The 143,242-nt window shown below is 46.5% G+C and overlaps 2 protein-coding genes across 7 annotated transcripts; one reads left to right on the top strand and one right to left on the bottom strand.

Annotated features, from left to right (window-relative positions):
* The first annotated feature begins 37,543 nt into the window (after positions 1-37,543).
* Positions 37,544-101,370, top strand: DAAM2 (dishevelled associated activator of morphogenesis 2). 4 transcript variants are annotated; one of them, XM_028120606.2, is made up of 25 exons: positions 37,544-37,711; positions 43,382-43,471; positions 45,539-45,613; positions 46,065-46,159; positions 49,025-49,358; positions 50,183-50,293; positions 51,490-51,593; positions 52,711-52,777; positions 53,840-53,957; positions 55,997-56,135; positions 59,860-59,918; positions 60,055-60,239; positions 60,834-61,133; positions 65,887-65,994; positions 68,360-68,386; positions 69,432-69,538; positions 70,707-70,791; positions 73,729-73,835; positions 73,922-74,010; positions 96,997-97,165; positions 97,325-97,432; positions 98,357-98,417; positions 99,569-99,700; positions 100,756-100,926; positions 101,149-101,370. In XM_028120606.2, exons 1-25 carry the CDS (start codon positions 37,544-37,546, stop codon positions 101,368-101,370), a joined length of 3,231 nt encoding a protein of 1,076 aa, XP_027976407.1. The 4 variants fall into 4 exon arrangements, with proteins under 4 accessions (XP_027976407.1, XP_027976408.1, XP_027976406.1 ...); XM_028120607.2 differs by lacking the exon at positions 68,360-68,386 and having other exon boundaries at positions 99,572-99,700; XM_028120605.2 differs by lacking the exon at positions 68,360-68,386.
* Positions 101,371-104,854: 3,484 nt separating this feature from the next.
* MOCS1 (molybdenum cofactor synthesis 1) lies at positions 104,855-142,231 on the bottom strand. 3 transcript variants are annotated; one of them, XM_028120632.2, is made up of 11 exons: positions 142,022-142,231; positions 134,672-134,798; positions 133,157-133,324; positions 115,189-115,353; positions 112,734-112,795; positions 112,282-112,393; positions 111,754-111,866; positions 111,184-111,294; positions 108,794-108,914; positions 108,203-108,250; positions 104,855-106,405 (listed from the first exon to the last, which is right to left on the bottom strand). In XM_028120632.2, the coding sequence occupies exons 1-11, from the start codon at positions 142,142-142,144 to the stop codon at positions 105,645-105,647; spliced, it is 1,911 nt and encodes a 636-aa protein (XP_027976433.1). In that variant the 5' UTR covers positions 142,145-142,231; the 3' UTR covers positions 104,855-105,644. The 3 variants fall into 3 exon arrangements, with proteins under 3 accessions (XP_027976433.1, XP_027976434.1, XP_027976436.1); XM_028120635.2 differs by having other exon boundaries at positions 106,298-106,405; positions 108,188-108,250; XM_028120633.2 differs by lacking the exon at positions 108,203-108,250.
* Positions 142,232-143,242: the final 1,011 nt, after the last annotated feature.

The following is a 143,242-nucleotide window of genomic DNA, read 5'->3' as shown; positions in this document are numbered from 1 at the left end:
ACTATCACAAATGTAAATAATGTTACTTGAGAATAAAAGAAAGTTATCACTTCACTTTTTCCTCACTTCAATACATTCTGCTAAAGTCAACCCAGAAATAGTTTTAGACTTCGACCTTTGCTCATAGGAAAGGTTAAGGAGATGGGTGGGTTAAGACATGGCCTTGCCTCCAGGGGTACTAAATTTTAAGATTGTTACTGATCACTTTCCTCTGTTTTTCCTTCATTAAGTGTTTTCTGTGTGTGGTATTGCATTCAAATACCATTTGTATGTTGTGTATTGAAGGGCATCCTGCAAAATAATTTGGCCTTTGTGACTTCCTTTTAGTACAAAGTTGGGTTTTCCTTGGTTGGATCAGAAAGGGCTCAAGTGCCAGCCCTCACTTTGCCACCATCTCTCTCTCTCTCTGCCTCTGGCAAGTCCCTCCCCAGTCTGTGCCTGATTTTCCTGGTTGTCTGGAGTGGGGGTTGGGCAATGGGATCTCTAAGTTGCCTTCTGGCTCTAACACTCTGTGCACCCTCGGTCCGCACCCTCTCCCAGTGATTCCAAAGCCAGTTTGTGGACTGGCTGCCTGGTTGGGTATAGACAGGGCTGCATGACAGAGTTTTCTTCCATAAAAGTGGAAAGATCATTCTGGGTTCTCACTAGAAGCTATGGCCTCATTAGTGCCCTGGTCATGCTACATTCACTTACCCAGAGAGCATGCATGCTGTACACCAGCTGGGAAGCATCATCTCCAGGCCCACTGGCCCTCTGGTGTTCCCCTGCTTGGCTGATGTGGGAGATTGGGGCAAGGAGATGTTGGGATGGAGTACCGGTAAGCATGGGGAGAGAAGGGGCAGGAGATGGGAATGGTCTGGCTTAGCTGAAAGTGAGGTTGAGGAGCCAGGCCAGCCCTTCAAGGCCATCTGGGCAAACCACAAGACAGAGTTTCAAGGACCCCAGGCACTACTCGCTTCCTTCCTTCCCATCCCAACGAACTGTTTTGAAGCTCAAATGAGATAGTGTTGAAGGAAGAACCTGGAAAGCTGTATGTGCTCTTCAGACAGTCTTGTTATTATTATTATCATGTAGTGCCTTATTCCATGAATATTTTGGTGCTAGGTGCTGGGGATAGAAAAGTGAGCAAAGACACTAACTTAATTAGAATACAGTGTGGTGCCAGCTCTAATAGCATGTTCCAGATGAGCAAAGCTTGTGGGAGCTCAGAGAAAGAAGCAATTAATTCTGCTTGGGGTGGGGGCGGCAGGCTCCACGGGAACAGTGACAAGTAAGCTGGGTCTTGAAGAATGTCAAAGATTTTATGGGAAGAAAAGGAAGTGCCAGGCAGAAGGCATTTCCTGAGCAGGTGTCAGGGTGCTGGGTAGGCTTAGAGAAAGCCCTGGAAGACTGGCCTGGCTGCTGGGGGGGGGGGGGAAGTGAAGGGAAGCTGCTGAGGAGAGTGGTGATCAAATTAGGAAAGTTCTGGAATTACATATGAGGCATTGGCTCTTAACTGAGTTTTGGAAATTACCAAGTTTGAAAACACTTTTTATTTTAGTTTTGGCTGGAAAATAGAAGCGGTTGCTTTTATTTGATCAAAAATCAGCCTATAGATTTATAATGGGCAAAACTGAACTTCTATAGATTTACTCACAGCATTGCTGCACCACACCCATCTGTTAATTTCATTGCTTCCCTTCCTCCTAGAATCTATGGGGAGCACTTAAATTGTCCCGCTCTAGTCTTGGTCATTTGAAATATTTGAGTAGGAGGTACGAAGTGGGATCATTATTATTTTTTTCTCTTTATTAAAGAAAAGTATGGAAAATAAAGAACTCTATAAAGATAAGGAAAAGCACAGTAATGCCGCCCTCCAGACAAGTCTGGTGTTACTATTTGGGTAATTCCTTCCAGCGGGCATTTAGGGGGCAGACACCTTATCTCGCATGTTGCTTTTCTATGGCATGAACCTGACTTTGGCAAGTGTCCCACCTGTGATTGATTGCTATCATGATACTCCCATCATCCTTCTAGAGAAAGCTTGGTCGTTGAGTGCTAGTAGAACCACTTCTGCTCAGATCCTAATGTTTCCATTCATAACCTGTGAGATCTCAGCAATTTAGTCTCTCTACGGTTTCCTCATCTATAAAATGGGAGAAATCCTAACATCCTAAACAATAACAATACCTACATCCTCAAATTTGGGGACCAGAGTTCATTTGGGCAAAGCACTTAGGAGACTGCCTTGTCCATAGGAAGTGACTAATAGTTGTTATTGGTTTTTGTCCTATCCTATGGGTCAGTTCAGCCCTGAGGGAGGATCCACATGCGGGGAACCTTCCTCTGGAGAAGGGTCTTTCTATGTAAGTGTCACACACATCTGAGAGGGGACAGCCCTGTCAAGTCCTCAGGATTAGGCAAGCACTGAGCCAGGATCCCAGTGCTTGTTCACAACTTTTCCCTGGAGGAAGTTGGCTCATCCTTGCTCACTCCTTCCTGTCTAGCTTTTCCCCACGGGCTCTCTGGGCAGGCTGTCCCTTTAAGAAAGGCAGCCACATACTATGGGGCCCTGCCTCCCCTGCTGGGTGCCTTGCTGGGCTGCAGCTGGGACCCTCCTGGGCTGAAATTGAGCGCTGGACCCTCTGGAGAAGGGGGACTGCTTTGAATCAAGTGCACATCTCCCAGGAATCCATGCCGGAGGAAGGACTCCCTGTCATCAGCCCCCATTGTGGCCCCTGCCTCCCACCCCCCAGCCCTGGCTCTGGGACATACAAGGATCATTCTTAAGGACTGAGCTCAGGATCCCTAAAAAGAAAGTTGGAAACTAGCTGGATAAACTTGGTAAGTGAAAGAAACCCACATTGCACCCTCCTCCTTTCTGCGGATTACAGATTTGGGTTTGAGTTTGGAGATTCTTGCTGGATGGAATCTGATGGGCAAATGAGGGAAGGAGGAGACAGACGTGGGGCTGGGAATCCCAGTGGGTAGTGAGTTTTGGATTGGGGATAGCCTCCGCCTCCTCCTCCCACTGCTTGTCACCCTTGAGTCAGGGAGCTGAGGGTTGACATCTGGAAGTATCTGGAGCCTGGTGGTTGGCAGGGGCAGCGGGGGTGGGGGGGCAGAAATGGTGAAGATCAGGGAGGGGCTGATGTCAGATTTCTCTCTTATTTGGGGAAAACAAAGTGTGGCCAGTGAAGGCTGTTTGCAAAGATGCCCGAGGCCAAATGACACTTGCAGCCTGAGGGTGAAGTGAGTGACCCTGGGATTCTGTCTCAGCAGGGGACTCAAGCCAATTCTTCTTCCTCCTGGGGTTGAGGGGACACACCAGGCTCTGGGCTTGTTCTCCAGGCCCCAAAGAGGTCTGTGTTGGCCCCTTGGACTGGGGCAGCTGTCATGAGCCGCAATAGGTGGTGCTGTAGCGGGAGGACGCAGGTCTGCCAAGGGCAGGGAAGAATGGAGGCCTGTTGTTCTGGAGCCTGGGAACGCCACCCTGGGGGGAGGCTCACGATGCCCTGTGCTCAGTGTGAGAAGCAATGGGGAGAGAGGTCTGTGCAGTGGGCAGAATGGTTCTGAGCTCGCACCGCACTTCTGCAGAGCCAAATGACCAGCCAGTCCCCACCTGGGCACAGGTGAGCTCCCTGGCCTTGAATGCCAGGTACAGTTTGAAGGGCTGGGCTCTGGGCCCAAGAGTGGCCTCCCATGAAGGAGGTAGGATGTAGTAGCGAGCTTCGCTCCTGTGCTTACCCAAGACCATGAATTCTGGATCAGAGAAGCTCTCTGCTGGATTCTGCTCCAACAGCTCTTTCCTGTGCCCCCACTTGTGCCAGACTCTAGCTGGGGGTTTATTGAAACAAAAATGGAATGATGGAGTCAGGAGGGTGTGAGGATCGGGAAAGAGGTTTTGAATGTGGGATTAAAGCCGTCTTTGAAAAGTAACAATAACAGTTGCCATTTATTCTGGGTCTTGAGTGTGCCCGTCACTGTGCCAAGGGCTTTATGAGCACCATCTCATTTGGCTCGTGCAGTAATTTTTTGAGTCACGAATATAAGCCTACCTCATTGTATTGCACTTCGTGGATAATTGCGGTTTGTGGCAACCCTATGCGGGGCAGATCGATTGGCGCCATTTCTCCAGCAGCATTTGCTCACTCCGTGTCTCTGTGTCACGTTTAAAAAGACTTCACATTTAATTGGCACAATACTTCAAACTTTTATTATTACATTTGTTACGGTGACCTGCGAATAGTGATTATGACTCACTGAAAGCTCAGAGGATGGGTGGCTGTTTTTAGCAATAAAATATTTTTTATTTAAGGTATGTACATTGTTCTTTTAGACATAATGTTATTGTACACTTAATGGACTACAGTATAGTGCAAACATCACTTTTGTAGGCACTGGGAAGCCACAGAACCTGCTTGACTCGCTGTTTTGCAGTATTTGCTTTGTTGCAGTGGTCTGGGACCCAACCGGCAATATCTTTGAGGTGTGCCTGTAATTGGAGGGATTTTTACAAATGAAGAAACAGAGGCTCAGAGAGGTGCAAGGCCTTGCCTGAGGACACAGGACTGGTAGATTGTGGAACCAGGACGCGAACATCTTTGTTCAATCATTCCTTCATGCATTTGTTCAGCAAAGTTGAGCTGTTGACCTCTGTTTGCCAACTCTTCTGGTGGGCATCGAAGACATGGATGAGCATAAGACTGGGGAAGGCCCCAGCCGACCTAGCTGCACATCCTGGGTCCTCCACCCCTGCAGAGTCTTTCAGATGAGCCCAGAGACCCTTGAGGGGAGTGTGTTGAGAACTCCACTTGAGAAACTTCTTTTTCTCAAGAAATGTTTCATTTTGTTTTCATTTTAAGAGTAATCTAAAAACTGAATGCATTCATTCTGCATCGTCTGAATGGCTATCAGATAACCTACTACTGGCCTGCGATTTTAGTCCTGAGTTTATGTTTCTGTGCAAGTTGGCACCAAGCAGTTTCCTAAAATGATGGTGTTTAACTTTTACTGCTTTGTTTCTGAAGCTGGGCTCCGCATCATGAGCTTGGAAAGCCCAAAGTGCCAGAGATAAAGAAAGGCTCCATTGATCTAGCACAAGAAGGGAGAGGTGCAGTCGGGGTGACCAGGGGGAGATGGGTCAGCCATCCCCCGCTCCTCGGGGCAGAGCGAGGTGGGCTCAGCTGAGGCAGAGCGGAGGAGGGGTGCTGATCCATGCACAATTGGGGTGGACCCAGGGCAGAGACTGAGAAAGGAGCATGCAAGTCAGGAAAGAGGAAAGACCCCGAATTAGGAACTGGGACCCTCACTTCCGACACAGTGTCTCTGACCTGCAGCACAAGGAAGCTCCTCTCTCAGCCTTGGCAGATGGGACAAGTTGTGCTATGGCTAGGAAGGGTGAGTGTGGGGCCTCCCGGGGACACCATGTGGTCTCCTCTCAGAGAGGGGTCTTCTCGGATCTTTCTAGAGTTTCGGACCTTTCCCAGGGTCCAGCTGTTAGGTGAGAAGGCTGAGGGAGCATCCCTGTGACTTGCAGGCACACCGTGCTGGCTTGGTGCCTCAGCTCTTGGATAGGGCTGGGTAACAAGCCCCCTGTGAGGATCACACATCCCACCAGTGCTGGGTGCTGGAGACAAGAGACCCAGGACCCAGACCTCCTCTTCTTCCATCTCCTCTTCCTCCTGCTGCTGAGATTTTGGGTCTGGCCATGAGGTAGCTTGTGGTCACACCTACTTTTGAGTCATGCCCCTGTGTATCTTCACTCTCTGGTTACTGTCCCTCACTTGGATCCTGAGCAGTCATCTGGTCTTCTTCTCTCCAGACCTCTCTGCCCTGTCCATCTTCTGCATTAGGAGCCATCAAATGTTTTCTGTGAGGGTCCCGAGAGTAGCTATTTTGGCTTTGGGGCCCCACAGTCTCTGTTGTCATTACTTCACTCTGGCACCAAAGCAGCCCCAGAAAACATGTAAATGAAGGGGGTTTGCCAATGACACTGGGAGTGGGCCAGATTGGGCCATCCCTGACCTGGATAGAGATAGCTTCTGCTGAAAAACATTGGCTAGTTCCCCATGGCCTGCTGGACCCCTTCACATGACGGGCCCACCGTGTTCTCCATCGCCAGGTGCATCTTCTACACAGAGTCCTTTCAAAGCCCCCAGAAGCTGCACTCTCCAGCCACACTGCCCTGCCTGCCCTTCCTCAAACATGCTCTGTCTTTATGTCTCTAGCCTCTGCCTCCACAGCCCCCTGCACCTGGAATGCCCTCCTATCTACTCCTGAGATGTCGAGTCCTTCTGCAGATCAGGTGTTTCTCTTTGTGTCCTACCATGACCCTCCACCCCTCAGCCCTCTCCAACATGCTGAGCTCCTCCTCTGTGACCCTGTCACTTTGTGCTTGCCTTGGGAGTGACCCTCCACGTGCCACACTTCAGTAATTTGTTCCTGCTTATCTCTTCAAGGGCAGGAATCAGTAGGATTTGGCCATCTCCCCCAGCCCCACCGCCAGGCCTGCCGGGCACTAGGCACTCAGGAAACCGTCTTGGCATAAACCCCATGACCTCTCCTTTTCCCCCCAGAGAGTCCCTGCCACAGCAGGTGGTTTTTTTGGGGTTTAGCTGAGCCATTTTGGGAAATCAAGATCTCCTCATGAGTAGGACAATGAAGCTGCCTGTAGCTAAATCCGTCACTGGCCCTGAAACCTGAGCCTGCCCACTCCCTGTGCCCCACGATCGGGTGTCCCAGTTTGTTTTGACATCCTGTGCGGGGCATGAGGGGAGACGGGAAAGATCCAGATTTCAAAGCAAGAATTTTCTCTAGCAGCCGCTGAAGGCCAGGCCCCTGCCAGTGCCTGGGCTCCCATGTTAGCATTTTCAGTTAATTAAGAAAACAAGCCCCGAATCCCTGACAGAGATGGTTTTGCAGATTCAGGAGATAGGGTTCACATCAGCGTGAGGGAGAGGCCTCCCAGTTCCTGCAGGCAGGATGAGCTGGAAGAGGGGAACTCATGAGCCAGAGAGGACCCTCTGGTGTCTTGTCCATGAGAGAAGGTGCCACGGAAGTCGTGTCATGGGGAGCCAGCTCCAGGTAGGGCCCAGACACAAATCTCTGCTCCTCCTTTCCCTTCCAGGGCATTGTCTGAATGGTTGGACTATGGAGCAAGGCCAGCTGGGTGAGAATTGGAGAGGAAGATCCAAGAGAGTGAAGAAGCGTGTTCTCTAGAACCAGGTTATTCCAACTGCCTGGCTAGTGGGGGGGGACAGTGGCGAGAGGTGACCTGGGCATGGTTTCAGTTGGAGCCCAGGTCGCTGACCTGCCAAGGGGAAGTTCTGGTCAGGGATGCTGCTTACCCATGCAGAGCCTTGATGTGAAGTTAAAGAGTGGTGTTCCTCAGCAGGGAAAGTAGACCTATTGCTGTAGAAGCAGCTGGCTCACCTCTCCCCTGTCCACACCCTCCGTGTGGTGCCACGAGGTGCTGGGGCTCCACCAACACCATTCCCTGACATGGGTGTTATTGGGCAGGTGGATTTGGCCTTGGGCCTCTGGGCATTGCAGGGGCACAGGTGCGCACAGTGTGGGTGCTGAGTGTCCAGCCTGCGCATTCTCTTACAGGTGCGCACACCCTTCGCACTCACAGCCTGAGCACCGCATGCAGCGGTCCCAGCCCCTCTCACTCAGAATGCGGTAAGAGAGAGACCTAGTCCTGCTTGATTGCTATCAAATTGTCTGGCCTTTGTGAACCTCCAGTTTCTAATGGGAAATGGGGACGAGGCTCACAATGTATGTGTGTCCCAAAGGGTAGATATGTTGGGTCCCTATGAGATAAGGCGTATAACGGGCCTGGCTCAGTGAGCCTGGTGTCCTTCCCCATCAGACATCTGTCGTGGCTCAGCTTCTGCCTGCTGGCCAGGTATCTGGTCAGCAGTGGGAAGAAAGGCCTGGGGAGGAAGTGGTTGTAGGGCCAGCTCTCGGGATCTGTTATAACTGGTCCAAAGAACCAACAGTTGGTACAGATGTTTTTTGGCTTTTGAGAGCCTTCCCCTTGTGCCCTTGGGAATTTCTGGACTCCCTGCCTTCTGGAAGACATTGTTGCCTCACTCCTAAGACAGGACACGTTCTGTGAGCAGTTAAGACCATGTTGGGAAAGCAAGTCTCTCAAAAGGTGAGCATCTCTGGCATTCACAAGCTAGAGAGAAGTCATTTGGGGTTTGGTGGGGGGAATCTCTCTCTCTCTCTCTCTGTGTCTTTTTGCATTTCCATCTGAATCCTCAAGCTGTATGGCTGGCATGACCAATAGCTCTTCTTTTCTGGAGAACCAAAATACCATCTGATCCTCCTAAAATTCCCAAATCCCAGGACACCAGGCAGGTTTGTTTGCTTTCTGCTGCTGCTGCTGGTTTTTCTCACTGGGTCTCAGGAAAGAGCATGCTGACGGCAGGCAGATAGTGATCTTCGCACACAGACTCAGTTTCTAGAACTTCAACTTGGCAGATCAGAACATTTTTGACAGACTGTTGGGAGCACTTTCTCTTATTTAAACAGTGTTTCTAAGTATTCTCCAGGCTCCAGAGGGAAAATTTGAGGTAAAGACCAGAAGTTGTGAATTTGCTTCTGGAATATTAGGGAACACCATCCAAAGAGAGGCCCTTGCAGGACTCACAATATTTAGGGAAATGTTCATCAATGCATCTTGGCTAAGAATTTTGGAGGTTTTGCTTTGTTTTTAATTACACTTTTGTAGTTGCTGTTTCTACTATGGACCTTCAGGAGAAAGCACTTAAGGGGAAGCCAAGAACCAAAGCAGGGTGTGTCTGCCATTGTCCTCTAGCGGGAAAGGAGAGTTCTGTGCTGGGAATTTGGGGTTGGGGTTCTAGACATGGTCTGTCATGAGTTTGTTCTGGGGCAAGTGGCCTTACCTCTCGAGCTTCAGTTTTCTTCCCTATAAAATGGTTTTGGTAAGGATAGCCACCCCCACTGTCAACATCCTGTGCCTCCCAACAGCTGTGTGGGAGACACCTGCGGGGCACGTCAGAGAAAAGCTGGGGCTGAGTTCATTCATACACAGGCGGTGGGAATGTTGTCATTCAGGAGCAGAGGGGGGTGGTCTGCCCCAGAGTCAGATTTTTGCATCTAAGCTTATGGAATGGTGCTTGGTCGCTCTGGAGGACAGTGGCCCTCGCACCTTGGCTCTCTGAGTGGGGGTCTAACAAGATAGCCCTGCGCCTGATGGGATGTGGGTGTTGTCCCAGGGCTGCTGAGCTGCTTCTGTCTCTGTGTATAGTGTGCTTCCCCTTGACCTCCTTGGTCTGGAAATGGATTCTCTTAATGGACCAAAGGGGAATTTGGAAAATCCCAAACTCAGTTTCAGAATCCAAGGAGGGTAGTCCCCTTCATGACCAAGCGCTGGACCACGTCTGCATGCCCCACCTCTCACAGCCTGTGTTTAAACTCTTGCCCTTCCCTCTGCCTGGAGGTTGGTACCTGGTGAATACCTAGCCATCCTTCAAGATGTAGTTCAAGCACCACCACCTCTGAGTTCCTGAGTTCCTCCAACCCCTCTCCCCCCACCCCAGTTTCAGGGAGGTGAGGTTCTCCCTCATCTCTGGCCCTGAAGACCTGCCCCGGATGTACCACTTAGCACAGAATGTGAAAACCACTATTTTCCCTGTCTCTCCCTGGACTATGAGCTTCCAGGATGCAGGGATTCTGATAGGGCCAACTGTGCATTCCCAGTCCCAGTGTCAGGGTCTAGCACATAGTAAGTCCTCATTAAATACAGGCCGAGTGAAAAGTGAGGGCATTCTGGGCTCTTCGCCATCTCCCACTGAGAAGGAATCAAGAGGGGCTGGTGTTTGGGCAGTTGGCCCAGGGACCAGCCCCGTGGTGGTATCTGAGCCGAGCACTCTAGTTGGTGTCTCCTCGTTGTGTGCCTTCCACGGCGGGGCTGGGGAGCAGTGTGTGCACAGATGCGCAGCACGCCCACTGCTGGGTGTGGGGGGCAGCACCACGTGTTCTGTAGCGACCCAGGTGTGGACATCAGCGCCAGCTGCCTGCCCTTTCTGGCTTTTGTCCTCATTGGCATGTAGTTCTCATAGCTATGCCCATAGGCTTTTGGAGGGAGTGTGACCGTGTGGGGAAGCTGGTGGCACTTTGGGACACAGACCCCACTGTCTGTGCCCAGGAGGGACACCTGTGTTGGAGGCTAAGAAGGTGCCTTGTTTGCACCAGTTAGAGAGTTGCAGCATGTGAGAGATTCCACAACAGAATTTTTGTGAATACCAGTGAGATAGGAAGGGAGCGAGGGCTCTTCCGGGTCAGTAGTGATCTTACCTTCAGGGAGTTTATTTACTCACTGGTCCATTCAGGTACATTTGCCAAGTGCCTCCCGTGTGCGTGTCTGTCACTGTTCCAAGTTCTGAGGATGCAGATTGACCATGTCCCTGCCTCGAAGGGCTTACTTTCTTTCTTTTTTTCTTTTAATTTAAATTCAATTTAGTTAACATATACTGTATTATTAGTTTCAGAAGTAAAATTTAGTGATCCATCAGTTGCATAGAACACCCAGTGCTCATTACATCACGTGCCCTCTTTAATGCCCATCACCCAGTTACCCCATCCCCTCACCCACCTCCCCTCTAGCAACCCTCAGTTTGTTTCCTAGAGTTAAGAGTCTCTTATGGTTTGCCTCCTTCTCTGTTTTTATCTTATTTTATTTTTCCTTCCCTTCCCTATGTTCGTCTGGTTTTTTTTTCTTAAATTCCATATATGAGTAAAATCATATGATATTTGTCTTTCTCTGACTGACTTATTTCACTCAGCATAATACCCTCTAGTTTCATCCACATCGTTGCAAATGGCAAGATTTCATTCTTTTTGATGGCTGAGTGATATTCCATTGTGTGTGTGTGTGTGTGTGTGTGTGTGTGTGTGTGTTTGTGTGTGTACCACATCTTCTTTATCCATTCATCTATTGATGGACATCCGGGCTCTCTCCATAATTTGGTTATTGTGAGCATTGCTGCTATAAACATTGGGATGCATATGCCCCTTTCAATCACTATGTTTGTATCTTTGGGTAAATACCTAGTAATGCAATTGCTGGGTCATAGGGTAGTTCTATTTTTAACTTTTTAGGAGCCTCCATACTGTTTTCCAGAGTGTCAGCAAGATTTTATTTATTTATTTGAGAGCGTGAGAGAGTGGGGGTAGGAGCAGAGGGAGAGGGACAAGCAGACTCTGCACTGAGCGTAGAGCCTGAGGTGGGGCTCGATCCCACACCCTGAGATCATGACCTGAGCTGAAATCAAGAGTCAAACACTTAACTAAATGAACCACCCAAGCGTCCCTTGGAGAGCTTATTTTCTAGTGAAAATCTCTGAAGACTGAGGGGATGGGAGTTAAGGCCACCATCACTCTGGAGAGTGTCCCCTGCAGATTCCGAGCCAATGCCCTGGTGAAGGATGTTGTTTCTTCATTCATTAGCTCCTATATTCTCCCCCAAGATGCTGCCTACCAGACCGCTGTGGTATCACCCTTCCCACATTCCTGGCTTTGCCTCCTTCCTCAGGTTGAGTTAGAGACCCCTCACCTATTCATATACCATGCCCTGTGTAGCTCTACCCTGCACGCTACCCCTCCCTGACCTGCTCACCACTTGTAACCCCTTCCCTGCCTAAGAGCACTTTTGATGAGCAGGTCTGTTTTATTCCCCACCATATCCCCCAGTGGGCCGCACTTGGCACAGGGTGGAACTTCTGTATGTGATTGTGGAATGAATGAATCCAGGGGACGGACGCTGGGTTCCACTTACCCATCTTCACCATCCATGCTAAGCTTGTGTGTCTGTTTTCATTTCTTCCTGGGTCAGTTGTCAGAAGGATGGACACTAGGGGAAGTTGCTGGAAAGCTGGGGAATTGTGAGAAATGGGAAAAGCAGGAAACCCCTGGTGGAAACCGTCTCTTCACAGTGTCCCCTCCATGACTTTGCCTTTGAACACACTCCCTCCTGCAGGCTGGGCAGGCAGGTGGGCTGCAGGGCTCACAGAGCTGGGCTCTGAATTTCGTGCCCTCCTTGTGCTAAAGCCTGTGTCTTCTTCTTTGTGTGTGTGTGGGGACCAGGCTGTGCTGAGGGCCAGACTTGCCCCTACAGCCCTCGGGTTCAGTCAGCGCAGCTGGGCCGGCGGGAGAATAGGCCACCCGGGAATGGCTGGGAAGCAAGTCCAGGCCTTGGGCCCACCTCCCCCAAGGCCAGGATGTAGCGTGGGACCCAGGCGGGTGGAGGTTCCCACCGCTCAGCTCCTGCACTGGCTCCCAGATGCTGCAGGCCCAGGCCGTGCCTCTCAGCAGCAGGGGGTGGGGAAAGACTCCAGCTGCCTGGGTCAAGACCCCATATCAGGACCAGGGCAGTGCCTCAGACACCCACCTCTGACATTATCCTTCACCTGGATGGCTGCCAGTGGTCCTGCCAGCCAGCCTTGCCTTGCATGGGGGGAAGCGAGTCTGGAATTAACCACTGCAGGCCCTGCCCGAGTCAGGCCGAGACTGTCCTCCCAGATTGGCCAGCACCCATCTGTCATATACCCAGGGCTGGAGTGGGCATAGTCACAAATAGTACCTCATTTAATCCTCACATCAGTTTGGAGATATGTGCACCTTCCCCATTTTCCAGATGAGTAAACTGAGGCATGTGGAGTTCCATGATCTGCCTAAGGTGATAAGTTAGTAAAGTTTCATAGGAATTCCTTCTTTATTACAAAGACCTATGTGCTAGGTGGTGATTCTAGGCCCTGTGGATATAGCAATGGATGATGAACAAAAATGTCTCAAGGACAGAGAGATAATAAAAGAGTAGTAGAATTTCACAAGGTAGTAAGTCTATGCGGAAAATGGGAGGGAGAAGGGTTATTTCAAATGGTCATGGAAAACCTCCTTGAGAAAATGTGCGGTTGTTGATGCTGACACAGTGCTCACCAGGGGCCAGGCACTCCCTCGTCACCATAGACAAGTCCACTATTTAACCCCCACAGTAACCTTCTGAAGCATGGGGCTGTGATTCTCATTCTCAGAGGGGGACACTGAGGCACAGGGAACTTGCCAGAGATGACAGCAGATGAGAAGCAGTGCTGGGATCTGTGCTCAGGCTGCCTGACTCCCCAGCTCTGGCTCCGGACCACGGCCAGGGGCAGGTGGGGAGGGGAGGAGCCCTGTAGCCCCTACCTCACAGACCAGGGGGTACAGAGGAAAGGGCAGAGTAGAGGAGGGGTTCATTAGCGGTAAACCTGGGTGAAAGGGGAGGGTTTGAGTCGTTTGCAGAGAATAAGAACAGGAGAAGGGAAATACTCTGGTGAGGGGTAAGGCCCAAAGGCTGCACCTCGCCCTTCTCCTCCCCTCCCTGCCCCTCGCCTCCAGCCAGCCACCCTCAGCCCTGCTAGGACTTGGATCTGACACAAGTAGGGCTGTTTTTGCTCTTGCCCTCCTCTTCCCTCCCTCTGTGTCAACCTGAGAATAACTTACTTTGTTGATGATGATGATGATGATAGCAGCTAATACTGGCCAAAGCCTTACTGAAATGGGAGGTGAAAATATATACAACACCCACGTGCAGGGAAAACCAATTATTTCCTGTAATCAGTCGCTTGCCATAAAAATCTTAGCTTGATTAATAAAGGTACTTTAGCCTGTTCTGATGTGACACCATGGCTCACGGTCCAGTGAGATCCCAATTTGGACTCCCTGGGAAGGTGTCTCCCTGTGGGGCCACAGGGTCCCTGCTGATCTCCCCTGATGTGTTCTGTGTCCCCTCTGCATCTGGAGCTCCTGTGCTGAAATCCACTGAGGGGGCCACGTCTGATCTTGTCCCTGGGGCTTTTGAAGGGGGACCTGGAGCCTGCTGCTGAAGCTTTGGCTTCCTCAGTCCCCCTGGCTCTCCTGGGACCCCCACCTGTCCCTGGAGGGCTTGAGTGTCCAGCTCTTCTCTGGATGTGGGGACTCTAGATAGGTGGGCCTGAGGGCAGCCCCTGGTCCATGCAAAACTTCCCATGTTGCTCTGAGCCCTGCTGAAGGGTAGGCTTGTCCAAGGGGCATGCATTTCCCTGCTCTGGGACTCTCTTGAGTCACTGCGTCATTTCTAATGATGTCCCTCTCCCCACCCCGCTGGTGGGGAAGGGAGTAGTGAAATCTTGGCCATTGACTTCATTTCCCTCCCAGTCCTAGAAAGGTTTCTTCTCAATTCCTGACTGGAGAAAACAGCATTACCTCTTGGCAACCATTTCTAACTCTGTTGACCTTTGTGTTCTGGGGGCTCTCTGTGTGTTCTTTGCCTGGTGGAAAGAAGGTTGTAGCTTAGCTCTGATATTAGAAGTGTACAAGAGAAAGGAAAGGGAAAAAATATGAAACACCTGGATTTCCCAGGGGCAAAATATATTAGGAAATATTTTAAATATTTTCCCTGTAAAATACTGTGGATCAGACATGCAGTATTATTCCTGAATTGTCAGTTACTCCTCATGACTATGTTACAGGGTATGTCCTGTCATATTCTCTTTGTACAGATGAAAAAGTGAGACTCAGAGAAGTTAACTTTCCCAAGGTCTTATAGCTAGTTAGCGACAGAGCCAAGTTTGGAAGGTAAAATTCTAGATTCTCAACTCCATCCTATCCCTAAGGTCTTTGCTGCGTCTCAGAAAGGAGTCTTGGGGCCAGGTTCTTCAGCCAGCACTCAGTGAAATAAAATGTAACCCCTTGAATAATTGATAAAATCCCCAGAGAAAGGGGGATTGGCTTCAGTCCACTCAATCAGGGGTAAATATCAGGGCAGACCCTTCGAATCAGAGGAAATCTTAATTCACGTTAGCAAGGGGGGTTCGGGCTTCTGATTCTCTCCTGTTCCTATGCACATAAAAACTTATATCTTTCTGTTCTCCTTCAGTCTTGACATGAACAAGGATTTTCACTACCTGTTTGGATCCCTGTGCTTGACCAAAGTGTGGGGTGACAACCTCCTCCCCACTCTGCTTCCTGAGTTAAAAAGGCCTTTGACTTGCAGCTGAGCTCCTTCTTTGCGGAGCCTGGGACAGTTCCGACTCTCAGGCCTCCAGTCTGCTGAATCCCTTGCCCTTTTCAGGCTGCTAGGAGCTGGTTCCCAGCTAGCAAGGACGGTAGTGCCACATTTGAAAACTCCGCTCTGGCCTTTGTTTGCACTGGAGTTGAAAGACCAAGGCGGGTATCTGGGCATCACTTAAAAATAGCCAGGGAAAATAGTTTCTTGCTCTATAAATTTAGCTTTTGTTACATAAGTAGTCCTTCGTATTATAACGTTGACTCTAAATAAAAAGAGGGAGAAAATCTACCCACGATCACAACACTTGCACATGGATTCATTTTTCCAAAAACCCCAGTGTCCTGGACATTCAGAGATGGAGGGGCAAGGAAGGGATGGGAGCAAAGTCAGTGGGAAGTGATTGAGATGGCCTGAAATGCAATTTAGCCAATGCACAGGCTCAATTTCAGACTTACTCTTCTCTTGATTGTCTCCTCCAGGAAGCCTCCCCTGGTATCCTCCTTGTCAACAACTGGGATGTATTAGATGCCTTTTTCTGCTCACATCACAATGTCTTGCTTGAGTGTCCCATATTGTGTTATGACTGTTTAAGTGTCTGGCTCTCCCACTAGACTTGGATCTCTAGGTGTTCAGGAATATATCTTATTCTTCTCTGTATCTCCAGTGCCTGGGACATCCAAGCAGGTCAATTAAGTTAAGTTGCCAGATAGAGGGGTCAGGGCAGTTACTGAAGAAGACCTGCACTGAGGCTCAGACAAATTTCTAAAATCTATAGGATGGAGAGCAACATGGAACCATGAGGTGTGTTATCCATGTCTGATATGGGCGTGTTTTCTTTGGTGTGTTTTGTGTGTGTGAGAGAGAGAGGAGGAAGATTTTGCACACCCCACAAGGAGCTGGGAGGCCTCTTCTCACATTGGAAGAGGGGATTGAAGAGCGTGAGCATGAACTTGAAGAGCATGACAAGGGGCCCCATTTTCTCCTTCTGACCACATGAGCTCCAGACCTAGTGCTCTCTTCCTCAGCCCACAGCGGGGCAGGGACTGTGCCTACGCCTTGGAATCCCCACTGTCTGGCACGGTACCTGGTCATGGAGTAGGTGTGCGGTGAATCCCTGTGGAATGGATGGAAGGAATGGGTGAATATACGGAGGGAGAATCTTACAATCCTGTGGGAAGTTTGGGGAGATGAGCACGAAGTCTGGTTATGAGAGAGGGAAGGGGCATGGGTTGGCAGAGATGGTGGAGGCAGCTTCATGGTTGGATGAAGGGAGGCAGGCCATTAGGGTTCCTGTTGGTTTGGATACTTTTTTTTATTTTTATTTTTTAGAAAGAGAGAGACCACGAGTGGTGGTGAGGGGCAGAGGGAGAAGCAGGCTACCCGCTGAGCAGGGAGCCCGATGTGGTAATTGATCCCAGGACCCTGTGATCATGACCTGAGCCAAAAGCAGACGCTTAACAGACTGAGCCACCCAAGTGCCCTGGTTTAGATACTTCTACCCAGATGCTGACTCGGGACGGCCATCTCTTGGGGGAGAGGAGGACTGGGGGGCTGTGGGAAGTCCTACAAAGACACAGGCCTAGAGAGAGCATTTTCCCCCTTTTATTTTGCTTCTTCCCTTCCAGCACAAGAATCGGACACATTGCTAAGATTCCTTGAGTCCCTAGGGCAGGGGTGGGGGTGCAGTGGGGGGGGGCAGTTCTAACGAATGAGCCTGGACAGAGGCATGTGGAATATGGCCCAGAGAGATGCGGGTGAGGGGTGGAGTAAATCGTGAGTTTGGAGAGAAGGAAGTTCTATTCTGGGTGCCTTTGAATTCCAGCCCCTCTCTCAGCCAGATCCATAGCAGCCCCCTATCCTCTGGCACTTCTGTGCACTGGCTTAAGCTCCATTTCTGGCCCCCCTCCCTGCATCCTCTAAGCCTTGGCTCACTCTCTCCTTGGTGTTCTGCCTCTTGGTATTCTTGCCTGCATCCAAAACCTCCTCCCAGTCTTTTCAAAGGAGCCATCCCTACATAACAATATCTACAAATAATAATTAACATCTATGGTTTATCCCCATTCCTACCATAGGCCATGCACCTCCCGAATAGCTTTGTGTGTCCCCTGTAAGTCCCTAAGAAACACATGAGGTCATTACTTCTGGGATGTCTGTGTGACAAACGAAGAAACTGAACCTCAGAGAGGTTTGGGTGAGTCAGGCAAGGTCATCCTGCTAGTTGGTGACAAAGCCATGGCTGGAGACCAAAGCGGCCTATGTCTTCTCTTCCCACAGCTACACAGCCCTCCCTCTGAATCAGACTCGTGGGGGGTGGGGCTCAGTGAGCTGCATTTTAACAAGCCCCCACGAGATTCTAGAACTGCTGCTTTAGCTGATTTGATCCAAACTGGCTGAAAGCCCCCAAGTCTACCAATATTTGGAGAAAGCAGATCCATTCACTGCCATTACTCATCCTTATAGTTCTGTCTGCTGGCTTGGGGCATATAGGGCAAGATGTTCCTGAGCCCTTGTTTCCCTGGTTGTGAGATAGGAACAATCCAACCCTTAGAGGGGATATCTCTAGCTTCTCGTTTCTAGGAGAGGATCTCCCCGGGGTGGTTACATAATCCTGTTGGCACCCCAGCATCACCTGGGACACTTTTGTAAGACATCAGTGCCTGGCTCCCTCCGAAGACCAGGCCAGCATCTCTGGGGTGGGGGTGAGGGCATGAGTGGTTCTACTGTGCAGGGGCAGAAGGCAGGGGACAGCCCTGGCTGTTCACTCTCAGACCTCATGCTCTCCATCACTTCCTCGAGGGAAGAGGTGAGGCATCTCTAACCAGTGCCTCTAGAAGAAGGTATGAGCTAGGCCTGCCAATACTTCTGCCCCTTTCTGGGCTCTGCTGCCTGCAGGGTGGGTGCTTCTGACCAGTTCTGGGAGATGAGGTCAGCAGCCACTCCTATGGGAGGTCCACGGTCAACCCTCTATGCCAGTGAGTGGACCTAGGAGCTGGCCTCACTGCGTGGAATATTAGGCAGTCCATTTGACCAGAGATACAAAGCCACATACTTGGACGGCTTTATCCGAGCATGGCTGATACTGTGACCTCCATTTGTCAGCTTCATGCGTCAGTTTTTCAAATGGTCGTGAGCTCAAGCAAGACGAGGCAGGTTTTATCCAACACCATGTATTCGACAGAGTTAGTATCGAATTTAATGAACTGGCCTGAACAAGCCAGCTGGTTAGTTAGTGGTCAGTAAACATTTGTTGCATCTGAATCAAAGCCAAGCCCCCTCTGAGCACCACTACACCTCCCCGGGGACTGACCTCCCAGCCTCAAACCACCTCCACCACCAAGCCCTCTCATGCCTGACAGTTAACTCCTTAAACCCCACTTCACTGGAATGAGTTAATGCCACCGGCTCTCAGTAGGGACTCGCCAAGGATCTACTGCACCTAAGAGAAGAGCAAATGATTTAGAATTGGCTCCACCTTTTTATTCACAAGTTCCCAGGTAATGGGATGCCCCTGGTCTAGAGGCACATTTTGAGATCACCCAAGTTAAATGAAAACAAAAAGTGGGTGAGCTCTGGCTTTCGGGAACTGCGTGAGAGAGACACCTCTTGAACCAGCTGTCCTCCAGTGTTTTGCAAATTAGAATCACCTAGGGAGACTTACAAATGCCAGAGCTGATAGGGTCCCTACTGGTCCAGTTTTCTCAGGACTGAGAGGCCCCCTGTGATGTGGGACTTTAATTACTAAAACCAGGATAATCTGGGGTAAATCGGGATGAGCGCTCACCCTAGTGGCTCCCCGGCACCCACCCAGAGATTCTGTTTTAGTTGGTTCTGGCTGGGATCCGGGCGTTGATAGTTTCCAGTGGGCCCTGTGATTCTACTATACAGTGAGGTGTGGGGAGACCCTGGAGGATTTGATCACAGCTCGGGAGAGAAGGGGTGAATTGTGAAGAAGTTTAGTACAGATGCTGATGTAAGAGGAGGTAAGAGAACCTAGAGAGAATTACACTACTTGCATCCCTGTCACTTGGGAAGCTTGTTAGAATGCAGATTCCTGGGTCCTTGCTGACTCAAACTCCGAGAGCGGGGCCCTGGACATGCATTTTTGCTAAGCCCCTTAGGGTGGGCTGTCATTGGAGATCTGCTCAGGGTGGGCAAACTAAGAGCTAAATTGAGGGAAGAGAGATGAGAACCCAAGATGTGCTCCTAACAGGGAGCCTGTTGGCGGTTTTGGCCTGAGGCCAAGAAGAGGGTGTGAGCAGGGCGCAGGTGGAGTCCTGAGGAAAGGGCTCAGGCTCAGGCTTAGCCTGGGCTGGGATCAAACCAAACCGGTAAAGAAAGGGTGGTGGTGCCTTGAAGAACCGGTTCCAAGCTTAGAGCATGTACCAGCTTACTGAGTGAGCGCGGGGCGAGGTCAATGCTGCCGGCCAGACATGCAGGACTGGGACGCTCACCCCGACTCTATGGCCACACGGCCGCACCCTGTGTGTCTGACTGCGCCTGAGAGTCCCCATAGCAGAGCAAAGGGCTCATGCAGGAAGCATTTCTAGGTAGACTCGACTGGGCATTATTGAGAGTGATTTAATTTATTAAGTAGAAGAGAGAACAGTGTGTGTTCAGGGAAGAACAGAGGCTCTGGACAAATGGTCAAAACCTACCTCTGATCCTGGCTCAGTGGATTATGTGCTTGTAACCTTGGGCAGGTCTCTTGACTTCTCAGAGACTCCCCCCCCCCACACACACACACCGCAATTGCCTCCTCTGTAAAATCAGGATGCAAATATCTACTTTCCAAGGGTTTGTTCTGATAACTGAGATAATGCATATAAAATGCTGGCATGCAGCAGTGCTCAAGACAAAGGAAGAGTTAAGAATGATTCTGTTGTTTTGGACCTCAGGACTGTGGTGTCCTTCACAGCAAGAAGCCAGGGTGGCCTGAAGGGAGATGAAGTCCCTTTGAGAGGAAGTTGGTGGGATTCTGTGAGCACATCCAAACAGAGATGTGGGGAGCTGGACATATGGAGGCGGAGACTGGGGAGAGGTGGGTTTGTGGGTGACCATCACCGAATTAGTCTGAAATACAAGGACATGTAAGGTTTGTTTGGAGGGAGAAAGGCTAAGAGAGAAGGATGGAGATCTGAGATCCGAGCCTGCTGTGTGTCAGGCTCTATGTGGGTTCCTGATAAACTGTGTGGCACTGTCCCTGATCCAAAGAAGGTCACAGCCCAGTGACAGTGACCGTAGCTCAGGAAGCAATAGCAGGTCTGTCCGATGTTTGATGGTGGGAGAGACGCAGGATGCCAGGGAGGGGTGCCTAAACCACACCTGTGGGGAAGGGAGTGCGGCTTGCCCTGTGAGTGGCCAGGAGGCTGGGGAGGGCCAGAGAGAAACTGCTCCAGACGGGGGGCAGCAGCTGGTTGAAATCAGAGGCATGACAGCAGCCTGGAGCATGGGGCCAATTGTCAGCATTTGTGTTCTGAAACACCAGGAGGAGGGAGAGTGGGTTAGAGGGCCTCTGGAGGGGTGACAGGATGGAAGGAAGAGGTACCCAGAACTGCAGTTCCAAGGGGAGGTGGGTCATGGGCCTCCATCACTGGGCACTAAGGGGGCAGATGAGGTGCCCTGCTGGGTCAATAAAGCCCCTTTGGTGGAGAGAATCAGGGCAGAGCTTGCAGGGATGTCAAGGTCAAAGAAAGGTGGTTTAGAAATGGGAGAGTCCACACAAAGACTGCTCCTGGGGCTTGTCGCTGTTGGGAGGGATGGCTTGGCTTCTGGAACCTTAAGTCCTGGAGCCAGGGTCTCCGTTTCCCTGGAGGAAACCTCCCATTCCTCAAAGCATAGAGGGGAAAGATATCTTTTATGCCTTTTATGCAACATGCCTTTTGTCTGCAGGAAGGAGGGGGGAAAACAGCCAAAAACAGAAATGAAAATGTCCTGCGTTTTGTCGGGGAATGCTAAGATGTGATTTCACCATGCAGGTTTATAAAGGAGCATGTCTTTGCCTCTGGCTGAGTGTCACTTGAGACACCTCTTGAGGGTGTCTGGCCAAGGTCTGGATGCCTTTGACCTCCAGTGGACTCCAGAAGAGAAAGGATCAAAGTACCTGAGTTTATTGGGTTTGCTATGAAGATTTGCTTCTGGGGAATTCATAACTTTCTCTTCTTTTTCTGCCCCACTTCCACCCACTGTCATTAGATGTCTTTACATCCAGGAGAGGACCTACAACATACATGGCACTGTACCAAGAACCATTCCTGTGGGGCTTAGAGCCTAGATAAGGGGAAAAGTTCATTGGTGTGAAAAATTTAAGTTAACACAAGAAATCAAATAACATGGGGTGCCATGAAGTGATATATGATGAAGTGTCCTATAGACAGAGAGAAGAGTGCCCAAAATGTGTTTTGGAGAATTCCAGTAGGTTAGGATGATCAGGAAGCCTGCCCGAAGAAGGTAGGATCTGCAGGGGGGGTGGGGAGAGGAGGGAGGGGAAGCAGAGACAGGCCTGGGGACAATGGGATGGGGGAAATATTGTGAGCCCAAATGGAGAATGAGCAGAGTCGGAACTAACGCAGTCTCTTGCATGGAGTATTTATCCCATTGCAGACAGACATACAATCTTTGTGTATGTGTAATATAATATCACACTGATATGTCTTATGATAGGGACAAGAATTCAGGAAATACTGCCATTTATTTAAATCCATCCACTCTTATCAAGTTCCTGCTGTGCATGCTGAAAATGCCCCGTGGGGGGAATTGGGGATACAAGCGGAAATGTCCATGCTCTCTGGGAATTTCAATCCCGTGAGCACTGGTGCATTTAAGGAGGAGAAGGACAGCGTGGTTGGAAGCCAGGGGACGTGCTGGAGTGGAGAGGTGAGGCGGGACACAGAGGAGAGATGCGGCGAGGAAGAATCTAGCAGTTACTGAGTTGCCCATCAAGGCCATTCGGGCAGGAAGCCGCTCCAGATTAAAGTAACTCATCTCTGTTCCGTCCTGACCATTCAGGGACTGTGGGTAACATTTTTGGAAACACAGGGAGTGGCTGGCTGGGCTGCTCTTCCTGGGAAAGTCTCCCTGAGCTGGCTGCCAGAGAAGATGGGCAAGGCCAGCTGCATGATTTGCGGGGCCCAGTGCAAAATGGAAATGCAAGGCTCCTTGTTCAAAAATTATCAAAGATTCAGGACGACAACAGGAGAGCCATAAGGCAAGCGGGGGGCGCTTCTGAGAGTGCCCAGCTCACATGCCCAAGAGGTTGACCCAGAGGAGGGGACAGCCTGGACCCTTCTGTGACTCAGTGTGTGTGGTAAGATAATGGGCCGGGTTGCTGTCTGTGGCCGGAGGACAGGGTTTCTCTGTACTAGCAGTGCTGTGTTGTCCCCTAAGAGTAGGTATGGGGTGATGGGGAAGGGACGGGGCACCTCGGGAGGCCGCCATGGCTGTGGGGGTGCCGACTGTTTACACACCCTGCCATCTCTGTGCCTCAGGAGGGCTGTGTCTGAGTTTTGGAATCGACCAAACTGAGACTCCCATGTTTTACAAACTTTACGAACTTGGGCAAGTTGCTGACTTTCTCTAAGCCCTAATTTCCCTATATGTAAAAATGCAGATCACAATATCATCTTTGCAGGATAATTAAGTAAAAATAAGTGTGTAAGTTGGAGCCCAACCTAATTTTTAATGAACATTAGTATCCTTCTTTCTAGAAACATATTTAATATCTATCTTGTAAAAGTGAGGCGCATGGAATGGTTTGGGGATACATTTCAAACAGCAGGGGCAGAGGGAGTGTATACCCTATTATAATATATCCCCAAAGGAAACCCAGTTACATCTGCTAGACACACACATATGCACAAACACATATACACAGATACACGTGTACACATGGATGCATGTATGCACACACCTGGGGCAGAATCAAAACTGGAATGAGATGGTGTGTGACAGGAAAGAGCCCCACTTTGGGAGTCATCCCCTCTTAGCCTTGAACCTCAGTGTCCTCCTTCATCAAAAATCCTGACCTCACTGGGTTGTCTTGAGATGAAATGAGATGATGAATGTGAATGTTTGGTCTCTGGTCCCTGGCAGGTGCAAGCATCTTTTGGATGGGTCTCTCCTCCCAGGCCATAGTGCGGTGCACAGGGAACTGAAGACAAGATACTGCATTCCCCACAGTAAGACTTCCTGACTATCAGGCTTGGGTAGCTCCTTATAAACTAAGGGGGCTGATTTTCAGTGGTATTGCTGTTTCCTCTGCTTATGTACTTTGGGAAACTAACTGGGTCTTCTCTCTGCTCAGACTTGAAAGTCAGTAGAATCCAATGTATTTGTTTCCTGGGGATGAACACATATATACACACACCAGAAATACACATATATAGATAAAGACATACACCACACATATCACACATAACCGTCCCAACAACCACCTCTGCATCACAGAGTCAAACCCTTTCACACACTCACACACATTAATTTCTTCTCTCTCTTTCTTCTTTGGTCAGTTCCGGGCCTTTCCTATACCGGCTTGTGTAGTAGGAGGCATAGGTATCTCCCTCTTCCCACCCTACTCAATCCACATCCCTCCCAATCCCTTGTCCTGAAAACTCCATGTCATGGCCACTGTTCTCAACCCCCCTCAGCGTCTCTTCTGCTTCTAACAAATTCCGGGACTGTAACCTAGGCTTTGAGTGCCCTATTTTTAACCCACCCAGAGGCCCTGGGCTGATGTCAACTCAGCCCTATCCCCAGAGACTTCATGGAATCAGGTTTGTGCTTGTTTGTGTTTCCCTGGGTTTCTAACCCCCTCCTCACTTGGCTCCTGAGAGACCCTCAGCTTCTCCTGCTTTCATGGTCTGAGCTCTGAACCTTAGCCACCACTATGAGCAGCCTGCGGCCGGGAGACGAAGAGGGAACAGAATTTGAGGGCCTGTGATGTACCCAGTGCTGTGTGGACACATAATATGTGCCCTTCCATGTGGTGCTCACAGTGGGGTTCGGCATCCATGTGCCCACAGGGAAATGAGGTTTTTAGGGACAAAGTAATGTAGCCACAGGCTTAATGAAAGTATATACTCTTTACAGTACCACTACCCTGCCTCCTAAAAGATGAGACGATATCAGCTGAGGTTTGGGCCTGGGTCTGGGGATTCCTTGTTCCAATCCCCCACCCCTCGGGTTTTTCCTAGAATTTTTACAGAAGCATATAATATTAATAACCTTCTAGAGAGTAACCAGCTGTAGTGGCCAGAGCCCTTGGTGGTTTGGTGGTGTGAGGTTATAAATGGACTTGTTTTGTTTGTTTTTCATAACTTTATTGAGGTAAATTGACATACAATAATCTTATGTAATTAAAGTACATAATTTGATATGTTTTAACCTATGTATACACCTCTGAATCCCCTACCACAATCAAGATTGTGGACATGTTCATCATCCCCAAAAGTTCCATTATGCCCTTTTAAAATCCATCCCTTCCCTGCCTACCTTCCACTGCCTCCGTAGGCAACCACCCATCTGCTTTTAGTCACTATGGATTAGTTTACATTTTCTCAAGCTTTAGATAAACAGAATTGTACAGTATGAATCCTTTTTGCCTCTGTTTTTTTTTCACTTAGCATAATTATGTTGAGCTCTATCCACATGTAGCATGTATCAATAGTTTTTTTTCCTTTTTAATGCTGAATAGTATTCTATTATATGGATAACTATACACTTTGTTTATGGATTCACCTGTTGATGGGCACTTGGGCGCCTCCAGTTTGGAGCTATTACAGATAAAGCTGCCATGAACATTCATGAATAAGACTTTATATGGGCATATGCTTCCATTTCTCTTGGATGAATACCTCAGATTGGAACAACCGGGTCATATGGAGGCATATGTTTAACTTTTTAAAGAAATGGCCAAACCGTTTGATGCAAGAGTTCCAGTTCTTCCATGTCCTTGCGGGCCTGTAGGGTGTACAGATTTCAAGGCTTGGTTGATATGGAATTTGTGAGTCCCACCAAATGGCTAAACCTAATATTTAAAGCAGGTGGCTTTCAGTTTAGACTGGGAACTCTGAGGGATGCTGAACCGAGGCATGCAGATTGAGGTGCTCCCGGAGACATTAGTCAAGAACTGTTTGTAGGATGCTGAGAAGGAGGAGACATGCGGGGTCGGCGCTGGGTCCAGCATGAGACTACATGGGATTGGATCAGGTCTGGAGTGTGGTGTTTGGGAATGAGACACATGTACTCGAGGCATTTTGGAAAAATGGTGGCAAGAATCATTAATGGGATAGGGCATTAGGGATGGAAGAGAAGAGCAGTGGAAGGAGACCCTGAGCTTGCAAGACCGAGCTCTGTGAGGGGAGGAGCTGTGTCTGTTTCATTAGCTGCCCCTGCACCTCCAGGACCAAGAGCAGTGCCAGGCATGGAGGGAGTGTCGACAAGAGTGGTAGTTAAAGGAATGAGCAAATGAGTGAATGATGAACTAATGGGAGCTCAGGGGATAGGATCCAGTTGAACCGGCATCATTTAGCACTTCATGTAGTCTGTGGCACAGAGCCTAGTGTCAGGGGTGGAAGAAGCTCTGGAGAGCATGTGGTTTGCCCTGGTCATTTACCGACAAGGTTCAAAGAAATTATGCTCTCTTGTCCCAGGTGGCCTGCACGGGCAGAGACCAGATTCAATCCTATGCCTCCTCGTTTGTAGTCTAGGGTTTATCTTCTTTTAAAAAGAACATCATTTTTTTTCTGACGAAAAGGATAAATGCTCATTATAGGAAATTTGGAAAAATCTGGAAAAGTAGGAAAAATAACCCCAAACCCCAGCAACTCAAGTATAATCACTTTAGGCTGGTGTGTGTGTGTGTGTGTGTGTGTGTGTGCGCGCGCGCGTGTGCACGTGCGCGCACGCATGCTTAGATATGTCTCTATGTCCATCTGTCTATCTAATCTATCCCCTATGTTTTAGTAATTTGGGTGTTTTCAGTCTTTTATTATATTATAAACCCTGGGATGGACATCTGGTCCTGAATCTTGGATGGCACCCTGATTATTCCCAGCACTTATTCTCTTATAGGATGTCCCCACTAAACCATTAGGATGAGCAGAATACCCTGGGTGGAATAGAACGCCCCTTGGGAAGGAGTTCCACCAACATTCCTCACACTCAAACATTTATACTTCTATCCTAACTATGTCCACACTTTAGTAGGTTGATTTGCTTAATTCTCTCCCTTCCCCACCAAACTGAGCTCTTGTTTACCATGGTATTTTTCCAGACCTTAGCGTGGTATTTAGGTGTGCAATGAGTATTTATTAGAATGAATGAAGGAACAGATGAAATTGTATAAACAAGAGTGAAGGGAGGTGAGGGGTCACCTGGGTCTACATTTTCAATCACATTTGCCTTCCTGGGGTCAACTCAATTCCTTTTCTCCTCTCCCTCAGTCCCTGTCCCCCTCCCCCTGCCTCCTACCCTGGAGAGATGGAATGTGCCTGTTGTCCAGGATTTATGTCCAGCAGAGCCCTGAGGCACACGCAAGGCCTTTTCTGGTGTGAATGCAGGACTGTGGGAGGGCCTGGCAGGATGACAAGGGGGGCACCACGTCTGAGGAAGATTCGGCCCGTGGTCCAGAGTGTGACCATGTGCACAGCCCAGCTGGGGTCCCAGGGTTGACTGGCCCTGGCAACACCTCGGGGCTCTGCCTTGATGAGGGACAGAATGCTCCTGTGCTGGGACCCCAGAAGAGGACCAGGAGGAGTGGTCCATAGGGAGCTTCTCCCAGCCCTGGGATGCCTCGAATGATGTGGGTTCTCAGCATGTCAGTGTGCTCTGGTGAAGGAGTGCACAGGAAGAAGCTGTAGGCTGTTTTCCCCTGCACCCTTTCAGTAAGGACAGCACCATCTGTGTGAACTGGAGGAGGGGCTTGGCTTCCCGGAAGCGGGAGGCGGGGAGGAGACCCGTGTCACGTGTAGGGTGGTTTCCCTTTGGCTGGGAGCCCCAGACCTCTGGCTCTAATGGGTAGCAGAAACTTGGTGTTGAAATTCCTTCTTCTCTTTTACTTCACAGCTGTTGCCCAAAGAGCTCCCCACCACTCCCACTCAATCTCAGCCCAAGTCCTTGTTTTCTGTGCCCAGTTCATGTCTTGCCAAAGCCCCCTCATCAGCTCACGCACATGCTAGTGTGCACACCCCTCCATGACATCTCCAGCATCCATCCCCTCCCCTCCATTCTTGGCAGTTCGGGGCCTCATTAACTCTCACTCAGACAGAACTGCTGTCTGGATCTTCCCTCTGATGTCCCCATGTCCTGTAATGCCCCCCATCAGGGCCACCAGAAATTGCCTGTCTAAATCCCAGCTCTGATCTGAATCCCAGCTCAAGCTCTCCTCCCTATCAGCCAGCCACCCATCCTTCAGTGGCTTCCCCTCCTTTACCCAGCATTCAAGGCCTTCCTTTATCTGGCCCCAATCTGGTTTCCCACCTCATCTCTTTAAGTCCTACATTTCAGCCTGGGAAAACAATAATTAACCCTCAAACAACACGCATGTGAGCTGCATGGGTCCACTTCTATGTGGATGTTTTTCAATAAATATATTGGAAAATTTTGGAGATTTGCTGTCATTTAAAAAAGCTTGCAGATGGACTACACAGCCTGGAAATCTCAAAGAAAAAAAAAAGAAAAAGTTAGTTATGTCATGAATGCATAAAAGTTTTGTAGTTGCTAGTCTATTTTATCATATGCTACCATAAAATAGACACAATTCTGTCATAAGAAGTTACAATTTATCAAAGCTTGCACAAATACAGACCATTCATGGCACCATTCACAGTTGAGAGAAATGTAAACAAACGTAAAATGCCGTATTAAATCGTAACTGCAGCAAATTAACTGCAGTACTTGCTGTACTGCTGTAATCATTTCAAAGCCACCTCCTGTTCTTGCGGTGAGCTCAAGTGTTGTATCCACTGAAAACGCTGTGTGGCACTAATCATCTCCGTGTGAACAGTTTGTCTCTTCAGTAAATGGTGAATAGCAGTAAGAGGTGATCTCTTGAGGTTCTCACTATTAGGAATGACATTTGGGGGAGTCAGAAGCTATATGTGGATTTTCTACGGGGGCAGGGGAGGAGTCTGTGTCCCTAACGCCCATGTGGTTCAAAGGTCAGCTGTGCTTCCCTTCACCTCTTGGGGTTTTTCTTGACACCAAGTCCTCACTCTGGCGCACCTTTCATTGTGAATGATTTCTTCGACCGCCCCCCTCCATGAGATGTGCCAACACCTTTCCTTCCTCTGAGACTCAGCTTCAGTGCCACGTCTACAGGTGAATGTTGCAGATTACCCTAGCCAGAAGTCCCTTTTCTTTCCTTGCTGTCCCAGGCCTGCACCTCCTCCCCTCCCTGGTATGCTGGGTGCTTAGGCCCGGGACCTATTTATGCCCATGCCTCCCCGGCAAGACTGTAGACCCAGTGGGGCTAGGATTTGATATTGGGTTCATCCAAAACACCCAGAAAATTGCTTTGTACATGACAGTCACTCAGGGCATACATGGATGAATGAATGCATGCATGCTTGACTGGGACACAGGAGAGCAATTTTCTCCTTGTTTTCTACCCTGGTGAGACAAAGAAACCTATGTTCTCTTATCACTTCTCAAAATGAGAAAACTGATTGGAAAATCCACAACCGCCACACAACAACCCCAAGTCCGAGAAATGGCACACTGGGGAATTTTCAGTTTTGCTTTCGCAGAAAGACCCCTCTTTCTCTTCATCCCTGTCTCCCCTGTCTCTGTATGTCCCACCCCTCAGCCTGCATGGACGGGACCCTGGGGTTGAGACAGTTTACTTTTCCTTTCTTTGCCTTTCCCAGCAGAGGGGGAAACCGTAATTTAGGCAGCTGCTAAAAATAGCTCCCCCAGTCCTGGAAAGAGAGCTTGCTTATTTTTGAAAGTGTTCCCTGCCCCCTCCCCAGCCCTGCCCGACGCTCTCACTACAGGTCAGATGCTTCTGAGCACTGTCCTGAGGCTGGCAGGGAAGTCACAGGATGGGGCCCCATCAACCATGGGGTCCGAGTACTGTCTGGGAGATGGACCAGTAGAGAAGTGGGGGAGATGAGGGGTCTTCATGCTCTCCATGTCCTGTTCTACTCAGATGGGTCTCACTCCCAGCAGCCTCTTGGGGAGCCCTATGTGGGGACAGCATACCAGATGTGGGGTCTGGAAACCTGGGTCAAGTCCAAGGCTCACACATCGCCTCTTTCTGAGCCTCAGATTTCCTTGTCTATACAAGGGGTGGTGGTGGTCATATTTACCTCGCAGGGGTGTAGGGAAAGTCTGTGGTAAACCTTGACCATGGTAGGTGCTCAATGGATGATGGCCATAACTTCGTTATTAGGATCACTGGATTTAGAGCACAGCCCTCTGTTTTAACAGGTAAGGCAGTAGGACACATGATAAGCCAGTATGATTTGCTAAGTTGAACCACATGAAATTGATGATTTTGTAGATTAAGCATAATTGAATACAGTCACTTACATATGATTCAAGCTAATAACACAGAAATCAGCAAATTTTCTGTAAAGGGCCAGGTGCCGTAGACAATACTTACATGAATGGGCATGGCTGTGTTCCAGGAAAATCGTACTTACAAAAATGGGCTGAATTTGACCCCTGTAATATTTGCCAACCCCTGTCATAGTATGTTAGATTCATTCTTAACGTAGAGTGAATTTTCTGTGATACATATAGTCAGTGTCCAGGTATCTTCCCAATTATAACAGTGGCTTATCTGTAGAGTTCTCGATGGTGTTTATTATCACCAGACACTCTTCCAAGTGCTTTACAAATAGTAACTAATTTAATTCTCATGACACCCCTATGAGGTATGTGCTGTTATTATTGACCCATTTTATGGATGAGGAAAATGAGGCTCAGAGAGGCTGAGTAACTTTTTTGGAGTCCCATAGTTAGAGTGGATAGCAGTAGAACAGAACCCAAACTGAGTTTGTAGAGTCAAGTTGGATGTCTGTAATTCACGCTGATTCAGGTTGGAAGCAGTGGGTGGGGAGATAGGGTTATCAAGCCTGTTTGCTGCCCACAAAGCATGGTCTTCAGGGCCTTAAAGTGGCAGCAGGCATGGTAGAGGTGGACAGCGGGCCTGGGGTGGAAAAGCACAGACTCTTCTTTGGGGAGCTAAGCCCTGGGTCATGGCCCAGTGTCTGGGGCTGTTTCCTAGGTGACCTCCAGTGACACATGAAGGGTCAGTATATAGGGAGGAATCTCTGGCCTGTGGAGCAGGAAATTGTTTACATTCCTTATGTTCCATGCAGTATCTCTAGGGAATTCTGGGCCCCATTCCCAGATCTGAGCCCCAGGGGACCTGGTAGGAAGAGGGGGGCAAAGGAGCAGCCTCCCCAGGATGCCTGAACTCTGCTATCAAACCAAGGTACTTGTATACCTTGTTGATTCCCTTTGCCTATTAATTTAGCCACAAATGAATAGGCCACTGGTCAGGACTCCGGCCTTGTGCACACCATGCTTTTTCCCCTAATGCCATTCCCCTTGCCCAGAAAGAACTTCTTACCTCTGTACCTTTCCTTAGTTCTCTCACCTCTTTCAAGACTGGCTCAGTGCCACTTCCTGGAAGCCTTTCCTGACCTCCTCTTCACACCCCAGGCTACACCAGGTCCCCCTTCCTAGTGCTGCCAAAGCCCCTGTCTCCCTAACCCTTCTGGCTTCTCTACAAAAGGGAACCCCTCAAGGAAAGGGACCATACCTTATTTGCTCTTGCGTCCTCACCACTAGGGTGACCCCTAGTGTCCAGCATGGCCTCCACAGGCTAGAAGCTGGTTAAAAGCATGTTGTTGGAATGCAACATCATCATCCACAGAGGCCTGCCCCTTCCTCTATAAGACATGGCCCTTGGGCGAATTGCTTGAGCTTTGGGAGTCATTTTTTTTTTTAAGATTTTATTTATTTGAGAGAAAGAGAATGAGAGATAGAGAGATAGAGAGCACGAGAGGGAAGAGGGTCAGAGGGAGAAGCAGACTCCCTGCTGAGCAGGGAGCTCGATGTGGGACTCGATCCCGGAACTTCAGGATCATGACCTGAGCCGAAGGCAGTCGCTTAACCAACTGAGCCACCCAGGCCCCCAAGCTTTGGGAGTCTTAATGTCATCACCAGGAAGGGACAGTGATGTGATTTAAGAGTTGGGAGGAATAAATGAGATAAAGCAGAAAGATGCCAGCACAGTGACTGGCTCCTAGCAGGCACTTTGGAAGTGGCCATACATATCCTTGCCCCCATTACCCCCATTCATGGAGGTAAGGGAAGGGGATAGGAGAAGGCAGTTTGAACACCCCAAAGCCACAGCATTGGCCTCAAGTGCTAAAGGCAGGGTTTATGAATTAGCTTTGATTCTACAACAAGAGAACTGAGCTTGGAGTCAAAATATTTAATTGTGAGTCCCAGCTCTGCCTCTGAGCAGCAGTGGGCGCCATTGACAAGACATGTAACTGCTGGTAATATCATTTTAAACCTCAATAGTATTATCTGTCAGGGGGGATAGTAATAATGACCTTACAAAGTCCTTGTGAGGCTGACATGAGATTGCAGAGCTGTGAAAACTCTTGGCCCAGCTCCAAGGGAAAGCTCGATCATGAATTATTGAGTCTCAATCTATAGAACGCTTGAAAAAGCTCTGAGCAGGGCTCAACTTAGGGTGTTTCTTGGGCACATGCCATGTGGCTTAGTGGTTTACAGCTTTAGGGTCATGCAGTCATGGGCTTGAGTCCTAGCTATGCTACTAACTAGCTGTGTGTCCTTAGGCAAGTTACTTAACCTTTTTGAACCATGGTTTGTCTTTTGATGACTTCTTTAAGATGATGCCACCTATCTCAGAGAGTTGTTATAGGGATTGAAATGTGGATAGAACCCAGTGTCTGGTGCTGGTACACACCAAATCTCAAGTATTAATATTATTCTGCTTTTACTTATGACTTAGGAACAATCGTTGATGATATAGGGCTTTTTAAGTCCTTGTTAGTATAAAAACTGGTGTATAGAGGGCCACAGTTTGGGGGTAAGGGTTAGATTTTTCATCTTTACAAACCAAATGGGAGTACTACACTCAAGTGATAGGAAGTACTTCCTGGCTTGGGGTGGAATGTGGGAGGGGTGCTCAGTGCAGATGAGGAGAGCCCCTGGGGAAATCTTTGGGACTAGGATGCAGCCAAACAGTATGGCTGACCAGGCCCTGCCATTGCACAGAGAGGAAACCGAGTCCCAGAGAGGCTAAAACTGTGGCCCCCTGACCCATGTCTGGATAGTGCCAGAGCTGGGACTAGCCCCCATCTCCTGAGTTAGGTATGTGTTCTCCATGATGTAGAAGGATGTGAGTAAAGAGGTAAAGTCTGGCAGAAGCCGGAGGACCGGAGGAGACCCTTGAAGGGGGCCTTACAGTCTTCACAGGAAGGCTATTTCCTCATTGATGGTTTGCTGTTTTAGGCCAATTAGTCTGTGTTTAGGGACCCACAGGCCTGGGAAGACCTTGATCCCACAGGGAGAAGAGGAGGGGGCAAGGAGACAGGATGTAGAGTGCACGGAGGTGTTGGTATTCAGTGAATTTTCACGGACAGAAAGGTGGGTGGTGGTAGGGGCGGGTTGAATCCCTCTGCTGGGGTTTAAGTCCACTGGGTTTTGTTCTATTGTTGCTTCTCATTTTTCCATATTGCTCCTCAATTTTTCTTCCAGGTGGGCACCTCCATTGCTTCTCTTTGTGAAGTGATCTTGCAGAAAGGAACACTCTGGCCCCCTTCGCCTTTCCACTCCCTGCCCAGCATCAGGGATGACGGTTTCCCCTTCCAACAAGAGCTAGCTTAGAGCCTGAAGAAAAGCCCAGCCCCTCAGGTCCAGACTCCCCAGGGGCCAAAGGCAAAGCTGGGTGGCTTCTTAAATCAGGCTGGGCAGATTCCTACAATGCCAGGCCTTGGTGGTCCCAGCTGTGCCTGGAAAGGGCTTCTGGTTGCAGGCTCTGTCTGGGCAGGGTAAGCGTTGCCTGGCTGGGCAATAATGATAACAAAGTCACAACAGCAGTGCCGGCCTCCTCTAGACAGTGCCCAGTGTGCTCTGACCTCTTATCTACATTACTGCACTGACTCTCACTGAAGCCCACCAAGGAAGGTGCTGTGATTATCTTGGTGTCATAGAACCTGAGGCTCTGAGAAATATGCTCCCAGGTCACCCAGCTGGGAAGGCAAAGCCAGAAGTCAAATCCCAGTCATCTGACTTGGAAAATTGCTGAGGTGAAGGAGGCCTAAGAAAAGGATGGGTGAGAAATGGGGGCAGAAGACTTCCTCCTCACGGTGGAGAAGAAGGAAGTCTTCAGGATCTCCGTAACCCTCTTCTGGCCTGGACAGCATCTTCAGGACTAGAGATAGTTCTCAACTAGGCTGCAGAGATTGGTCTTCTCTGGTGGAGAGAAGTAATGGGGGGTGGGGGTGGAGCTAGAGCAAGATGGGGAAAGGGGCCGCTGACGTGGGAAGACAAGCTCTAGACCTCAGCTTGAACACTGGTGTTGGGTTTCAATCTCAGCTCTGTCCCCAGCTGTGTGACCTCAGAGAAAACCTTTCCTCTTTTGACCTCAATTTTCTGATCTATGCTGTAAAGCTACATGGGTTCCAGCTGAGAGCCTGTGGTTTTAGTCTTCGATGTTCAAGTGGGGCCCTAACAGACTTAAGAAAAAGTCATTGGGAGTAGGGCACCCTCAGGAACATCAGCATAGTGGGGAGCTGTCAAATAGGCCGCCCCTTAAAAGGGCAAATATGCAGCACTACCCCTGGTGCTCAGGCTCTTCGCTGTGGGGATGGTACTTCCTGTTTGGAAGGTTAGTATCTCCATCTCCCGTCATCCTGAGGCCACACCACCTCACTTCCCATACTCAGAGAAGATGTTAAAATGTATATAATGACAAGTATGGCATGGCACTGAGCAATCAGAGCAGTCATGGCTATAAACAGCTGGTGTGAGACTGTAAGAGGGTATGCCAACTGTGTGCCCATCCAGCCCCCAACTCCTGATTATTCCTAGGAAAGTCTGGCTCAAGAGCTGAAGAGCAAAGACAGACAAGGATGGAGACTAGGGAGCAAAAAGTTGAGGAGGTGAAGGCAGGAAGCAAGTTCATAGGTCCTCCCAGACATCAGCTCGTCCCTCCCCCAAACCCCATCATACTGTCAACTCAGCTTCACTGTGGCCTCTGGGAGAGTCCTCATGCTTTGTGCCCTGAAAAAACAGCCTCTCCACCAGCTGCAGCTGCAAATTGGAGGCTGAAGAAACAAAGGGGAATTGGTCTGTACCAATTATTAAGCATTATCCCAAACTTGACAATGGGCAGGTGACCCCCAGGGTTGTTGACCCCAATCTGCCTGCAGAATTGGTGCTTTACTAAGCCTGATAGTCAGAGACCAGGGCTTTGTCTCACCCACTCTTGGCTACTGGCTATCAAGTCCCATGGAAAACCCTAAAAGCCTCCTTTCCTCTTTCATTTTCCTCAGCTGCCAGCCTATTTTAGGTCTTTGCCACCATGTACCAGGATTGCTGATGCCACCATGTACCAGGATTGCTGAGTTAGCCCACTGGCTTCTTCCCCTATCTCCAGCCTCAGGCTTCTTGCCTTATTCCCTATAAAGGTTCCTGATTGCTTATCAACTGCTAGGAGTCAGAGATTTCAATTAATATTTCTTGACTGATTGACAAGGGCCTGTCTTTTCCACGAGCACAGGCTATTTCCCAATTGACCAAGAAATACTTATTGAGGGCGCCTGGGTGGCTCAGTTGGTTAAGCGACTGCCTTCGGCTCAGGTCATGATCCAGGAGTCCCTGGATCGAGTCCCACATCAGGCTCCCTGCTCAGCAGAGAGTCTGCTTCTCCCTCTGACCCTCCCCCCTCTCATGTGCTCTCTCTCTCTCTCTCATTCTCTCTCTCAAATAAAAAAAAAGAAAAAGAAATACTTATTGAACACCACTAAGTGCAAGGTATTTTATTAGCCATAGAAATGGGAGGTGTATCAAAGAAGCAGGAAGCATGGGCCCCTGCCCTCAGGAAGTCTTCACTATACCTGTGGAGAGCTGATATATAAACACAAAAAAGATAACCAATAATACAAGACCACTTCAGTGTATTAACTGAGGCTCTCCTGGGTCTATTAAAAAGCCTGTCACAGAGTTTATAAAGAAAGATAAAATGGAGCCAGTAAAAAAGCTCTAGAATGACAATTAAAATGCATCATGACTTATAGGAGAGGTCTGATCAGATTAGACTGTTACTAGCTAGATTGTTAGGGTTTAGGAAATAAAGCATTGTTCTCCAGAAGTTACCTAGGGTTCACTAGGAGCAAGTTATGACACATTTATCTTTTTCTGGTAAGGTTCTAGAGCTCCATTCTGAGGTATGCCTTAGATTTGGTATATCTCAAATTCCACAAGGCTTCAGGAAAAATCTCCTATGGTGTCTTTATAGAAAAGAGGGCTAGATAAGAGCATGGGTTCATGGATTCCAAGATGGTTGAAGGACTGTTCCCTGAGAGTCTTGATTACTAGTTCTTTGGCATTCCCAGATGAGGTAGCTAGGTCATCTGGGTCTGTCTATATCTTTGTTGTGGTCGACATTTTTAGCAATGGTCTGGGTAAAGACCATGGGTATATTCTGATCATTTCTGTTAATGACCAAATCTAGGAGAAATAGCTTAGAGTCAAGACTCAAAAGTAGCTTGACCCCTTGTGGCTATGCATACCAAAGCATTGAAAGAAGAAACGTGAAGAGATATTTGTACACCCATGCTCATAATAACATTATTCATAATAACCAAAAGGAGGAAGTAATCTGTGTCCATTGATAGGTGAATGGATAAACAAAATGTATATAAATACAGAAGATTATTATTCAGCCTTAAAAAGAAAGGAAATTCTGACACATGCTGTAACATGTATTAACCTTAAAGACATTATTTTAAGTGAAATAAGCCAGTCACAAAAGGACAAATGCTGTATGATTCTACTCCTATGATTCTACTCATACTGCTACTTAGAGTAGTCGAAATCATAGAGACAGAAAGTAAAGTGGTAGTCGCCAGGGGCTTGGGGGAGAGGGAAATGAGAAATTATTGTTTAATGAGTACAGAGTTTCTATTTTGCAAGATGAAAAAATTTTGGAGATAGATGGTAGGGATGGTTGCACAGCAATGTGAATGCATGTAATGAACTATACACATAAAAATGGTTAAAATGATAAATTTTGTGTTATGTGTATTTTATAATTTAAAAAATCCTGACCCCAGACCTATGATAATAATAGAGAAAAAGGCAGAATCCTTTTTATGTTAAAAAAAATTAAGATATACAAATACTGAATGAGGAGAACATGGCTGGGCAGCAGTGTTGTGGGTAAGCTCTCCTGAACCCACCCAGGTTATCTGAAAGTACGTTTAGGAACCAGTAGTGGTCAAGGGTGGTTTTAACCCTTTTGGGAAGCCTATGTGCAGGTAGTTAGGCTTTATCTAGAAGCTATGTGGCATCAATGACTAGGGCTGGCCAGTGTTTCTCTCCAGGGTGGGGCACCATTGAACAAGGCTGTCCCAGTGGCAAGCTAAAAACTTAACCCTTTCTGTTACAAAGGTGTTGGGTGTTCATGAGTTTTGGTCTCTGGCCAAAGTGGTGTCTTCTGTTCTTGGTTGGTATGGAAAACAAATCTGACCAGATTTCCTTCAGTATTGGCTGAACACTGTTCCAATGATCAGCTCCATTTCCTAACTCAGGGTTCACTCTAATGACTCCCCCAGGTTACCTCTCCTTCTAGATAGATGGGTGGTGAGCCCATGTCCTATTGATATTTCACATTCATTCAAACATGCTTGGCACAATAGACTGGACAGAAACCCTGCGAGTCTCTGAAGACTTCTATCCTCTACTCCCCAGGAGTCATGCCATAAAATTAGCTTGCTACCTCTCCTGCCAGCCTACTTCAACCCTTCCCTCCCCACTGGATGAAACCTTTAAACCAGGCATCTGTACACCTTAAAATGAATCTAGTGACTGAGTTGGCCCTGCTGAAAATGGCTCTGCTAGAACACAGGCAATAGGATACCCATCTGTACAGTCATGGAGAAGGTGCAATTCATGTTCTGTGACTACCGCCCTCCTCTGTTCTCTGGGGGCATAGAAGGAGAATCCGAAAATGTCTGTGGCAGGAAACACTGGAGGGCATGATGGGGAGGGAATCCTATAGGTGGAAGGAGCTGGAGGGAACAGAAAGAAGCTGTGAAAGAAGGGAGGGCGGCCTTTATTGTTGGGTTGAGGGATCCTAACAGTTCGGCAAAGAAGTTATGGTAGCTTGGTGACCACTGTCCCTGCCTACCTGGCTGCCATTGCCTGACCACTCTGTGCTGTCTGTTCTCCCGTCCAGATCACGATGAGGACCTAGGGCATCTGCCAGCTGACTATCCCCCCTGGCCTGGAGTGACCATGGCCCCCCGCAAGAGGAGCCGCCATGGCCTGGGCTTCTTGTGCTGCTTTGGGGGCAGTGGCCTCCCTGAGATCAACCTCCGAGACAACCACCCTCTGCAGTATATGGAGTTTTCAAGTCCTATCCCGAACCAAGAGGAGCTCAATGTCCGCTTCGCAGAGCTGGTGGTCAGTGAGGGGACAAGGAAGGGAGGGTGTTGACAACAGGAAGAGGGATTCTGGAGCAGGCAGAGCAGGACAGAGGGCAGGGACCTATGTGCTGGGATCTCTACCTATGAAACTCTGCTTGGGGCGAGGGTGGGAACCCAGGACAATGCAGATGTGAGGGAGAAAAAAGTCATTTACTGGTGTGGATACCACGAAATATGTCCCCAGAAGAATGGACCTACCTCATATCTCCAAGGGATTCTAGACCTCATGGTACAGCAGTTAGTCCATCATGAAAGGAGCAGGTCCAGGCTTTTGTGAAATAAGGCAGTGAGGAGCTTCAAAGAATACCAGAACACTTGACACCTTTCTCTCTTCTCTCTGGAACTTCCCTGGGATTCCTTCACCTCATACAGGAATAAGGGACAGAGTGGTGTTCTGTAGGCAGATTATCAGGTCCTCATAGCAGGGGATGATTGACTAGAAATATGGAGGTAGAGATGCCCATATTGCACCTGGCTCAGGCCTGGTTCAGGGCTGGTGATTATATCCCATGTCTAGCTTATGGCAGGTGTAAGCTCTGTCTTTTACACTGGTAGCAGCTCTTCCTGACTATGTGATGCCCGTTCAGACTAGAGCAGCACTACACCTTTGTGAGAACCACTCACAAAGTGAGTATGTGAAATTATACCCTGACCACAAAGAGAACAGGAAAGAAGCATGATTCCTCTTCTTGGAGGTCTGGTGGTGAGACAAAGCAAAGGAGACTCAGATCAAGGATGTAGGACCCATGCGCAGGACTCAGGGCTGAACCCTGTATAGAGTAATAAGCACAGATTCATCTACCCCTAGCTCTTGGTCATTCATTCTCATGGTTGGCCAGTAGTCAAGCCAGCAGAGAAAAAATGCTATGTGATTTGAAATGGGATTTCATATTTGAATTGGATAATGAGTTATGATTAAGGCAATCTAGCTTTCCAAATAACTGGACCACTATAAGATAAGACCATGCAGGTTATGCAAGAAAGTTGTCACCTTCCTCGTCACATCAGGCTCAGGCAAACTCGTTGTTCCTGAACTCAGGTTCAGGAAACCCTCATCCTATCCTCAGGATGGAGCATGGATGGGAGAGAACAAAGTGTTTACTAATATACAATGACATTTGGAACCTGATTGGTGTTAGTACTACTAGGATCTGTTTTTTTTTTTTTTTTAATTCAGAATACTGCTGACATCAAATGTGTTGGTTTTCCACCCCACACAACTCCTTAGTTCATTGCAGACATTAACTAGTGTCCTACAACTTAACTCCATGCTGACATTAACTACTGAGAGTTAATACAGACCCTACAGATGAAGGGCTCAGATCCACAAGATGGCCCCCCACCCAGACACCAGTCAGAAGTCATAGGTCCCATGTTACCCACACTTCAGAGAGATTTGGCTACAAGTCAGGAGTTCCCATGATCCTCTCCTCAGGTTGGATAATTTGCTAGAATGGCTCACAGAATGTAAGGAAAGACTTCACTTACTACTACCAGTTCATTATAAAGGATATTACGAAGAATACAAATGAACAGCCAGATGAAGGGGTACGTTGGGTAAGGTCCAGAAGGGTAAGGGTCCTGTCCCAAGCACAGGTGCTTCTGTCCTGTGGAGTTTGTTTGCACTATCCCTCCAACATTTGAATGTGGTCACCAACCCCAAGGCCCTCTGAACCTTGTCCCTTAGAGGTTTTTATAGAGGTTTCATCATGTAGGTATGATAGGTTTTTAACTTCACCTTCAGTCTCTCTTCTCTCTCCAGAGTTTGAGAAGTGGGGCTGAAAATTCTAGGCTTCTAATCAAGGCTTAATCTTTCTGGTGACCGGCCCCATGAAGATATCCAGGGTCCCACCAAGAGTTTCTTCACTAGAAGAACAGAGGCTCCTGCCACCCAGGAATTTCCAAGGGATTTAGGAGCCCTGTGTCAGGAACAAAGATGCTCCTGTCAATTTTATGACTCATAAAATTCCAAGGAATTTGGGAACTTTATGCTATGAACTGGGAACAAAGATAAAAAATATATTTCTTATATTATCACAGCATGGACATTTTCTTGAACAGAGCACATGAGTTTTGAAAGAAGGACAGGATGAAAAATGTTCCTTTCCTTGGCCCTTTTATTCAGCAAGTATTTATTGAGCATCTTTAGTGGGCAGGAAAAGTCCTTACAAAGTACTTTGACAAAAGCAAGGATGAGGGGGCACCTGGGTGGCTCAGGCATTAAGTGTCTGCCTTCAGCTCAGGTTATGATCCCAGGGTCCTGGGATCAAGCACTGCATCAGGCTCCCTGCTCAGCGGGAAGCCTGCTTCTCCCTCTCCCACCCCCTCAACCCCCCCGGCTTGTGTTCCCTCTCTTGCTGTCTCTCTCTGTCAAATAAACAAATAAAATATTAAAAAAAAAAAACAAGGATGAGTCACACAAGTCTTATCTGCAAGGAGACTAGCATCAGCAAACAAACTGAGCAAACTAACATTGAGCCAGTTTTGAGCAAACAAATGAAAAATATTCCTTGAGAACCTGCTGTGTGCTGGGCCCTATGCAGGTCCCAGGGATTTAGTGATGAACCAAAAGGCACAGTCCCTGCCTCCAAGGACGTAAAATCTAATAGAGAAGACTGATCTTGAGCAGTAATGACAAGTGTAGTTAGTGTTTGGAAGGGGGACATTCATGGGCCTGCGGCAATGTCTAGCAGGGAGTTTAATTTTCAACTGAGCGTCACAATGGTCCCCCTGAAGAGTGAAATTTCCACTGAGATCCAAAGGCAGTGTGATGGCTGGAGAAGTGAATGGGGTTGCAGAGCAATGAGAGAGGGTTGTCCCCAGTAGGAGAAGCAGCATATGTGAGAGTCTCCAGTCAGTAAAGAGCTGGGCCGTTAGAGGTTCACTATGGAAGATGAGAGTAACAGGATTTCATACACAATCTTAAGGGTGATAGAAAGTCACCAAAGCAGGATGGTCTTCAAAAGACCATTCAGGGTACTCTATTGAAGAAGAGTTATGGGTAGAACATTAAGAGGGTTTTAATGCAATCCAAGCTAGGGAGAATTGTGACTTGGATTAAATGTCATTAGTGAGGATGGAGAGGACAGATTGGAGAGCTATTTAGGAGGAAATATAGGACTTGTTGGGCTTGGAGAGTGAATAGGAATCAGGGAACACCCAGGTTTCTGATGTGAGGAACTGAGTGGATGTTGGGGCCCTGTAAAAGATAGGAAATTCCAGAGGAAACTCAGGTTTAGAGAACTGGGATGATGAACTTAATTTGCATATTCTCTCTGTGCATCAATTTCCACATCTATAAAATGGGTTGTTGTAAGTTTATTGAGTAAATATTAAGCACTTAGAACAATGCCTGGTGCATAGTGATACTACATAAAAGTGTGAGGTACCTGAGGGACATCAAAATAGATAAGCACAGGGAGCAGTTGTGTTCCAGGGTCTGGAGCTCAGGAAACTGGTGGGCTAGAGGAATAGGTTTGAGAGAGTTGGGGTAGTAACAGTCCTTGGGAATGGCTGAGAAGTCTTTACTGGGGAAGCATACAGGAAGGAGATACCAGGACCCCTGAGGGACTTCAATATTTGATGGTAGAAGAGAAGACAAGAAGACATCAAGGGAGCCCAAGATGAACATAGAGCAAAGCAAGAGGGATTGCCAGAAAGTGTGGTTGTTGCAGAAACCCAGGGAGATTCAATAAGGAGTGAATGGTCGGCAGTCAGTCATAGGCTACCTGGGCTGAGCCAAATCACCAAGAAATACCCATTGATTTAGTGACAGAGACCACTGGTGAGAAAAGACAAGTGCGTAAGTAACCAGAATCCAAGTTTGAATGTAACTGCTCTGGAGTTCAGGAGGGGAAAGATGGTCTTACCTGGGAATGGCTATGAAAGCCTTGCTGGAAGAGGCTGACCTTGAACCTGGGTAAATTAGACCAGGGTCCGTGGGTGGGTGCTCAGGGAGGGTAGTCCAGGTAGAACTAACTGTATAAGCAAAAGAAGAAGAGATTCAGTTTGCTCTGGGAAGTGTAAGGTACATATATCTCTATTATGTCTTTGATTTCCGTTTCTGACCATGGAAAGGAAATACTCTAGAAACTTCAAGCAGGGCTCTGGGAATCTTAACTGAGGATGTTTACTGGGATATGTAGAGAATGATTCTAGGGAAGAACCTTTGTTTAGCATTAGATCTGTAGGAGTCTTTAGTTCCAAAGGCAGGTGAACTGATGGGTATTGCTTCAAATTATCTTTGTATGTGCTGTACAAGATGGCAGCTATAGTCACTTGGGGCTGCTGCATATTTGAGATGTGGCTGGTCTGAACTGAGAGGAGCTATAAGGTTGAAATATACACCATATTTTGATGACTTACATTCTTTATATTCTTTTTTTTTTCAAACTCACAATTTTTTCTATTGACTACATGTTGAAATGATTATATTTTAGATACTTTGGGTTAAATGAAATACTAAATTTAACTTCACCAATTCCTTCTTAATTTTTACTATGACAAGAAATTTTTTAATTTCTGGCTCACATTATATTCACATTATATTTCTATTGGACAGGTCTGATCTATGTAAAGGAAAGTCTTCAATGTTCTCCCTTAAAAGTATAGGGAAAAGAGATACTGACATTTAAGACCCTTATACTTTTTTACATATTACTTTCACTGTTTATCATTTTTGAAAAGATAAAGATTATTAATAGTATGCTTTATTGTCTTTATGTGAGTATTGCTTTTGATTTAAAAAAAGAAAACTCTCACAATAATTGAGTCGAAAAGCAGGCTACATTTCCTGTGGCCCATCTATTTCTTTGATGAGCTTTGGCATAGCTCATGAATCACAGGAGGAAAGTCTTCAATAAGAGAGGTTTTAGAGGCCATCTAATGCAGCCAAACTTTCAGTGACTCTCATAGAACAACCCTAAATTTGATGACATCAGAACTACCCAATGATACTCCTTGGGAAGTGTGGATTAGTGTGGTGGAGCTCCCAGCCTTGTGTGGGTGGAGGAGCTACCTCTGACAGACACACCTCCCTGGGAAGCAGATCAGAACCTCCCTTTCCATGGCATACTCTTCTTGCCAGGAGAGTTGTACAGCTTCTTATCCTCACCAGCTCTTCTCACCCTGTGCTAAGAACAGGCCGAGGTTGCGGGGAGCCAGAGAATTTCTGGGGGAGAAACTCAAAGGTCAGGGAGACTTGCAGGTTGGGGCAGAAACTAGATCTGTAGACTGAGTGCTTTGTCAGGCCTTGACTTATGATGTTGACAAGCTTAAGAAGGACAAGGGAAAGAAGAGCAGAAACCCAGGGCAAGACGGTTAGGAACTAGCAAAGCAATGCAGGAAGGAGATGGGCAGGGAACAGGCAGCCTGGAGGAGGAGAGCAGATTTGTAGAGACAAGTGGGAGTGGACAGGAAGTAAGGGAAGCATGGATAGAGGCAGCCCAGGCTTAGGTCGATGTAAGGGAATGGGGTGGGGGTGTCAGGCTGTATTTCTAGCAGAAGAATTGCTCTATCATACTTTGATACTCTCTGGAGGGAGACAGTAGGCTGAGGGATAGGTTTGGGGGAATTGCGATTTCCTGTAGCAGTGAATATTCTAATGTCAACCATCTTTGGGTTTCAGACATATTTCTTGTCTTTGCAGGATGAATTGGATCTCACCGACAAAAACCGAGAGGCTGTGTTTGCACTGCCTCCAGAGAAGAAATGGCAGATCTACTGCAGCAAGAAGAAGGTGCCATGTCTGACCATTTCCACTGCCACCTCAGGGTCCCCAGCCTGACACAGCTCTTGCCTCTATGCTTGCTCGCTCATTCAACAGATATTTATTATATACCAGCATCGTTCTAGGTGTCAGTGGCATGAATAAATCAGGAGAAAAAATTCCCTGCTCTCATGGAGCTGACAGGGAAAGAGATTCTGGTTTTCAAAGACCCTTGATACAGGTGCCCACTGGGCTCCAGGAGTGGGGCTGGGTCAAGGAGATACCAAGATGATAAGTCTATACTCCCTTCCCGTGCCTGCCTGGAGGGCATGTTGTCCTGTGCCATACCCAAGGGCAGCTTTATGTTGTAAGGACTGTTTGGGGCAGGGGTGACCTCTTCTGGCTCTTTGGCCCCCACCTGTCCCAGGCTCAGCCTCACAGGGCAGCAGGTATATCAAGGTCATACATCAGTCCCCGTTCTCCCCACCCTCTCCTCCCTCTCTTCTCCTTCATTACAACTAAGATAAAAAAAAAAAATACTGAAATGTAAGGATAGCTTGTTCTACCTTCCAAATCAGATTACACATAATCTCCCCCCACACTTTCATATACCCCTCTCTTGCCATGTGGTGCTTCCTCTGTTTGTAACATCTTCCCCACCTGTCTTAGCTTCAGTAATCTTTAATAACTCTGTCCTCTCCGACCCCCCTTCATGAGCCTTCTGTGTTAGATGCCCCCACCCAGGGCTTCCACAGCCCACTATAGACAGTTTGACCATAAAGCATTTGTCACCCTACCTCTGACACGAGACTATTCTATGGAAGACAGAGACTGACTTTTTGCTCAGTACTTTCAGGGCTCAGTACAGTGATTGACATGTAGTAGGTGCTCATTTAATGCACATGGAATGGAGAAATGATGAGCTGGCAAAGACAGGAAAATATATATTTGATGGTGCATTTGTTTTTGCTTCTGTGATCCCCTCCCCAAGGTCAGAAGATAGAATTGGGGAGTTTCAGTCATGAAGAGTTAACACATAGCCATGTGAAATCACAAAGACCAAATCAAGGCAGCTTTCCCACTGGTCTAAAATTTGGGTTTTGTGAAACAAAATTGTGAAGCTAGTAGATATAGCTGAGGGATACAGGGCAAAGTCCAGGTCACCTGGCAGACAGGTAGTTTGTCAGCATGGTTCTGGAAGAGGAGTTAAGTTTTTGTACAGATTTGAAAGCAGGAGATTAGCAGAAGGCAGGTGAAGGAGAACATCCAAATGGGACAGGGACAGGAAGGAGCAGGGTGTGTGTAATGCCCAGAAGTAGAGTCGTTGGCTGAAGGAGAGGGCTAGATCTTCAATCAACATTAATATTTATTCAACTCTCATTGTCTTTGCCCATCCCTGGGGAGGAATTGAGGCTTTCCCTTGAAACCTGAGGGTTGGGCCAAAGGCCCTGTGCTCTGGACTCTGCCTCCCAGCTACACCGAGTCCTCCTGAGTCTTTCTAAAACCCAGGGCTTGGGAGTCTCTTTCCCTCTTTTAGTGAAGTTACTATTCACTGAGTGCCTACCATGTGCCAAAGAACTGCACCAAATGCTTTATATCAGTGCTTCTCAAACAGTCTGAGAGAAAAACCAAGTTTTTAAAATTCCAAACTGTCAAAAACCAATACTTTTGTAAAACACAAGGAGAATGGTATTAGAAAGTAAAATTTGAAAAACCAGATGTATAAAATATATGCACAGATTTTTATTAGGTTCAAAAGACAAAATTATATTTTATTAAGAAGCAAACAAATAAAGAGGGGACAGATATAACAGGAAAAAAAGAATTTATTTTTAATTATATATATTGTTCATTGAAAGTGCATATACCTGTGTGATTTCTGCCCATGTCATTGGCTGGTCATGAGAGTCAGTGTTCACTATCTGCATTTTTACCAAGGAAGAAATGGAAGCGTGGAGAGATTTTGTAACTTCCTCAAAGTTATCCCTGTCTGGGTGGGGCTGGAAAGTGAATCTGCTGACATGGAAAGAAGCTCAGGACCTCGGGGCATGGGCCTATCTTGCCAGGTGGTCCATACAGTCTTTCTTCCTGTTCCAGGAGCAGGAGGACCCCAACAAGCTGGCAACCAGTTGGCCTGACTATTACATCGACCGCATCAACTCTATGGCTGCCGTGAGCAATGGCTTCTCCCCTGCCCTCACCCCACCTGGAAAAGCCATGGGAGAGAGTGATCATCCCGCATCTTTCCCTGAACTTCACACCCCACTCCCTGGGGATCAACAGCTTTCCAGTTATTCCTGAGATTTTTAAAACATAATCCCTCCCTTCTCTGTGTGACTCTCGAGGCCCCCAACCATATGAACGTTTATTAGCCATTTGTATCTCACACAGTCTTAGGAAACAGGCCGAGCCGATACTTCTCCCCATTCCACAGATGAGGAAAGTGAAGTCTGGGACTGGAACCTGGGTCTTCTCAGAATCTGACCCTCTTAGTGAACCATTCCTTGAGGCCCCACCCTTCCTGAGTCGAGGGTGGCTCCTGGGTCCCACCTGGGCTGGGGGATGCAGGGAGCTGGGGCTCAGGCAGCCCAGCAGGACCTCCGCCCCTTTCCACCTACCTCAGATGCAGAGTCTGTATGCCTTTGATGAGGAAGAGACGGAGATGAGGAACCAAGTTGTGGAAGACCTGAAGACAGCTCTCCGGACACAACCCATGAGGTGACTCATTGTGTTTCCCCTTCCCACTTCCTTCCACACCCCTTCACTTGCTGGTCCCCCTCAACTTCCTGAAGCTTCACCCAATGCTCTGCTCCTATCCCAGTCCCCTTGCCAGCTCCATTCCCCCACCACCACATCCCCTAGAGTTCCCTGCACTCTGTTCCACTTCCTGCCTCTTACAACCCCTCTCTGAGGAGCTGGGAGGCTGCCAGAGGATGGGCATGGGGGGGACCAGGGCAGAGAGCAGAGGAATGTGACATAAACCTCAGGTCCTGAAGTGCTATCTGAGCAGAAATTGAGGGCAGGTACTTGTTTTTCTTGGGAGAACAGAATGGCAGGGAAGGCGGACTTATGGACAAGGTGTGTAAGAAAGAGCTCTGAGAATGAATGCCCCGGCCAGGGAGGAGGGCAGCGTGGAGAAGAGATACTCCAGCCACTAGGGGGAGATGTGGTGTCTGTAGATGAGATTCCGCCACCTAGAGGAGGAGTGATGCAGGCCAGGAAAAGGGGATGATTTTGAGAAGAAGGACCCTTCCACCTTCCCAGGCCATACTGTGCAAAGGTCCAAATGGGCCAAGAGCCACAGCTTCTCCTCAAGCCTGGGAGCTGGCTTGTAGCTCCTTGTGGGAGCCAACTGTTAAATTTTCAGCAGTTTTGTAAGCTGCTTGTTAAACATAGCTATGATTAGAATATGTTATATAAACTTAAAACTAAATAAATCATACTAAAAACAAAAGTAATAAATACTTGAAACTTTTCACTCCCTAATTACTTAATGTTTACATTTTAATTTTATGTATATTCTTGACTCTTACATATGCTCTTGAGTTTATATTCATTGTATATGCATGGTGGAAATACAGCTGACCCTGAACAAGGTGGGTGTTAGGGGTGCTAACCCCCAGGCAGTCAAAAATCTGCGTATAACTTTTGACCCAAAACTTAACTGCTAACAATCTACCATTGACCAGCAGCCTTACCAATAACATAAACAGTTGATTAACCCATATTTTATATGTTATATGTATTATATTCTGTATTCTTACAACAAGGTAAGCTAGAGAAAAGACACTGTTAAGAAAATCATAAGGAAAATCTATTCATAGTATTGTACTTGTGTTTATTGAAAAACTTCCCATATAAGTGGACCTAAACAGTTCCAACTTGTGTTATTCAAGGATCATCTGTACTATAAATGTTACACCTCTTCCCAACTCCACATTCAATGATGTCACATTGATAGCTTGAAATCAGCTATGCTGGGCATATTTATATTGTGGAAATTGGCAAACACTACAATCAGGCCTTTTTTTCTTTCTTCAGACAGCCAGTTGTTAAATGTTTGCCAGCATACTGGTCTGCCCGTGTGTGTGTGTGTGTGTGTGTGTGTGTGTGTGTGTGTGTGTGTGTGGTTTGGGCTGAGCTCTCTACTTTGGGAGCCTGGAACTAGAGCCTCAGGAGAATGGGAGCATCTTAATCCCGTGTGGTTCAGGGGGTGGGAGGCTTGTAGGAAGGGGGTGCAGGAAGGATGAGGACATCGAGAAGGAGAGGGGTTGAGGGAAGTTTGCCAGGTTTGATTCCACTTCAATTTACTTTTCTTTCCCTTAGTAAAATTCTGATTACAAAAGTTACACATAGTCATGGTGGAAATTCTGCAGAATACAGAAAAGCATATAATAGAAGCAAATAATACCTATTTTAAAGACTTAATTTTAGAGTCTATTTCATTTTGTAGACATTTGTATAATAATATGGACATACACAAATACACTTGGGACCAAATGTATTAACTTTATGCGATGGTTCCCTCAGCTCCATTTATGACATTTCCTTAGATCGTTACTGTTTTACAAAATTCAGTGTTTTAAGCCTCTCTATGTGTATGCGTGTGTGAAGGTGCATGTGCCATGGATGACTTTGGTACCAGATGAAACCTATTGACTGCTTATCAGAATGATATTTTTAAATAATAAAATAGATAAGATGAAAAATAACCAATTAAATTGAAATACAGTTACCAAATATGAAACATTTGTGAGATAGCAATTAATGTGCTTTTTTATGCCTTAAGCAGAAAGAGCTAGCAACCACCATGATTTTGAAGTGCTGATGAGTGGAAGTGATAGTCTGTGACACCTGTAGCAACTATAATTTGATATGAAAATAGCTGATTTCTTTGGGTGACAAAGTCACAGGTTCTGCTATTACCACTGTAGTTTATTGCCCACATTCATCATACGAAGAAATAATACATTTCAGGTAGAGGTTACCAAAAATAAAAGTGTAACATTTTTTTCCCCCTCCAAGTTCACAGACCCCTGCAAGTTAGCCATGACCCCTTAGGGGAACACAGACTCCAGGTTAAGAACCCCTGAACTAAATGGTTTTTAATGCTTTCTGTTAATATTTAAGATAGCAATTTTCTTAAGGATCACTTGAAGAGTGCCTTTCCCAGCCTTGGTCCCATGACTCAGTGACTCCTGATGACCCCCTGTCTGGAAGTCCACTTTGTCTTTTGACATCTCCTCTCTGGAGATGAATTTTCAGGTTTAATAGCCATTAAATTATAGTATAATTATAGTAACAATTACTGCAATCATTCTCTTCAAGCGTACACCATCACAGCTATGCAACTGACAGTCAATGGCCTGCAAATGCACGATATTTAAGGTGCAAATAAGGCACGAGTCTCCTGCGAGGGTGATAGGATTTCAATGCCTTAAATAAACTCACTAAATGAACCAAGTGGCTACTATAGGTGGAACACTGTGTTTTACAGGTCCCGGGGTAACTGTTTGCAAAGTGTATACATAATAATAGGCAAATTCAGGATACCTGTTATGCTAATGGTGCTGGCCTGGACAGGTTTGTGACACGCTTCATTGAGCTGGAGGGTTTGACCTGTCTGCTGAATTTCCTCCGGAGCATGGACCACGCCACCTGCGAAAGTCGCATCCACACCTCCCTCATTGGTTGCATCAAGGCTCTGATGAACAACTCCCAGGGGCGAGCGCATGTGCTGGCACAGCCCGAGGCCATCAGCACCATTGCACAGAGTCTGCGCACAGAGAACAGCAAGACCAAGGTGGCCGTGCTGGAGATCCTGGGTGCCGTGTGCTTGGTGCCTGGAGGCCACAAGAAGGTGCTGCAAGCCATGCTCCACTACCAGGTGTACGCAGCTGAGCGGACACGCTTTCAGGTGAGGGGGGGCCTAGCTGAGGGCTTATATAAAAAGACATAAGGGACCTTAAGAGATACGGGTTTGGCTGGGAAAATGGATGCATCACTAGACCGTGGGTTCCTTGAGGCTGGATTATTAGTCTATGGCTCTACATCTCTGAGCCCAGTGCCTGATGAATCACAGCAGCTCAGTCAAAAATTAAATTGAATGCAGTTGTTGGGGCCAAGATTTTAAGCCCTATGCCTGGGCCAGTGCTTACTATGGGGACCCCAAGAACAGTGCTGGATACTGAAGCCATTCTCTTTTCTTCTCCCTGACCTGCCCCAGAAAAGTAATGAGATGAGTATAAAGTGTCTTATGTAGAATAAGTATCAATAGATCTAAACTGTCACTACAAGTGCTATGGTTTATCTACCAGTATAGGCTATTTGTATATTCTGTCATCAAACATTTTTAAGCACTTATTCTGTGCAGAAAGTGGCCCCTGACCCTTTGCAGAAGAGGTAAAAGGCAGTGTCCATGCTGTCAGGGAGCGGGGCAGGAAGATTTATGAGCTATAAGCAGCTGGAGCTGTAAACAGCTCTAAAATGCTAAAGCAGCATTTCGGCATGGCCCTACAAAATAAACTAAGCACTGGAGCTGAGTGGCAGGACTGAGATTGAGGTATGGATAGGCAAAGGACGCTTCTTGAAAAAGCTGAGCTTTTGGGAAGGACCAGGGTAAGCTAGATAGATTGGGTAGAGCAAGTACGTGGGGTTAGAATGGTAGGAACACAGGCACAGAGGCTGGATTTGTAGGATCCTGAGCCCACCTTTCCTCTCCTGTCCCGCCTTTCCAACCAGACACTGTTGAATGAGCTAGACCGAAGTTTGGGCCGGTACCGGGATGAAGTGAATCTGAAAACAGCTATCATGTCCTTCATCAACGCTGTCCTCAATGCTGGAGCTGGAGAGGTGAGGCATCTTGTCCTGGCTCTTACTGTTCCTGGACTTTCTGGCCCCCGGGGAATGTGTGCAAGTGCCTCCTGGGGATGTAGCAGAGGGAAAGGGCCAAGACCTCTGGTTGGCATGGCTGCCACTACCATCATTGTCTTCAGATTACCTTTATAAACTCTTGCCTCCTTCACTTGGGGCTGAGAAAGAATAGATTGTCATGAACCTTGCAGTCATGAGAGGTTCTTGGGGAGTTCCTTGCATGGGTAGCATTGTGCATTATGTGCGTACTGGACAAACCCCACGTAGGCTGGCTGATGCTGGCTTAGGGTGGTAGGGTGGTGGGGGATCATTTAGGAGGAGGGCAAGTGTAGGCTCTTCTTCCTAGAGTTTTCTAAAGACCTGATTCTGGACTGGTTTCTGAGTTGGTTGGTCATGCCCTCTAGCACCTTCTGTTAGGAGGTATGGCTTCTGATTTTCCTTACTGTGGAGTCAGAATGGGATTCTCAGACTGTAAAAATAGCAAGTTGAAGACGAACTTGAAGAGCAGATGAACTCCCCAAATTCTAAGGGAACCAGATGCCCCAGTCAAGGTCAATTTGTTGAAGGACAAAAGGTGCAATTTAATGATCTCTACTTTTCCCTCTTTTATGCCAACACGCTTTTCTTGCAACCAGTCCTGATGAGCTAAATTAGGTGAGGTGGGTTGGGAGAGCAATCTGTCCCTCAGATGCTGACATCACCCTTGTCAGTACTAGCTACACTAATCTGTTCTGATTAGTTGGTAACCATACTTCATCAGGTAATTCTTAATATAATATCACCCCTTTCGGTAATATCATTCCCATTTTACAGATGAGAAAACTAAGGCTTTCCCAAAATCACAAAACTAGTGAGTGTCAGAGCAGGGATTTGAATCAAGATCTGTTTGAAATCAAAGCTTATAGCCTACCTTACTCTACGGTGCCACTCTTTGATGCCAAAGGCTGAAAAAACCGGTAAGGGACTTGAAGGAAGTGAGGCAGGAAACCTAATGGGAATAAATAACAAGGTCTAGTATGTCTCCTCCTGCCCTTTCTTGGAACTCTGGACTTGAGGCAGTTCCAGGTGGGTTGTTGCAGGTGATATAGTGGGACAATGACTAGAGTGGGTCCACTGGGGACTCTTGTGGAAGAGCCACAAGCCAATAAGTCTGGTCCTCCTTCGGTGACCCCCAGGATAATCTGGAGTTCCGCCTTCATCTACGGTATGAGTTCCTGATGCTGGGGATCCAACCTGTGATTGACAAACTCCGGCAGCACGAGAATGCCATCCTGGACAAGTAAGGCCCAAGCCATGGAGACAGTGCCTCAGTTGGGGATGATTAGAACTTTCAAGGAGGCTGCCCTTCCCACTGGAAACCACCTGCCATACCCAGTATTAATTCAGAATCAGCTCTGTGGGGGGGGAGGTGGACAGCTCTCACCCCCTTGTCCCACATCCTACCTCTGTCCTTGACTGCTCTCTTTGTTGACCTGCTTTCTCATCTCTGATGTTAAATGCAGGTGGACCCAGTAGTCCTCAACCATGTTAGTACTTCACCAGGGTTGGGGGGGGCTTTGGAAACACATAGGGGTGTTCCTTTGGTTTTTAGACTGGCTGGTTGGGGGACACTAACTGGTATTGGTTGTTGGAAACCAGGAATACTAAACATCCTGCAGGGCACTCCTGCTTAACAAGGAAATTGCCCCACCACAAATGGAAGCCATGAAAGCCTTTATTGATTAAAGGGCACAATTAAATTCCTATGTGTTCCTTAATTCCAATTAAGTTCCTATCTGTCCCCTCTGGTTCTGTCCCATTGGTACACACTATTTTAATGCACTGGGTCTTAAGGGAGACAGGATGGGCCCTTTTGAAATGAAGCTGGGGAGTGGATGGGGTGAAAAATGAGAGAGACTGGTTTTGAAGGTTGACATGAGGACAGTATGAGAACCCTGGTGAAGGCAGAGCAGTAGTCCTTGACTGGGTGATTTTACCCCCAGAGGACATTTGGCTAAGCCTGGAGACATTTTTGTTGTCATGACTTGAAAGGTGGGGGCTGCTACTGGTGTCTAGTGGGTAGAGATCAGAAATGCTGTTGAACCTTCTACATCTCACAGATCAGCCTCCCACAACCAAGGAAAATCTAGCCTTGGATATCAATAGTGCCAAAATTGAGAAAGCCTGATCTAAGGTGATGGGACTGTAGGCTGGCCTCCCTGAGGAAGAAGGGGCATGGGATTCTATAAAGGAGGAGCGTGTTGGCCTATAGACCAGTGGCTTCTTTCTGGTTTTGCCTCAGCATCACCTGAATTAAGCTTTCAGATTTAGTTCACTGGGGAGTTGAAAGGACTAATCCTCAAACAGGGACATCCTAGAAGTAATATCTACTCTCTCTATCCCCTCATCCTATCTAGGCATTTAGACTTCTTTGAGATGGTCCGGAATGAGGATGACCTGGAGCTAGCCAGGAGGTTTGACATGGTAAGAAGCCTACAGGGATGGGGCAACTGCAGCGGGGTCCCAGGTGGCCCCACAGCCTCTTCTCCAGACCCCATGTTGTGGTAGGTCCATTGTTGGCTGGCTTGCCCGGTGAGTGGTCCTACAGACTGGTCCTACTTCTGGAGCCTGGCAGTGTGTTGGCTCTGCAGGGCCTCACCTGGCAGGCCTTACCTGGTAGGACATCTCCTCCGCTGGGAGATTGCAATCCCCAAAGGAAAGAGGGCCAGTCCTTAAACATTATTAGTTTCAGATTCTCTCCTGGGCTACTCTCCCCCTGCCTTCCAGCAATTTCCTGAGTCCCCTTTCCCTGCCACTAACTAGATCATGCTTCACAAACCAGATTGTCTTTTCATTTCAGCCTCAATAACCCTGAAAATACACAATTCTGCTGCTTAAATATTGTATTATAAAATCTCTATTCAAATAGAGGCTTACCTCTGATGGTGCTGCAGTCACCAAGCACCATCCCATTATATGGTCACACAAGCCCTGGATTTACAATAAGAAGACTGAGATTAGCTTGCCTGTGGTCACACAATGAGAGAGTAGATCTGGGATTTGAACCCAGCTTGCGTGGAACTATGCTATGTGGTCCTTGAATTGTCTATGCCCCTGTCCCCTTTCTTTAGTTTGAATCAGTAGTTCTCAACCAGGAGTAACTTTGCTTCCTCCTCCCCCTGTGGACATTTGCAAAGCCTGGACACAATTTTTGTTATCACAACCAGTACAAGGAGGATGTCACTGGTATCTGATAGATATAGACTAAAGATGCTGTGGAACAGCCTACAATGAACAGGACAGCTCCCATAACAAAGAATGATCTGGTCCAAAATGCCAATATGCTGAGATTGAGAAATCCTGCTTCATATAATTAGGACATCTCCCTCCTCCTTTTCTCTGTGCCTCTCCTTTGAAGCCTGTGCCAGAAGCAGGAGAATGAATGTCATCCTGGGAAATGGGGCTCAGTGGATGGAAGTAGGGTTTTCTCCCCTCTTCTTCCACGGCTTGCCCCCTCCCCATTCACTGTGCCCTCTACTCCCTCAGGTCCACATTGACACCAAGAGTGCTTCCCAGATGTTTGAGCTGATCCACAAGAAGCTAAAGCACACCGAGGCCTACCCCTGCTTGCTATCTGTTCTACACCACTGCCTTCAGATGCCCTGTAAGTAGCCCGCACTTGCCACTTCCTCAGCTGGCCTGAGCCTTGGCCTGGGGCAGGTTGAGACAAGGTGTCAGGACTTCCCTGGGTTGGTGAGTCTGACTGAGTCTCTCTCTGCACATGTCCCCAGGAGGCCTGGCCACAGGACTCAGGCCCTTGTTCTTCCCTCCCTCTTTGGGATCAGGACTTCCACTGTCACCCAGGGGAGAAGCTGTGGACTTGGCCCTGAAGAATGCTAATGTCCTGGTCTACCAAGCAGTAGCTTGATCACTGTAAAGTCAAACAGCTCTGGCTGTCAGCTTATGACAGAGGAGTGATCAGTCACCTTGGGGAGCTCCAAAAAGAAACTTTGTATTTGGGGGCATAGCACAGATGTAGACTGAGCATGACTTTTTTCAAGGTTTTATCAACTCCTCCATCTAGGCCTTGTGAGCTCCACTTTAACACATTTGTCCCTGCCTCTCTTTGCAAGTATCAGATGTCAGCATCTAAGCTTAGCAGATGCTAAGCTCTTTAAGATCCAGGTGTGTACAGTGACTGAATAAATTATATATAATCACTAATAACCACCCCAGCATGCAATTTGAAATGAGCTGTAACTGTACCATTTGGTATTTAAGCTTTTCATAAAATTGAATATTTGGAAGACTACTATGGCCAACCATGATGATCAACCTAGGCAGACTCTCTACTGGTGGTGATGGTGGTGTTCGTTTTCATGGTGATGGTGGCAATAACCACAGTTTACTATGTGCCAGCTCTGGGCCATGCATGATGCAAGGCTCTTTGGCATAGTGTCTCTAAACTTGAAAATGACTTAAAGAGTTTGCATTATTATATCTGATTTATAGTGAATGAACTTGAGACTGGGTGAATCTGAACATATGAAGGAATTTTTGTTTTTTGGGGTTCATGGCCTTAGATGAAACATGTTCTACTTTGGTGAGCCAGTGGCCTGGCTTTACCCTGTTTTCCTGGGTGGAGGGTAAATGGAAAACTATGCCACATTGCAATGTCTATGTCACTGAAGTGATGGAAAGGAAACCGGACACAGTGACCTAGACCAGGAAGCTATCAGTTCTCCAAAGCTCAGTACAGAGATCTTCACGGAAGATATAGGAAGTCCCTGAGAAACCTGACTTCTCTATCAGGTTCTTGTGTGTCGTGCTCCATGGGCAATGTCAATGGGTCTCTTCTGCCTCAAAATGGGGCTTTGTTGACATGACCTTCCACCTTGTAAGCATTATGGTTTGACTTTGAGGTCAGCATTGTCCTGGTTGACCTCCTTTGGTGGTCAGTTGAGACAAAGTACTTGGGATCAAGAACTGAAGAAGAGGGGCTTGTGGCTAGCACATGGAAAGAAAGTCCATGTCCCACCAAACCATGATTACAGAGGATGGGAGTGGGGCCCTGTGAGGTCAGGAAACACACACAAACTTTTGCCTTCACAGTACAGGGTCACCTTCACTGAGAAGTCTGCCTGGATTCCATTAGCACTTCTCCAACCCAACTCCAACTCCAACTCCAACTCTGACTCTCTCTTAGTGCATACCTGTAGTGAGTTTCCATTCACCTTTCACTGTAGAACAACAGCATAGATAATCCTAAAACATTTTCTTTTTTTAAATTTCCCTGGAGACTTCATTATTTAGCAGGTAATATTTTGGAGCAGATTTACTTTCTGAAAGGTGCTTTTTTTAGATAATGGAAAAGGCAATTTGCATTCCCAAGGCATAGGCTACTCAGGGTACCTATAGGGAAGAAAGGTAGCCAGGAAGCACTTCAGGGAGTAGAGAAATGTGTCTAGAGGATTGACACACTCATAGAAAGTCAGTTGCAGATCGTTAGGAAATGATCGCATTTGCAAATCTCCATCATCAGCATCTGCATCAGTAGCATCATTGCCTCCCCCATCAGACTGGGAGCTTATGAAGGGAGGGAGAGGGCATGCTTCATCAGCCTGGGCCCAGGCAGTGACTCTAGGGCAGGGCACCAGGGGATTCCAGGGCTCAGTGAAGTTATGATGCCTGTTGTCCTCGCAGACAAGCGGAACGGTGGCTATTTCCAGCAGTGGCAGCTCCTGGACCGGATCCTTCAACAGATTGTCCTCCAGGATGAGAGGGGTGTGGACCCTGACCTGGCTCCCTTGGAGAACTTCAACGTCAAGAACATTGTCAACATGTGAGCAGTGGCCAGCTCTCACCTGTCTTCCTCCTCCTTCCCTCTCGATCTCCTGCATGGACTCTCACCAGTGAAACCTCTGCTCCCTCTCATAAACCAGATGTCTCCAAATGCACCTGTCCAATAGAATCCTCTGAGATAATGGAGATATTCCATATCTGCCCTGTTTACACATGGCTGTTGAGCACTTGACATGTGGATAGTGTGACTGAGGAACTGAATTTAAAATTTTATTTCATTTTAATTAAATTCAAATAGTGATATGACATAGCTAGTGACTACCATATTGAACAGCACAGGTTTATAGGGGGTGTACTCAGCTTTTTTTTTTTTTAGATTTTATTTATTTATTGGAGAGAGAGAGAGAGTGAGCTAAAGAGAGAGCACAAACTGGGGGTGGGAGAGGCAGAGGGAGAAGCAGACTCCCCACTGAGCTGGGAGCCCGAAGTGGTACTCGATCCCAGAACCCTGGGATCATGACCTGAGCTGAAGGTAGACGCTTAACCTTCTGAGCCACCCAGGTGCCCCCATACTCAGCTTTTAATGATCCATTGCATGGAGTAGATAGAGGAAGAATTTAAACTTACTAACAATGGTCTGTGGGCTAAACAATCCTCCAGCTTGCTTTTGTATGACCCATGAGCTAAGAATAGTTTTTACATTTTAAAAGTTTTTAAAAACAAATGAGAATATGTGACAGAGATTGTACCTGGCATATAAAACCTAAAATAGTTATTCTAACCCTTTAGAGAAAGTTTGCTAATCACTGAAATAGAACATGGCAATTAACTAAGACTGTTGGATAAGGATGTCAGAGCCTAAGTCTGGCTTATCTTTGACCCTGTATATTGAGAAATACAGAGAACCAAGTTTAAAGTCACATCAATTATCAGAAGTTATGTTAACACATTAATTTTTAATTTTAAACTTTTACTTAACTTTTTTTAAATAAAATTACTTATTTTTATTTATTTATTTTTAAATTTTATTATGTTATGTTAGTCACCATACAATACATCATTAGTTTTTGATGTGGTGATTCACGATCCATTGTTTTCGTATAACACCCAGTGCTCCATGCACTACGTGCCCTCCTTAATACCCATCACCAGGCTAACCCATCCCCCCTCGCCCCTCCCCTCTAAAACCCTGTTTGTTTCTCAGAGTCCAACATCTCTCATGGTTCATCTCTCCCTCCGATATCCCCCCATCATTTTTCCCTTCCTTCTCCTAATGTCCTCCATGCTACTCCTGATGTTCCACAAATAAGTGAAACCATATGATAATTGACTCTCTGCTTGACTTATTTCACTTAGCTTTCTTTTTTAAGTTTTTGTTTTAATTTCCAGTTAGTTAATATATAGTGTTGCTTTAGTTTCAGGTGTGCAATGTAGTGATTCAACAATTCCATACATCACCCGGTGCTCATCATCACAAGTGCACTCCTTAATCCCCATCATCTATATCACCAATCCCTCTTCCCCCCCTCCCCTCTGGTAACCATCAGTTTGTCCTCTATAGCTAAGAGTCTGTTTCTTGATTTCTCTCTCTCTTTTGCTTTGCTCATTTGATTGGCTTCTTAAATTCCTTCTATGAGTGAAATCATATGGTATTTGTCTTTCTCTGACTGACTTATTTTGCTTAGCTCCATCCATGTCATTGCAAATGGCAAGATTTCATTCTTTTTAGGGCTGCATAATATTCCATTGTATAAAAACGCCACATCTTCTTTATCCATTCACCAATGGTTGGACACTTGGGCTGCTTCCATATCTTGGCTTTTGTAAATAATGCTACTATACATGTCCAGTTGCCCTTTAACGAGATAAATTGGCTCTTAAGTATTCATGGTGTCACATTCCAAAGCCAGGTAGAAAATGATTTTTGAACTATTCATGGTACTGTTTTCATTTGCACAAGTAGTTGGGTATTGATGTAGTTAATCCTACCTGGTATGCTGGACAAGTGCAACTAGCAAAGTAATCAAAATGCAGCTTTATTTCTGATTTTTATTTCTGTTTTCTACTAACTCTTTACACTATTTAGTGGGGAAGCTTTTCCTCTGCCAGAGGATGAAAATGCCTCAGGTCCAACGAAGTTTTTGCTTCTTCTTGGGCAATGGAAGTCCTAAGATCATTTTAAGCCATCAACATAGTCTCAAATCTGCAACTAGAAGGACGAGTCTCAGATGTGAACCATGTGAATTCTAGATTTGATTTAGCCTTAAATCTCTCTCTTCCCTGGACTGGGGCTGGACGGTGCAGTGGGAAGGGCATGTGTGATGACTGGCTTTCTTTCTCTGTTCTGTTTTTCTTCTAACCCATTCTACACACATATCCCCTTCTATTAGCTAACCAGTTTTTAATCCCTATCAGAGGCAGTGCAGGGGCAGGAAGGAGAAGGGGAAAAGGTGTTACTTGATTAGATAACCTAGTAAACAGGTTTCCTATTCTCTGGCCTTGTCACAAAGGTAAAGACATGAATTATTTCTGGGATCTTCTGAAGCTCTTTGTTGCATGCCTCTCACTATAAAACCCTGGTCACTGGCCATTCAAGGCCTTTTTATCCCCTAAGACTGGTTGGTACCATCCCTTCCATCAGCTCCTGATTCACTAACAATCTAGTGCACAATGGCACAATGTCCAAGTGTCCAATTTTCTGCCAGGTGGACATCTTGGAAAGGACTTAAAATGGCATCAGCCCAATTTTTCCATGATGCTTACATCTGGTCCATGAAAAACCTTTGTGCAATCTCTGTTCCAACAAACTCTAGGAGTGCTGGATGGTCCCAGCACAGCACCACTCTCCCAGTTAATGTTTCTTCACTCTTTGGAACTGCCTGGCCCCAAGTTGGACCCTAGTCCACCATGCCTCCCTCCCAACATCAGGGAATGTGGGTCAGAACTCTGAGTGGTCCAAAGAAGCTAGTGGATGATGATGAAGGAGGTAGCACTTCCAAGAAGGACAGCAATGGCTCTCTCCAAAGAACTCTCTGCACAAATTATGTCCCTTTCCATACTCTGTCCCCTCTTTATATCCTTGATGTGATTGAGGAGGCCAAGATTCATGGATCTAACTCCCACATTTTCAGAGTTACAAAAACAAACAAAAAGCCCAATTATTGAGATCTCACTTTGGGATTTCATTTCTATTACACTTTGGTGTCTAGGTAATAGCTTAATCCCCATTCCAAGAGTTTGACATGAGTGAGGACTTCCTGTGATTTAGATACATTTCCCTCTTCACCCTCAACATACTCATTCTGTGTTGTGAGGTGGGTGATTTTTCTTGCTCTTACACATTGGTCTTTGGAAGCCTAGACCATAGTAGGGTCAATATTTTGATCTCAGTGCAAAAACTTATTTTTACAAGGGAGTACAAGTCATCAGACAACTAAAAGAAGCCTGAGATTTAGTCCTAGTTCTACCATTAGTTAAGCTGTTGTCTTCAACATTTCTGGTCTCAAGAGCTTCAACTATATCACAAGGGGTTGGATCATAAGTTATTTAAGGGTCTTTTCAATTTTCACAGTCCACAGAGAGATACACGAGAACTGGGCAGGGCTGGGGACCTGGAGAGACATCTGGAGAGTCAAAATCCTAGCCCCTTGATGTGGCTGGACAGATTGGAGATCACAGAACTGATGTGGGGAATAGGGGGATGATATGTCTTCTGGGAAGTTATGAGCCAACAATCAACAGACCCTTCCTGTACTCCCCACCAGGCTCATCAATGAGAATGAAGTGAAACAGTGGCAAGACCAGGCAGAGAAGTTCCGGAAAGGTAAGGGCCTCTGCCTAAAGCCACTGCATGCTCCGTACAACCCCTCCCCTGCCCAGCCCAGGACCTATTAGAGGTAGACACACACAGATTCATATTGTCTCTTCCCATTTCCTCTCCTGTCCCACCCCCATCCCAGAACACATGGAGTTGGTGAGCAAGCTAGAGAGGAAGGAGCGAGAATGTGAGACAAAGACATTGGAGAAGGAAGAGATGATGCGGACACTGAACAAGATGAAGGATAAACTGGCCCGAGAGTCCCAGGACCTGCGCCAGGCTCGAGGACAAGTGGCAGAACTGGTAGCCCAACTCAGTGAAATCTCAGTATGTGGACACCTTCCTCTCTTTACATATTGAGCTGAGACCTTCAGGATAAAGTGGGAAGAACAGGTGTGGGGAAGGGCTAAGGACCCCAGGATGAAGGAGAAGTTAGAGGAGGACCTCAGGCCAGGTTGGAGGGGAACTGTGAGGCTGTAAAGGTGGCTACCTTTGTGTTAATTAGAAAAACCAGTGCCCTTTCCCCTGGGTGACACTGTCCCAGGAAGCACACCTGGGAAAGCAGAGTGCAAGTATGATTTTGCGCACCCCTCCCTGTGCAGCTGGATGCCCTTGTGCAGACAGTAGCCTACACAACCATATGTATCATTCCTGCTGTTGCATTGTGATAACTATGACTTTGTCCAGTGTTATGTATGTGTGTTTTACCTATATGTATGTGGCTGTGGTTGTGTCTATGTTTATGTTGGATGCCGGGATACAGAGAGGAAATGGGGGAGCAAAATGTGTGTGGAGGTGAGAGCAGGATTGGGGTTCTAGTGTAAATGAAGAATAAGCATAAGGAAAGAAATACTGTGGTGGGGACCTGAAAGGCGTCATTGTTGATAGCTTTGTCTTTTCAATTTTTCTGTCTTCCCACAGACAGGACCTGTATCTTCCCCACCTCCCCCTGGGGGCCCACTTACCTTGTCTTCCTCAATGACAACCAATGACCTGCCTCCACCTCCGCCCCCTCTCCCATTTGCCTGCTGTCCTCCACCTCCACCACCACCTCTTCCACCTGGTGGGCCTCCCACTCCCCCCGGTGCCCCACCGTGCTTCAGCATGGGCCTGCCTCTCCCTCCAGACCCCTGCCCCAGCAGTGACATCCCACTCAGGAAGAAGTGTGCTCCCCAGCCTTCCCATCCACTGAAGTCCTTCAACTGGGTCAAGCTGAATGAGGTAAGTAACAAAGAAAAGATCAGTAGGTCTATTCTCCTATAGCCAGTGCCAGTCAGCCCCATGGATTGCCTGCTCATTGTTTGTAGATTGCCCCTTCTGGGTTCCTTCTTTGGTGGGGATAAGGGAAAGCATAGTAAATGCAGAAGATGGGATTGCTGATGTCAGACAGCTCACTGTTCACTGGGAAGAACATCTACAATGGGAGGAAATAGCTTGGCATGTGCTAAGGCTCAACTGGCAAAGACACCTGCAGACAGAATTTGTATGTGCTGAGGGTTAACGGAGTGATATTGATACCAGAGCATGGGCGAAGCAGGGTCACTTTCTAGACAATACAATGGCTGGGCTAGAATTTTAAGGATAGGGTCTATTTGAGGAAAAGAGTGGAAGATATAGGCAAAGAACTTGGACCAAGGTCTAGAGATGGTAAAGTTCAGGGCAGTGTGTTCAAAGGACTGAAATGATGAGGCCATGGCAGGGGACAGGACAGCACTCTTGCCATGAAGAATTGGATGTCAAGATGTAGTCATTTTGGCATCCTCCTGGAGGGAAGGTAGACACACTGGGTACTTTTCTAGCCTGCTCAGCAGTGAGAGGCCCTCATGAATATTATTCACAATAACCACCAAACCCAGGTTCATGTGTGAGATTCCTCTGTTGGACTCTCACGAGCATGGAGTAGAGATAACCTGGGTTGCTTTAGACTGCTAGTAATTTAAGGCCAGTTCCAGCCTGGGTCAAGCCCTGCCTCTGGTTCTGTACTAAATCGTATTAGGACCTGTGGCTTTGTCCTTGAGGTTTACACATACACGGTAACTGAGTTCAATTAGCCTGATCCATACACACAATTCAGCAGCAGCCATGAAGACATCATTTTGGAGCTGGGACTAATGGATGTCCTCTGACCTTGTTGTATGAACCTCTTGGTCTAACTCTTGGGGAATTCATAACTGTACCATTCTATGCAAGCTCAAATGAGCTCAGATGGAGATTCAAGTGGGAAGAGATGTGAGATTGTGAAATAGGTGGCCAGCTATGTGTTAGCTGGCTCTCATAATGGTAGACCAGCTAGCCAGTCAGTCTGAGGGCTACCTTGTGTAAAGCTTTTTGCTGGGGGTTGTGATGGATAATAATAAGAGGTGAAACAAAGCATTGCCATGTAAGAGCTTTGAATCTGGCAAATTAGGAATTTTGTTCAAGGAAACATCTAGAGATCCTAGGGAAGGATTGAAGAGGAATTTCTAACCTTTAACTAAACCAGAGTTGGCTCTGATAAACTGTGCAACCTGCATAAATCACTCACTTTGTACCTCAGTTTGCTCATCTGTGAGATTTCTAAGATTCCTTCTATCTCTGGTTTTATAATCAAGGTGGAAAGACAAAGCATGAATATAGCCCACAGTCTCCTAAGCTTCTGATAACATCTCCAATCTAAGTTGGTAAAATTTTAGAGCCACCTGTTATCAGAATTTTGAAGCCACATGGTTAACATTTGTGACAACTGCACTGCACAGCTGTGCCCTGTGTGTCCTTTCCCACAGTCACGAGGCAAGCGGACAAACAGCTCTGCAGAACCAAAGGCCACAGTCTGTGTGGAAACATTCACTGTTCATGATCAGAAATAATATATATACTTCTTTGTGGTAAAGAAAAAAAATTATTTCCTGTACTTAAAACTTAAAGATTTTTTTTTTGCTTTCTTTTAGAAAAAAGTTTAAATTTTTTTATTATAGTTGACACAATGTTACATTAGTTTCAGGTGTACAGCATAGTGGTTTTACAACTCTATATGTTACGCTATGGTATGGTATTTCTATTTTTATTTTTTTTTTTTGAGAAATCTCTATACTGTCTTCCATAGTGGCTGCACAAGTTTGCATTCCTGCCAACAGCACACAAGGGTTCTCTTTTCTCCACATCCTCACCAACACTCGTTATTTCTTGTCTTTTTGATTTTAGCCATTCTGACAGGTGTAAGGTGATATCTCATTGTGGTTTTAATTTGTATTTTCCTGATGATGTTGAGCATCTTTTCATTTGTCTGTTGGCCATCTGTATGTCTTTTTTGGAAAAATGCATAGTTAGGTCCTCTGCCCATTTTTTAATTGGATTATTTAGGGTTTTCTTTTTTGGTGTTGAGTTGTGTAAGTTCTTTATATATTTTAGATATTAAGCCTTTTACCGAATATATAATTTGCAGATATCTTCTCCCATTCAGTAGGTTGCCTTTTTGTATAACTGAAAAATTTTGAAAGGTAATGAAAAATTGATTAGGCACCTTAACAGTTAAGGAAAACAGACAAGGCAACTAATATATTTGCAACATTCTCATCAAATAGAGCTTTGTACTTAGGATTTTCACGGGGGTCTAGTAATAATAAAATCTATATAAATTCCTCAGGGACCCAAAGCAGGCCAGAGTTTCATTCCTGGACTGGAAAGTACGGGTCTGATAGAATGGGTAATGGGGAGGATTCGTGGGAGTTGTAGACATTTCTCAGCAGGAGTAGGTGGGGGGGATTGAATAATATTTGTGGACTTATTAGCCCACTCCCAAGCTTTTAATCATGTGACCAGGAGTTATTTAATAATTTGGGCATCAGGTTCCTGTTCTATAAAATTGGGGTAATTATGGCATCTATATCAAAGGATCATTGTGAAGATTAATTGACATATGAAGTATTTGGAATAGTGACTAATAGAAATTCGTAATAATATTAGGTGAGTTATTTGTGGCACAACCATGCGTGCCTTAAGTGTGTTATCTCACCTAATCCTTCAACTCAGTAAGCAAGCATCACTGAGACTCTGCTTTCTTTTATGTGAAATGAGAAGAGAATAGTACCCCTCTATTTGCCAACTGTCCCACATAGTGATGAGGCTGGGAATGCAAGCTAGCTTGCTCTGTTGGACTCCAAATGCTCAGTGAGAGAAACACAATGAAAAGTGTTTTGGAGAAAGATTTCTCTGGCATATAAAGGATGTCTCTAGAGGGCAGAAGTCCCAGGGATCTAGACTGGAGGTGAAGAGGTTTTGGCTAGAGTGATGCAAAAATTAAAGTCAGGATCATTCTACACGCTGGGCACATCAGGGCAACTTGGTGAAGTGTAGGATGTGGAGAATACTAGGAAATGGATTATGGCTCCAGTGCTCAGCTGGCTCCAGAGCTCAGCTATACCGCCACGAAGGGCTGCATATGGGGATGGGGTGGCATTTGGCAAGAAGGGTGGGAGAGCTGGGCACTCAGTCCATTCTCTCAGGGGAAACTCTCCCTAGTGTTAACCATCCAGCTCTTACATTCCAGCCCTTTCTTAGCTCGGCCTCACTGGGAGTAAAGAACAGTGGCAAGCTTTACCTGTGTGGGATTTCCCATGGAGCCCACCTCCACCCCAGGTCTAGACTCAGATGGGAACCACTGAGAGCTTTTCCTTCCCTGCTTTCCTGTTCAGTTCTCCCTCACATCTTCTCTCTGCCTCCCACATAACCCATTCCAGGGGCCTGGCTTCTTTCCCCTGTCCCCTTCCCCTACTCCATGCATGCTCCTGTGTACACACACACACACACACACACACACACACACACAGTGGTTGTTTCTGCCATGAAAAGAATGTGTCCGTGTTGGGTTTGGCCAGTTGCCTGTATCCCTTGCTGCTCTGAGTTTCCCAGCCCAGCATTCCACAAGAGGGTCCCTGGCCTTAGAAAGGCCACAGGAATGCCCCCCCACTCTGCTCTGGCCTAGCCTCCCCTTTCCAGAGTTTAAGAAAATAAAAGTGAGTGAAAGGTATGTTTCTCTCTCTAAGCCTTGCTGAGGGGGAGATGGAGGGAGGAGGGGGTCGTGGCCTTAGGAAGTTTCCCCAGCTGCCCTTTAGGCAGAGGAAGGTGGGAGATTCCATTTTAAAGGACAGCAAAGCTCAGGATGAGGCAAGGACTCCTGGGAGGACAGAAGTGAGTACCCTGAAGAGGCTGTGCTCTCTGCCCTCTGAGCCATTGTCAAGGTGCTAGAAGACCACTGGGGTGTTCTTGGCTTTGCTGAAGGAGCCTCTCCCTGGAGTGGGGGTTCAGTGCCAGGGTCCCACACAGAGGTGGGGCAGTGCTTAGGTGGAGAAACCTTGGAATGTAAACCCTTGGACACATCCCAACCATGATGGATAAGCCACTTTCCCTGGGTCTGACCAACAGGAAGTTGTGGCAGTCTTGTTGGCCTGAACAGTCACTCTAGGGGCCAGGTTGTCCCAGGCTTTGGCATTTGTCTACTTTCTGGGAATCTGGGAAAGTAGGAGGAAGACCCCATGGAAGAGAAAATGACAATCTCAGTTACGGGAAATATAGTGCGCACTGAGGATTTGAAGATCTCAAATATGTGTGGGCACTATTCGTTGCAGTGACTCTAGCCAACCCTGACATTTAGGGAGTGTGCCCTGAGAACACTGGTTTGGTTTTGTTTTTCGGGAAGGAGTTTCATACCCTCTTTCATACTTGCCTACCCATCATTCTTGCCCTCCATTTGATTTCTGGAACACACGTCTATGTGGCCCCATGAGAAAGGGAGGACAAGGAGCTTGTCTCTGGCCTCTGCCCTGGAACAATGTATTGAAGGTTTGGGGGAGACGAATTGACCCCTTTCTGAAGGCCTGAAAGCCTGACTATTGTAGTTTGTGCAGCTGGGAACAGGTGGAGTTAGGGAGGCATTGGACCTCTCCATCATGAAGGAGTTGAGTCAAACATTGGGTCTTCTCCCTGTCCTGAATCTTAGGAACGTGTCCCTGGCACTGTATGGAATGAGATTGATGACATGCAGGTATTTCGGATTCTGGACCTAGAGGACTTTGAAAAAATGTTTTCAGCTTATCAGAGGCACCAGGTAAGGCCTTTCCCTGCCCCCATCTTCTTGGGTCTTGACTTCCAGTTTTGACTTCACCTATACCCCTTGAATCCAACCCTCAACCTCTTCTTTCTCCCTCCCTTCCTCCCAGGTATACTGAATGATTTTATTCCTTATGAGGTACCATGCTTTGCTAGGTACACGGATCAGAATTAGACGTATGCAGTGCAGTAGGGGAAATATCCTGTTGTATTCCAGTTCTGGCTCACAGTTGTGTGTATTTACACACTGAATGATGGAATAGCATTTTGTCCATTTGTCCTTCATCTTGGAGCACTGGAGGTGGAGTCACAGCCCTGGCCACTGTTCTCTCTTTGACCCCAGGATCTAGAGACTACACCTAGCAGGCATGATAAATTTCAAACTACTTTCTCCACCATACTCTCCCAACACCCCCACGAGTCAGTTAGCTGAGGATGTCAATGTTTCTAGGAAGATGGAGCTGCTCCAGGTCTTGTTCGGGGGTTAAGGTTGGGTCTGGGCCTGGGCAGGGCTGGGAGAGTCCTGGGCTTTGCTCTGCAGACACTACTTACAGATGGCTGGCCAGTCAGCCTGCTCTTCCAGCAGCAGTAGGAGGAGTGGGAGGGTGGCAGAACACAGGGCATTCCCGAGGCAGTGCCAGTGGGGATTGCCAAATGTGCTGATTCTCATACCTCATCCTTGCATGAATGTGAGTCGGAAGATGAGTCAGGGCTGAGGAATCTGCACTGTAGCTAGCACATCTGGGGGCCCTGCCCCCAAGTCCAGTTTGGACATTCCCAGCCTCAAGGCTTTAGAGTGTGTTCTCTCTGGTCTCCCTCTGGTCATTTCTTTTCCATACTGTGCCACTTTCTCCAATCCCCTCTGCTGAGCCCAGGATGCCAGCACTTGAGGATACCCCAGGGTGCCAGTGAGTGGGGTCTGCATCTTCCTGGGCCCTGGGTAGCAGCTGCATGTTGTGACTGGGCTCCCCACTGCTTTCTGCCAAGTTCAGGCCTGTGGACAATCCTTTCTGAGGGCACATGAGACTCCTCTTAGGAGCCTAGCCAAAGGGACAGAGTTGGGGCCGGACTCTAATCCTGACTTGGGATTCTAGAAAAACCAGACGATTGTTATTTAATTTAAATGTAGGTGCTCAAGGTATCTGATTCTTTACCCTAATTCCAGGCAACATTTTTAGCCTCTGCCCGTATCAGGCTGGCATGGCCGCTGGCAGCAGCTGTGGCCTAACAGAGTGGGAAGGGACTCTTCTGAGTCCTTGGTGTTCCTATGCACTGATGCTCCCAAGTGGGATGGAGGGAGCATGTGCAAGGGGTGTATCAGACATGGTCAATCACACACCTCCCCCTAGTTGGAAAGTCTTTCTCTTGGCCAGGGTTCCAGGCCACCCCACCCAGTCTCTGTGCCCTGAGGTGGGGCTAGGATGGGGTCCAGTGGGGAAAAGAGGGGTTATGGGGTTTAGAACAGACTGGGTTTGGGGCCTCTCAGTTTGGTGACTGGAGAAGTGTTAAGGTGGACTGTCCCCTTTTGTCCCCTGTCTCCTCTGTTAACTCCCTATTTCGGGGCTGGGCTCAACCAGACTATTGTCACTTGGTGATTCTCCCAGACTCGGGCTGAATTCACAGCAGCAGAGCTTGAAAGATTCCAGAGGCTGTGTAGCTCTGGTCCCTGGTGACCTCCTCTTCCTATCTTGGGCCCCAAGGTGCATGTTTTGGTGGGGAGGAAGGTCCTATGAGCTGTGATCTTCCCTCTATGTCCTCTGCAGCTCCTGAGTTAGTGACTTCAACTCCATCAGGGTCCGAAAGGGAGAATTGGGTGTGGGCTCTGTCCCCTTAACTCCCTTGGAAATCAAAAGACAAATGGAAAGGGTGAAATTTGGGGACACCTGCTTTTATTTGCCTCAATGAATGCAACTTCTGCATATTTCTGGCCCCTTCTGGTTGTATCTCCTCTTCTATTTAGAAAGATGAAGTTATCCAGCAGAGAGAAATGCTCTCTGCCCTCTGGGCAGTTTCCCAACAGAGAAGAGGGAAGAATAGCAGCCAAGGCCTGGGGTTGGGAAGCTTGGGGGCCGGGCCTGCCCCAACTGGGGAGTGGTGGTCCCACTGGGCCCAGGGCAGGCAGGGGACCTGTCTACTCCCCACTTTGTGGCTTCTCTGTGAGTGCATGTCTGCTAAAAGCACCTCCTGTCCAGGGCTAATTGTTAGTCTCCATCTCCAACCATGTGGGTCTCATTGGGATGGGGTAGACAGAGTAAATGCTCAGGGGTCTCCATGTCTCTCCTACTGTCCCTGGGGTCCCTGAACCTCTTGGCTAATGTTGTGCATGTTTAATTCTCTGTTGGCTGTGGCTGCTACCTGCCTAGGAGCTGATAACTAATCCTTCTCAGCAGGTGAGTCACTCTTGGGGCTCTGGACACTCTAACTTCTAACCACTGTCCTGGGCTGCTGCCCTGTACTGGTCAAAAGAGAGGGCTTGTTCATTCTGCCTTCTACCTTTATGACTCATCCTTATAAGCAACACAGGAAAGGGTTCCCAAAGAGAAAGCAGAAATGTAGAGGAGGGAAGTAATTCAAACAGACCCCTACCAGCAATGGAGGTGAATGTCTACTGGATTAAGGAGAAAGCATCTAGGTCTATTGTCTTATCTACCTGGCCCAAGGCAAAGCCATCCTGTAAGACTGCATAGGCTGGGCACTGCACAATCCCAAGGGTACAATTCACAGGGATAATGATGTGAAATGGCAGCCTCTGGAATTGTGCAATAGGGAGCATGTGCTTGGAGGGACCTCCCAGGGTAAAAACTAGTTTCCTGTCTACCTCACCAAAGGCCCAAGAGAAGGGAAGGAATATGATTTTGAGGGAATTTGCTGTTGGAACCCCAGTGAAGATAATTCTTCATGGAATTCTGCCTCAGTTTCCCCACCTCTGGACTTGTGGATGCCCTCTACTCTGGGCACATTGGGCTGTGCTTGAAGTACCCAGGAGTCCAGGAACTGTAGCCTGATGGGGATTTCAAACCAGCTTCTCATCATAAGCTTGGGGAAGCTCTCCGGGTAGGGTGGTGGAGTGAGGGCTGATTTTCTGGGATGCTGGGGACCATAACAGTGCCCAAAGCCATAGGGATCAGTTCCCCCACTGGAACAGTCCCTTCTCTAGTTTGTCCAGAAAGGGCAGTCTTTAAAAAAGGGGGCTCTTCATTGCCCCCAACCCATTCTAGCCTATGGTAAAGTCCCAGATGCCTTCTAGTAGTGATGGTTATTAACCACCTTCCTCTCTCTCTCTCTCTCTCTCCTGTCTTTTTCTTTCCATCTTTATTCCCCTCACACCAGGAACATCCCGTGGTTGGTGTGGGAGTGGCTCCTGGGGGGTGGGTAAGGAGAGGATTGGGGAACACACGCATGCCTCAACCTTTTTACTTGGCTTGTTGGTTTCAGAAAGAGCTGGGCTCCACAGAGGACATCTACCTGGCCTCCCGCAAGGTCAAAGAGCTATCAGTCATTGACGGCCGAAGGGCACAGAACTGCATCATCCTTCTCTCTAAGTATGTGCTTGTCCTGCCTTGTTAGCCCCTGGTGGGAGGGATGAACCCCCCCCCCCAACAAGAAAGTAGAGCCCTGAGAGGGCTAGAGCAAAAACCTACAGTGGTACTGAATGTCTGGGGGACAGGGATGGCAGAGGAATGGGTGACAGCAGTCTCTTCACTTCCCCTGCTGTCCCCTGGGAATGGTAGGAGACCACTGATCTAGAACCCTCTCTTGGGACCCCACGTTCAGCAGTAGTGTGGGGCTCTGCAGACAGGAAACTGCCCCAGTCATGACATCGCTGACCAGCCTGGTCATCATCTGGCAACAGAATTGCTCTAAGCCCATGGAGGGCCCCACTAGGCTTAGGCCACGGAGCAGCATGATGTCAGCCCCCAAGCATTTCCCGTGGCTGCAGAACAAACAGGGCAGTATCTGCGCTAACAGCACAGCTTCTGTGCGAGGCCTCCTGCCTGAGCCAGGGTCAGAGGGCACCACCACCCATACTATTCTTAGTGCTGCCCTAGCCATCTCTGGGACATCCATTCCCCTTTCTTCCCCCAGGCCCCAGGCCTCAGTTTCTCTCTCTTGAAGGTGAGAGAGAGTTCTGTATCTCCAGGGATCCAAGTGGTGTGCATCTGGAGGGGATGGGGAAGGGCTGTGTGTGTGTGTATGTCTGTGTGTGTGTCTGTGGAGGGGGGTGGCTTCTCCATCACCCAGACAGCAAGACATATGGGAACAGCTGTGTGGGAGCTGAGGCACCATCAGAAGACTGAGAGCTATTCTGTCTTCTGACAATGAAGGAAGCAGGAAACGGCCCCCTTCATGGCCTGCTGATATTCCCATCCTCCCATGGAGATGCAGTAGATATTTTAGGCATAAGGAGGAGAAGGATCAGAAACATTTTACCCTGTCTCTCTGTCTACACTAAAGATGGACCTTTTCAAATGTCCCTATCAGTTATGACAGAGACTCAAGCAAGACACCAGATTCAAGTCTATACTTAGAGACTGAAATATCTCATTATTTAGTTTATGGAGTGAACCATATGAGTTTAGGGGAAGTAAGGGGGGAGCACTAAGGAATATATTCCCATGTTCACATGAGGGAGAGAATGCAGGGGAGGAGAAGGGCTGGGGTCTGTCCTGAGCAGAGAGGCCAGGCTCAAGGGGCAGTGTTTTGCCTTAGGTTGAAGCTTTCTAATGAGGAGATCCGGCAGGCCATCTTGAAGATGGACGAACAGGAGGACCTTGCTAAGGACATGCTGGAGCAGGTGAGGCCCCTGGTGGGGAGGGGATGGGAGCTGAAACTAGGGGGAAGCTGCACCCCTTCCTGCCCCCAGAGAGGCCAAGGCTCTTAGGTCAAGGAGAAATCAGGCTGGAGGATGAGGAGTTGGGTAGAGGTTTATAGAAACTCCCTGGACCAGCCTTTCTGAGGGGAGGATAGGAAAGGCTGCATATTTTCCAGGGGATTGAGGTCTTTGACAGGAGGTATGAGCTACGATCCCCCCTTGGGTCTCAAGGTAAAGTCAGAATGACCCATAGTCATATATTCCCCCAATCTCTTCCACCTCAATTTATGGGATCCTTCAAGAGAAACCTAGAAGGCATGAAAGAAAACCACCATCAGTTGGACCTCATTAGAATTAAGAACTCTGTACATCAAAGGGTACCAACACTAGAGTGAAAATATAAGCCAAACCTTAGAAGACATTTGCTTTATGTACATCTAGCAAAGATCTCCTATTCAGAATAAAGAGCTCTCAACTCCAAGAGTGAAAATGACAAACACCTCCACTTGAAAATGAGCAGAAGCCTTGAACATGTACTTCATGAAAGAGAATTTCCAAGAGGCTCGACACTCTTAGTCATCAGAGAAATACAGTAAATCACACTGAGGCAGAACCACACACCCACTGGAATAGCTAAAATTGAAAAGACTGACAATGCCAAATGTTGGCAAGGACATGAAGCAACTGGAATTCTCATTGGGTACAATAATTTGGAAAACAATTTGGCACTACACACAAAGGCTAAACCTACTCTACTGCCCAGCAGTCCCACTGCTAGATACAGAGAAATGAGTGCAAACATTGACTATAAAAGATACATGCAAGAATATTTATAACAGTTTTATTCATGGAACAACCCAACTGTCCATCAATAAGAAAGTGAATAAATATACTGTGGTATATTCTTACAATAGAATACTGTTCAGCAATGTATAAAAAGCAAACTACCAATACTTAGATCATGGATGAGTCTCAGACATTATGTTGTGCAAAAGAAGCCAGACACCAAAGAAAACACACAGCATGAATCCATTTATATGAAGTTCAAGAATAGGCAAATCTAATCTAAGGTAATAGAATTCAGTTGAGAGGCTGTAATGGGGAGAGGGATGGGTTGGCTTATTGAAGCAATAGAAGAGAACTTTCTAGGGGATGGAAATCTGTATCTTAATCTGGATGGGGCTTCAGTGGGTGATTTTGTCCAAACTCTTTGAATTGCACACTTAAGATGGATGCATTTTGGGGCACCTGGGTGGTTTAGTCGGTTAAACATTTGACTCTTGATTTTGGCCCAGGTCATGATCTCAGGGTCCTGGGATTGAGCCCCGTGTGGGGCTCTGCACTCAGCACAGAGTCTGCTTGGGATTCTTCCTCTCCCTCTGCCCCTCCCCCTGCTTGTGTACATGCTCTCTCTCTCTCTCCCTCTCTCACTAAAATAAATATTTTAAAAAAATAGATACATTTTATGTAAATTACACCTCAAGAAACTTGGGTTTAAAAGAAAAAAGTCAATGAGCTGTGTACTTAAGAATGGTATACTTTCAAGATACATCTCCAAAGGCTAGTGAAACAAAAGCAAAAATGAACTTTTGGGACTTCATCAAGATAAAGAGCTTTTGCACAGCAAAGGAAATAGTCAACAAAACAAAGAGGCAACCCACAGAATGGGAGAAGATATTTGCAAATGACACTACAGACAGAGGTCTGATTTCCAAGATCTATAAAGAACTTCTCAAACTCAACACCCAAAAAACAAATAATCAAGTCAAAAAATGGGCAGAAAACATAAACAGACACTTCTCCAAAGAAGACATACAAATGGCTAACAGACACATGAAAAAATGTTCATCATCATTAGCCATCAGGGAAATTCAAATCAAAACCACATTGAGATACCACCTTACACCAGTTAGAATGTCAAAAATTGACAAATCAAGAAACAACAAATGTTGGAGAGATTGTGAAGAAAGGGAACCCTCTTACACTGTTGGTGAGAATGCAAGTTGGTACAGCCACCTTGGAAAACAGTGTGGAGGTGCCTCAGAAAATTAAAAATAGAGCTACCCTATGACCCAGCAATTGCACTCCTGGGTATTTGCCCCAAAGACACAGATGTAGTGAAAAGAAGGGCCATATGCACCCCAGTGTTCATAGCAGCAATGTCTGCAATAACCAAACTGTGGAAAGAGCCGAAATGCTCTTCAATAGATGAATGGATAAAGAAGATGTGGTCCATATAGACAACGGAATACTACTCAGCCATCAGAAAGGAGGAATACCCAACTTTTACATCAACATGGATGGGACTGGAGGAGATTATGCTAAGTGAAATAAGTCAAGCAGAGAAAGTCAATTATCATATGGTTTCACTTATTTGTGGAACCTAAGGAATAGCATGGAGGACATTAGGAGAAGGAAGGGAAAAATGAAGGGGGGGGAATCGGAGGGGGAGACGAACCATGAGAGACAATGGACTCTGAAAAACAAACTGAGGGTTCTAGAGGGGAGGGGGTGGGGGGATGGGTTAGTCAGGTGATGGGTATTAAGGAGGGCACGTACTGCATGGAGCACTGGGTGTTATACGCAAACAATGAATCGTGGATCACCACATCAAGAACTAATGATGTATTGTATGGTGACTAACATAACACAATAAAATTAAATTTAAAAAAATGAACGGTATACTATATATAAGGTACATCTCAGTTTTAAAAAGTGAAAAAAGAAAAGTCTAGAGCTGGGTGCCCTGTGGCCCCTTTTAGGCAGATGAAGCATAAACCCACCACATGAGGATGCCTCTCTCTTTTAAGGACCGCTCCCCATCTTGAACATGATCAGTGTATGGGCATCCATGCATTGCACCCCCATATCAGCTTCTCACCAGTTTCCTGTCTGACCTTCATCTGATGTTCTTTGCAGCTCCTCAAGTTCATCCCAGAGAAAAGTGACATCGACCTCCTTGAGGAGCACAAGCATGAGATAGAGCGGATGGCCCGTGCTGACCGCTTCCTCTATGAAATGAGCAGGTCAGGGCAATGGGCATGGAGGAGGGGCTGGAGCTAGCTCCTGGGCTGGAGGGGTTGTCTTACGATGTAGCTTGCCCTGTCCACAGGATCGACCACTACCAGCAGCGACTGCAGGCCCTGTTCTTTAAGAAGAAGTTCCAGGAGCGGCTGGCTGAGGCCAAGCCCAAAGTGGAAGGTATGGTTGAGGGTGTGGGGAAGCCTAGAGTGAAGAGGCATGTGGGAGGGCCCGGAGGTGGAAATCAATGAACGGGGATGGAGGAGAACTTTCTCTTTCTCAATCCCTGCCCCCTCCCAGAAAAAAAAAAAAAAAGCCAAAGACAAATTTAAAACTCTGATTATTGTAGATATACGCACTTGTTTATATTAGCACATGTGCCAAACATGTGACATGTTTCCTATGCCTCAGCCTGTATACACTCCAGGGTGGGAGGTCTGTTCACTTTTGCCCCAGCATGGGACAGAAATGCTGAACAGATGATGATAATAGCAAATACCTAGAACAGGGCCTGGCATGTGTTGAGCTCATCAATCTTTACCCTGCCCAAGAGGGACTAAGTTCATAGAAGACCTCTGGATACATTATTTTAAGTGTGAGCTATTCAGAAAAGTAGGAAATTAGCAAAGTAATCTCTGGAGGTATCTGGTTTTCTGGGTTAGGGAACCCTTCCTACGCAGGCCTTTACCAGATGGGCACTTCGTAATTCAATGAGAACCATGTAGCAAGCACTGCATGAAACTTTCCACATGGATGGTCTCATTGGTTCTCACAACATCCCTATGGGTGCATCCGTTCTCTCATGTCTAAAATGGGGACATGCTGCCTGAGGCCATGTTACCAGGGACTGGTACAGCCAAGATTGGAACACAGATGTTGTTCTTCAGAATTCATCCCTTACTCTTGTCCTGTAGTACTTCACAGATGATGGCAGAAGACAGAGGGGCAGGGAGTTGGGGAACAAGGCAGGCTGGCCCATGAAGACCCATGAGCAGAGAAGCAGGAGAGGCTGTGAGGCTCACTTGTGGGGAGGACAGGACAGCAGAGTGGAACAGGAGAGCTTGAGTCCAGGATGCTGAGGGGGGCAGGCTGGGGGCAGAGCAGACCATGGGCCCCCTCTGCTGGACACCAGGGCTGGCCAGCCCTCCCTGGGATGCCCAGTCCAGAGAATGACGCTTCCTGGAGCTGCTTCAGGGAGGTTTGGGGGTAGGGGTAGGTGGTGTGTGACAGAGCTGGAGGCACACATTTTCTGCAGTCTGGGTCCCCCCAGACACATATGCATTCACACACACAAGGGAACTGCAGGCTGGGTGTAATTGTAAATATTAATCGTTCTGAGGGAGAAGGATCGAGATCAGCAGTGACTCTGCAGGTCTGAGGTCTGGCAGTACCTTCTGCCCTGGTGATGGGTGAATCCCTACCTTCATACAATCTTCTTTATCCTCCCGCAGACTGCCTTTGGGGCGTGAGGCACAGATAAAGGGATAGCCAAGAGGTTTGCTCAATCATTTGTGTGTTTTGGGTCAGTGGAGCAAATGTGAGCAACTGCCATTTAGAATCAGAGTAGCTTAGCCACTGGGTAGGGTTAATCTCAGATAATCTCAGAGCCCACTCTGAAACTCTCCCTAAGAGTTAGTCACTGAATGCTCAGGAGAGTCTCCATCAAGCTATGCAGAGCAAGTCATGTTTTGGATGGTAATGGCTGCTAACTATTCTAGAATGGTCTGGATGTCTCCTTCTCTGAGAGTCAGAAGGAGGTGGCTGAAGCTGTATCTTACACAGTCAGGTCAGTGGCTTGAGTAGGGGCAGAGACAAGAGGATTGTGCAGGAGTTGGAATTCATATTTTCCCTTCCAGTTCAAAGAAATATTCCTGGTAACCTAATATTTGGCCTATCCCAGCTGGTGATAAGCTGCTGACACCCTCCCCTCCCCACTTCCCAGCAGGGCATCTGGGTCAATTTGCCAAAAGCCAATTCACCAAATTTGACAGATTTACCAATTCTATGAATATATTCATGAAACATATTTTTCTTGAATATATTCTTATGAATATGCTCATTGCTGGATATACCAAATTTACTGATTCTCATTTTGAATACATTTACTGAATATAGTCAAGATGAATATGGTTTCAAATGTAAACATTCTTATGAATATATTCACGAATATATTATTCTTATGACTTTATCTAAAATGTCTGCATTGCAATGGGAGTTTTCCCATTTATACTGATTTCCTTTGAACTCTTGTCAATTTCTGTTTTGCCAACATTTTAGCATTTTTAGGAGGATTCTTTTGCAAATTTCTCAAATAGCATATCAACTTTAGAAAAACTATCCTAACCAATATGAATTGCCAAAAACTTTTAAAAACTACATATAAAAGTAAACTTTTTATTCAAATATGCATACATAAATCACAAGCATCCTACTTGATGAATTATCATAAACTGAACTCACCTGTGAAATCAACACCCCAGCCAAGAACTGGAACGTTGGGGCACCTGGGTGGCTCAGTCATTAAGCGTCTGCCTTCAGCTCAGGTCATGATCTCAGTGTCCTGGGATTGAGCCCCATACCGGGCTCCCTGCTCGGCCCCCTCCCACTCCCCCTGCTTGTGTTCCCTATCTCGCTGTGTCTCTGTCAAATAAATAAATAAATAATCTTAAAAAAAAAAGAAAGAACTGGAATGTTGCCAGCCCTAAACAGCCCTTCCTCATGTCCCCTCTCAAACATTACCCCCTGCAACCATTGCTCTGTCCACCTTCTTTAAAGGTTTTGTCTGTCTTGAACTTTATATAAACAGTATACTATAGTATGGATAATTTTATGCTGGTTCCTTTTTCAGCATTATGCTTGTAAGTTACCCTATTGTTACATGTAGCGGTGAGTTATTTTCAGTGCTGCATTTTTTTTTAATATTTTATTTATTTATTTGACATAGAGAGAGAGAGAGACAGAGTGAGCACAAGCAGGGGGAGTGGCAGGCAGAGGCAGAGGGAGAAGCAGGTTCCCCACAGAGAAGGGGGAGCCCGATGCGGGACTCGATGCCGGGACTCCAGGATCATGACCTGGGCTTAACCAACTGAGCCACCCAGGCGCCCTCAGTGCTGCATTTTATTCCATTGTATGAATACCATAATTTATTTAACCAATCTGTTCATAATTTAAGAAAAAAATGACTAGAAACCACTCTAATATCCATCAAGAGTAATGCTGTTATTAGGTCATAGAATATGTACCAACAAAACTTATCATTCACTTTTATGGCTTATTTTTTTTTCAATTTAAACTTATACTTTTATTTTGTTGCTAATTTCATGATGTGTATATAAAGTATAGTTGACACACAATGTTGTATCAGTTTCAGATCAGTACAATATAGAGATTAGACAAGTCTGATATTATGCTTTGTCCATCACAAGTGTAGCTACACTATATAAGGCTATTGACCATATTCCCCATGCTGTACATTTTATCTCCATGATTTATTTATTTCATTACTGGAAGCCTGTATTGTCACTTTCCTTCTTTCATTTTGCCCATCCCCTCACCTCTCTCCCTTCGGGCAACCATCAGTTTGTTCTCTGTATTTATGAGTCTGTGTCTGGCTCTTGTTTGTTTTTTATTTTTTATTTTTTTATTTTTATTTTTATTTTATTTTATTATGTTACGTTAGTCACCAGACAATACATCATTAGTTTTTGATGTGGTGATCCACGATCCATTGTTTTCGTATAACACCCAGTGCTCCATGCAGTACGTGCCCTCCTTAATACCCATCACTGGGCTAACCGATCCCCCCTCCCCCCTCCCCTCTAAAACACTGTTTGTTTCTCAGAGTCCATAGTCTCTCATGGTACATCTCTCCCTCCGATTTTCACCCCCCTTCATTGTTCCCTTCTTTCTCCTAATGTCCTCCATGCTATTCCTTATGTTCCACAAATAAGTGAAACCATATGATAATTGACTTTCTCTGCTTGACTTATTTCACTTAGCATAATCTCCTCCAGTCCCATCCATGTTGATGTAAAAGTTGGGTATTCATCCTTTCTGATGGCTGAGTAATATTCCATTGTCTATATGAACCAATCTTCTTTATCCATTCATCTATTGAAGAGCATTTCGGCTCTTTCCACAGTTTGGTTATTGCGGACATTGCTGCTATGAACATTGGGGTGCATATGGCCCTTCTTTTCACTACATCTGTGTCTTTGGGATAAATACCCAGGAGTGCAATTGCTGGGCCATAGGGTAGCTCTATTTTTAATTTTTTGAGGCACCTCCACACTGTTTTCCAAAGTGGCTGTACCAACTTGCATTCCCACCAACAGTGTAAGAGGATTCCCTTTCTTCACAATCTCTCCAACATTGTTGTTTCTTGACTTGTAATTTTTGCCATTCTAACTGGTGTAAGGTGGTATCTCAATGTGGTTTTGATTTGAATTTTCCTGATGGCTAATGATGATGAACATTTTTTCATGTGTCTGTTAGTCATTTGTATGTCTTCTTCAGAGAAGTGTCTTTTCATATCTTCTGCCCACTTTTTGATTTGATTATTTGTTTTTTGGGTGTTGAGTTTGAGAAGCTCTTTATAGATCTTGGATACCAGCCCTTTATCTGTTGTGTCATTTGCAAATATCTTCTCCCATTCTGTGGGTTGCCTCTTTGTTTTGTTGACTGTTTCTTTGCTGTGCAGAAGTTTTTATCTTGATGAAGTCCCAAAAGTTCATTTTTGCATTTGTTTCCCTTGCCTGTGGTGATGTGTCTAATAAGAAGTAGCTTGGGTTAAGGTCAAAGATGTTCCTGCTGTGTTCTCCTCTAGGATTTTGATGTATTCCTGCCTCACATTGAGGTCTTTCATCCAAGTTGAGTTTATCTTTGTGAATGGTGTTAGAGAATGGTCCAGTTTCATTCTGCTGCATGTGGATGTCCAATTTTCCCAGCACCATTTATTGAAGAGATTGTCTTTTTTCCGTTGCATGTTTTTTCCTGCTTTGTCAAAGATTATTTGACCATAGAGTTGAGGGTCCATATCTAGGTTCTCTATTCTGTTCCATTGGACTATATGTCTGTTTTAGTACCAGTACCATGCTGTCTTGGTGATCACAGCTTTGTAATATAACTTGAAATTGGGCAACGTGTTGCCCCCAGCTTTTTCTTTTTCAATATTTCCTTGGCGATTTGGGGTCTTTTCTGATTCCATACAAATTTTAGGATTGTTTGTTCCAGCACTTTGAAAATGTCATTGGAATTTTGATCGGGATGGTGTTGAAGGTATAGATTGCTCTGGGTAGCATAGACATTTTAACAATATTTATTCTTCCGATCCATGAGCATGAAATGTTTTTCCATCTTTTTGTGTCTTCTTCAATTTCTTTCATGAGTGTTCTGTAGTTCCTAGAGTATAGATCCTTTACCTCTTTGGTTAGGTTTATTCCGAGGTATCTTATGGTTTTTGGTGCTATTGTAAATGGAATTTTTTCTCTAATTTCTCTTTCTACAGTTGCGTTGTTAGTGTATAAGAAAGCAACTGATTTCTGTGCATTGATTTTGTATTCTGCCACACTACTAAATTGCTGTATGAGTTCTAGTAATTTGGGGGTGGAGTCTTTTGGGTTTTCCACATAAAGTATCATGTCGTCTGCGAAAAGAGAGATTTTGACTTCTTCTTTGCCAATTTGAATAACTTTTATTTCTTTTTGTTGTCTGATTGCTGTTGCTAGGACTTCTAGTACTATGTTGAACAATAGTGGTGAGAGTGGGCATCCTTGACATGTTCCTGATCTTAAGGGAAAGGCTCTCAGCTTTTCCCCATTGAGGATGATATTCCCTGTGGGTTTTTCATAGATGGATTTTATGAACTTGAGGAATGTTCCCTCTATCCCTATACTCTGAAGAGTTTTAATCAGGAAAGGATGGTGTATTTTGTCAAATGCTTTTTCTGCATCAATTGAGAGGACCATATGGTTCTTCTCCCTCCTCTTATTAATGTGTTCTATCACATTGATTGATTTGCAAATGCTGAACCACCCTTGCATGCCGGGATAAATCCCACATGGTCATGGTGGATGATCCTTTTAATGTATTGTTGGGTCCTATTAGCCAGGATTTTGTTGAGGATTTTGGAATCCATATTCATCAGGGATATCAATCTGAAATTCTCCTTTTTGATGGGGTCTTTGCCTGGTTTGGGGATTAAGGTAATGCTGGCCTCATAGAATGTGTTTGGAAGTTTTCCTTCTGTTTCTGTTTTTTGAAAAAGCACCAGTAGAATAGGTATTATTTCTTCTTTGAATGTTTGGTAGAATTCCCCAGGGAATCCATCAGGTCCTGGACTCTTGTTTTTTGGGAGGTTTTTGATTACTGCTTCAATCTCGTTACTGGTTACTGGCCTATTCAGGTTGTCAATTTCTTCCTGTTTCAGTCTTGGCAGCTTATAGGTTTCCAGGAAGGCCTCCATTTCATGCAGATTGTTCAGTTTATTGGCATGTAGTTGTTGATAATAATTTCTAATAATTGTTTCTATTTCCTTGGTATTAGTCGTGATCTCTCCCCTTTCATTCATAATTTTATTAATTTGGGTCCTTTCTCTTTTCTTTTGGATAAGTCTGGCCAGTGGTTTATCGATCTTATTAATTCTTTCAAAGAACCAACTTCTAGTTTCCTTGATCTGATCTACTGTGATTCTGGTTTCTAATTCATCTAATTATAATTCGTCTCTGCTCTAACTTTATTTTTTCTTTATTTTTTTCTTGAAAATTTTTTATTATTATGTTAATGACCATACATTACATCATTAGTTTTTGATATAGTGTTCCAGGAGTCATTTTTTAAAATTTTTTTATTGTTATGTTAAGCACCATACATTACATCATTAGTTTTTGATGTAGTGTTCCATGATTCATTGTTTGTGCATAACACCCAGTACTCCATGCAGAATGTGCCCTCTTTAATACCCATCATCAGGCTAACCCATCCCCCCCTCTAGAACCCTCAGTTTGTTTTTCAGAGTCCATCATCTCTCATGGTTCATCTCCCCATCCGATTTACTCCCCTTCATTCTTCCCCTCCTGCTATCTTTTTTTCTTCTTAACATATATTTCATTATTTGTTTCAGAGGTACAGATCTGTGATTCAACAGTCTTGCACAATTCATAGCACTCATCATAGCACATACCCTCCCCAATGTCTATCACCCAGCCACCCCATCGCTCCCACCCCCCACCACTCAAGCTTTTTATCTTGATGAAATCCCAATGGTTCATTTTTGCCCTGGCTTCCTGTGCCTTTGGTGATGTTTCTAGGAAGAATTTGCTGCGGCTGAGGTCAAAGAGGTTGCTACCTGTGTTCTCCTTTAGGATTTGGATGGACTCCTGTCTCACGTTTAGGTCCTTCAACCATTTAGAGTCTATTTTTGTGTGTGGTGTAAGGAAATGGTCCAGTATCATTCTTCTGCATGTGGCTGTCCAATTTTCCCAACACCATTTGTTGAAGAGACTGTCTTTTTTCCACTGGACATTCTTTCCTGCTTTGTCAAAGATAAGTTGACCATAGAGTTGAGGGTCCATTTCTGGGCTCTCGATTCTGTTCCATTGATCTATGTGTCTGTTTTTGTGCCAGTACCATACTGTCTTGATGATGACAGCTTTGTAATAGAGCCGGAAGTCCGGAATTGTGATGCCGCCAGCTTTGCTTTTCTTTTTCAACATTCCTCTGGCTATTCGGGGTCTCTTCTGGTTCCATACAAATTTTAGGATTATTTGTTGCATTTCTTTGAAAAAAGTGGATGGTATTTTGATGGGGATTGCATTGAATGTGTAGATTGCTCTAGGTAGCATTGACATCTTCACAATGTTTGTTCTTCCAATCCAGGAGCATGGAACGTTTTTCCATTTCTTTGTGTCTTCTTCAATTTCTTTCCTGAGTATTTTATAGTTTTCTGAGTACAGATCCTTTGCCTCTTTGGTTAAATTTATTCCTAGGTATCTTATGGTTTTGGGTGCAATTGTGAATGGGATCGACTCCTTGATTTGTCTCTCTTCTGTCTTGTTGTTGGTGTATAGGAATGCCACTGATTTCTGTCCATTGATTTTATAGCCTGCTACTTGACTGAATTCCTGTATGAGTTCTAGCAGTTTTGGGGTGGAGTCTTTTGGGTTTTCCACATAAAGTATCATATCATCTGCAAAGAGTGAGAGTTTGACTTCCTCTTTGCCGATTTGGATGCCTTTGATTTCTTTTTGTTGTCTGATTGCTGTGGCTAGGACTTCTAATACTATGTTGAATAGCAGTGGTGAGAGTGGACATCCCTGCCGCGTTCCTGACCTTAGGGGAAAAGCTCTCAGCTTTTCCCCATTGAGAATGATATTTCCTGTAGGTTTTTCATAGATGGCTTTTATGATATTGAGGTATGTACCTTCTATCCCTATACTCTGAAGAGTTTTTTTTTTTAAGATTTTATTTATTTATTTATTTGAGAGAGAGAGAATGAGAGATAGCACGAGAGGGAAGAGGGTCAGAGGGAGAAGCAGACTCCCCACTGAGCGGGGAGCCCGATGCGGGACTCGATCCCAGGACTCCAGGATCATGACCTGAGCCAAAGGCAGTTGCTTAACCAACTGAGCCACCCAGGCGCCCACTCTGAAGAGTTTTGATCAAGAAAGGATGCTGTACTTTGTCAAATGCTTTTTCTGCATCTATTGAGAGGATCATATGATTCTTGTTCTTTCTTTTGTTAATATATTGTATCACGTTCATTGATTTGCAGTTGTTGAACCAACCTTGCAGCCCAGGGATAAATCCCACTTGGTCCTGGTGAATAATCCTTTTAATGTACTGTTGGATCCTATTGCCTAGTATTTTGGTGAGAATTTTTGCATCCATGTTCATCAAGGATATTGGTCTGTAATTCTCCTTTTTGATGGGGTCTTTGTCTGGTTTTGGGATCATGGTAATGGCGGCCCCATAAAACGAGTTCTGAAGTTTTCCTTCCATTTCTATTTTTTGGAACAGTTTCAGGAGAATAGGTATTAATTCTTCTTGAAATGTTTGGTAGAATTCCCCTGGGAAGCCATCTGGCCCTGGGCTTTGGTTTGTTGGGAGATTTTTGATGACTGCTTCACCTTCCTTAGTGGTTATAGGTCTGTTCAGGTTTTCTATTTCTTCCTGGTTCAATTTTGGTAGTTGATACATCTCTAGGAATGCATCTATTTCTTCCAGGTTACCTAATTTGCTGGCATACAGTTGCTCATAATATGTTCTTATAATTGTTTGTATTTCTTTGGTGTTGGCTGTGATCTCTCCTCTTTCATTCATGATTTTGTTGATTTGGGTCATTTCTCTTTGCTTTTGGATAAGTCTGGCCAGGGGTTTATCAATCTTGTTCATTCTTTCAAAGAGCCGGCTCCTAGTTTCCTTGATCTGTTCTACTGTTCTTTTGGTTTCTATTTCATTGATTTCTGCTCTGATCTTTATTATTTCTCTTCTCCTGCTGGGTTTAGGCTTTATTTGCTGTTCTTTCTCCAGCTCCTTTAGGTGTAGGGTTAGGTTGTGTATTTGAGACCTTTCTTGTTTCTTGACAAAGGCTTGTATTGCTATATACTTTCCTCTCAGGACTGCCTTTGCTGTATCCCAAAGATTTTGGACAGTTGTGTTTTCATTTTCATTGGTTTCCATGAATTTTTTAAATTCTTCTTTAATTTCCTCGTTGACCCATTCATTCTTTAGTAGGATGCTCTTTAGCCTCCATGTATTTGAGTTCTTTCCGACTTTCCTCTTGTGATTGAGTTCTAGTTTTCAAAGCATTGTGGTCTGAAAATATGCAGGGAATAATCCCAATTTTTGGTACCGGTTGAGACCTGATTTGTGACCTAGGATGTGATCTATTTTGGAGAATGTTCCATGGGCAGTAGAGAAGAATGTGTATTCCGTTGCTTTGGGATGGAATGTTCTGAATATGTCTGTGAAGTCCATTTGGTCCAATGTGTCATTTAAAGTCTTTATTTCCTTGTTGATCTTTTGCTTAGATGATCTGTCCATTTCACTGAGGGGATGTTAAAGTCCCCCACTATTATTGTATTGTTGTCAATGTGTTTCTTTGCTTTTGTTATTAATTGCCTTATATAATTGGCTGCTCCCATGTTCGGGGCATAGATATTTACAATTGTTAGATCTTCTTGTTGGATAGATGCTTTAAGTTGGATATAGTGTCCTTCTTCATCTCTTATTACAGTCTTTGTTTTAAAATCTAATTTGTCTGATATAAGGATTGCCACCCAAGATTTCTTTTGGTGTCCATTAGCATGGTAAATGGTTTTCCACCCCCTCACTTTCAATCTGGGGGTGTCTTTTGGTCTAAAATGAGTCTCCTGCAGACAGCATATCGATGGGTCTTGTTTTTTAATCCAATCTGATAGCCTGTGTCTTTTGATTGGGGCATTTAGCGCATTGACATTCAGGGTAACTGTTGAAAGATATGAATTCAGTGCCATTGTATTGCCTGTAAGGTAACTGTTACTGTGTGTTGTCTATGTTCCTTTCTGTTTACGCTGCTTTTAGGCTCTCTCTTTGCTTAGAGGACCCCTTTCAATATTTCTTGTAGGGCTGGTTTTGTGTTTGCAAATTCCTTTAGTTTTTGTTTGTCTTGGAAGCTTTTTATCTCTCCTTCAATTTTCAAGGAGAGCCTAGCTGGATATAGTATTCTTGGCTGCATATTACTCTCTTTTAGTGCTCTGAAGATATCATGCCAGTCCTTTCTGGCCTGCCAGGTCTCTGTGGATAGGTCTGTTACCAATCTAATGTTTCCACCATTGTAGGTTACATATCTCTTATCCCGAGCTGCTTTCAAGATTTTCTCTTTGTCTCTGAGACTCGTAACTTTTACTATTAGATGTTGAGGTGTTGACCTATTTTTTTCTTTTTTTTATTTTGAGAGGGGTTCTCTGTGCCTCCGGATTTTGATGCCTGTTTCCTTCCCCACATTAGGGAAGTTCTCTGCTATAATTTGCTCCAATATACTTCTGCCTCTCTCTCTTTCTTCTTTTTCTGTGATCCCAATTATTCTAATGTTGTTTCGTCTTATCATATCACTTATCTCTTGAATTCTGCCCTCGTGATCCAGTAGTGTTTATCTCTCTTTTTCTCAGCTTCTTTATTTTCCATCACTTGGTCTTCTATATTGCTGATTCTCTCTTCTGCCTCATTTATCCTAGCATTAGTGCCCCCATTTTTGATTGCACCTCATTAATAGACTTTTTGATTTCGACTTAGTTAGATTTTAGTTCTTTTATTTCTCCAGAAAGCGTTTCTCTAATAACTTCCATGCTTTTTTCAAGCCCAGCTAGTATCTTTAAAATCATGATTCTGAACTCTAGGTCCGATGTTGTATTAATGTCCATATTGAGTATGTCCCCGGCAGATGGTACTACCTCTTGTTCTTTTTGTTGAGGTGATCTTTTTCTTCTTGTCATTATGTTCGGAGGAGAATAGATGAATGAGAGAACAAAATGCTAACAGGTTAACAACATCCCCAGAAAATATACTCTAAACAAATCAGAAAAGACCTGAAACCAGGGGAAAAGAAAGGGAAAGAAAGAAAAAAATACAGGGAAAAAAGGGAAAAAGATAAAGATAAAAACAAACAAAACCAGAACAAAACAAAAAAACAGAATAGGATCAAATATGATCAAGCTGGTGTATAGATCAGTGCCACACACTAGATTTTGGGTGTATTTTGGTCTGTTAGAAGAAAGTGCCTCCTAAAATTTTAAAGAAAGAGAGACTTATATATGTACAAAATAAGGGTTGATACGATGAAGGGATGGAATATGAGTGTAAAGAGGAAAATTATAAAAAATTTTTAAAAAGGAATTGATAAGGTGTTTGAAAAAAGAGGGTTAAGAAAAGAAAGAAAGAAAAAAAAGGGGAGAGAATGTGATCAGGCAGGACACTAGAACAAAGCCATACACTAGAGATTTAGGGTATATTTTGATCTGTTAGAAGAAACTGTATCTCAAAATTTTAAAGAGAGAACAACTTATATATATGCCAAATATAAGGGTAACTACTATGAAGGGATAGAATATGATTCTAAAAGTGAAAAATAAAAATGTTTTTTTTAAAAGGGATTTATGAGATTTTGGTTGAAAAAGGGAAAAAGAAAAATTAAAAAAAAACAGTTAAAAAAATTAACTTTGAAAGACGAATGAATCATGGTAAAAAAGCCATGAATTCTATGTGCAGTATTCCCCTAGCACTGGAGTTCTCCTGTTCTCATTAATTGGTAAACTTGGTCTGGGCTGGCTGTTCTTGCTGATCTTCTGGGGGAGGGGCCTGTTGCTGTGGTTCCCAAATGTCTTTGCCGGAGGCGGAATTGCCCCACCCTTGCTGGGCCGGTCTAAGCAATCTGCTTGGGTTTGCTCTCAGGAGCTTTTGTTCCAAGCTTTCTGTACAGCTTTGGAGGACGAGAGTGAAAATGGCAGCCTCCCAATCTCCGCCCAGGAGGAACCGAGAACTCGGGGCCCCGCTCCTCAGTGCGCCCCCAGAGAAAAGCAGTCACTCCTGTCTCCCCAGTCTCTGGCCGCACTCCATGCTCACCTGGCCTGTGGGACTGAGTGTTTCTATCTCTGGCACCCGACTCAGTGTGGAGTCTCCAAACCCAGCAGATCCCTGCGCTGCGCTCCTGCGCCACTCCTCCCGGGGGAGGAAGGGGAGTCTCCCCGGCTCTGCTGCTTGTTGGGTCCCTGCTGGAGGAGCAGTGGCCCGACTGGGCCACGGATCACAGTTTATGGCAACCCCGAGCTGAGAGCCCATGCCTCGGCTCCGTCTCTGCAGCTGGCTTCCCCGCTCCAATACCTGGGAGCTCTGCAGCACTCAGGCACCCTGGTCTTTCTGCGACCCCCGGGGTCCTGAGACCACACTGTCCCACGAGGGTTCCACCCCCCGCTTAGCCACTGGAGCGACGTCCCTCAGCAGAGCCGACTTCTAAAAGTTCTGATTTTGTGCTCCGTGGCTCTATCACTTGCCAGAAGCGGCCGACGGAGGCCCCCCTCCCCCGCCGTCTATCCTCCCAAATATCACCTCAGATTCACTTCTCCGCACATCCTACCTTCCAGAAAGTGGTCACTTTTCTGTTCAGAGAGTTGTTGCTATTCTTTTCTTCGATCTCCTGTTGAGTTCGTAGTTGTTCAGAATGGTTTGATCCCTATTCAGCTGAATTCCTGAGACCAGATGAAATCCAGGTCTCCTACTCCTCCGCCATCTTGCCAAGAAATGTACTCTAATTTTAATTATTTATCTTCTAATGCCTGGCTTAGGCATCATTTGTTCCTTTTCTCTAGTTCTTGAAGGTGTAGAGTTAGTTGGTGAATTTGGGATTTTTCTATTTTTTTGAGTGAGGCTTGGATCGTTATGTATTTCCTCCTTAGGACCGCCTTTGCAGTATCCCATAGGTTTTGGACCAATGTGTTTTCATTCTCATTGATTTCCATGAATTGTTTAAGATCTTCTTTGATTTCCTGGTTGACCCAAACATTCTTGAGCAGAGTGGTCTTTAGTTTCCAAGTATTTGAATTTCTGCCAAATTTTTTCTTATGACTGAGTTCCAGTTTTAAAGCATTGTGGTCTGAGAATATGCAGGGAATAACCTCAATCTTTTGGTATTGGTTGAGACCTGATTTGTGACCCGGTATGTGGTCTATTCTGGAGAAAGTTCCATGTGCGCTCGAGAAGAATGAGTATTTTGTTGTTTTAGGGTGGAATGTTCTGTAAATATCTATGAGGTCCATCTGGTCCAGTGTATCATTTAAAGCTCTTGTTTCCTTGTTGATTTTCTGCTTAGATGATCTGTCCATTGCTGAGAGTGGAGTATTGAGGTCTCCTACAATTAACGTATTGTTATCAATATGACTTTTTATTTTGGTTAACAGTTGGCTTTTGTAAATGGCTGCTCCCATGTTGGGGGCATAGATATGTACAGTTGTTAAATCTTCTTGTTGGATAGACCCTTTAAGAATGATATAGTGTCCTTCTGTGTCTCTAATTACAGACTTACTTTAAAATCTAACTTGTCTGATATAAGAATTGCTACCCCAGCTTTCTTTTGAGGTCCGCCGGCATGGAAGATGGATCTCCATCCCTTCACTTTCAGTCTGGATGTTCAAAATGAGTCTCTTGTAGGCAGCATATGGATGAGTCCTGTCTTTTTATCCAATCTGCAACCCTGTGCCGTTTTATGGGAGCATTAGGCCATTCACGTTGAGAGTGATTATTGAAAGATATGAATTAATTATCATCATGTTGCCTGTGAAGACGTTGTTTTTATAGATTGTCCCTGTAAATTTCTGTGGTATAATCACTCTTGGGGTCTTTCTCCTTTTGTAGAAACCCCCTTAATATTTCTTGCAGGGCCAGCTTAGTGGTCACATATTCTTACAGTTTCTGCCGGTCTTGGAAGCTCTGCATCTCTCCATCCATTCTAAATGACAGCCTTGCCAGATAAAGTATTCTTGGTGGCATGTTCTTCTCATTTAGTACCCTGAATATGTCTTGCCAGGCCTTTCTGGCTTGCCAGGTCTCTGTGGATAGGTCTGACGTTATTCTGATGTTCCTCCCTCTGTATGTAAGGAATCTCTTCCCCCTAACTGCCCTTAAGATGGTTTCCTTGGTTCTAAGGTTTGCAAGTTTTACTATTACAGGCCGGGGTGTTGGCCTGTTTTCCTTGATCTTGGGAGGGGTCCTCTCTGCCTCTAGGATGTGAATGTTTGTTTCATTCCCCAGATTAGGGAAGTTCTCAGCTAGGATTTGCTCAAATACATCTTCTAGTCCTCTCTCTTTCTCCATTCCCTCCGGGATTCCAATTATTTTGACTTTGGAACGCTTCATGGTGTCACTTATTTCTCTGATTCTATTTTCATGGATTCTGAGTTGTTTTTCCTTGGCCTTCTCTTTTCCCTTTTTATGTATTATATTGTCTTCCAGGTCGCTTATATATTCTTCTGCCTCACTTACCCTAGTTGTTAGATTACCTAAATTGGATTGGATCTCACTGATAGCATTTTTAAGTTCTGCCAATTCAGTTTTCATTTCTGCCCTTAGAGACTCTATGTTGCCATTAATTGATTTCTCCATTCTAGCCATTGTCTTCACAATTGCTAGCCTGAATTCCATCTCCAACATCTTGGTTATATCTGCATCCATTTGTAAATCTGTGGCAGAAGTCACAGTCTCTGAGTCTTTTCTATTTTGGGGGTTCCTCCTCCTAGTCATTCTGTTGATGGGTGATTGAGGGAATGTATATAATCCAAATTATTGACCAGAACCCAAGCAAGATGCACCTGTTTTCTTGGGACCTTAGGGTTGCTGGCCTCTTGTTTTCCCAGCCTGTCTTCTGGGGGAGGGGCCTGCCACACTGTTATGTTCAGGCAACCCTGTTTGGGCAGAGTTGCCCTGCCCGCTTTGGTGGGGGATGGGCTCAGCGGGAATCGGTTTTGGGGGCTTTTGTTTTCGGCGGCTTTCCAAGTCTCTTCCACGAGTCAGAGCAGAAGAGACCATTTCCAGCCCTCTGCCTCAGAACAGAGAGACCACAGTCTGTTCTTCAGTGAGCTCTCCAGGCCACACTCTCTCCATTTCTCTCTGTGCTGCTATAAACTGCAGTGGCCTGGGTTGTGCACCCCTCTACAGTGCCCCCAGTCCCACCTCCAGGTCGGAGCACATCTCTGCCTTTTGTGCTTCTAAAACCGCCAACCACTCCTAGTTTGCACGCGCAACAGCGCCGCTCCGGGTTTCCACCCCAGGGGCTGCCCTAAAGTCCTTTCCCCACCTCTACCGGTCTGTGAGTCTGTGAGTCTGTGCCCCATCCCCAGCGCGTGAGGCTGTCACTCACCAGCGGTGTAGGATTCCCCACGGCCAGGCACCCTTCCGCTGCCGTTTATCCTCCAATATCTGCCCGCAGAATCACAGCTCCCCGCTTTATACCTCGAAACCAACTGCCTGCAATATCTTGTTTGTAGAGATCCAGATCTTCTTACATCTCAGGCTGGTTTCGTGGGTGCTCGGAGTGGTCTGGTAGATATCCAGCTCAATTCCAGGGACCAGTTGAAATAGGGTCCCCTACTTCCCCGCCATCTTTCCTCTGCCTCCTTATTTTTATTTTTCTAAGTCTTTTTTTTAATTTAAATTCAATTAGCCAACAGATAGTACATCATCAGTTTTTGATATAATGTTCAGTGATTCATTAGTTGCATATAACACCCAGTGCCCATCACATCATGTGCCCTCCTTAATGCCCATCGTCCAGTTATCCCATCCCCCCACCTACCTCCCTTTCTGCAACCCTCAGTCATTTTGTTTTTTAGATTCCACATATAAGTAAAATCATATGGTGTTTGTCTTTCTCTGTCTGACTTATTTTACTTTAGCATTATACTCTCTAGATCCATCCATGTTGTCACAATGGTTAAGGTCTCATTCATTTTTATGGATGAATAATATTCCATTGTGTGTATCTTCTTTCTTTGTTGGTGTACTGCAGAATTTCTCCCAGCTTTACTGAGCTATGATTGACAAAAATTATATATATATATATATATATATATATAGTGTACAAGTGTATATACTTAAGATTCACAATTGTATATATTTAAGGCAGTGGCTTTTTATTTTTTTAATTCAGTATAATTAACATACAGTTATATTCAGTTTTAGGTGTACAGTATAGGGATTCAACAATTCTGTACATTACTCAGTGCTCATCACAATAAGTGTACTCGTAATCCGTTTCACCTATTTTACCCATCCCCCCTACCTCCCCTCTGGAAACTACCAGTTTGTTCTTTATGAGTCTGTTTTCTAGTTTGTCTCTTTTTTTCTTTGTTAGTATGGTACTGGCACAGAAATAGACACATAGATCAGTGGAACAGAATAGAGAGCCCACAATTACATGGTCAATTAATCTACAAGGGGGGCAGGAATATACAATGAGAAAAAAGTCTCTTCAACAAATGGTGCTGGGAAAACTAGACAGCTACATGCAAGAGTGAAACTGGACAACTTTCTTACATCATACACAAAACTAAACTCAAAATGGATTAAAGACCTAAATGTGAGACCTGAAACCATAAAAGTCCTAGAAGAAAACATAGGCAGTAATGTCTTTAACATCAGCCTTAAGCAACATTTTTCTAGCTATGTCTCCTTTGGCAGGGGGAACAAAAGCAAAAATAAACTATTGGTACTATACCAAAATAAAAAGCTTTTGCACAACTATATCTTCTTTATCCATTCATCTATTAGTAGACACTTAGGTTGCTCCCATATCTTGGTTATTGTAAATAATGCTGCAGTAAACATAGGGGTGTAGATGTCTTTTTGAATTACTCTTTACATTTTCTTTGGGTAAATACTCAGTGGAATTATTGGATTATGTAGTATTTCTATTTTTAATTTTTGAGGAACCTCCACACTGTTTTCCACAGTGGCTATACCAATTTACATTTCCACCAACAGTGCACAAGAGTTCCTTTTTCTCCACATCCTCAACAACAGTTAATATTATCTTTTTGATTTTAGCCATTCTGACATGTGTAAGTGATACCTCATTGTGGTTTTGATTTGCATTTCCTTCATGATCAGTGATGTTGAGCAGTTGTGTCTGTTGACCATCTATATGTTTTCTTTGGAGAAATGTCTATTCAGGTCCTCTGCCCATTTTTAAATTGGATTGTTTTTTGATGTTGAGTTATAATGGTTCTTCATAATATTTTGGATATTAACCCCTTATCAGATATCATTTGCTAATTTCTCCCCTTTAGTAGGTTGCCTTGTTATTTTGTCGATGGTTTCTTTTGTTGTGCGAAAGATTTTTATTTTGGTGTAGTCCCAATAGTTTATTTTTGCTTTTTTCCAACTTGCCTAAGGAGACATATCTAAGAAAATGTTGCTAAGGTCAACGTCAAAGAGATTACTGCCCATGTTTTCTTCTAGTTTTGTGGTTTCAGGTATCACATTTAGGTCTTTAATCCATTTTGAGTTTATTTTTGTGTATGGTTTAAGAAAGTGGTCCAATTTCACCAGCACCATTTGTAATCTTTTCCCCATTGTAAATTCTTGGCTTCTTTGTCATAGATTGACCATATAATTGTGGGTTTATTTCTGGGTTCCCTATACTATTCTATTGACCCACGTGTCTATTTTTGTGCCAGTATCATACTGTTTTGATTACTACAGCTTTGTAGGTTATCTTGAAATCTGCAGTTGTGATACTTCCATCTATGTTCTTCTTTCTCAAGATTGTTTTGGCTACTTGGAGTCTTTTGTGGTTCCATACAAATTTTAGGGTTTTTTTGTTCTATTTCTGTGAAAAATGCTATTGGTACTTTGATAGGGATTGCACTGAATCTGTAGATTGTTTTGGGTATTATGGACATTTTAATAATATTAATTCTTCCAATCCATAAGTGTGGAATATCTTTCCATTTGTTTTATTTTCTATTTCTTTCATCTGTGTTTTATAGTTTTCAGAGTACAGATTTTTTACCTCATTAGTTTATTCCCAGGTCTTTTTGGTACAATTGTAAATGGAATTATTTACTTAATTTCTCTTTCTGTTTCATCATTAGTGTATAGAAATGCAACCAATTTCTATATATTAATTTTATATCCTGCTACTTTACTGAATTCATTTATTCTAATAGATTTTTAGTAGAGTCTTTAGGATTTTCTCTGTATAGTATCATGTCATCTACAAGTAGTGATAGTTTAACTTCTTCCTTATCAATTTGGATTTCTCTTATTTCTTGTCTGATTGCTGTGGCTAGGACTTCCATTACTATGTTAAATAAAAGTGGTGAGAATAGACATCTTTGTCTTATTCCTGATATTAAAGGAGAAACTTTGTTTTTTACCATAGAATATGATGATAGTTATAGGTTTTTCATATATGATCATTATTATGTTGAGGCATGTTCCCTCTAAAACTACTTTGTTGAGAGGTTTTATCATGAACAGATGTTGAATTTTGTCAAATGCTTTTTCTGCATCTACTGAAATGAACATATGGTTTTTATCCTTTATCTTGTTGATGTGATGTATCATGTTGATTTGTAAATATTGAACCATTCTTGCATCCCTGGAATGAAACCCACTTGCTCGTGAATGGTTTTTTTTAATGTATTGTTGAATGCAGTTTGCTAATATTTTGTTGAGGATTTTCACATCTATGTTCATCAGGGATATTGACCTGTAGGTTTTGTTTGCTTGTTTTGTAGTGTGTCTGCTTTTCGTATCAGGGTAATGCTGTCTTCATAGAATGTATTTGGAAGATTTCCTCCCTCTACTATTTTTTGAAAGAGCTTGAGAATAGGTATTAACCCTTCTTTAAATGGTTAGTAGAATTTACCTGTGAATCAGTCTGCTTCTGGACTTTTGTTTATTGGGGAGCTTTTGGATTACTTATTCAATTTTGTTACTAGTAGTTGGTCTGTTCAGCTTTTCTATTTCCTTTTGATTCAATTTTGGAAGATTATATGTTCTTAGGGCTTTATCCATTTCTTTTAGGTTCAATTTGTTGACATATAATTTTTCATAGTACTCTCATAATCCTTGGTATTTCTGTGGTGTCAGTTGTCACTTCTTTCATTTCTGATTTTATTCATTTGTGTCCCTTTTTTCTTGATGAATAGGACTAAAGGCTTCTGCCTGTCTTTTCAAAAAACCAGCTCTTGGTTTCATTGATCTTTTCCATTTTTTTAAAAAGGCTCTATTTCATTTATTTCTGCTCTTTTATTTCCTTCTTTCTATTCACTTTGGACTTTTTTTTTTCTAGTTCTTTTAGGTATAAGGTTAGATTGAGATCTTTTTTATTTCAAGTAGACCTGTACTGCTATAAATTTCCCTTTTTGAACTGCTTTTGCTGAGTCCCAAAGATTTTGGATAATTGTGGTTTCATTTTCATTGTTTCCATGTATTTTTTGATTTCCTTTCATTTCTTATTGACCCATTGGCTACTTAGTACATGTTGTTAGCTTCCATGTGTTTGTGTTTTTCCAGTTTTTTCTTGTGATTGATTTCTAGTTTCATACTATTGTGTTCAGAAAAGATGCATGATATAATTTCAATCTTGAATTTATTAAGACTGTTTTGTGGCCTAACATGTGATCTATCCTGGAAAATGTTCTATGTGCACTTGTAAAGTGTTTTTTTGTCATTTTGGGATGGAATGTTCTGTGTATACGTAAGTCCATCTGGTCTGATGTGTCACTGAGCAACACTATTTCCTTATTGATTTTCTGCCTGCATTATCTATCCATTGATGTAAATGGGATGTTAAAGTCCCTGCTATTATTGTATTATTGCCAATTTCTCCTTTATGTCTGTTAATATTTGCTTTATGTATTTAGGTGCTCCAATGTTGGGTGCATAGATATTTATAATTGTTATATCCTCTTGTTGGATTGACCCCTTTATCATTATGTAATGCCCTTCTTTGTCTCTTATTGCAGTGTTTGGTTTAAAATCATTTTGTGTAAGTATTGCTACACTGGCTTTTTTTCCCTTCCATTTCATGGAATATCTTTTTTCTATCCTTTCACTTTTAGTCTGTATGTCTTTATGTCTGAAGTGAATCTCTTATAGACAGCATATAGAGGAATATTTTTTTAATCCATCATGCAACTCTAGAACATTTAGACCATTTGCATTTAAAGTAATTATCAAAAGTTATATACTAATTGTCATTTTGTTATTTGTTTTCTGGTTGTTTTTGTAGTTCTTCTCTGCTCCTTTCTTCTTCTCTTGCTCTCTTTCCTTGTGATTAGTGACTTCCTTTAGTGTTAATCTTGGTTTTATTTTTGTGTGTATCTATTACAGATTTTGCGTTTGTGGCTACCATGAGGTTCATATATAACATTCTAAGTATATAGTAGTCTATATTAAGTTAATGGTCACTTAAGTTTGAACGCATTCTAAAATAACTTTTTTATTTCTCCCCTCTACATTTTACGTATATGGTGTCATATTTTACATCTTTTTATTCATATATATATATATATATGTTTTGTTTTTTGTTTTTGTTTGTTTTTTTACTTCTAGTTATGGCCTTTTCTTTTCCACTTAAAGAAGTCCCTTTAACATTTCTTGTAAGGATGGTTTACTGGTAGTGAACACCTTTAATTTTTGTTTGCCTGGGAAACTCTTTTCTCTCTCCTTCGATCCTGAATGATAATCTTGCTGGGTAAAGTATTCTTGGCTATAGATTTTTCCCTTTAAGCACTTTGAATATAACCTGCCACTCCCTTCTGGCCTGCAAAGTTGCTGCTGAAAAATCAACTGACAGTCTTATGGGGGTTTCCCTTGTATGTAACTTTCCTTCTGTCTTGCTGCTTTTAAAATTCTCTGTCTTTAATCTTTGACATTTTAGTTATTGTGTGTCATGGTATAGACCTCCTTGGGTTCATATTATTTGGAACTCTCTGTGCTTCCTGAACCTAGATGTCTGTTTCCTTCCCAAAGTTAAGAAAGTTTCAGCTATTATTTCTTCAAGTAAGTTTTCTGCCCCCTTTTCTCTTTTTCTGGGAACCCTATAATGTGAATGTTTATTCACTTGATGTTGTCCAAGAGATCCCTTAACCTGTCCTCATTTAAAACCCTTTTCTTTTTGCTGTTCAGCTTGGTTGTTTTCCATTACCCTATCTTCTAGATTGCTGATCTCTTCTCCTTCATCTGCTAATCTGTTGATTCCCTCTAGTATATTTTTCATTTATGTTCTTTAACTCAACATTTTTTTTTCATATTTTCTCTTTGTTAAACTCTCTATCAGGCATATTGCTTATCTCTATTTCATTTTGTTCTTTTTCTGAGGTTTTGTTTTGTTTGGAGCATATTCTTCTCTCTCCCCATTTTGCTTGACTTTCAGTCTTTATTTCTATGAATAGGCAGAACAGCTACTTCTCTAAAACTTGAAGGAATGGCCTTGTGTATGGTCATCCCCTGTGTAGGCTATGTGTGTCTGTGTGTCTGGTGACTTTGGCTGGCTGGGGCTGTGGCTGGTGTGGGCTGGGGTCACCCTGGTGTGATGGCTGGAGCTGAAGTGGTTGCAGGCCAGGGTGGCCATGGGGCTCTTTGCACCGAGAGTGTCCTGGAAGGACAGCTGAGGCTGAAGTGGGTACAAGCTGGGGGGTCCTGGGGATCTCCACATTACAGCTTTTTTTTTTTTTCCAATTACTTACTTTTAACTGTTTTTGAGGATTTCTGCAAACTTTTGGTTAGATGGTTCTCATTTTAGATCCATAGCAACATCTTAAGGAATGTTCAATTTGGCATAAGCTGAAAATCATGGGATGGCTTGGTATTCCTATCACCACTCTTAGTAATTGAGAAGCATATTCCATAACTAGTAGCCAAAATTTCAGTGTAGTATTTATATCCCAATTTTGTGCATCTGCCATAAGTGCATGATACCTGAAGATGGGCTAGAGCATCCACACTGGAATGAAATACTGAAGTTTCAGTTACTGTTAACCTTAGTTTGTATTTCTAGCAAATGTATCATTTAAGGCATTGAGGAGAAATTGTTAAAATGCCTAAAAGTTGGGAAAAAACTTAAATGATATTCAACAAGATGTCAAGTAAACTATTAAATCAAGGATACCATCAACTACAAGGCATACCATTATATTATAGAACAAAAATATGGGAATATTATATTGGTGACATGTTATAATTTGACGGGTATTTTCTCTTTCAAAAAAAAAAAATAAGACAGCATTTCAAAAGAGGCAGAAACAGTCCCATAATATGTAAAATGCTGAAATTTAAAATTTTAATCACTAAGTTTAAAAAAGTAAAAGTATTATATTCTTGTGTATATCCATAGAAAGAATTATTAATAATCTTTGGATATATGCAAGAAAAGATATTCTTTAAATATATTAAGAAGAATTGGCACATTCTGAGAACGGGTTATTTGTTGAATTGGCTTTTGGCAAATTTACCTGCTTCCCTTGGAAGTGGGCAGATATGGAGTAAATCAATCTGTTGAGGTGTGGGTATCGTTTCTGCCCCTCTGAGAGTTGAAGACTGAACTTCGTGGTGGCATCATCCTGGCATTCAAGGGGACCAGCTGCCCTGGCCCAGTCTCTGCAGGGCTCTGACCTGCCCCTCCTCTCCTAGCCATCCTGCTGGCCTCCCGGGAGCTGATCCGCAGCAAGCGCTTAAGGCAGATGCTTGAGGTCGTCCTGGCCATTGGCAACTTCATGAACAAAGGGCAGCGTGGGGGTGCCTATGGTTTCCGGGTGGCCAGCCTCAACAAGATCGCAGATACCAAGTCCAGCATTGACAGGTGGGATCTTGTCTGCTTCCTTATCTTCCATCTCACCCCACCCTGGCCTCTCCCTTCCTCCTCCCATTTTCAACCCTAACTCCTTGCCTTTTCCCCCTGACCCCTACCCCTAGTTTCTTCCTGGCCTTCATTCCTTTACCCCTGACCTTTCACCAACAGAAACATCTCTCTGCTCCATTACCTGATCATGATCCTGGAGAAGCACTTCCCTGACATCCTAAACATGCCCTCAGAGCTACAGCATCTTCCAGAAGCCGCCAAAGTCAAGTGAGGGGCCCTTCCAAGTCTTCTTTCTCCCTGTAATCACAGCACTCTTGTCTAAATTTCCTTTCATTGCTACTGTGGGGTGACTAGGAATGGGCAGTGTCTCAGGGTCTGCTTTTAGGAGAACCAAATAAAGACTGGCTACTTGCTCTCAAATCCTTATTTCAGGGATGCTCCTAGGAAACACAGTGGGGATGTGAGCCAGGGGTGGGAAGAATACTAATAACGGAAGTATTATTAAGCCAGCTACCCCTGGGACATCCCTCCAGGGAAGTTTGTGAGAACGCTTAGGATACTTATTCAACTTATCCCATCTGAGAGGTGAGGGAGCTAGGATATCATACCCCGTTTCCTGTCAGTCATTGGCTGAGTGCCTCTGGGCAGGGCATGACTCTGGCCATAGGTACAAGCAGAGGGAGCTCTGGGATCCAGAGAAAGTGCTCGCATCATTGGAGGTCAAGATTGTACACTACAATGGATGGTCCAAGGAGATATGGATGTGGCACAAATGATATCTGCACAAATGATATCTGGCAAGAAGTCAGACCTGAACAGCCACAGGCTGATAGAAGCATCTCCAACAGAAGCAGAAATGCAGCGGAAAATGGTTAATATGCAACAAGTGCTTACTGCATGCAGGACACCATATTAAGATTTTTAAGTATTACCTGCTGGTATCAAAAAGAATTCAAGTCAGAAGCTAAGTGTTAGAAACCTAATATTCAACATAACATTTCTGATCTGGAAGGATCTTCAGAATATAAGTTTTACCCCTGTTATTTTATAGAAGCACAGACAGAGCACAGAGGGGAGGTGATTTAGCAGGGCTGGAGCATGGGTCTACTGACTCCAAGGCCATTGCACTTTGCACTGCCATCTGCCTGAACCACCCTCAGCAATTCTCCCTTCCTGTGTGTCTCCCCACAGCCTGGCAGAGCTGGAGAAGGAGGTGGGCAACCTCAGGAGGGGCCTCAGAGCAGTTGAGGTGGTGAGTACATCATCTATGCCTGCCTGGGTTTGAGGGGGTGCTGCCTGTGTCTATGCTGAAGGCCATACCCTGTGCCAGTTATTCTAGCACCCCAGACAGGAACTTTGGGACACAGAAATACATCAGACAGGGTCCACCATCTGGGTGCCTACTATCTGGGGGTCTATCATTTGACCAAGTGATAGGCAGCAACAGAGCTAGCCCACAGGAAAAGGATGACTGGATTATTTAGGGCTTAAATTTAGACTCTCAATGAGGGGACATCTGAGACTAGCGAGGTTACTACCCAGCATGTCTATTGGGCACTAGAGGAGAATGAATCATAAATTGGCCCCATGCTTAACTCTAACTCAAGTGGATAGGAAAGAGTATCTACCTCTCTTGGAAGCCAGTTAGGCACAGGTAGCACATAGTGTGTGACACTGGGCACAGCTATCCCCAGAAATTCCTGCCTTATGTCTCTTCTCCCTGGGTCAGTAGAGGACCTGGAGGCTGCACCCAGGTGTCTAGTCATCACCATTCCTGCTCTGATGGCTTCTCAGATGATATCGTCTCTGGCCCTAGGCTAGGCTAGTCCCATATGGCAATGACCCCAATCCTTTGTCCTCCACATTTAGGAACTCAAGACCCTTCCCATCTTCACTGGGGGAAGGAGGTGTTAGGCAGGTAAGGGGAGAATGAGTTAGAGAATGAAGGTAAATATCAGAAAGAACTTTCCATTGCCACTATGGTGGTGGAGGCGGCAATTTCCAATTTATAGCCCTTTAAAGTGCTACTCAAGGCATGGCCCATGACCAGCAGCATCCGTATCAGCTAGGAAATTTAGAAATGCATCTCACACTTGATTCTGCATATGCACCACCTACAGGTCTTGTTGAAATGCAGATTCCCTAGGTCTGGGCTAGAGCCTGAGCATCTGTATTTCTTCAGATGTCCCAGGTGATGCTGTTGCTGGTCCCAGACCACACTGGGAAGCAAGGATCTGGAGAAAGAAAGATGGCAGTGGTACATGAGGGATGTCTCACACAATTCTAAGGGCGGCAAAGATTGTGAGAGCTTAGGCAGGGAAGGGTGGGAGATGTGGTGACCCTCAGAATTCCTGACTTTTATGCTGGTGCCCATCTAACCAGCACATCACTCTCCCTCCTCAGGAGCTAGAATATCAGAAGCGCCAGGCACGGGAACCGAATGACAAGTTTGTCCCAGTCATGAGTGACTTCATCACCGTCTCCAGCTTTAGCTTCTCAGAGCTGGAAGACCAACTGAATGAGGCCAGGGACAAGGTAAGTGTGGCCCAAGCTCCCAGTCTGACCCCCATCCTAACCCCTCCTCCCCCCCTTTTTATGTAGACACAGCTCCTTCACCCATTCCTACCCCAGATGGCCCAGAGGGACAAACCCAGAGTCACAGAGCTTTGAGGAAAAATAGTTTCCTCACTCCCTTAAGAAAAGCAATAGCAAGTCTGTTGCAAAGATCATAATCCATTTACCAGGTGTAGGTACCATGTGGTGTTTTACATTATTTATCACATGACCTACCTTAAATAACCTCAAAAGGTTATTACCCCATTGTACAAGTATGTACACTGAGATCTAGAGAGGTTAAGAAACTTGCCCAAGGTTTCCCAGCTGTGATGGACAGAGCTGGGTTAGAATCCTGACTCCAGAGCTCAGCTTTGGTCACAGTTGCTATTGCCTCTTCCTAGCTTCTCAACATCCTCATGGACCCCATTGGTAGGGGTCCTCACTCAGGAGATCTGGGGTAAGCCTGAGATGCCCACGCTGGTCCAGGCAGCACACTCTGGGTTGAATTAGAGATGGTAGCTGTCAATAAATGTCAGAATAGTGCCTGACACACATAATTAGAGCTAATGTTTTACATCTATTAACTCACCTCACCCTCACAACACTATGAGGTAGAATCTATTGTCCCCATTTTACAGCTGAGGAAACTGAGGCACAGAGGAGTTAAATTAGCCTAATAACTATATGATCTCTGGGTCCTCTTGAGTTTTTGACCTTAGGAAGTACTTCCCAAGGTCTGTAGCTCCTGCTCCCATACCTACACCATAACAGACCCAATGGTAGCTTTGGGCAGCCTCTGTCAGCCAGCCTGGATTCCCAACCTCCCCTTGGTGTCACCCTCAAGCTTTTCCTTCAGCCTTGTCCCTGCCCTGATGATAGCAGGTGTCTCCCCCACTCCAGCCCTGCTCCCCTCTGTCAAAGGTTCCCGGCCTTGGACTGGGCTCTGTTCTGACTGGAACCCAGCTCACCACATGGGCTGAGCCACCATGCTTTGGGGCGGGGGCAGACTCTCACCACCCCTTTCGCTCTAACAGTTCTCCAAGGCCCTGATACACTTTGGGGAGCAGGACAGCAAGATGCAGCCAGACGAATTCTTTGGAATCTTTGACACCTTCCTGCAGGCCTTCTTGGAGGCCCGGCAGGACCTGGAGGCGATGAGGAAGAGGAAAGAAGAGGAGGAACGGCGGGCACGCATGGAAACCATGGTAAGAGGGCTGGGCTGAGTGGGGTGCTACTGGGGGAGAGCAGGAGGTGGCAAGGAGACACAGGGTGTCTCAGGAAGCAGGAAAGTGGGGCCAGCTGGTCAACACAGGCCTCAGGGGGCACAGGTTGGAGTTTGTGACCGCTGGGAGGCCATTCGTTTGACAGCTGGACTGTGGGTGGCTGCTCTGGCCTCAGCCCACCTCTCACTCTTCCTCCTCCTGCAGCTGAAGGAACAGAGGGAGCGGGAGCGGTGGCAGCGGCAGCGGAAGGCCCACGCAGGCAGCGCGCTGGAGGAAGGTGGCGAGTTCGACGACCTGGTATCAGCCCTGCGCTCAGGCGAAGTGTTTGACAAGGACTTATGCAAGCTGAAGCGCAGCCGCAAGCGGTCAGGGAGCCAGGCCCTGGAAGTCACCCGGGAACGGGCAATAAGCAGGCTAAATTATTGACCTGGGGACTGGCCACTGCAGGAGGCAGGAGACAAGGGTGGGCTGAGGGGCTGAGCGGAGGTGGCCGTGATCCTTAGGCAATTTGGTGCTCGGTTGCAATGAGCCCTGGGCTGGGCCCTGGGGTGGGGGCAGTGCGTGGCAGGACCAGGGGTCCTCGCACTTACCTGGAGGGGCTCCTCACATCTCCTGTTCCGTTATTCTTTCTGCATCCCGGTCCCCCAGGGTCACTCCAAGGCAGACTTAGACATCCCTGGCAGGCCCTGCTGAAAGAGCCCTGCCCCCCGCCCCCCTCTCCCCCCTCCCCGGCCCCAGCAAGGGCACATACGTGTTGGCACACAACTGTTCCAGATCTGGACTGGACAGGTCCACAGGCCTTATCCGGATTTCATGTGCAGTAGGGAGTTCATGGTGGGGTGGGCCCCCTGAGAGCCAGGGTGAGAGAATGCAGGCCCCCATCCCCCAAGAGGAGGCTTAATGGAACATGGATCTGGGAGCAAACTTTCCTCTTGGATGGAAAAGGAAGAGGTATTAGATAGTCTAGCTAGATAGGTTTCAGAAAAAGTGCTGGGAAGACGATAGAGTCATCAGGACACAGAGTAGCAGTGCTTGTTTCCTACATCACAAGTCCTTTGGCCCCTCTCTCGAATGTCTTAAGTCTCTCTCCCTTCCTTCCCTACCGCCATCTCCCTCCTATCTACTAATCCTGAATCTCAGAATGCTCACCTTTGGGTTCCCACAGCTATGGCTCACGATCAGGTACTTGATGAATCTGGTAAGGGGTTCAAGAAAGACCCCGATCATCACCACACCTCGTGCCTTGGGCCTAGGGACCCTGGAACAAAGATCTCCTCACACAACCTCTGTACAACCCAACCATTGTCTTGAAGCGGGACAGTGACCACACCTGTTGGCTGGGAATTCTGATAGCCCCTCACTAGAGGCCAGCACTTGAATGCCTAGCTCCGCTCTGGTGCTATACCTGGTCTACCACTTCCTGTTCATCAGACCCCAAACTCTTTCTCTAAGGTCTATCTCAGGGCAGAAGCCACGGGGACCTCCCCCTCTGTCCAGCCTGCGGAAGACTGTTTCAAACCACGTGGACCTGGCTAAGGCCGGCCCTGGGGTGTCCTGAGATGGTCCAAAGGGCCAGAGTTGCCCTCTGCATTTACATGCGATCACTGAGGCATTCAGACTGGGGGCCAGAGCAGGCAGGGGAAGCTAGGGAGATGGGATATGGAGAAGGTCCAGTTTCCCGGGACGTGCACTGCCTGAAGGAACCAAGGACAGAAGGCTGGGTACCACAGATGGGATGGGGGTGGGACCAACCTCTCAAAGTCAGTTCTTCAATCTGACTTCCCAGGGGTCCATTCTGGTCCTCCCATCCACTCCCACCTTCCATTCTGTCCATCTTGAGCTGTCCTTGGTTGGGGGTGGGGTAGGGAACAATGGCTATGTCTAAACAAAACTTCTGAAAGAAGGAAAGGTCAACTCCATCAAGGTTTGTCTTTTCAATCCATTTCTTTGCCCTAGAGTTGACCTATTATCCTTAGAGTCCGGCCTGCCTGACCCTCGATCAACCAGCTCCTTGCCTTTCTATCTCCCGGCCCTTCTCTTTGTTTCTCACCTTCCAACCTACTTCTCCAGCTCAGGGTTATTGCCAGTGGCCACACTGGTGGGCTAGGCCCACTCCTCAGCTGCTTATCTTTTCCCTACATCAGACTCTTGGGGTAGGGCCAGAGTAGCTGCGGGGGCGGGGGGGGCGGGGGGGGCGGGCATAGTGTTGGTGAGCCCAGCATGTGTTGGTTTGGGGGGGTGGAGGGATGTGAGCAAATGCAAGCCTGGCCAGGCTAGAGGGGAAGAGGCCATCCTGGAGTCCAGGTGAAGGCAAGATGAAGGCTTCGAGGAAGAACAGCTGCAGAGGGCTTTGTTATACCCATCTGTCTACCTGACAGCCCGCCCCCCACCCCCCGCAGAAGCTGGCGTTGGGATGATGGGAAGGTCATGGGTGGGGTCTCTGAAGGTTCTCTCCCAAACTGGCTGGGCTGAGGTCAACCTCCCCTGCAGGGGACAGGGGAGGGCTCCACTTCTATCACCAGCATGTCCAAACTGTGGCATTCCCACTCGCCATGGAAGACTGGATACGCACCAGGAAAGACAAGGAATATAGAAGTCGTTCAAGACATTTTGGATCCACAGAAAAGCACACTTTGGTTTACCTGTTTACAGAGGACACATACCTGGTTCCAGGGCTCAGGCTTCTCACCCTGAAAGATTTTTTTCCTTCTCTATTTATTATTTCCTAGCTCTGGCCAGTAGAATAGCCAGATCTACAACAGTGCCTTGGACCATACACCACCACAGTTGCCTCAGCAAGGGGCTGGGGCCCCGTGGAGATGGTGGAGGAGTTGGTCCTGGATATGCTAAATGTTTACGCCTATTTGTTCCTTAGGCTTTCCTCAGTGTCCTTCCCACCCTCCTGCTCCCTTCAGGTGAATTCCTCCAGCTAACTTTGTGTCCCTTGTAAAATTCAGTTAACCTAATCCAACCTGCCCCCTTCTCAGCAGCAGCACTCACACCTCCTTCCCGGTGTGTCTGGGGCAGCAGGAGGAAAAACAATTCTCCAGGTGGGGAGGGAAGGGTCTGGTCCAGGCTCTCCCACCCCCATCCCATCTTTACCAACTGGGGTGCCATTTTCCTCCAGCCTCTACCAGGGATACCGCCATGCCCTGGCTGCTTTCACCAAGCTGTCTCAGATGACAAGTGAGGCTAATGTACAAAATCTGCAGCGTCCTTTTTACCTGCACCATTTTTATAAGAATATATTGTAATACTAAAAAAATATTAAATCCATACCATCCCCATCCAGCCTGCCTTGAAACCTGTGCATTCTTCCCGTGTGGGGATGTGAGGTGTGCTAGGGAGCAGTCATGGGGGCCGGGGGGGGGGGTAGTTGGAGCCAGCTCATGTCTACTCTGAGAACACTAATCGTTACATTTTCAAAAGTTTTGCCAGCTGGTTCACGTTGTACGGGTAGTGTGAAATCGGCCACGGAATTTGGCCTTTTCCCAAGAGTTGGTTGTCAAACATTTGCCAGCACCCGTGCATGTAGGGTAGAGGGGAAGCAGGCAGGCAGGGGGTGCCACCGAGGATAGACCCGAAGATGCCTACCCACAGAGGAGAACCCAGCCAACCAGTCCAGTATTTGGGGACGTACAGACCAGGAACCTGTAAGTAAGTGCACCCTCTTGAGCTCTGGACAACCCCAATGGACACTTCCTGCAGGCGGTGCATCTCTAGGCCTCCCACTTCACTCCTACCTTCTCCCAAGGGAAGACGGGGGGATCTACAGAACATGTGCCCCTTTGGCTTTTATAGCACCCTTCCTGCTCCTCTTTCCCCCCCGGGGGGGGGGCAGGGGAAGGGCGGGGGCATGACTTCATGGCAGCTCAGTGCCCTCCGCACAGAGAGTCCGCATTCTTGCATCTCCAAAGCTGGCATCGTGGCTTTATTTTGTGCATTGTGAGGGTGAAGGCCATCTTCAGCTCTCTTCTTTCCCTGATATGTCCCAGAATAAAGGGGTGTGGGCAGTGGGTGGAACAGCAGTGCGCAGGGCCAGGCGAGGGGTGTGCGCCTGGGGCAGAAGTCCTCAGGGCTGCTGCTATTGTATGTCCCGTTCAAGCAGAAGGGGCTGGGAAAGGGAGCTGCTAGCAGGACGAATGCAATGGTGAAGCCAAGACCCTGCAAGTTCGAGGGGGCCCAGATGCAGGCAAAACGAGGCAGGAACTGGCCCTTTCAGAGGGTTGGTGAGGGTGCAGCTCCCCAAACTCAGGAAAGCAAAACTGCTTCAGAGAAGTAGTAGAACATTCTTAATGCAAACCATGCTCTTCCCTCCTCAAAGTAGGTTCCCTCTGCTTCATGAGCCCTTATGCTCCCCCCAAGGAAGGAGAAGAGGAAACCCAAAACGAGGAGTGGAAGTTATAGACCGGGCTGTCTGAAACTGCATGGGTTCTCTGGGGGCTATTTCAGGCAATGTGATTTCTCAGCTCTCCAGCGCTGCCCGCGGCAACCCCCCCCCCCGACCCCCGCCCCCATGACCGGAGTGCCCAGGAAGGCTGATGGGAGACATGCAGCTCAGTGGAGATGGTGTGGCGGTAAAGGGGTGGGCTGACCTCGGGCTCTTGCTAGCGGAGGTAAATAGGGACGGGGTTACAGGAACTTGCCGGAACTGCATCCCATCTTGACCTGGCTGGGCTGGAGGGTGAGGGGCAAGAACTCTAAGTCCGCTGGAAGTCCCCCCGCTGACCCCCGGTCTTGCTCAGGAGCTTGATCTCCCCCAACACGATGTCTCTGCTGACAGCCTTGCACATGTCGTACACAGTGAGGGCGGCCACGGCAGCGGCGGTCAGGGCTTCCATCTCCACCCCGGTGGGGCCCCGAGCCCGGCAGGACACCCGGATGCCCACCGCATGGCATGTGCCATCCAGCTCCAGCCCAACCTGCACGTGGCTCAGGGCCACGTGGTGGCACAGAGGAATCAGCTGGCTGGTCAGCTTGGCCGCCTGGACTCCGGCCAGCTGGGCCACCACCAGGGCATCACCCTTCTTGAGCTGGTTCTCCTGGATGAGCTTGAAGGCCACGGGCCCCAGGAGGACCATGGCTGAGGCCACAGCCACCCGCTCCGTGTCTGGCTTCCCGCCCACATCTACCATAGCCGCCCTTCCTGTTGTGTCCACATGGGTTAGTTGGTCCGAGGTTGGCAGGGGTCCTGAGGGGGAGCCAGGAGCCCGGGACACTGCACTAAGGCACTTTGGGTTGGCATCTGAGTTGAGGTGGGAACTGCAGTGTCTTTGAGGGCAGCTGGACCCCAGCCACCGCTGGGCAAGGAGAGGGGTCTGAGAAACCCAGCCTCCTTTCCACAAAATCATCATCTGGTTGGAGAAACTCCCTCTGTGTCTTATACTCTGAACACGAAAGGGGTCCTGGGAGGAAATGCTTGGAATGGCTGGTGGGGAATCTTGGAGCATCAAAAGTAACTCTGGAAAGCAAGAAGGAAAGAGAAGAAAGGCTAAGCCCAAAAGGGAAGTGTTTTCCCCCGCCTCTTCTCCCACCCTTTCCCTGCCCACCTCGAGTTCTCACTTCCACACCGGGGAGAGAGGGGTGAAGAGCAAAGAGCACAGTGAGAAGAGGGAAAGCAGGAAGTATGCAGACAGACGGTCCAAGAATACAGGTCTGCAGCCCCTCACGGCAGGCGGTGCGCAGGGCACAGCCCCACCAGTATCTCTGGGCCCGTGGGAGCTGGGGGGGGTACTCCTGGGCTCTCCTCCACACCAACTTCCTTGTCGCCAAAGTTCCTTTCAGAAACATCTAAGGTCTGAAGACTGCAGCCTGATCACATGACGTCTCCCTGTCCCTGCATTTTTCTGGAAGCTACAGTGAGGTCTCAGCCTGAACTACCAACCAGAGTTACTCTCTCCTTTTCACATTCTCCATGAAGAGTTAACAGTAACTATCGAATTTACAGAGAAGATAGTAAGGGAAATATTGTATCTATTTCAACAATGCCTTTGAAGCCCCCTCAAGGACATCAGAAGTACCCACAGAGCGACAGGCTGATCCAAATGGTGCCAAGGGCCTTGGGAGCCTTGCAGGCTCTTGTTACCCAAAGGGTGGTCCAGTGCAGAGCCCCAGTCCCAAACCCGACTCTGAAATGACGAGATCCCCAAGCGATTCATGTGCACATGAAAGTCGGAGGCCCTGTTCTAGGCAACTCCTGGTTTTACAGAAACCAGACTAGCTTACTACTCTGTGTCCTTGAGAGGAATAATATACCTTATGAAGCAAATAGGTCTCCCAATATCCAGCTTCCCAGCTCTGGGCCCCCACCTTGCCAATGTCAGAGGTACAACCTCACTCCCAGGGAGGCCACAAAGGCATGCCCCACTCCTTGCCATCAAGGTGTGTCAGCATGGGTCGAGGCCCATCCATAGGACTATGATGCTGGAAGTGAGGGAAGAAGAGAGATGGTCAAGTTTTCTTCCCAAGGGAGGGCTTTGGTGAGCTGCCTTCCCTTCTTTGGGAGGCTGGTATGGGAGGTAATCCTTGGACTGTCTCTGGCCCACACCAGCCTGCCTTCCTCTGGGCCGCTGCACTCACTTGGTTCCAATGCCTGGAGAAGAGAATACCTTCCCCTAGTTTTTCTCACTGCTTTCTCTTGCCTGCTGGTACAATTCAGAAGCCCAGATCTGGCTGTGGCCAAGGCCTCCCCTGCTCTTGTCTGGGCATTTGGCAGACGGGTAGCAGCATCCCTAAAGCTCCTGATGGGCCAGCCAGTTCCCCAGAGAACACACAGGACTTTATGCATATAAGTTCCCAGGAGTTAAGGAACTAGGCAGTTGAGATCCTGGCTGCCTCCTCCCTGAAAAGATCAGGAATATTCTTAGCTGGCTGCCCCAAGCTCTGCCCAGCTCCTGTAATGGCATCTAGGCTGGGAGGTTCTAGAGCCCAGGACGGGGTCTCTGTCTTAACCAGGGGTTCCATGTTCGGGGCACAACAACCTTAGTGATCATAAACCTGGAGGGCACCCTGCCTCAACTTCCAGTAAGAGACAAGGATGATTTCTGTGGACGTAGATTGAGGAGGAGCAACCCCCAGGGAAGAGAAGACACAGGAAAGCTGGAGGGTCAAGAGAAGATGGAAAAGGAGCAGAACAGACACAAGGATGTGAACATCAGGATGAAATGCAGGATCTGGGGGGTGCCCTAGGGCAGGAGCCCCAATCCCCAGGATTCCCCAGGGACAAGGGTGAGTGGTTACGTACTGATGGGTCACCCACCGATGAGGATCATGGGCCGGTTCTTCATCTGGGCAATATTGAACATGCCTGGGGTAAGGGAAAGATGGGGAGGGAGAGGAAAGCAGGAAAGGGGGAAGGGAGGGGTGGGGAAAGGAGAGTTCACTGAAACCATGGTGGACACAGTGGTATGACAACCCGGGGACATGCACTCACCTAGGCACACCCTGACAAAAAGCCCCCGCTGCAAGGTCACCCATGACAGAGCCAGAATGGGTGCCCCTGGGGGACACAGTGGATGCCTGGGACCCCGTCCCCCTGACAGAAGGCAAGGTGTGGGATGAGACAGGTGCAGTGCCCCGTCCCCCCACCCTCCCTTCCCCTCTACCCGATAAAACAGCCCAAGAGAATTCAGGGCTCCCTCTCCTGCACAGGCTCTGCTGAGCCCATGCCCCCGAGGGAGGAGAACCATCACCACACCCCCGGTCTACAAGTGCCACAGGACGGACTGGGCGCCACGACGGGCACAGAGTCCCACTGGCTTCCTGCCAAGCTTTGCTCTGTCCCCTCAGCCCCTCCGGCCCATTCGGCAGCCAGCCAGCCAGCCCGGCCTTCCCCACGCCCACCTCTTACCTGCATGCTGCCGCTTCTTCCTGCCCACAGCAGCCCCGATGATCCTCAGCAGCTCCTCCTCAGAGGCCCCTGCCCGCAGGTGATCCCGTAGAGACACCTCTGAGTTCCCGAAGAGGCAGACCTGTGGGCGGTCACCATGGGGGTGAGAACATGTCTCCCTTGGCCCCGAGCCTTGGCCCCCTTGCCTAGAGTCGCCCGTGGGCTGAACGCCAGCATCCAGGCCTCCTGTGGCTCGGCCACACTCAAGGCAGGACCTTCCTGCAGGGAGGGACAGAAGCTGCTGGATGGTGAAGTCGGAGGAGCCAGAGGGGCAGGAAGCAAAATCGGACATCCCACAGCCTACATCTGATTTACAGTCAGGTCACCTTCAGCTTATAGAGCATACCATAAAGAATTACACAGTTGCCAACAGAGACAGCACATAAAAATCCAGATCCATACCTTCTCCTGAGACGTTCCACAGAGTAGCCTATTGCCTTGAGCATGGACCCCAAACAGCTGGGTCCCTGCAGTCCCCCAGGCGCAGCACGAACACCCCATTTCACCCGTCCCCTCCTGGTCCCTACACTCATGGACATTACCCGCCTGCCCCTGCACCCACTCCAGTTTGTGACCTGGACTGATGGCTGAATAGCACAGGCCTGGTGGAGGTGGCACCCTGAGGCCATCCAAACTCGCCACGCCCCGCCTTCCGAGGGAGGCTGGCCGCTCTGGGGGCTCAGGGCTGGAGGAGACAGTCCCAGCAAGCAGATAACGACCCTTCTCCCGCAAAACTTTATAAAGCGTCTACTATGTGCCAGCTTTATAGAAGGCACTGTGGGCACAGAGGACAGAGGGATGTCTGTGACGCCTCTGAGGGCGGAGAGCACTAGAGAGTTACAGACAGAATCTAAGTGGAAGGCACACCTACTTCACCCTGCTGGCTAGGCCCCATCCCTCACTCCCCCACCGGGCCCCAGGGCCCACCCTCTGCCCCCAGAGGCTCCACCTTCTGAGATCCCCTCCGGCGGGCTCCTGCCTCGGTTGGCTGCTGGGCGATCAGAGCGTGACAGGAGAGAAAGATCGGGCATTGCTGCCCTGCTTCTTCCAGGCTCTGCCTTCTCAGGTGGTCACTGCTCCCCTCCACAGCTGCAGCTCCAACCAGGTGGCCACCCTGTCAGGCTACAGCTCTCCGTGGGCCCTGGGGATGCCGCTTCCTCCCTCTCCCCCAGGTGCCTCGACATCCCTTCTAAGTCCCCTTCACCCCACACTATAGATAGCCTCTCTTCAGAGCCCCACCTTCCATGTCCTGAAGGAGCCCTGACTAGATAGATGCCACCCATATTTTAGGGCAATTGCACATCTCCGGCCCAGAAAAAAAGCCCTGGCTTTTGAACAAGTGGTGGATATGGTCCCTTCTGGATGTCCAACTCCATGCATCTGATCTCTGATCTCCCTCCTCCCCCATGCTAAACGGCTCCCAAAGCCGACCGCCGCCCCCCCCCAGATGCCTTCTCAGCCCGCCCCCCGCCACCCCCCGCATGCCTTACCAAGCTCCTTCATTCCTCCTTCCTGTCCTCGCCTCCCACTCTTGCCTACATGGAACACTGTTAAAGGGCCATCTGACTAGTCTTCCTGTTTCCAAATTCAACCAGTGGGTTGTTCTTCCTCAGACATGAACGGGAGTCATGTCCTCCCTTGTCCAGAAACTGCACAGCACCCTACTGTCCACAGAACACACACTGTACATTTCACCTGGGGGTATCTGGCGTTAATCTGCCCCTGCCACATTAGCACGAACTCCAGACAAGTGTCCTCCCTCGCCCTCCTTCTCCACCCTTCAAGGTCACCAGTGTCCAGGACACGCTCCCTCAAAGCTCACCACCCTCACAGCCTGTCTGGCCACTCATCTGACACCGAATTATGCACTGCCACACATAAGCTCTTTGTTGGGTCTTATCAATGAGACTTTGCCTCTAAAGGGAACGAGTAGGTCTACGCCTCTCAGATATTCTCCACAGGGCTGAAGGCACGGTATGTGCTGACCAGGTATGAGTAATGGACGTTGCTTTCAGAGCTGAGCCCCTGGCCTGGAAAGAGGTCCATCAGGTGGGGGCTGGGGCCCAGGGCACATCAACCCTTCACCTCTCCTCTGCCCACCTTGGTAACATCGAGCCTGGCAAGTGGCTCCCAGTCAACCGGAAGTTACTTTAGGGGCCCTGGGAAGGAAGGTCATGGGTTCACTTTCACCTTCTGTCACCATGCTCCCCCCAAAATGGACCCTATTTCGCCAACCACACCATGTGCCCTGCTACCTGCTAGCCTCCCCTCCATCTGGAGTCACAGGTGGGGAAGAGAGATTGACAACACAGAAGTGGCAAGGGCGCCCTTGTGGGGAAAGGGACACTTACCTTGAGGTTCCCATCAGCCGTGATTCGCAGTCGGTTACAGGTTCCGCAGAAATGCTCAGACATGGACGTGATGAAGCTGAGCTGGCCTCGGAAGCCAGGGATTTTAAAGGCCTGGGGTGAGCAGGGAAAGAAGGGCAGTGGAGGGGATGGTGCTGCATGGGCCGCCGAGGGCACCAGAGCCCCCACTCTTCGGCCCTCTCCGGAGGAGCCCCACGGAAGGGAACACCGGTGGCCCCCAACCAACAGAAGACTCTGACACAATGCATGACCTACGAGCTCTCTGCTTGCACCTGGCCTGCCAGACAGCAAATCTGTTATGGATTTGGAGGGCCGCGGGCCACATGGCCAGAGCACCTGCCCACCACTCCCTGAAGTGCAGCCTAGGACAAGGTACTTACAGCCGCCCCATGCCCCACGCCCAGCCTGCTGCTCTGCCCACCAGGAGGCAGCTGTGAAGCCACGATCATGCCTCCCGTTACACCGTACTGCCCTGCCTCTCTGCGTTCCGACCTCAGTGCCCACTCTCTTGCGTTCCTCCTCCCGACCCAGCCCCATCCTCCTGCCCGTAACCTTGGCTGTGCTGGATTCCTCCTCAGGCAGCTTCTCCAGCTCTGGCCACTGCTGCTGGAGGGTGTTCAGCATCTCCTTGTAGCTCACCATCTTCTTGAAGTTCCACCTGTTACCTGTCTCGGGATTGGAAGCCACTGAGTCACAGAGTTGCAGGGGCCTGGGGTCTTCAGGTCCATCCTCCCACAGAGCCCAGAAATCAGTTCTGCCCCTTGCATGGGAGGGCAGGAGGCCTGGCCTAACACAGGTGGGTCAAACCGTACCAATGCCTGACATGGAGATGCCTCTGATGCCCCATCATAGCCCTGGCCCTGGCGCCTGCCCAGGCCCCTCCCCATCATCCCTGGGGAAATTCCTGCTCACACGGCAGGTCCCAGGGTCAGCAGCTCCCACAGGGTCCGCCACCTTGTCCACCCCACTCAACCCTTCCCAGGGTCCTCAGCATCCCCGCACCATGCTCTCAGCCTGGCGCTGGACCAGTTCTGCCACCAGGCCCAACCTCCTCCTCCCTCCCCACCCCAGGTCACTGACCATCGAAGGGCATGTACTCTATGAAGCGCACGTCCAGAGGGAGGCCCTCGGTCAAAGCCACGAAGTCCAGGAGCTCGTCCTCATTCAGGCCTCGCATCACCACACAGTTCACCTGGCCAGGGACAAGGGGACCACCAGGGCTGTCCCCTCTGCACTCTTTTTCAGAAATGACTTTTGGGGGTCTGGCGCCTGCCTAGGTTCTCCACTGGAGGGCCCATTCCGTGTCTCTCCCAGTTCTTAAGTTGGGAATTCCCAGGGGGTCACTGGTTTTCTCCCCTCCTTTGTAGGGTGTCAGGGGCACGCTGGATGCAGGGGGCAAGGAAGGGGATACAGCAGAGCTACAGCTGTGCCAGCCAGGGCGGGGAGCTGCCCTGGGCCTGGCCGCCGGCCGCGGACGGCCTTGCCGCACTAGAAGGGCAGAAGTCAGGTTGAAAGCAGCAGCAGGGGCTCACCTTCACAGGGCTGTAGCCAAGCTCGATGGCCTTGTGGATGCCCGCCATTACCTTCTGGAAGCCTGTGAGAAAGGAGGGAAGGGTCTGGAAACTTTCTCTTTCTCCCTCTCCCCTGCCCCCCTTACACCCGGAGGGAAGCACCAGAGCAGTAAGGAGCCTCAGAGACCCCCGAGTTCAGGGACCAGATAGTAAATATTTTAGGCTTTTTAGGCTAAGAGGTGAAATTGAGGATATTATTAGGTATATCTTGTAAAGACTGTATTGACTAATTACAGAATCTGATAATTGAGTACAATTTTTTACAACATAGCTCTACAAATGTAATGGAGGAATGGAATTCTTTTTGCTGGGATAATATTTTGCTTAACTGGGGGTTCATAGTTAACGTTCCCTATAATTAAGTTCATTATAAATATTATCTATAAAATTCACTCTTGGCTCCCAGGCTATAAAATTAAAAAAAAAAAAAAAAGCAGGGGGCTGGATTTGGCTGGTGGATTGTAATGTGCCAACCCTTATCTAGGTGACCCCTCTCATTGTCCAGATGGGGAAACTGAGGCCCTGAGGAGAGGCAGTGCCCTGCTGGAGGCCTCACGCTGCGTGCCTCACCACGTCAAAAACTAATGATGTATTGTATGGTGACTAACATAACAAAATATAATTAAAAAAAACTGTATTAGTAGGTTAAAGTTTGTGACAATTGATACTCTAACTGAAATGATAATCTAATGTACAAATTATATGAAAATCAGAAATTATTATTTCCACATTTTTAAAAATATAAAAAAGATGTTTCAAAACAAAAAAAAGAACGCAGGTTTCTAGACTCCTTTTGTCAGTGCTTTACAAGTCTGTCCATTCATTCACTCTGCCCACTCTCACCGTGCACTTACTATGTGCAGCGGCTGTACCAGCACCAGTGAGCAATTAGTATGCATGTGGTTCTCCCATCTCTGTGGTTAACCCACAGTACCTGTGATCCCAGGTTGGCTTCTCCTTACTTTCCAGCTCACTCTCGGCTCACTCGTGCATCCAAACATTTGAGCGCCTCCTGAACACTGGCCCCTACCCCATCCTGCACAGCCTGGTGACTGTGGTGGTTCACAGCTGGGCCATCCCCCTGGGGGAGGGTGGCCAGATGATGGCCTCCGTGGTTTCCCTGTAGCATTTTTAGATGGCCCGGTGAGGGAGGGAAAAGGGAGGAAAGTGCGGCTTTCATAGGAAATGCTGTTATGACAATCTAGAAGTTTCTTCCTTTGTAAAGCACTCTACCTCCAAAAGGAGGTGGTGGACACAGGAGTATAAACAGGAAGACAGCAGATCTAACGTCAGGATCTACTGTCTCCAATCCTCGTTCTAGGAAACGAGACAAGGAGGCAGGGGAGACGTGGATGTTGGGTTGGGGGGTGAAACCCAAATGCACTTTCCACCTCAGAGCCCTTGCAGGTTCCCAACTGACGTTCCCCTTCAAAGTAAGCTCCCTTGATCCAACTCCTCTTCCCACTCCCCATTACTCAAGACTCAAAGTAAATGCCTCCTCCATGGAGCCCTCCAGGTCTTCCCCGCTAGGAGTTCTCTCTCCTTCTCTGCAGCACTTTGATCGACACCACAAGACAAACAAAGGTAATCTAGTAGCATCACACATTTTGGCCTGTAAGGCAGAGCAATGTCCTGTGTGTCTCTGTCCCCTCCACAGCACCTGCAGCAGCTCTTTCCAGAGGGCAAGGACTCCATGAGCACGTCCTCAGCATGTGGGTGGTGTAAACAGGGAGTCACTGCATGGAGCAGGGGAAAGAGAAAGTGGGGCTGGGAGCTAGAAGCTGTTTCCAGAGAAGGGGAAGGATTGCTGAGAAGTCTCAGTTATGTACCACCCACCCCAAATCAAAACAAAGGCATCCAACCCCGGATACTTCCTACCCCAAACTAAAGCCCATGGCCCAAGAGACATCAGGTGCTGACCTAATGAGACCCAGGGCTCAGGGCTGCTCTACCTCCCCGACCTGTGCCCTCCGTGATGAAGCCTGGTGGGGGAGGCCGTGGCAGTGCTGGCCTTGACCCTGGCACCTCAAGGCAGCTGCTTCCACCCTGGGCTGCCCCACATTTCCTCAGAGCTCATTATAGGGTAATCAACTTGTCCCATCTGCCAGGGACTGCCTTGGTTTTAAAATGGAAAGGCCTGCACACTAGCAACCCTCTCAGTCTTGGGCACACTGGGGGCAGGGCATAAGGAGACTGGTCACCACAGGTCTTAGCATCTGATCCCCCAGATTTCCCAAGGGTATGGGTTTGGCTATAGAGACAGAAGACATCTGGCGAAGGTGAGGGGTGACGAATAAATGCTCAGGTTTATCTGCAGCTCACACACCAAAAGGAAGCAACCAGGCCCCTTGCCATGGCTCCTGTGCTATGTGGGCCCTTGGAGGGCCGCCCTCCACTGCAAACCACACTGGCTCACCTTTCCTGCGAACGATGAACTCAAATTTGGCCGGCACCAGTGTATCCAGGCTGATGTTGATGGCACTGAGACCAGCCTTCTGAAGCTGAGGGAGCAGCCGGGCTAGGTTGATGCCGTTGGTGGTGATGCCAATGGTCCTCAGCCCCTCCAGCTGGTGGAGCTGAGCTGTAGAGAGAGCAGAGGGGGGGAAGTCAGTCTGTTTATTCCCGGTGAGGCTGGGAGAAGGGCTGGAAGAAGAAACTCCAAGTCCAAATAAGATGGATGGAAAAGGGTTTCTCTGTGCTCTTCTGTTAACTGGGTTTAACTTAATAAAAACAAAAAAAATAATAACTCTGATAAAAATAACCAAGAGATTAAACACTGAGTGCTCACTCTGCTAGAGGCCCTGCTGAGGGCTTTGCGGGCCTTAGCTCATTGAAGCCTCACAACAAGGGTTATCCCCATTTACTAGATAAGGCAAGAGAGACTTGGAGAGATTAAGAAAATTGCTTAAAGTCACACAGCTAGTAAGAACGGCTGAGATTCAAATCCCTGTGTACTTGACTCCAAGACTATGCTCTCAGTTAACCAACTCATAGGTGCCCATACTCTGCATAGGAGAAACAAAGAAGTGTTTGGATTATTTGCTAAACCGCCTCCTCCATTCCACCCCAAGTCCCTAGACATAACAGAAGGATGAAAAAAGAGTCCACAATAGCACTGGAAGGCGAGAAAGAATGCCTTCAATGGCCCAGACAAGTAGAGAAATCCTGAAAGATAGAAAGCAGATGGGCTCATGTGGATTGAGGAAACCACAGCCCAAAGCACATACAGAAGGTTCTGTACAAAGTAGGAGGGCGACTGGTATACCCCAAAGTTTGCAGTCACCTACACAGGGAGTAGGAAGGACCCTGGGCATGTCAAGGAGATTACCAGTCTGGGGAACTGTGTTTGCCTGAGATGGGTAAGTTGGTCTCCCTCCATCCTTATGTGCAGGGGGAAGGCAGCAGCTTTTACCCCAAGGCTAGAGTACTTAGCTAGCTGAAGGGGGTGGGGGAAACCAGCATGAATAGAAACAGCACTGGCAGCCAGGCCAACAGAAGACTTGAGTGTGGAGATGAGTACATAGCCAAGAGTCAGCACCCATTTAAGGAGAATGTTGTAAAAGAAAGATAAATTCCACAAACAGAAGAATGAAAGAGGAAGGAAAAGTGACAGAGATAACAGAAGAGGATTCTTTTAGAAATCAGAGTTAGTGCCCATTTTCCTAATTTATTGAACACTACACCTGAAACAAATGAGGTACTATTAGTTGGCTAATTGAATTAAAAAAAAAATCAGAGTTAGATGAACATAGATGCAAAATCCTCAACAAAATATTAGCAAACCATATTCATCAATATATTAAAAGGATCATACATCATGATCAAATGGAATTTACTCCGGGGACGCAAGAATGGTTCAGCGTTCACAAAATCAATGTGATATATGCCACATAAACAAAAGGAAGGATAAAAATCAGATGACCAACTCATTAGATGCAGAAAAAACATCTGACAAAATCTGACACCCTTTCATGACAAAAACTCTAAAAAAAAAGTGGGTAGAGAAGGAGCATTCCTCAGGCACCTGGGTGGCTCAGTTAGTTAAGCAACTGCCTTCGGCTCAGGTCATGATCCTGGAGTCCCAGGATCAAGTCCCACATCGGACTCCCTGCTCAGCAGGGAGTCTGCTTCTCCCTCTGACCCTCTTCCTTCTCGTGCTTTCTAAACTCTCATTCTCTCTCTCTCAAATAAATAAAAAAAAAATCTTAAAAAAAAAAAGAAGGAGCATTCCTCAACATAATAGAAGCCATATATGACAAGTCTACAAACTAACATCTTAGTCAATGGTGAAAAGCTGAAAGCTTTTCCTCTAAGATCAGGAACAAGACAAGGATATTTGTTCCTGCCACTTTTATTCAACATAGTACTGGAGGTCTTAGCTAGACCTTAGGGAGGAAAAAAGAGATACAAGGCATCAAACTGGAAGGGAAAAAGTAAAGCTATCACTATTTGCAGATGACATATAGAGAAAACCCTAAAGAAACCAACAAAAAAACATTAGAACTAATAAATGAATTTAGTATAGTTACAGGATACAAAAATCAATATACAAAAATTTGTTGCATTTCTATATAGTAATAACAAATTATCATAAAGAGAAATAAAGAAAACAATCCCATTTATAACTGTATCCAAAAGAACAAAATACCTAGAAATTAATTTAACCAAGGAGGTGAAAGACCTCTACACAGAAAACTCTTAAGACATTAATGAAAGAACTGAAGAAGACACAATAAATGGAAAGATATTTTGTGCTTACGAACTGGAAGAATCAATATTATTAAAATGTTCATATTACCCAAAGCGATCTACAGATTCAAAGCAACCTCCATCAAAATTCTGGCATTTTTCACAGAAATAGAACAATCCCCAAAATATGTATAGAACCACAAAAGGCTCTAAGTAGACAAAGCCATGTTGAGAAAAAAGAACAAAGTTGAAGACATCACACCCCCTGATTTCAAACTAAATTATAAAGCTATAGTAATCAAAACAGTATGGTATTGGATAAAAACAGACATACAGATCAATAGAAATGAATACAGAGCCCGTATGTAAACCCATGCACACATACCCAATTTATGACAAAGGAGCCAAGAATATGCAATGGGGAAGGGAGAGTCTCTTCAGCACAGGGTGTTGGGTAAACTGGATAGCCACATGCAGGAGAAAACTGTACCACTACCTTACACCATGCACAAAAATTAACTCAAAATGGATTAAAGACTTGATCTGAAACCATAAAACTCCTAGAAGAAAACAGGGGTGGTAAGCTCCTTGACATCAGTGTTGGTGATGATTTTTTGGAGTTGGATGATTTTTTGGAAGCAAGAAAGGCAAAAATAAACAAGTGGAAAAACATCAAACTAAAAAGCTTCTGTTTACAAAGGAAACCATCAACAAAATAAAAAGGCAACCTACTGAATGGGAGGATATTTGTAAACCATATATCTGATAAGGGGTTAATATGTAAAATACATAAAGAACCCATACAACTTGACAGCAAAAACCCAACAATCCAATTTAAAATGGGCAGAGGATCTGAACATTTTTTCCAAAAAAGATATATAAGATGGCCAACAGATATATGAAAAGATGCTCAACATCACTCATCATCAAGGAAATGCAAATCAAAACCACAGTGAGATATCACCTCACACCTCTTAGGAATGGCTATGATCCAAAAGACAAGAAATAACAAGTGCTGGTAAGGATATGGAGAAAAGAGAACCCTTGTACAATGCTGGTGGAAATGTAAACTGATGCAGCCACTATGGAAAACAGTACAGAGTTTCCTCAAAAACTTAAAATTAGAACTACCATATGATCCAACAATTCAACTTCTGGGTATTTATCTGGAAAAAAAACCCCACAACAAAAACACTAACTCAAAAAGATAATATGCACCCCCATTGTTCACTGCATTATTTATAAAAACCAAGACATGGAAACAACCTAAATGTCCACTGATGACGAATGGATAAAAAATAATGTGGTGTATATATATATACATTGGGATGTTATTTCACCATAAAAAAGAAGTCTTGCCATCTGTAACATGGATGGACCTTGAAGCATATGCTAAATGTAATAAGTCAGACAGAGAAAGATAAATACCATGTGAGCTCATTTGTATGTGGAATCCAAAACCAAAGAAAACTGAATTCACAGATAAAAGAGAACAGATTGCTGGTTGCCAGAGGTGAGGGATAGGGCGTGAGCAAAATGGGTGAAGGGGGTCAAAAGGTACATACATCAGTTATAAAATAAATAAGTCATGGGGACGTAATTTACAGCATGGTGACTATAGTTAATAATACTGTATTGTATATTTGAAAGTTGCTAAGACAGATCTTAAAGGTTCTCATAACAAGGAAAATGATAATTGTGTGTACTGATAGATGTTAACTAGATTTATCGTGTTCATTTTGCAATATATACAAATATTGAATCATTGTGTTGTACACCTGAAATTAACAATGTTATATGTGAATTATAGGTCAAAAAATATCAGAGTTAATATCCTCAGAAGGATAAATATCGCATCCTGAAAACAAGAACAAGAACTAATTAGAACTCTTGAAAATAAAAGTATAGTTATAGAAAGAAAAAAAAAACAACTAGGGTACCTGTGTGGTTCAGTCAGTTGAGCATCTGACTCTTGATTTCAGTTCAGGTCATGATCTCAGGGTCCTGGGATTGAGCCCCAAGTTGGGCTCCATGCCCAGCAGGCCATCTGCTTGAGATTCTCTCTCTCCCTCTTCCTCTCCTGCTTGTGCACTCACTCTCTCTCAAATAAATAAATAAATCTTTGAAAAGAAAAAAAAAAAACTAGATGGAAAAATAGAATGGACACCTATGAAGAAGAGCAAATGAGCAAGCTGGAATTGAGCAAAGGAATTTTCCCATAATTGTATACAAAATAACAATGCAATGGGACTAAAAAAGAACACCAAAAAATAAAACCCAAGGCTTATATTTAAATCTAGAAAAAAGATACTGTGTAAAAATGTCCACAGTAGCTACATTTGATCAGGAGGATTACAGGTGATTTTTATATTCACTTATCTAGAGGTAAAATTTATTTCAAACTACTTGAATGCATGAATCTTGGTGAACAATCAGCTCAGCTCTATGCGAGTACAGAAACGAGAAGTAAAATGCCCAAGACAAGCTGGACTGAGAAAAAGACAACAGCAGATGACAAAGTTAACACCCAGTTTAGGTAGGGGTGTATGGAAATGCACATGCTCATGATATAAAACCATAATTATATAACTTTTCTGGAGATAAGCTCTGTATCTGGAGGGTAGTGTATGGAACCTTAAAAAGCCTGTGGCCTGAAATTTCACTTCTAAGAATTTAACCTAAGGAAATAATTAAGGATGTGAACAATATCTATAAGAACGTTTATTAGAGAACAATATATAATAAAAGGAAGAGGGAAATCATCCAGATAGCCAACAACAGAAAACCGGCTAAATTATGCTTTGTCTAGATGATGGAATATTATGTAACCAAAAAATGACTGCAAAATCATGTTAGGGAAGTTGGGAAATATACATGTTATATTAAAGTCCAGGTTGAAACCAGTAGTTAGAAATCAGATAACAAAAGCAAAATGACAGGCAAGTCACCAAACCAAAATGTTAACAGTTGTTATATTGGGGTAGTAGTGATATTCTTTTTGCTTATTTGAAATAAACATGCACTATTCTTGTAACTAGAAAATAAAAGTTTAAAAATAAAAGTTGTTGTTCTAAAAAGTGTGAAAATTAATCATGGGAAACCCCACTAAAATGAAGTTGGGAGGTTCCCGCAGGGGGAGCTCTCAAGCTCTACCACTCAGAGTCACTTGCGAACCCAACAGGAAGAGAGGGACTTGACCTTGCAAATGGATACTACTTTACTTTGCCAGCTTCAGAAAGAAACACTTTCCTTCTCCCTCTGGCAACAGCTCAGCCAATGAGAAGGCACTATACTTCCAACTCCCTGTTGATTCCAATGGGTTTTTCCTTTATAGCAGCCTTCCTGACTTACCCCCTTTCTCCATAAAAAGCCTACCTCTCCTTTTGTTCTCCAGACTCGCCTCTGGTTTTGCCACAGCTTGTCTGTCCCAGATTGCAATTCTCTTTCATCCCCGAATAAACCCGTTCCTGCTGGTAAAATAACGGGCAGTTTTTATTTTTAATGTTAAAAAAAGAAAGAGAAGAGCTTTACTGTGGGAAAGTAAAATATGGAAAATTAGCAGTAATTGGCTCCCTTTAGCAAATCAACTCTGAAGAAACAGAGAGAGAATCTAGGAACTTTTACAAAATGAAAATCTCAAGGAACACCGGAAGAAGAGTGCTTCTGAACGGGTGCGGGGGAGGATGTTTGTAACCTGGGGTTGAAGGCAACTAGCAGAGAAAGTAAGCAGTTCAAGGAAAATAAGACAGTTCAAGCACGATTCTTGCCCTCACCCACTGATGCCTCAGAACAATCATTGTGTGTCCCTTCACTGAAGAAATCGGTGTCAACCACCCCAGAGCACCAGCTGGGGAATCCACTGGAGGTACACTCAGGGAATCTGCCAGGGCCTTTCTGGAAGAGGAGTTGAAGCCTTAGGCATTCATTCCTCCATCTACCCCCTCCAAAGCCCCAGAACTGGTGGATTAAAATCAAGGGTAATTGCCTCCTTCCAAATCTGCTTCTAGCTGAGGGTTTGAAGGTGAAGACCTGCAGGGTTGCCATATTACAGAATGGTAGGAGGTGCCGTTCTCATCATCATCTAAATGAATACTGACTCCCGGAGTTGTGTAGTATATGACTCCATGCAGTCACACATAGCAAGGCCAGTTGTTTGGTGGGGAGAGTACAAACATGAGTGGGTAACTGTGATATTCTCAGTTCTTTAGCCCCATGGGCCTATCAGAGATGAAGATCTGGCCTTAAATCTTTTTCTATTAAGTAGTGCCATACAGAATAGCAAATATTCTCAGGGGAACAAATTTACCAGCTAAACGAAGGAAACTCTTAAGAAGGATAACTAGTGCTCCTTGCCCCCCCCCAAAAAAAAACCTATAAAACAGATACCAATAGAAGGAAAATGACTAAAACAGACTGATGTGAGAGAAACATGATCAATACAGTAAAAGAAATAACGAAGGATATTAACATGAAAAATTATCATAAAAAACAAGGGTAAAGACATAGTAGATAAAAGCCTAATCATGAAATAACACAAGAAATAAGATACACAGTAATATGAGAAGATAATATGAGAAGATAAGATTTAGGGCTCTCCCAGGAAAAGGAGAAAGAGAGAGGTGCCTGGGTAGCTCAGTGGGTTAAGTGTCTGACTCTTGGTTTTGGCTCAGGTCATGATCTCAGGGTGTGAGATCGAACTCTGAGTTGGGCTCTGCGTGCAATGCGGAGTTTGCTAGACATTCTCTCCCTCTCCCTCTGCCGCTAGCCCTGCTTGGTCTCTCTCTTTCTCTAAAATAAATAAAATCTTTGAAAAAAAAAAAGAAAAAGAGGAAGAGAATAAGAAATCAAAATATAATTTAAATACTGTGGAGGCTATAAATAGAAGGGGCAACATCCAGATAACAGAGGTCCCAGGAAAAAAAATAAGCTGGCAAGGAGGAACTATCTGAAGAAATAATGGAGAGAATTTCCCCAAATTTAAAACAAATGGCTTAGTACTGAAAGAGCAATTTCATTGTCAACAGGACAAGTGAGGAAAAGCTTATTCTAGGGATATTATATCAAAATTTAAGAAAATCAGATACAAATAAACCACTCTAATAACTTCCAGAGAGAAAGAACATAGCATCTACCAAGAGCAAGAACCAGACCGACATCAGACTTTTCCCAACAGCAATACTGGCTGTCAGGGGACAATGCAGTGACATTCTTAAAAGAACAAAGGAATGAAACTTGAACCTAAAATTTTATATGCATTCAAATAACATTATAAAACTACTACTCTACTACTTTAAAACATTATAAAAATTACCTGTCAGATTTAATTAGATACACCACCAAAATTAGATTCACCATTAGACACACATCAAACAACTTTTAGAGAGAATACTCAAATAAAATGAGAAACCAATTCAACAGATGCTGCAGGAATTACGGGAATATGGGGTGATCAAATACCTTGGTAATTCCTTAAAAAACAAAAAACAAGAAAAACACTTTTCTTTCTTTTCTTTTTTTTTTTTTTAAAGAAAAGCCAAAGGGAAGGGATCCTGCTCAGACCACCCACAGGGGAAATCTGCTCTTGATTAGGGTGGCCAGGCCTGAAGGAGAGTAGTAACTGCTGGGATAGACCAGTGTGAGACCTTGTGGGGGAACTAGGAAGCCTGGAGGATTGGGGGGAGCCAGGACATTGGGGTTCCAGCTATGGCTGGCACAGGCCACACCCTCCCATCTCCTAGGGACTGTGCATTAGGGGAACAAGAGCACAGGGAAACCACAACAGAGTCAGGAAGCAGTGGGAGGGTTTTATTAAACTGCATTACATAACTTCCCCAAGCCGCTGTGAGTGTCGGCATCCGCTTGGTTTGTTGTTATCTTAAAGGATACAGAATGCTTACAAGAGACACAGAGGGGGCCCCTGGGTCCCCTGAGTCAGTTAAGCATCTGACTCTTGATTTCAGCTCAGGTCATGATCTCAGGGTCATGGGATCGAGCCCCACATCAGGTTCCGAGCTCAGCAGGGAGTCAGCTTGTCCCTCTCCCTCTAGCCGTCCCACTTGCTTGCTCTCTAATAAATAAAATTGCTAAAAAATTTTTTAAAGAGGGAGTGCCTGGGTGGTTCAGTCAATTAAGTGTCTGCCTTCAGCTCAGGTCATGATCCCAGGGTCCTGGGATCGAGTCCCGCATGGGGCTCCTTGCTCAGCAGGGAGTCTGCTTCTCCCTCTGCCCCTTCCCCCAACTTGTGCTTGCACGTGTGTTCTCTCTCAAAAATAAATAAAATCCTTAAAAAATTTTTTTAAATTAAAATAAGAGACACAGATGGGCAGCTTAGTCCTAATAACCTAGAGATAAAATTCTAGAAAATATCAACAGTAAGGGTGGAGTGAGGGATGACAAAATCAAGGACCTGAGAGTGTGTTACTGTACTTGTCTTGTTAGAGAGAAGAAGGAGGGATCATTTATTTAAAAGCCAAAAGGGAGGAAATAGAAACATAGAAAAAGTATGACAGATAAAAGACTATAGAAACAAGTCCAAATATTTCAATAGTTACATTAAAGTTACCTAGAATCAACTCACTAGTTAGGTCAGAGACTGTCAAATTTGACAAAAGAAACACAAGTAATAGCTATGGGCTGTCATAACAGATCTAAAGCATAAGAACATAAAAAAGTTTGAAGTAAAAAGGTGAAGCCAGATACAATGGTCTTACTAGAGTCAAAAGCAAGCTGATATAACTTCAGTAAAATAAAATACATAGACCTTAAAGACCCAAAGTATCATTATAGAGAGAGCTACTACATAGTGATAAAAGATCCAATTCATGAAGAAGACATAACAATTCTAATCACATATGAACCTAATAAAATCACCTCTACTATATATAAAGTAAAAACAAATGGGACCTCTGGGAGAAATTAACAAGTCTACCCACTTATTTATTATTGGCAAGCCAAACAGGTAGAAAGTCAGCAAATGGAGATAGCCAAAGGTCTTAACAATAAAATTAACAAGCTGGATCCAATGAACAAATATAGATGTTCCCGTCCAGTAATTAAATAACCATTCTCTGCAAGCACACACAGAACGTTTATAAAAACTGCCAATATACTAGGTCAGAAAGAAAGCCTCAATAAATTTTAAAGAATAATTATCATATAGATAAGATCTCTAAATACTACATAATTATAATAAAATATAAATGAAAAATCCTCACATATTTAGAAATTAAAAATAGTATATAAATATGTCATAGATCAAAGTACAAATCAGAATAAAAATTACTTATAACTAAATGTTATGAAAGCAATAGGCTACACCAGGATGGAAGACAGAAGTAATAAAACAGAATACAAATATACAGTAAGATTCAACAAATCCAGAAGTTGGTTTGTTAAAGACTAGCACAATAGACAAATGTCTGGCAAGGTTTATCAAGAAACAGAAAAGAGATAAGGTACAAATAAAACATAGTTAAGATTTAAAAAACCAAAACTGCAAGTAAAACAGATTAAAAAATAAGAAAATACTATCAATTTCATACCAATAAATTTGAAATCAGAAATAATGACAAATATCTAAAAAAAAAAAAAAAAGATAGAACTACCAAAACTGACTCTAAAAGAAGTCAAGAATTTGACTAGTGTAATAACTATCAAAGGCATTGAAGCTCAGTTAGAAATCTCCCTGCAAAGAATACACCAGGCACAATTTTACAGGTAAGATCAAATTGTCAAAGAAGTGATTATCACAGATTAACACAAACTCTTGCAGATGAAAAAATAAGAAGGAATACTATGTGCTGTGGTTATAAGTTTGTCCCCTGCCCCCACCCCCAAATTCACATGTTGAATCCTAATGCTCAATGTGATGGTGTTAGAAGGTGGGGCCTTTGGGAGGTGATTAGGTCTTGAGGGTGGAGGCATTAGTGCTCTGATACGAGAGATCCCACAAACCTCCTTCTGCCATGTGACCATACAATGGGTAAGTCTGTGACCCAGAAGAGAGCTCTCACTTAACCATGCTGGCACCCTGATCGTGGATTTTCAGCCTCCAGAACTATGAGAAATAAATGTTTGCTGTTTATAAGCTACCTAATCTATATTTTGTTAGAGCAGCCTGAATGGACTAATACACTACCCAATTCATTCTTTGAAACCTAATATCACAATCAGTTAAGGCAGGAATGAGGAAGGCAAATTACATGCCCATTTCACTCATGGATATAGATGCAAAAACTTAAAGTATCAATAAACTGAATCTAATAGTAGATAAAAGCACAGTTTACCATGACTAGGTTGGATGTACTACAGGAGTAATATAAGAAAAGCCATAATGTCATTCAGAGTAATAGCATACAGAAAAAAAAAAATAGATCATCCTAACATACATAAAAAAGTACATAACTTAAAAAAAAATTTAAACTAGGAAGGGAACTTCATTATTTGACTAAAGTTACTTGTGAAAAAAAATATTCTAAATGGGGAAACGTTAGGAGCATTCTCCTATTACTACTACTATTCAAAATTACACTTGAGATCTTAGATATTGCAATAGGACAAGAAAAGGAAATTAAAAGCAATAGATAAGGGGAAAAAATTCCCTTAGTTGCAGATGATGTGGTTGCTAGTATAGAAAACTCCAAAGAATCTAAACAGACATATTTTCCTAACTTTCCTATCAATGCTATAATATATCAAAAACAATTAGAAAGTGTTATTTAAAAAAAAAAACGATACTATCCATCAGAATCCTATCATAAAACAGAATTAATCCCAGATGGTTAAAATGAAGACTTTAATGAAAGGACTACTTGCCATGGTATGGCCAGAATTAAGGGCTCCAACAATGAATAGTACAGCACTCAGACTAGCAACATTGGGGATCCATTACCATGCCTAGGGCCAAAGGCACATGGAGAAGAAATTAATTTAGGAGTCCAACTAAGTCATCATGGAGGCAAGGATGCCCTGTGGGAGTCCTGGAGGGAATTCAGCTACTGTCAAAAAACCCTGTGCAGAAACTCAAATGCACCAGAAACCCAATAGGCAAGGACACCCTGGGTGACCCTAGGGGTCAGCCACCTAGAGCCAAGAGAAGGGCAAAGGAAGTAGATGACTGTGGGAAGGTGGGGGTATGAACAAAAGAAGATGTCAATTCTCACCAATTTGATATATAGGTGTAATGGCATTAAAATCCCAACAGATACAAAAGCAATGAACCCTCTTAAAAGAAAATTACAAAAACAGTTCCATTTACAATATCAAAAAGAATAAAAGACTTAGGAATTAACTTAACCGAGGAGGTGAAAGGTTTCTACAATAACAACTATAAAACATTGCCAAAAGAAATGAAAGTTAAATGGACATGCATCATGGATCAGAAGACTTAATACTGTTAACATGACAATACTACCTAAAGAAATCTAAGGATTCAATGCAATCTCTATCAAAAGCCAATGACATTTTTTATGGAAATAGAAAAAAAACACCCTAACATTCGTATGGAATCTCAAGAAAGTCCAAATAGCCAAAACAATCTTGAAAAGAGAAGAACAAATGGGAGACACACTTCCCTGGTTTCAAAGCCTATCATGAGGCTACAGTAATCAAAACAGGGTGGTATTGGCACAGACATATACACCAATGGAATACAGTCCAGAAATAAACCCTGCATATATGGTCAGATGATTTTAAGGGTGCCTAGATCATTAAGTGGGGGAAGGACAGTGTTTTCAACAAATGGTGCTAGGAAAATTGGATATGCACATGCCAAAGAATGAAGCTGGACCCTTACCAAACATCATATTCAAAAATAACTTGAAATGCTTCAAGGACTGAAATGTATGTCCTAAAACCATAAAACTCTTGGAAGAAATCATAGTATAAAAGCTTTGTGACACTGGATTTGGCACCGGTTTCTTGAATGTGACACCAAAGGCACAGGCAACAAAACAAATAGACTAACTGGACTTCAGGAATATTTAAAAATTTTGTGCATCAAAAGACACTATCTACAGAGCAGCCACAGAATGGGAGAAAAATATTTCTAAATCGTGTATCTGATAAAGGGTTAATATCCAGAATATTAGAGAATTCCTAAAATTCAGCAACAACAAAACAACCCAATTCAAAAATGGGTGAAGGATTTGAATAGACATTTCTCCAAAGAAGATATATGAATGGTCAATACGCACATGAAAAGCTGCTCAACATCACTAATTATCAGGGAAATGCAAATTGAAATTACAGTGAAATACCACCCCATACCCATTAGTATGGCTACTATCAAAAAACAAAACAAAAACAGAAAAAACAAGTGTTAGTGAGGACATGGAGAAAGTAGAACCCTGTGCACTGTTGGTAGGAATGTAAAATGGTACAGCTGCTGTGGAAAAGAGTATGGGTGTTCCCTCCAAAAATTAAAAATAGAATTACCAGCTGACCCAGCAATTCCACTTCCACAATCCCTTTGAAAGCAGAATTTCAAAGAGATACTTCTACACCCATGTTCCTAGCAGCATTATGGTGGAAGCAACCCCAGTTGAGCAAATGAATGGATTATCAAAACATGGTATATACATAAATATTATTCAGCTTTAAAAAGAAATGCTGCAATATGGTATAACATGGATGAATCTTGAGGACATTATGCTAAATGAAATAAGCCAGAGACAAAAAGACAAATGCTGCATGATTCCACTTATATGAAATTCTTAGGGTAGCCCAAATCATAAAGACAAAGCATAATGGTGTTTGCCAGGGGCTGGGGAGAGTGGAGAATGGGGAGGTATTTTATTTTATTTTTTTAAGATTTTATTTATTTATTCATGAGAGACAGAAAGAGAGAGGCAGAGGGAGAAGCAGGCTCCCAAGGAGCAGGGAGCCCGATGCGAGACTCGATCCCAGGACCCTGGGATCATGACCTGAGCCAAAGGCAGACACTTAACCATCTGAGCCACCCAGGTGCCCTGGGGAATTATTTTTTAATGGGTACAGAGTTTCAGATTTACAAGATGAAAAGCTATGGGTATGGATGGTGGGGATGTGAATGTACTTAATACCACTGAACTGTTTCCTTAAAAATAGTTAAGATAGGGGCACATGAGTGGCTCAGTCAGTTAAGCGCCCGACTCTTGATTTCGGCTCAGGTCAGAATCTCAGGGTCATGAGATCGAACCCCGGATCAGGCTCCAAGCTCGATGTGGAGCCTGCTTAAGATTCTCTCTCCCTCTCCCTCCACCCCACCCTGCCTACTCACGTGTATATGTGTGCGCATGCGCTTTTGCTCTCAAAAAAAAAAAGTTAAGATGGTAAATTTTATGCTATGCGTATTTTAACACAATAAAAAGAAAAAAAGAAAAAAAGAATCCAAACAGAATTTTCCATGGAACTTGCTGATTCTAAAATGTCCATGGACAAAGCATAGCTAAAGGACTGCTAAAGAATAAAGAGAATCTGCTTGACCAGGTAGTGGCCTTCCTGTGAAGCTGCAGTGCTGAAGGCTGTATGACATTGGCATTGAGACAGACAAGCTAACCAAAGAACAGCACACAATGCACAAAGGCACACATGGCAGATTTATCGAGGAAGCAGAGGCTTCAATAAGAAGGAACTAGAGAAAATGACTATCACATGGAAAAAAAAAAATGAAACTGGATTCTCAAAAACCAGCCACAGATGAACTAAGGACTTAAATATGCAAAAAGCAAAATTTTAACTGTTTTAGTGGAAACAGAGAGAGCTGTTCTGACCTTGAGTGAAGTGTTTCCTTTAAAAGATGTAAAAAGCACTGACCATAAAGGACAAAACTGATCCACTGAAGAACTGCCATTGATCAAAAGAATTATTATACAAAATGTTGCTTATTTTTTCAAACTGGGAAGAGACATTTGCAACATAAGTAAATAACTTTTACCAAACCAATATGAAAGAACAATTACAACAGAAAGAAGAGAAAGAGGGGCAGAAGACAGGAGGTGGTATTACACAGGAAAAGAAAGATATCTGGGGTTGATAAACACGATGAGAGATGCTTGACCTCCTTAAACAGGGAAATACAAATTAAGACCAAATAAAATACCATTTCATCCTCATTCAATTGGCAAAAATCCAGAATAAGAATACTGAGCGCTGAGGAGGACGTGGGTCAGAAGAAGCTGGAACAAACGCTCTGTAAGATAACGCCAAATTGTTTTCCAAAGTTAAACATTCACCCATTCTACCAGGCAACAATCCCACTCCTACAGGAAGTGCACTCCAGGACACACGAACGAGAATAAAAAATGTTCTAAACAGTGCTACTTGACATGTCAAAACGCTGGAAACAGCCCAAACGCTCCCTAGCAGGATAAAGGGTGCTATCTTCACACAGTGGAATGGCAGAGAAAAGGAACGAATTGCAACTCAGGAGGACGTGTACGAAGTCCGGTTGCATGGAAAGAGGAAGCCCTGAAAGACACTCGGCACGGTCCTCATCAAGTTCAAAAACACTTCTCTCATTTTTTAAAAATGAGATAAGGAATGATAAATACAAAAATCCCAAACTGTCACTGTCCGACATGACAGCCGTTGGCCGTGTGTGGCAATATCAATTAATTAAGATGTAATGAAGTTACATCGATTCAGTTACGATTCAGTTCCTCCGTCACACCAGCCAAGTGCCCAAGGCTGCGTGTGAGCCCTGGCAACCGTGTCACACAGCACGGATGGCGAAGAGTGCCACCAGCCAGAAGGGTTCTGGTGGGCAGTCCTGCTCTAGACAGCTCTGCTGAAAAAGAAGGGGTAGAGGAACTCGTGCACACACAAGCCAGGGTTGGGGGTGGGGGGGTGGGAAGCGCTGGGGAGTCTGGGTTGGCCCAGGGGGATCACAGAAATGGCATATGGGGAGCCAGAGCGGGCCGGGCAGTCTTCCCCTGGGGAGTTCTGCAGCACCAGGCCTGAGACGGACAGTGCTTCGGGCAGGGATCCGAAGTGATTGGGGACAGCAGGCTCCGACAAACCCGCAACCCTTTCACTCTACACCCCTGGGTGGGGTCCCTCGCTACTCCCACCTGGGAGGGTGGGGACAATGTTGGTGAGCATCCCAGCTCTGAGTGCTATTCCCTCCCCTCCCCTCAGCCCTGTTTCCCCACTAACACCCGCCCAGCCCTGCCCTTCAGGGCAGCTTTGCTCTGAGGAAGTGCCTCTGGGCAAGACCAAAGTTGCTAGGCTGAGAGATGTCAAAGTGTCAGCGAGCACAGCGCCCCAGCAATCCACAACCTAACAGCTGTCTTCTTTTGCAGCCCTGAGGGGAAGGGGGGGGCTGTATTTCCCAGTCAACCGGCACTCTGGGGAGTGGGAGGTAAATCCTCCTTAGCAGGTCACTGCAGTGGGGGCCTTGTCCCACCTAACATCTGCGTGCTGATCAACCCTTATTGGTCAGCCAGTTCCCATGACCAAATGGGCCATCACAGCAGGAAAGGCCCTTGAAGTGGCCAGTGCACAGATGAGGACACTGAGGTTCAGAGTGGGGAAGGAATCTGCACAAGTTCCCCTGGTTGGGCAGGGGCAGAGAGGGAACAGGGCTGCCAACTCTCCTGGCTTCCATTCCTGCCACTATGCAGGTCAGCGGCTACTATGGAAAGGCCCGTGTCCTCATGTCTGTACTCAGTCATCCCTCTGCTCTCCCACAGGCCCTGGCATGGAACACGGGTTTAAGATGGAGCTCATGCCAGAGTGCAGATGTGGCCTGAATGAGGGGGCTGGGCCTGGCAGTCAGCCGGGCTCAGCAGGTTCAGCTCTTTCTTGGAAGCCAGGCTGCTTTCAGCTCTGAAGAGCCATCTGGGACAGGGGGTTAGCTCCCCTGGGTCAGCTCCTCCAGCACAGGAATGATGGCAGGATCCCAGGTCACGTGACCAGGGGCTGTCTGAGGCACCTCCTCTGGGCTTCCACGGCACCTGGGGTCCCGTTGCTCAGTCCTTACCAGACAGCTGGCTCCAGCGGCTGCCTCCAGCAATGGACTGTGGATCCTCCCTGGCAGGGCCTGCAGCTCAGTCACCTTTGTGCACAGTATCAGGCATATAAGAAGCCTCCAGAGAACATTCACTGAACCAGCAAATGAAGCAGAGAACGGAGGCCTGGAAGATCCCACCCAGAGCAGCAGGGGTGGGAGCTCAGAACCAACACAGAGCCTTATTTTCCTCTGATTTCATCATCTATAACTATAGAAGCTAAGGTCTCTCTCTGCCTGTCCTTGGGGAGTAGAAGCAAGGCACGGCACGAGGCCCTCTGGGGTGACCCCTTACAGAACGCTTTGCCATGTGCTGGGCGTTTCCTGCTCATTTCCTGCCCAGGTCAACTTCATCTCTGCCTGGAGGCTTAGAATGGATTTTAAAAGTTATGCAGGGGCACCTGAGTGGCTGTCAGTTAAGCGTCTGCCTTCGGCTCAGGTCCTGATCTCAGGGTCCTGGGATTAAGCCCCCTGTAGGCTCCTGAGCAGGAAGCCTGCTTCTTCCCCTCCCTCTGCCACTCCTGCCTCCGCCCCCACTTGTGCTCATGCTTTCTCTTTCTCTCAAATAAATAAATAAATATCCTAAAAAAAAAAAAAAGTTGCCCAAAGGTATGCCGCTAGTAAGAGGCACAGCCGACATTCACATACAGGAATGTCCTACTTCAGAGATCGCATTTCAAACCAGTAAGTATCAGCGAGCACCAGCTCCCTGTCAGGCATGTGCCCACATGATGGGAACATAGCTGGGAACCAAAGCTGCCTCAGCTCGGAGAGCTTTCATGCCAGTTAATGGAAGAGACAGTACAAAGGAAACATAAACATACAACCAAGTAACGTATCCGTGGATGAGACAAATGCTATGAATAAAAAATAAGGTAGAACAAGGGGATAGAGTAGGGGTTGCCACACTTTTTCTGAAAAGGCCAGATAGTAACTATTTTTGGATTTGCTGGCCACATGGTCTTTGTGGCCAGCACTATTCAGCTCTGAAAAAGCAGCTCTGGGAAATATGTAAATCAGCAGGTGCAGCTATGTTCCAATAAAACTTTATTAACAAACAGTGAATTTCTGATTTCATATAATTTTCATGTGTCACAAAATGCTATTTTCTTTTTTTTTTTTTTTACCCATTTAGCAATATAAAAACCATTCTTAGCCTGCTGATGGCCCAGATTAGGCCTGTGGGCTCTAGCTTGCCAACTTCTGGGGACAGAGAGTGGCTGGGGTGTGGACATGGGGATGTACTTTGGAGAGAGTGGTCAAGGAGGCCTCCCCAGGGAGAGGACATGTGTGTAGAGACCCGAACGAGGCAGGCAGTGTGCCCTGTGTTCCTGGCTAGGAGAAGAGCGAGTCCAAAGGCCTGGTGGTGTGCATGGAGGGGTGGGACGGAGGTAGAGGGGCAGGCAAAAGGTCTCAGAGGCCAGCAAAAGCCAAACCACGTGGGCCTCAAGGCCCCAGTGAGGACTTTAGTCTAAATGTGACAGCAAGCCACTGGGCTCTGGCGCTTACCAGCTTTGCGACCTTGAGCAAGTTACTGAATTGTGCCTCATTTCCTAACAAGATGGGGATAACAACAGTAGCCGTCTCAGAAGGTGGTAGGGCCAAGCGAGCATTAGGTTCTGAACAGATGTCAGCTGCCGATATGAATACCAAAGCCCAGCTGGATGCGGCAGGAGTTGGGAGAAGTGGCCACAGCTTTCAAACTTACCCACAATGTCCACCACGTCCGGCCGGATGAGCGGCTCTCCCCCCGTAAGCCGGATCTTGTCTATACCTTCCTTCACAAAGAGCCGTGCAAGGGTCAGGATCTCCTCTGTGGTGAGCAGGTCGGCCTTGGGGGTCAGCGGGATGCCCTCCTCGGGCATGCAGTACTGACCTGAGGAAGGGAGGGGACGCGGAGGAAGGCTGTGACCACAGCACTGCGGCCCATGGTGCCTTGAGACCCCCACTCCCCCACCAGGCCAGAAGTCTCTCCTGATCCCCACCTGAATGGTGAGGAACGAGCTCGCCAAATCTGAGTTGGTACAAACACTACAGACTCTCTCCGGGCCTCACCTTTCTCATCTATGGCATGTTAACACTGCCTCTTCCCTCAGAGGGGAGACTGAGGGAACAGGTTAAAGAGGATGAAGCAGGCCGAGAGCAGAGCCCGGCCTGACGTGAGGGATGCCAAGACTCTGATTCCCTCAGCATGGGGGGTAGCTAGGCAGGGTCTGCCTGGCAGGCCTGGGCCCTAGGCCCATTCCTTCCGGCACTGGTCACCCCTTTCATTCCATCTGCTGTGGCAAATAGTGACCCCTGTGTGCTTGGGTCATGAGGCCTGTGAAAAGTCACCCTCGTCTGTAGTGACAAGTGCTCTCACATCCTGCCTATTTCAGGTTACCAGTCCCATTTCACAGGTTGGAAAACTGAGGCACTACTTGTTCAGGGGGAGGTAGCAGAATGGGGCATATGCAGGGAGCCCTGGAGGGCCGGGGGCACCAACCCCTCACATTAGCTCCTGTGGGAGTTTTATCAAGGACTGGGTCGAGATCTAGTATAGGGTCATTTAGTCAAATTAGTGAAGGGTCCAGAATTGGTCTTTTAAGATAGAATAGGTAAAGAACATCAGAACCGCACGCAGTGAGTATTATTTGGTTAAACGTTTACTACATACACACATGTATTTATTGGGCCATGAAGTAAATACATTTCTTATTGGGAGCAACCATGGAAAGCAGGAGAGAGGGAGAGAGACAAATTTTGGAAGTCCCTCCAGCAGCGGCCACACCTCCGGAGCACTCCGTAAATGATTATGAAATGAATACTCCGTATGTCAGCCTGGCCCCGAGCAACTTCTGTCACAGGCCTGGGGCATCTTAGTGGCTGGCACGGGCACTGCTGTGTATCTCACATGCTTGCGGCGTCCAGCACCCCCACGCCTGCCCCTGGCCACGTCCTGAATGCTGGGAACCGTGCGAAATAGGAGGGAGGGAGGAAGAGCCCTGCAGACTGAGATTTAGGTCCAATCTCCATTGCAATTCTGTTCTCAAATCTAGTTCCAAGTAGAGCTCAGCTCCCAGGATCCTGAAACTCAACCTTGACCCTTATCTTGCCCCACAACCTCACCTGGCAAGCAGGGAAGAAGGGTGGGAGGAGATGCTGGGATGAGGAATGCAGAGGGTTGCAGAGGCTTCAGAAGCTGCCTCAGCAGGGGGGCAGGGGCCCAGGAAAGGGGACTCACATCTGAGGTTGCACTTCTCGGTGAGCGAGATCCGCAGGTAGCTGTGTTGCCGGCCGAAGCTGTCGGTGAGGAAGGCGGAGAAGGGGGCCGCGTGCTCCCGCAGGAACTGTCTCCGTCTGGACAGCTCCTGAAATGCCGGGCAGAGGAGGCGTGGGCCTCTGGGCCCTGGCTGGGGGAGAGGGGCGTGGAGAGCCCACCACCTCCGGGACATAAGCCCCGCTCCCATTGGGCATCCCCTCCCCCACCCCCATCCCTGCAGTTCTGGGGGGAGGCTGGGATTCTCCCTCTCACTCACAGACTGGGAAACAGGCCTGCAGATTAGGACCTGTCCCCAAAGGCCCCAACTCAGCCCCAGGGAGCAGGACCTCTATAGGGAGACAACTGCCCCACCCCCAGCCCCTTTTCTCTCCTTGTCACCAGCTTACCACCCACCCCCCTCCTTCAAAAGAAGCCTGTCCAGGAACAAAAATCTCCAGTATTTCTGGGACGGGTCAGTGGGAGAGAACGTGCCACTCGGCACCTGGCAACTATGCCAAATGGCAAGTAAGTGTGTCCAGAAAGGGGGAGAGAGGGAACAGATAACTGAGCAGGATGGTGGCTGCCTGGGACACGGTGAGCCATGTCTCCAACCCAGACCTCCCATTCCCTCCCTTCCCAATGGGAGACAGAAGGAACTCAACGCCAACTCACTAACTCTGGGGGGTGAGTGTCACACAAGTGCCTCCTCATAGCTACCCCCTGTCAGCTGGGTTCCCTGGGGCCTCAGCACTGCCCTGGAGGACCCAACAAGCCATCGGGAGTGGCTGAGGACAACACCCAGCTGGGGAGGGGAGGGTACACTCACCGGGAGGGCTCCCCTCAAGCAGAAGGCTTTTGGGGCAAGGACAGCACAACCAGGGAGGCCTGCAGAAGGAAGGAGGCCACCAGCCTCTAGGAAGGCAGAAGGGAGGGGCCAGGATGATCACCCACTAACTCCCTGCAGAGATGACTCCAGTCTTCATCCTTCACCCCACCTGTTGCTGGAAGGATTAAGCACCCACTGTCTGGCGCTTCAGAGGGAGGAGATTGCTGGAGCCTCCCTGCATGGCTCACCCAAACTCCTCCTGGGGTGAGAAAGGAGGCAGCCAATCTCAGCGTTTCCCCAAGTCTGATCTAGTCTGATCTCCTGCCTTGAGTGCACAACCCTCAGTCAAACGGATACTGATGAGAAAATTGCTCCATAGAAGCAACATTTACAAAACATCTTCAAGTTTCCAAAGAATGTTCTCTGTTCAATTCCCACACCTGTCCCATAAGGGATTACTGTAAGTGAAGCTTGGATGGGGTTCAAGAATACCACTGGCAGAACCAGGATTCAAATCCAGGTCTTCTGAGTCCAAAGTCTAAATTCTTATTGCAAAGGGAGAATCCAAGAAGGTACATGGGGTGGTGCACAAGGTGGGGGAGAAGTCCTTTCTTTATAACAAAGAAATCACGAGGTCGATCATGAGGTCGATCATGAGGTCGTTCATGAGGTCTCTGGACAGGGCTCTGGACTGATTTCTGGGCCAGGTGTGACCTGACATCCTGAGAAAGCTCTGTGACTTCTCCAGACCCATTTACCCCGTTGTAAAATAAGAACACAGCTAAGCACTCGGGTAAGCCAAGGGAAGGGGGTCAGGAAACTGGCAAGTAAACACCTAGGATTATCATGATCTTGTAACCTAAGAGAGCAGAAGGCTTCAGGCCCCCCGGAGGCTCGGGGTAACTGCCTGCACCCAGCAGGAACATTTCCTTCAATGACTTCCTCAGCCCCGGCTGCATGTCAGAACCACCTGGCAGCTTAAGAAAAAACTTCCACTGGAGAGCAACTGAATTTGGATATCTGAGCACACACGTTTTTAGTCTGTCTAGGTGATTCTAAAGTACAGCCAGGGTCAAGGGCCACTGACTCAGGAGATAGAAGGGATAGGGGTGAACGTATGTGGGGGTGCTTCCAGGATTTTCCTGGGTGCATAAAAGTGACCTCACTCTGCTCACCCCAACACCAGTGTCCCCCCATCCTCCAAGAAACCCTGCTTATAGTCCCATGACAAGCAAGCAGTGGTCACTTCTCTGAACTGCTATCTGCTACAATCCTAACAGTGCTTCCTACCTCCCTACTCACCCCACTGCCTTTCCACCTGTAGCCCTGGGTGGGGGGGGGCAGGGGACACGACAGAGTCAAGAGCCCCACTGGCCACCACAGTCCAAGAGATCAGATACCTGGAAGTCTGAATTTCCAGCAGAGCTGCACCCAATCCTTCATCAACAGCTCTTTGCAACTTAGGAATCTGTCAGTCACCCCAGACCCCAGACCCTCACCAGCCGCCCTCACCCTATTCTTAACATATTGGGGGTTGTTGGCCGGGTGAGGGAGGAGTCAAAGTGCACCAAATGGGAGCAAGTGAGAGGACCAAGGAGCATGACTCAGCAGAAACCAGGGAGCAAGCGGAGTAACCGGCAAAGAAGAACATAATCAGACGCTCTGTTGTGGCCCTGGTTGGGGGGGGGGGCAGGGGGGGGGCAGGCTGGATTTCACTTCTGAGACTTAGAGTGACTTTATCCAGATTCGTCCAGACTCTGTACCGGCAGAACCACACACACGCACACAGTCTCTCACCTGGCCAGCCTTGTAAGCTCATCACTGTGATGTTAACAAGCCTCATCCCTGCCTCCTCTCTCCTCCACCACTGCATGTCCCACTTTCATTCTTCCATCTTTCCCTTTCCTTTAAAAAAACCCCCTGGAGGGCACCTGGGTGGCTCAGTTGGTTGGGCGACTGCCTTCGGCTCAGGTCATGATCCTGGAGTCCCGGGATCGAGTCCAGCATCGGGCTCCCTGCTCAGCAGGGAGTCTGCTTCTCCCTCTGACCCTCTTCCCTCTCGTGCTCTCTATTTCTCATTCTCTCTCTCTCAAATAAATAAAAAAAAAATCTTAAAAAAAAAAAAAAAAACCCTGGAGCAAAAAATAGCAGCAGTCAGAGGAGCCCTGGACCCAGAGGGCATGACCGTGTAGGGTGGACAGTGATGCCTCTCACCCACGAAGGCCTGGGACATGTCAGAAGCAGCTCACAGCCTCAGAGCCCCTCCTGGACAAGGCTGCTGCCCGCCCCCCACTCCGTGTGGGAAGCCCACTCCCTGATTCGGAATCCTGCCGTTTACATGGTATGTCACTGTGTCAATGAACTAAAGAGACTGGTCCTTGATTGGAAGAGAAAGGTAATGTGTGCAAAACCAGTCATACTGGGGTCACTCTTTTCCGGACTGGTCTCTACCGTCAAAATGGCTTCGCCTAGGAGAGTGGTTCTCAACAGTTTGCACATCAAAACCACCAGCAGTGCTTCTAAGAAGTGCTGAGGCCTGAGAGCCCCACTCCAAAGATTCGGACTCCAAGATGGGGCCCTGGCTTTTTGTTTGTTTGTTTGTTTTCAATGTCTCAGCTCTTCACTCTGCAGCTTGGCTGAGGACCACTGGCCCAGAGATACCAGGATCAGGAGCTATTTTAATCCAGGGCTAGTTATTGTGGTTCAGAGCACAGACTCCGGGAATTGGTAAACCTAACTGCAAGCCCGGCTTTACTACTAACTAGCTGTAGAGCAAATCACCCAAATTCTTGAAGCCTTAGTTTCCTCATCCATAAAAGGTGGAAAATAATTCTCCCTGACTCAGTTGGAGGAGTTCCTAGGACACAGCAGGTATTCAATAAGTGATCGCTGCTGTTTTAATAGAATTCCTACTTACATATATTGGTTTATTAAACACAGATTCATGGAGGAGTTCTAGTTTGTGTGCTGTGACCAGTTTTCCCGCTCTTGCCAGCTCCCCTAGTCAGTCCTGCAAGGCCCAACTGTGCTTCATGGCAGATGGGCCAAGGCTGGGGTTTCAACCTGCTGTCACACCCCCCAAAGCAAGGAAAGTGGAGTTGGAGCTCCTCCAGGACCATGGATGACCAGGCACGAGGCGGCCTACCATCTGCTACCAGGTGTATCTTGTCTACCTGCCCAGTGCGGACTGGGGCACGGGGTGGGGGTGGGGAAGGGTGGTGCAAAGGACACAAAGGACTTAGTTAAGGGAGGGATGCCGCCCTCCACATAGTCGCCAACTCTGGGCATTTGGTTTGAATGACAAAGGCCAGCCCCCAAATAGTCTAGAGTATAATAAATAGGGTTACTCAGGAGAAAAAGAACACATTCCAAACTCAGATATCAGTGGCTCTGATTTGGGATCCTTGCTATTTGGGAGGACGTATACCAGGGGTGACTCAAAATTAATCTACGTTAAACAAGAAGACCAGCAAGGCGCCTAGCCCCCAGTCTGGATCCCCCCCTAAGTGTGGGGTCTTTACACCTACGGCTCCTGGCATGAACAGTCACACTTCACCGAAGAAAAGATCCTGAAGGAAAGACTGGAACTCAAGATACCACCCGGCAAGTTGTTCTTTCCCTTCGTGTGTCACTGTCCCAGGCCAGGCCTACTGTCCCCGCCTACCTTCTCCTACATCCACTTCCTTCCTGCATAACACCCCCTCTCCAACATTTGTTCATTGTGACCCTCTCGATACTGGGTGCCTCTGCCCTGCAAAAAGTCACCCTCTCCCCTGCCCCTGCCCCAAGGCAGCAGGCCCAGGACCTGAGGCTAGCCCCCTGCGGTCCCAGCAAAGCCTGCATGGAGCCTGGGAAGAAGGAAGAGGGGTGTCATGCTTCTGTGCTGGGGTAAGCCCTGCAGAGGTTATGTGGACCACCCCAATCAGGACAGCAGGTAGCTGTGTCTCCCCTACCCACCTCCCCACTTAACCCACACCCTACCACCTCCCCTTTCCACCTGTAGAAGCCGCTCAACCTGTCCTCTGACCAAGCCCAAGGCCCACTTTCCACTGTCCTCACAGCCAGCTCCCATTTCACACCTCATGTCTCTCCCACACCCACACCCTGACACAGGAACAGATAACAGTGGCTTTTCCCTCTGTCTCTGCAAGCACTTCCCAGGGTGGAGGGAAAGGTGCCCTGCGGGAAGAGAGGTGGGGACAGGGATTCCCAATGCCCCACTCCTGCTCTTGCCAACTGGCAAGTTCGGTAATAGGCTGACCATAGAGATCCCCAGACCTGCCTCACCTCAGATTTTCTTAAAGACATTCTGTGCCCTCCCCCACGGCGTAAAGATGGGCTGGGCCAACCCTCTGGCTGGAAAGAGGGAAAGTGACAGTCCTAGGAGCCAAGTGAAATTGGAGACAGAGTGAAAGTGAAAACCTGGGGCTCCCTGTCCAGTGCTCTACCATTCCACGTGGCCCCCTCACTCGTTTGAGTTTCAAACAGCCAAAACTATCTGCTGACTCCACTGCCTGCCGAGCACCATGTTCAGCACCGTGCAGAAATACCTAGAAAGGTGGGGAAGCACCCAACACTCGAGGAGCAAACTGCCTGCTGAGGATAACCCTGGCAGGGAATGTCCAGCATAGGAGGTCTAGGACCAAAGAGCTGACAGAATGGCTATCCTGAGTGTTCAGTGGGAGGGGACTAGCGGGGCACAGCATGTGTCAATTGTGGTGAGGCTGACAATAACTACAACAAACATGTACATAACACAGCACCTACGTGGGTCAAGCTTGATCTAAGTACATATATCAACATATACTAACTCAATCTCTAGAACCACTCTATGAAGTAGACACTTATTCCCATTTTATAGATGAGAAGACTGAGGCCCTGGGAGGTGAAGGGACTTGCTGAAGTTCACATACCTACTCAGGGGTAGGCCTGGGCTTCCCATGCCAGCATTCTGCTCCAGACTCTATGTTCTTACCTGCTAGTTACACCTCCCCTTACAGGGTAAAGGAAAGGGAGGGATAGCCTCTCATTCTACTCTCCCTGTAAGGAAGAAGCAGGAGCACAGGGGCTAGAGTTTGAGTTCCTCCTGCTCCCTTATTTTCAGCTCTGTGACTCCAGGAAAGTTAACTTTGGTGAGCCCCATCACCTGAAAATACAAACTCTTGACCTCACGTGGTTTACTGTGAAACTAAGTATGGGAACGCCTGGGTGGCTCAGTCGCTTAAGCGGCTGCCTTTAGCTCAGGTCATGATCCCAGGGTCCTGGGGTCGAGTCCCGCATCGGGCTCCTTGCTCAGCAGGGAGCCTGCTTCTCCTTCTGCCTGACGCTCCCCCTGCTTGCGCTCTCTCTCTCTCTCTCTGACAAATAAATAAAATCTTTAAAAAAGAGAGAGAAAGAGAGATCTGTCACTTGGCCCAGATCCCTTCCTGAAGAGCACAAAGGAAGTTAGGGGCAGGAGAAGAAAAAACTTCCCTTTTCCTGAATTCTTTAAGGCTCTCTCAGCAATTCTGTGTTCCTACTTTTCCCCTCAATGAAGTTCGCAGTTCAAGGAAACTGAAAACCTTTACTTCCCAGCAATGAGGCCTGATTACTGAAGATCCAGGGGAGATCAGACTCAGGGAAAGCAAGTTAAGCCAAGGCCCTCCCCCTCGTTGAGCAATAGTGGCGGTGGGGGTGGGGAAGAGATCTGATGATTTCCAGGGCGTGAGGTCTTGTGCTAAGAAATGGGAAAAGAATGACCGGGTGGGTCTGGAAAAAAGGTTTTACCAAATGAAAAAGAGATGCTTCTCCCAAAATTATTCCCTGACCACATGGGCAAAAGAACACTAAACTTAAAACTTGTTATGACATAAATCACTCTGTGGGGCACTGTCAAGGACTGAAGGGGCCTATCCCAAACCTTAAGGAAAACTGGGATTCCTAATCTGGACAGGGATCCTGCTCCCTTCTGCTCAAGAATGAGGCTGAGCCCTCCTAAGGACATGAAGATGAAACTGAAAGAGTGAAGGGCAAGTCACAGAGCCCTGTAACTACAGACGTGACCAGTGACTACTGTGGCACCAAGGTGACATTTTTAACCGGTGTCACACTATGAAGCAGGGTGTCACGAGAACACCTGGTCACACGCTGACAACCTTTCAATGTTCAAGAAACAGGGTGGGTGCCGCAAGGCTGAGAAGGGTACAATTAACAATTCACTGGACCCAGAGTCCTACCTGCCTGCTTCCCCATGTCTGGCGGTCACTCAGACCTGGAAGGGGGTTGCATGGCTGGGTGGGCAGGGAGGTGGTTAAGCAGCACCCCAAGAAGCGCCCGTCCCTTGGGGTATCAGGTAAGACTGGGCAGCTTACAGAGTATCCCTCCACTCCTTTCCCCACCCCCAAGGAAGCCCTTGAGGGATCCCTTCCAGAAGCGGCCCTCGCAGCCCGGCCTGGGTGCTTCTCGGCGTCAGGGACAGCTGGCCTGCAGCCCCTTCCCGGGGAAGGTGTGGATGTGGGCGGGCTCACCTCCGCAGCAGTTTGGGAGGGCTCCCCGGGGTGGTGCTGCGTCACTGGAGCCCCAGAGCTGCAGCTCCGGACGCTGGACCTCAGCACCCGCTGCAGCATCCGGGACACCGGCCTCACCGCCATGAAGCCTGCTGGCCGGGCGAGACTCCACTCGGTAGCCGGCTTCGGAAGCGCGGGGCCCTGGGCTCGCCGCCCTGGGACCTCGCGGTTGTGGCGGGGCGGGGGCGGGGGCGGGGGCGGGGCACGCGCAGCCAATCTGGCGAGGGCGCCGCGCCGCGCGGCCTTCTGGAAGTTGTAGTCCGCTCCTTCTGCTCCTTCGGATCCAGTATGCCTTCTAGGGCTTGGGGAGCACTAGTTCAAAGTCCGCTGAAGATTCTGGGTCTTTTCGACAGGCTTCTCTGCCTGCCTTAGTCCAGGACCTAGAGCGTGGTGTGACTAGCACAAAGTGCTATAGGCAGGGCAGGATTAGAGCCGGTGAATGAAGCATTGCCTTGGGCACAAAATTGAAATGGGTGCCAAAAAAATAGGTTATCAAGATAAATAATACTTAATGTAGTATTTTTTAAAGTCAGAACCAATGCAAAAAAAAAAATCCATGATGAACAAAATAGCAATATTTTATATAAAAACAAGATGTATGTTTATGACTTCTCTCACTCCCTTGGAGGTAGTCTAGGCCCTGGTTGAAGGTGGGTCAGCTCCCTCTTTACAGATACACTTTTCCAATTGTGCCCCAAAAGGACATTAACACACTTACCCTCTCTGCTTAAAGAAAAAAAAGGAGTATATGGGAAGAAGTCATAGAATAAGTGGATATCATTTTTGGAACACTTCCTACGTGTGCCAAGCACCATGCCAGGCAATGTTCAATGCTTGCAATTAATAGAATGTGAATTTTGCAACTGAGGAAATGGAGTCTTAGAGAGATTAATTTTCTCGAAGGCATACAGTTGATAGGGGGCAAAACTGGAGTTTAAATCTAGGACAATCTCATTCTTAAATTCAAGATTCAGTGTGTATCAGGAATGGAGAGGGGGTGGGGGGAATCTCTTTCTCCCCTTCAAAAAACAAAGAGTTACAGGCCTCTAAGATTTTAGATGGTAACACACTCAACAATGAACTTATGGTACTAAGAATGATGATGTTCAAACTAGCCTATCTGGTGTATCCAAAACCCCAATGGCCATGGAATTACAAGAATTAAACATTGACTAGAACATT

This window comes from Eumetopias jubatus, unplaced genomic scaffold, assembly GCF_037043125.1.
Source record: "Eumetopias jubatus isolate StellerSeaLion01/CBP00866 unplaced genomic scaffold, mEumJub1_p1.0 scaffold_6, whole genome shotgun sequence".
NCBI classification, from domain to species: domain Eukaryota; kingdom Metazoa; phylum Chordata; class Mammalia; order Carnivora; family Otariidae; genus Eumetopias; species Eumetopias jubatus.
Note: the sequence above shows the minus strand (reverse complement) of the source record. Positions and strands in the feature narration are given on the sequence as shown.

What these genes read in the sequence shown, in the direction of transcription:
- DAAM2 (XM_028120606.2), top strand. Translation starts at nt 37,544, where the DNA reads ATGGCCCCCCGCAAGAGGAGCCGCCATGGCCTGGGCTTCTTGTGCTGC. An exon ending in CTCCGGACACAACCCATGAG is followed by an intron (nt 46,160 to 49,024) that starts GTGACTCATTGT and finishes TGGCCTGGACAG; the next exon opens with GTTTGTGACACGCTTCATTG. An exon ending in CTAAGGACATGCTGGAGCAG is followed by an intron (nt 70,792 to 73,728) that starts GTGAGGCCCCTG and finishes TGTTCTTTGCAG; the next exon opens with CTCCTCAAGTTCATCCCAGA.
- MOCS1 (XM_028120632.2), bottom strand. Translation starts at nt 142,144, where the DNA reads ATGGCGGTGAGGCCGGTGTCCCGGATGCTGCAGCGGGTGCTGAGGTCC. An exon ending in CCTCCCAAACTGCTGCGGAG is followed by an intron (nt 134,799 to 142,021) that starts GTGAGCCCGCCC and finishes CCGGCATTTCAG; the next exon opens with GAGCTGTCCAGACGGAGACA. An exon ending in GTTCATCGTTCGCAGGAAAG is followed by an intron (nt 112,796 to 115,188) that starts GTGAGCCAGTGT and finishes CCTTTCTCACAG; the next exon opens with GCTTCCAGAAGGTAATGGCG.